The sequence below is a fragment of the Enoplosus armatus genome, chromosome 14 (assembly GCF_043641665.1).
Source record: "Enoplosus armatus isolate fEnoArm2 chromosome 14, fEnoArm2.hap1, whole genome shotgun sequence".
In the NCBI taxonomy this organism is placed as follows: Eukaryota; Metazoa; Chordata; class Actinopteri; order Centrarchiformes; family Enoplosidae; genus Enoplosus; species Enoplosus armatus.
The window spans coordinates 470,326-580,000 of NC_092193.1; the positions used below are offsets into that span (position 1 = coordinate 470,326).

Here is a 109,675-nt window from a genome sequence, read left to right on the forward strand (position 1 = left end):
GGGGGCTCTGCACGCACTCAGACACCTTGATATGAATGGGACCGATGATGATGATGATGATGGTGATGATGATGAGTCATAAAACATGCAGCTTTTGGATGTTCATGCATTTATATATTTCATCATCAGGGCAAAGATCATATTCTTCATGTTCATTGTTATCACCTTCATCATCATCATCATCATCATCATCACACATTTCATTAAATTTGATCCATTAATCAGCAGCAGCAGATTATTAAGATCATGAGAAACAAAAATGAATTTTCAGATGAATCTGATATTCAGAGGATGAAGTCTGTTGTAAACTTTGTAGTTGTAGAGTTGTAAAACTCAAACAGACAGCAGCTGACTTCCTGTTTGCTGGAGGCAGGCGGTGAGCGGACAACCTCAACGATGACCATCACGATGATGATGATGATGATGTGACCTTTCTCAGCTCGACTGTGGACTGAGTCTCTGACCTTCATCTCCTGCAGTAACAGAAAACACAGTGACAGGAAGTCTGAAGGCATCTCTGCTTCACTAACTAACAGAGAGAGGAGTTTAGTCTGCGTCACCGGCCTGCAGGTGCATCAGGAGGGTAAACCGGTCCTAAAGGGTCAAACCTCCATTATAGTACAATATACATCATAACCGACATGTTTCAACCAATGTGTTTTGGTTTGTGGCAGGGTCATGGTCTTTGTCAGGGTCACCAGGCTGCGTGACATGTTTCAATGTGTTTTGGTTTGGGGTCTTTATTTGTTTCAAGTCCCTGCAGTCTTGTCATATTAATAACCCAGAAATATACATTCAAATGTTCAAAATGCATTTAAAAAAAACCTTAATTACTACAAATAAACGTGTAAACATGTGAGGAATTCATCTGAGAGAAATTCAGGACATTTAAGGAATAAATAATTTGGCTTTCTAACACACACATACACACACACAGTTCAGTATTGATCGATCAATATTTGATCTGACAGGTCTTCATCAATCCTGCAGCAGCTACGTCTGTCCGTCACTCGTCATCATCGAACAATAACCTGCATTACGGCTGAGAGTCACATGAACATGTAGACAGCAGCTGATTGGACAGGAGCTGCTGTCACAGTGAGCGCACTCAGTCAGAAAGTTGGAATAAATTCAGAGATGATCCATAACTGCAGTCTCTCTGACCTTTAGGATGACGGATGATGACAAGGTGTGATGACACGGATGAGGTGTCGCCCATTCATATTCAGGTGTGTGTCAGCAGAGCGACAAAGAGACGAGTCGGTGAATATGAAATGAGTCGTGTAGGTCATACTCTCCACCGTCTGTATATTGAATAAATTGAGGTGCTGCATTTGTCACTATTTTAATCATTTTGTCTGTATCACATACATCTGATGTCACAGTCTGCCGTTTCCTTTACCTGCTTCTCAGTAGTTTTCCAGGTTCGCCGCCTCAGCAGCTGACATACAACAAGCTACAGCAAACCAAGCACAGGGGCTAGCTATACTAGTCGCTCAAGTCCAGCAGCTAGCAGCAGCCCTCACCCAACCGGCAGCTTCACCTCCGGTGCCACCTCCGTCAGCTCCAGCCCACGTTCTCCCTGGTCTGTCGCCGGAGCCCCGGGTAGGAACACCTGAATGCTACATGGGAGATCCAGAAAGCTGCAACCCCTTCATTATGAACTGTTCTATTCTCTTTGCTCTGCAGCCCCATACCTTTGCCTCTGAGGAGGCCAGAGTGGCGTTAACTATTAACCACTTGACTGGCCGAGCTCGCCTGTGGGGGACTGCTGAGTGGGAGCGCTGGACCCCCGCCTGCTCCTCCTTCCAAGCCTTCGCCACGGAGCTCCAAAAGGTGTTCGGTGTGGTCTCCATGGGCCCTGACGCTACAGGGGGCCTGCTGGGTCTGAGCCAGGGGGACCAGACTGTCTGACTATGCCATTGAGTTCCGCACCAGGGCTCGCCAGAGTGACTGGAACAAGGAAGCTCAGTGCAACACCTCTCTGCTGGGCCTAGGGCACTACAAAAAGGACAAGTTGGTTTGCCACGACCTTCCCTCCTCCCTGGACGGACTGACATCGAGCTGACATCCCGGGTCGACCAGCGCATCCAGGCGAGACGCAGAGAGGCGGCAGGGACACGCAGACTGGCGCTCATCGATCCGCTTGCGCATCATTCCTGAGACAGTGGGCGCTCCCATTGTTCAACAGACGAGGGAGCCCGAACCCATGCAGGTGGGCCGCACCAGTGTCACTCCGGAAGAGTGGGATTGCTGCCGCCAGGGGAATCTCTGCCTCTACTGTGGTCGATCAGGTCACTTCGTCTCCTGATGTTCTGCAAAAGGTCGGACTCACCAGTATTTCCCCCTCATCCTTGTGAAATTTCCCCTCATCAACGCCCCCTGTACCACGCCCGGTTGTTGCTGGCTGAGGGTTCCCACACCCTCGCCACTTTCATTGACTCTTTCTTCTCCAGGCGACTGACCCCGGCCGAGAGGAACTATGACTATGATCGGCAATTGGGAGCTTCTGGCGGTCAAACTGGCCCTTGAGGAATGGTGCCACTGGCTTGAGGGAACGAAGCTGCCATTCTTGGTTTGGACTGACCACAAGAACTTGGAGTATATTCAGTCGGCCAAAAGACTAAACTCCCAATAGGCCAGATGGTCCTTCTTCCTCACTAGATTCAACTTTTCCCTCTTCTGCCAGCCCGGATCCCGCACTGTAAAGGCTGACGCCCTGTCCCGTCAGTTTCTGGGAGGAGGATTCTGTCTCCAGTTCCGATACCATTCTCCCCTCCTCCAACCTTATCGCATCACTCACCTGGGAGGTGAAGGAGAGGATTAAGTCTGCGTGCGAGGATCAGCCTGGGCCCAGCTCTTGTCCTCCTAATCACCTGTTCATCTCTCCTTCCCTACAGTCCAACGTCCTCCAGTGGGCCCACAACTCCCGACTCTCCTGTCACCCTGGGATCCAGCGGACCAGAGAGGTGGTGCAGCAGAGATTTTGGTGGGCGAGCCTGGCTGAAGATACTCGGGTGTTTGTAAACGCCTGTCCGATCTGCAACCAACACAAACCTTCCCACCAAGCTCCCGCTGGACTCCTGCAACTGCTGCCTGTGCCCCATCGTCCCTGGTCCCACATCTCCTTGGACTTTGTCACTGGTCTGCCACCGTCTAACAGCCACACCACCATCCTGACAGTGGTAGACCGGTTCAGTAAAATGGCACATTTAGTGCCTCTGCCCAAGATTTCCTCAGCCAAGGAGACTGCTGAGCTGGTGTTGCTGCACATCTTTCGCCTGCATGGTCTCCCTTCTGACATGGTCTCCGACCGGGGACCTCAGTTCACCTCCATTTTCTGTAAAGAATTTTGCACACTTGTAGGGGCCACCATCAGTCTGTCATCCGGGTTTCATACCCAGTCCAACGGTCAGTCGGAGAGGATGAACCAGGAGATGGAGACTGCTCTATGCTGCATGGCCTCCCAGGACCCAGCATCCTGGTCCCAGCAACTCCTGTGGGTTGAGTGTGCCCACAACACTTTGACCAGCTCCACTACTGGACTCGTTCCAGTACACCCCCTTTCCTGCTCTAGAAAAAGAGATATCCTGCCCTTCCATCCAAGCCTTCACCCAACATTGCCGTAGGACCTAGACTCAAGCCAGAGCTTCCCTTCTCCGCTCCACTGACTGCTATGCCACGGCCACCAACCATCGCCGATCCAAAGCGCCCCCCTATCAAGTTGGCCAGAAGGTGTGGCTGTCGACCCGGGACCTGCCCTTGTGGGTAGAGTTCAAGAAGTTGGTCCCAGGTTCATTGGGCCATTTGAGATCCAGAAGGTCATCAACCCAGCAGCTGTGAGGCTTAAGTTACCCCGGCCCATGCGAGTCCACCCCACATTCCGTGTCTCCAGGGTTAAGCTGGTCCATGAGAGCTCCTTGGTCCCCACTGCTCCTTCTCTGCTGCCACCTCGTATCATCGAAGGGGGTTCTGCCTACACGTCCACCTCCTCCTCTGTTCCCATCGTCGTGGGAGAGGTCTCCAGTACCTGGTCGATTGGGAGGGATACGGTCCTGAAGAGAGATCCTGGGTTCCTGCACGGCATGTCCTTGATGCTTCACTCATCAGGGAGTTCCATCAGCGCCACCCGGACCAAATGTCCAAACCCTCCACATCCTCAAGGGGCACCCCCCGTGTGGATCCACCTCCCCTTGCACCCGAGTCTTCCGACCACACCGAGGATGGCAAGGAACCTCCCTCAGACAAGGATGAGGAACCCCCTGAAGCGGAGGAGGAGGCCAACATGAACGTGTCCAATGAGTATTGGGTAATTTTAACTATCTTCTCTTATGCATGTACTTAAGCAGTTGTCCATCTGTGATGAAGAAAGTTTAAGTATATAGTATACCTAGTACAAAGTATATAATCTCTGATCAGTCAACTTTACAATTTTGTGAATGTTGCTTTTCCCTTGTCAAGGTGTTCAGAGATTATTGTGCCAAGACATGTAAACTCTTACAAAGACATTAGACTGGATGTATTTCACACTCTCAGAAACTAAAAACTAAAAGTCCTCCATAAACTGGTCACATACCAAGAGAGATTTTCTAATGGTAATGTCCTAAAGACTACAGTGCACCCTGGGAATTATTCAGGCCTAGCATAGTGCTTCAGGTGGCTCAATCAGGTGAATTACAACTGATTTTTTTTTTTTGGGTGAAGTTCTCTGGGTTTAATGAGTGAGAGCGACAGTCCTGGATTAAGATAGACTTTATTTATCCCACAGCGGGGAAATTTACAAGTCACAAAGCAAAAGCAAAGACAGAAATGTGCAGAAACACACAGCAGACAAGCACTGTGTCAATAAAAACCAGAAGTATTTATTTTAAAAACAATATATATATAATAAATACAGATATAAAAAATATGAGGAACAAAATAAATATAAATATATACACAGAAAATATAAAATCTGTACAGATGTGCAGATTTATGTACAGAATTATATAGTCCTGTTAAACAGTCTTATAGCCGTAGGAATGAATGAAAGACCTGCGGTAGCGCTCCTTCTTACACCGTGGGTGTAGTAGTCTGCTGCTGAAGGAGCTGCTCAGGGCCCCCACAGTCTCGTGCAGGGGGTGAGAGGTGTTGTCCATGATGGATATCAGCTTGGCTAACATCCTCCTATCTCCCACCTCCTCAATGGAGTCCAGCAGACAGTCCAGAACAGAGCCGGCTCGCCTAATCAGTCTGTTGAGCCTCCTCCTATCCCTGTCCGTGCTGCCCCCCCCCCCCCCATAGAAGATAGCCGAAGCTACCACAGTGTCATAAAAAGTCCGGAGCAGTTTCCTGCACACACTGAAGGACCTCAGCCTCCTCAGCAGGTGGAAGCGGCTTTGACCCTTCTTGTACAGGGCCTGAGTGTGGTCAGACCAGTCCAGTTTATTGTTCAGGAGAACACCCAGGAATTTGTAGTTCTCCACCAGCTCAATGTCCAAACCCTGGATGTTCACCGGTGTGATGCTGGATGACTTCCCCCTGAAATCGATCATCATCTCCTTCGTCTTGCTGGCGTTGATGTGAAGCTGGTTGAGCTCACACCAGCTGACAAAGTGGCTGATGACCTCCCTGTATTCCAGGTGGTTCCCCTCAGACACACATCCAACGATGGCAGTGTCGTCACAGAACTTCTGGATGTGACAGCTGACAGTGTTGTGTCTGAAGTCCGAGGTGTAGAGGGTGAAGAGGAATGGAGAGAGAACCGTACCCTGGGGGGCCCCCGTGCTGCAGACCACCACATCAGACACACAGTCCCGGAGCCTCACATACTGTGGTCTGTTGGTGAGGTAGTCGATTGTCCATGAAGCCAGGTGACGGTCAACTCCCGCTCCCTCCAACTTCACCCTCAGCAGTGCTGGCTGGATGGTGTTGAAGGCACTGGAGAAGAAGTTATGGACTGGTGATGGTCTGGTGTTAATAAGGAAGGGGACGAGCAGGGGGGTGGAGTGGAGGGCAGCTTGGGGAGGTGTGAAGAGGGGGCAGGATAGGTGGGGGAGGGAGACTGGGCAGAATCGAATCTGTTGAAAGTCCCTGTCTCCACTGTCCTGGTGTCTCCCCTCACCTTTTCCATGTCCAGAGATCTTCTTAAGTCCTCTCCAGTAGCTTAAGTAGCTCTCCTTGCCCTTCCTTATTTGTTGCCGGAGCCGCTTCTGGATGCTCCGCAGCTGCTCTTTGTCCCCCGACCTAAAGGCCCTCTTCTTTTCATTCAGCAGGGCCTTAATGTCGGGGGTCACCCAGGGTTTGTTGTTGGGAAAACACTGTACCTTCTTGGAAGGCACCGTATTCTCCACGCAGAAGTTGATATAGTCCGTAATGCAGTGGGTCAAACTGTCAATGTCCTCCCCATGACTCACTTTTTACTTTTCTCCAATGAAGAGACACAGAATGAAAGGATTAACTTAAAGCTTTGGACTGCTCCTTTAAACCTTATAAACATGGACCTTTTGTTCTTTGTCTTATCAATGATGTCATTAAGGTTTTAGGGATTTTAAAGCAACATTATGTAACTGACTTTTCATTTATTGATTAAGTCTTTTTGGACTATTCATCATCATATTTTTGCCTGTAAAAGTTGTCATTTTGACTCACTGTGTCTTGATTTTGATTAACTGAGAATTGATCGATCGATTGATTCTTAACATGTGGCCAAATCAGCCTCCATGAGAAATGAAAAACGGTTTATGTTGAAAATATAATTCTCCTTTGAAGCTTCCTCCAGTTTCTATGAATCAAATAAATCAGCTGAAATGAAAATAAAGGCCCTGAAGCGCCTCGACAGCCTGAGGCTTGTTTAAAGGTCGATGTGTCGGGACGCTGCAGGTCTGAACCTCCCCCTCGCTGTGACCTCTGACCCTCAGACGGCTACGACAGGAAAGAAATTGTTCAACACAAATATCTAAATCACAGATCCTTAACATTAGTTTTTTCCTGTGATTCTCAACTTCCTCTGTTATATTATAATAATCATTATTATTATTAATAATAATAATAATCTTATTTCCACATGGAGATCAATGAAGTATTTCTGATTCTAATTACTATAGTTTGTTATTTAATTTGATTCATCAGGTTCTTATTATTTCTCTGTTCCATCCACTGCATGAAATATGTTCTCTCAAACTGTAAAATCATTTATTGTTGAACTCTTCAACTACCTTTGAATACTCTGATTAACTGGAATGAAACGTTGAACAGTGTTTCTACTGGTTAGGACTTTATATGTTTACCCTTTTTATGATCTATTGACCATATCCTTCAAATCATATTCCTGCTAAACATGAACAATAAATTCCCGGGGAACTTTAAGGTGAAACACGAAGGGATTCTGTTTCATAGCGAGTGTGGCCTTTATTTTGAAATGTGGAGACGGAAGCTGTTGTTGACCTGAGTTCAGTTTTGTTTCTGACCTCACTTCAGTTGACTCGGTCAGCAGCCCGGTGCGGATCAGACCGACTCTGCAGAGATGGCGGGACGGGACCGGATCGTTCACCTGCTCAGACAGCTCGAGCGCGCGGCGTAAGTTGAACACACGTTCACTAAGAACTTATTGAAAGCTGCAGGTGACATAATGACATCACGTAAACAACCGCTGTGACGTTTCAGGCTGCAGAACCCCCCACTTGTTGTTTTTCTCTGGGGAAGAGAAGGTGACGCCAAACTCCATTCAGAAATCTACCCGTTTTAAAACTCTGTATGTTAGAATGCAGGTTGTACACGGCGCAGAGTTCTGTTGAAGACATTTTCTAAATCAGTGGAAAGTTCGGCAAACACGTGACGCACCGGGACGCACCGGGAAGCTCCGGGAAGCTCCGGGATGTGCCTCGTGTCTCGTTTCGTCACTTCGCACTGAGAGAATAAATATTTCGTGTAAAAGTCAACATGATCACACAGGTGTTCATATCGTGTTTTTATCCTCTGTCAGATCTGTGAAACCTTTATTCTCTGCAGACCAGATGAGACCAGGTCCAGATCTAAAACTGCTCTACTTGACCTGTTAAACCTTTATTTCATTAACACGGAGATGCTGAAGAGCCTCTTGATTTTAATTGTGAAAGTTTGCTCTTGCTTTCACTGCAGAGACCACATGACACCAGGTCTTGATCCAGCAGTTTGGTACTGATCAGTCAGACGTGGTCTAGACTCACACACTCAACAATGTTTTTGACCATGGTTGAGATTTTTGAAACAGTTAAACAGTTTGTCTTTTCTCCAGACCACATGAGACCAGGTCCAGATCTAAAAGTACTGTTCTAGAAGTGGCCAACCCTGGTCTAGATTTACATGCAGACCCTAAAGAATGATTTAGGCCGTTTCAGATTTGTAAAACCTTTATTTTTAATTTTTTTTCACTACAGAGACCACATGAGACCAGGTCCAAAACTAGACCTTAAAGAGAATTTCAGACCCATTTCCGACCTTTACTGTTTTTACAAACATCTGCCTCTGAGCAGAGACAACTAGTTATTTTATTCAAACAAAGTTGTCAGATTTGAGGATGAATATTAAGGTGATTTGAAAAGATTTCTCTGATTCAGAGATGTTCAGGAGTTGTACAAACTGTACATTATAACAATAAACTTTCTTTAAAGTTGCAGAAATTTGAATGGAGTTCTGCTCTGTGTGACATGAATGTTTTTGTGTGCAGGTGCAGATGTCCTGCTCACTCCAACACCTTCCACCAAGGTACTGGCTGGGTGTCCTTCACCCCGTCTCTGCAAGAAAGCTCCATTTACACACACACACACACACACACACACACACACACACACACACACGATAGGGTTATCAATATTTAACTTCTGCATATCAATCAGTGTTATGCACTGGTTGATAACCACCAGGCGGGACAACAATAAGCGGACAGATGTACTGTGATTCCTTTGGGATAAAACCACACTGAATAAAATCTGTCATTCATCAGACACTTCAATTCTGATTGATCTGGATCAATAATAGATATTCACCATCAGCCGATCAGTGATCCACACACAGATATGATTCAGGTGTTTGTTGAGGTAACTGAGCTTCTCCTGCAGGTGCCGGAGCTGCAACCTGCACCGTCCGGAAGACAGACTACGCCTTCGAGGTAACTCGCACCAAACTGAACAACAATCTGTTGGTACAAACTTACGATGTCTGTTCTTGTCTGTTGATGTTGGCACAGAGACGCGTTTATTTAAACATATAATCAAAGTAATACTACCTCTACTACTTCAGTGTTTTTGAGTTGTGCTGTTTGTTTCTGTCAGATGGCGAGTTCCAACATCAGATATGGAGAAGGAGTCAGCAGAGAGATCGGCATGGTAACCAAACGTCATCATCACCATCATCAAAATACACTGAACATCTGGCCTGACGTTATAGTGCAAAAACTGATGCAGATGCCTGCAGTGTAAACAGACAAAAGTCAGACGTTTCTAATTCGTTTCTGTCTCACCTTATTAAGGTGGCCACATCGCTAGATGCTAATAGCTAATTCTGCTCTCTGAGCCTGAAGTTCCTTCTTGGTACATTTTCCTTTACTTTTGTGACTTGTGCAAGTTATAACACACTTCAGATTGTAGCTCAACCCTACAGGTAGGCACTACCCCTCATATGTTCACAAGGTGAAGAAACGATGACACTGACCTCCATTCAAAAATCTGCCAGTGGTTCAACATTCATCTGCTCCACTTTGTAGAGCTTAAATGATGACAGTTTCTGAGTCAGCAGGGTGTCTTTAAAAATGTGGCATTCATATGAGGCACTTGAAAGCATTTATTTCTACTTAAATGATTTCCTTTCTGTCGCGAGCAGCAGGAACCAGCTTCTCATTGTGCTGCTCATTTCTGTTTTTTGCATACAAAGTCTTTGTGGCTTCCAATTCACCATGTAAGGCAGAATTAAAGGGATACTGTCTCTTGGCTGATTCTCCAGTGTTAACACAACTTCTAATTTGGCCCGCGATGACATAATTCCAGCCTAAAGATCTCTGAAAAAAACAGACCAGAGTCCAGCTGTTAAAAGTGCGCTTTTATCACAACAAGCTTTCAGCAAAATATGCAAATTATTTGTCTGAACAGAAAGTTGACGTAAATAAAATAATTCGGAGAAGTCTGAGAAAATATTTTAACTGGGTCGTCTCTTTTCATGTGTGTGAGTGGTTCTGTCCTCAGTGTGTTGTTGTTCTCCGGTTCTCCTGCAGGACCTGCAGAACCTCGGAGCTCGGAACGTCTGTCTGATGACGGACAAGAACTTGTCCCGCCTCCCTCCGATGAAGGCCGTCCTGGAGTCTCTGGCCAAGAACGGAGTCAAGTACAAAGTCTACGACAACGTCCGGGTGGAGCCCACCGACACCAGGTGAGACACTAAACTGTGGCTGGTAAAATCCTGCTCTCTGATTGGCTGTAAGGTGTGGAGTCAATAACGAACTCCCAGGTGTCCATGTAGAGACGATAATGTTGTCATTTTGTCCATTCATTTCTTAGAGTCCTCAAAAGTACATTAATGTCATCCTCTCTGTAGTTTTAAAGAAGCCATTGCGTTTGCTAAGAACGGCTCGTTTGACGTGTTCGTGGCGGTGGGCGGGGGCTCTGTGATTGACACATGTAAAGCAGCCAATCTGTACGCGTGTCACCCCGACGCCGACTTCCTGGACTTCGTCAACGCGCCGATCGGCAAAGGGAAGCCGATCACCGGAGCGCTGAAGCCGCTCATCGCAGGTAACGGGAAACACTGTGGTTACCACGGCAACCACTAGGGTTAGGATGGTTAGCTGAGGGCAGGAGGCGGGGCCAGGACACTGCAAGGATGATTGACAGCTGACAGTTTAATGTTAAGTCACAGGTTTTACAATAAAAAATGTTTATAGGCACTTAATAACCAGGTTAATGTGGACTTAATGAAGAGGTCATGATGTTTTATGAAGAATGTATCCAATCCTGATGATTAATAACAGACCAGTAAATCAATAGTAATAACATTTAGTCTGTCTACAATAGTCATATATTTATTTAGAAATGTATTTATTAATTCATAAATTCAATTTTTAAATATTTGTTGTTAAATTGATTTTTTTTAATAGTTCCTTCTTGCCAAACAAACTTTTCATCAAATAGATTTTTGAATGTAATTAAAATTTTCTGACTTAAATTAATACTTTTCAGTTACTAATATTAATCAGTTTCATTTCGATATAATTATCATTATTTTTAAATCTACTATACTAACTAATAACTACAATAAATTAATGTGTTGATTTCCTCCTCCTGTCTGTGGTGTGAGTTGTGAAATAATAATAATAATGATAATAATACATTCTTAATGAAGTTGGTTTTATTTTAAATGAATTCCTTTCTTGTCTGCCTCCTCCCACCAAACAAAAAATTGCAAAAATCCTCATCAATGTGAGAAATCTTTGCTCATCGCTGTTTATGTCTTAAATGAATGAATTATTTATTTATTATTGAATTGGATTTCCCTCTTGTATATTTATAGATTAGGTTATATTTCATCCTCCAGGAGATAATAGATCCAAACAAGATAAAAACCTGAATAAAACTAAAGTTGAGTGAAGACTCGGACGTTCTGACTGACAGCAGTTCATCTCCTTTCTCTAAACTCTGTTGACATCTGAAACTACGAACTGCGTCGTAGTGAAGTGTTGGAAGGTAACCTCAGCAGAAACGGATCTCTTGTCTTATCTGTAGAGATTACTGAGGTCAAGAGTCACGGTCACTTCATTCATATGTTTTACTCTCATTTGTACTTTGCACTTCAGTTCCTACAACTGCAGGAACGGGCAGTGAGACCACCGGAGTTGCCATCTTTGACTTTGAGCCTCTGAAAGCCAAAACAGGTAAAAATAAATTCATCTTTAAATGAATGTTTGCTGCTCAGTTCCACATTTGTAACTTTTGCTTCAGGGACTCGTCATCATAATTAAATAAAAGCCAAACTTCTTTCAGTTTGAAGACATTCATCTGAAGTGTCTTCAGTTCACTTAATAAAGTAGATTCTCAGCCTGTTTAAACCACAGACTGTATATAAAGATGGCCGACGCGTCTCCACCGTAGACTGTATATAAAGATGGCCGACGCGTCTCCACCACAGACTGTATATAAAGATGGCCGACTCGTCTCCACCGTAGACTGTATATAAAGATGGCCGACGCGTCTCCACCGTAGACTGTATATAAAGATGGCCGACGCGTCTCCACCACAGACTGTATGTAAAGATGGCCGACGCGTCTCCACCACAGACTGTATATAAAGATGGCCGACGCGTCTCCACCACAGACTGTATGTAAAGATGGCCGATGCGTTTCCACCACAACGTTTGTCAACAACAACAAAAGTGTCAAATATAATTTGTCACGGTGACATCAGCCTGAGCTGTGATTGGTTGTCTGTGTTCAGGTATCGCCAGCAGAGCCATCAGACCTACACTGGGCATCGTGGACCCGACACACACACTGAGCATGCCCGAGAGAGTCGCCGCCAACAGCGGCTTCGATGTGCTCTGGTCTGTCTCTTTGTCTGTCTGTCTACTGTCTGTCTGTCTCTCATCTGTCTGTCTGTGGAGGGGGTTTCACAACGTTAATTGACCTTCAGAGACGAGTCCAGGATGTGATCACTGTGATCAATGACTGATTGATCGATCATCACATTGACCATCTGATGAGTTGAGGCTAACATGATATTATTTAAAATGATAGTCATACAATTTACTTTTGAAATATTTAAACTAATTGAATACATTTTTAATTGCAATACGTTTAAATAGTTCTATTTAAATGTTTCTCTTGCCAAATCTTTTTTCTTTTTTATCTTTTTCTGTCCTTTCTACTAAATATTAAAGATGCTATAGATGCTTAATGCTTATATGCATAAATCTGATCACCAGCTGATTAATATAATAACAATAATAATATGCGGTATATACAGTGTATGTTCATCACAGAGACTTTTCTGTTCAGGTCAGTTTACAGTCAACAAGCTGAAAATGTCACCGTCTGATTCGTGTTGTCGAGCAGCCGTGACCTCTGACCCCTGCAGCTGTCAGAGGAACCTTTCACCTACAGACAGTCGTCCTGAGGCCTCAGAGAGTCTCAGTGTGAACATTAACACACCAACACGTGTGTTAGTGTTTGCATGAGACACTAAAGTCTGAAGACATGAAGGACACAAAGAGGGACAACTCTGTGGAAGGTCTCCATATGAACCAGAGTCCAGTCGTGTGAATTTTACAAATCATTTACCTTTACCTAATACCTAATTCCCTCTTCACGTTGTTGTTACTACTCTTATTATTGTTATTATTATTAATATTAACAACAAATCGAACGGATGTGTACGTGTGGGTCTTCGTCCTGTGAAATATTTGGGTTTTTAAAGTAATGAGTAACAGTAACATTAACATTTGTTCTCATCTCAGTTTCTCAACACATTCAAAAGTTTCTAATTTCATGTTTGTTTTTAAAACTTTTCTTCATTTTTTTCATAATATTTTTTTGTTATTTTGATTTTTAAAGATTCTTTTTTATTTAATTTTACTAGATTTTGTTTTTGTTTTTGAATTATTTTAATTGAATGTATGTTCATTTCTTTTACTATTTAATTTGTTGTATAGTAGCTTTTATTTTAGTTTTACTGTTTTTTTATTTTGTTTTTTTTTATATTTTATGATTAAAGTGTTGTTTCTAGTTAGTTGTTTTCATGAGGTGAATAAATCTAAAGCAGACGGGGCTGTTAAAGAGGAAGTGTTGTTATCGGACAACTAACAATTATAATAATTACCTGTTTTATTTCCTTCAGTCATGCTCTGGAGTCGTACACCGCTCTGCCCTACAACCAGAGGAGCCCCTGCCCCCCCAACCCCATCAACCGTCCCGCCTACCAGGGCAGCAACCCCATCAGCGATGTCTGGTCCCGCCACGCCCTCAATGTGGTCGCCAAGTACATGAAACGGTAAATAAAGTTGAACTGGAGGTAAATCTGGAGAACCACAGAGAACGGTAAATGGTCTCACTTATATAGCGCTTTTCATCCTTCACGGTTCTGCCCTGCTCTACCTCCCGTGCGACAGCGCTAACCACTGCGCCACCATGCAGTTGTGTTGCATGCAACCTGTTTGGGTTCCCAGAGGAACTCCACCCAAGTTTATTTCGAAGAAAGTGTTGATTTTATTTGTTTGTTTGTTTGTGTTATAACCATCTGAGGTTAGTGTGTCTACAGACTGCAGCAGGTTGACGGTTCATGAAATGAATCCAGATCAGGGTCCTGATGAATTTTTGATTTGAGAAATACTTAAGAAATGAAAGCACAGAAAATAACACAATTCGTAGACACTTATATAATATATAATATATAATCAAAAAACAAATAATCCTGCTCACTGTTGATCACTTCACTACTCAACTTTAAGGAAGTTTAGGAGTCAAAAGTTGTTAAAAAGAACTTTAAAATGTCAGATATAACTTAAAGTGGCAATGGACCCCCCCCACATGACAGGCATGAGTGCTTATAGGGAACCAGTCTAAAGGCTGATGGTGTCATTATTCTACAGCCGTTACATCGTGTTCAACATTTACTTCATGATGACGAGTTCAACTTTAAATGAAATAAAAATGAAATTAAACTTAAATTAAAACAAAGATTAAATAAAGATTCATGTAACATTTTAGAAATCAAAACTAATATGTGAAATAAAACTTAATAAAATAAAAGACTAGCTTAACACAACACAAATAATAAAATTAGTCAGTTTTTGATTGTCTGTAAATGTTAATATTATGAAACAGAAAACCTTTCGCATCAAGATCAGGATTCTTGAGCAGGATTGATCGATTCACTGATTGATTGATTGATTGTTTACAGAGCAGTGCGGGACCCTGAGGATCTGGAGGCTCGGTCCAGCATGCACCTGGCCAGTGTGTTCGCCGGCATCGGCTTCGGAAACGCGGGAGTTCATCTGTGGTGAGAAACGAAGCCCTGCTGCTTTTGTTATTCAGTCATTTCTAAGGTTGTTTACCCCCAAACTTCCTGACATTGTAGAGATAATACATTCAAAACCACTTAAATTAATTAACCCCACATTTGAGGTGAACCCCTGAATTTGCAAGTTATTTGGTTTTCAAGTGGTAAAAACTTAAACTATCTATTCAAAATACCTTAATATATTACAGTCTATTAATGTTTTTATTAGTTAACCCCTTAATCCCAATAGAAACACCTACATGACATCATTATTACTTTGATTATTAATGTCTTTTATTATTAATGTAATTTCAAGGTAAAACAATGAATGGATTTATTTTGTAGGCTAAATCGAAACGTTTTCTCCCTGCAGTCATGGGATGTCGTATCCGATCGCTGGCAATGTGAAGACTCATTCAGCGAAGGGTTACAGTGTGGAGCACCCCCTGGTGGTGAGTGATGAGAAGGCGACATCTGAACAGAGCTTCATAAAGATATCTGGCAAAATCTGAGTCGAATCAAAAGGAGGTTTCCACTGTAAAAAATGTTAAAACAAGTTATTTCATCACTGAGTCTTCAAACAAGTGAAAACATTCGGACATTACGGTGAAACATTTTTCTTTCAGGATTATTTCAGAATTAATGTCGATGAATAATAACTTTACTTGTTGCACAAACAAAGTGCTTTGACAGACATTTTGGCCTAAGATTCAGATTTGGTTTTAAGGTTCAGGTTAGAATCCGGTTTAGGTTGGGGGTAGTGTTGGGTCAATGTTGTTTCAATAAGGGTCCTGACAAGTACTGAAAGACAAACTTGTGTGTGTGTGTCCTCAGCCTCATGGTCTCTCAGTGGTCCTCACGTCTCCAGCCGTCTTCAACTTCACAGCCCCAATGTGTCCAGAGCGCCACCTGGAGGCTGCAGAGATCCTCGGTACCTGTTCACCTGTTCACCTGTTCACCTGACAGTACTGGATGATATAATACTATAATAAATAACACTAACAAAATAACACAACACAGCACATCACTATGGCCACAGCCACAGAAAGTCCTGCTGCCTAATGTGGAAAGTGGAGCTGTGACTGTTTGTGGGTTTGGTTGTAGCTGTAGCTATTGTCGGGGCTAATGGCTACCATGGTGGCTAATGGCTATTGCTATGGCTCTAACATTTGCTGTGGCTGTGATTGTGACTGGCCAGCTTTCTCTCTCTCTCTCTCTCTCTCTCTCTCTCTCTCTCTCTGTCACGTTCAGGTGCAGTAACGGACTATCTGTGTCACGTTCAGGTGCAGTAACAGACTCTCTGTCACGTTCAGGTGCAGTAACGGACTATCTGTGTCACGTTCAGGTGCAGTAACAGACTCTCTGTCACGTTCAGGTGCAGTAACGGACTATCTGTGTCACGTTCAGGTGCAGTAACGGACTGTGTCACGTTCAGGTGCAGTAACAGACTCTCTGTCACGTTCAGGTGCAGTAACAGACTCTCTGTCACGTTCAGGTGCAGTAACGGACTATCTGTGTCACGTTCAGGTGCAGTAACGGACTGTGTCACGTTCAGGTGCAGTAACAGACTCTGTCATGTTCAGGTGCAGTAACAGACTCTGTCACGTTCAGGTTCAGTAACAGACTGTGTCATGTTCAGGTGCAGTAACAGACTCTGTCACGTTCAGGTGCAGTAACGGACTCTCTGTCACGTTCAGGTGCAGTAACAGACTCTCTGTCACGTTCAGGTGCAGTAACAGACTATCTGTGTCACATTCAGGTGCAGCAACAGACTCTCTGTCACGTTTAGGTGCAGTAACAGACTCTCTGTGTCTCCGTTGCATTCAGGTGCAGTAACAGACTCTCTGTGTCTCTGTTGCATTCAGGTGCAGTAACAGACTCTCTGTGTCTCTGTTGCATTCAGGTGCAGTAACAGACTCTGTGTCGCGTTCAGGTGCAGTAACGGACTCTCTGTGTCACGTTCAGGTGCAGTAACAGACTCTCTGTGTCTCTGTTGCATTCAGGTGCTGACATTGGGCAGGTGAAGAGGGAGGATGCGGGCGCTGTTCTGGCCGACACGCTGCGTCAGTTCCTGTTTGACCTGCAGGTGGAGGACGGACTGGGAGCTGTGGGATACAGTAAAGACGACGTCCCAGCTCTGGTGAAAGGAACCCTCCCTCAGGTCTGTTTAACTTCACTGACCTTCAGAACAACCTGAACGTTTAAATTCACGTCCAGAAGTTTGTTTCCGATCAACAGACCAGTCGTCTGTGTCTGTGACGTCGTGTGTGTGTTTGTCCTCAGTGTCAATAGAAGTCATAATGAAACTTAAAAACTGTCCCTTCAATTGTATCTTTAAAAAAATCAGGTTTAATTCACGAATAAATGAATGGAATTATTATATATTAAGGTGTCTTTAATTGATTATCTCCATGGTTTAAGGTGTAAAAACACCTTAAAGTAAGAAGACACCTGAAATTTTGACCATTGAAAAATTAAGGTCTATTTAGGGTATTATCTGCACAGTTTAAGGGCTATTTAAGGTGTATTAAAAAAAAAACTTAAAATTCATCAAATAACATGAAATCTACCCCTTTGTTTATACCTTTCAAAAAGTGAAGCTGCAAATTCATGTTAATGGTTATATGAATTGATAATGGTAATATTTAATGGACCATCAACACAGTTTATGGAGTAATACCATAAACCTTAAAGTAGAATAAAATATATAATTGTTCAAATAGATTTTTGCCTATTAATAATCTGCACCGTTGAAGGGGGGCGTTAAAGCATCCCTTCATTCATAACTGAACGTGAGCTTGAAGGAGGATATAATCCTGTAAAACCCCTTAATGTATTATAATCTATTCATTTGGCCATTGAGGAGCCCTTAATGGAAAGTGCAGGTTTCTTTAAGGTGGAATGAAGATTTGAAAGCACTGGTGTAGATTTGTGTCTGTGTTTTCTGTGATTTTTCTTCTTCTTTGTTTTTCAGGAGCGAGTGACCAAACTGTCCCCCAGAGGACACACTGAGGAGGACCTGAGCCAGCTGTTTGAAGCCTCCATGAAGCTCTACTGAACACACACGGGTGCTTTCTGTCCTTGTGAGGACCAAACACACTGCGGGGGCATTTTAAATAATCACGGTTCTTCAGTCAGATGTGAACTGATCTCAGGTCTGTTGTGTGTTAAACTGCAGTTCTTCTAACAGCCACTAGAGGGTGCTGGGTTTCTCAGCCTGTTCAGACTCACCTGTGACGTCTCGGCACATTTTATCAACTGCTGCATATTGATTTATATTAACATACAAATAAAATGCATATTTACACATTGGTGTTGTCCTCTGCTGTTCATTCAGATCCAGAATCAGAGCATCAGTGCTTTAACTTCATCCTGTAAGATCTCAACTGATCCAGGACCTGCCCGAAACATTTGAAAAGTCCTATTTAAGGTATTTTTAAAACATCATCTGCACGGTTTAAGTGCTTTTTATGGAAATGAAATCCATCTCTAGATTTATAGCTTAAATGGGCCGAAATCGTTCAAGTGAAGTGAGAATTCAGGGATGTTATGTGGTGCGTCCATGAAAGATCCCTTCATATTTTAATCTATTTATCCATGAATTAACTTTGGTTCGTTTAAGGTTTATGTGCAGATTTAAGTTTTGAACTTTTACAATTAAAATGGAATCACAAACAAAACAGCTACCTTCTTTTATTTTTTATTTTCAATCTTTTTTTAAAGTGTGAATTTAGCTGCTCACATCAACACAAACAAGAAGCAGCCAGACTACTGTAATAAAGTCTTTTATAAAAGGCGGCTAATTTAAAGTGTCAGAACAGAAACAGAATGAATTACATGTTGGCTTGAGACTCTTTGTAACAACGGGATTACAATTTGTGATCAGTGAGTTTTGTTCACATCTTTTATTTAAATACTTTAAGAGGCCTGAAAAGTTGTCTTGTAATTTACAAGAGAAACCAAAGTGGAAAAATCTATATCAGAAAAATTAATGAAAAAATGAATTAAGTTTGGTGGAGCATAAATGTTTGAGTGGGTCTGAAGGGGTTAATCTGGACACGTTTCACTTCACCTCCATGAAAGTGACTGTTGCAGCAGAGAAGTCAAATCGTGTCTTTTTTAATGGCAGTTTTGTTCTTAAAAAAGTGAGTTTAAATAAAATTTTGGTTTCATTAATGAAAAAGCAAAAAGTCAAGTTTGTCTAAAACCTTTATTTTATAAATGAAATAATAATAATAATAACTGATTTCTAATAGAAATCGGTTTGTTTGAGTTGTGTGTGTGTTTCTCAGAAGAGCCTCTCTCGTTTTAATCCAGTTTAGTCTCATCCAGGAACAGTTGTTACATAAACCTGATCTGACTGTTTAACTGGTTTAACCCTGAGAGCAGAAAATGAGCTAAAGACAAAGTGACCCTGAACGCAGCACAGAGCATACACACCTGAGTGCACACACACACACATACACACACACACACACACACCTGAGCTCACAGTCTCACACACACCTGGTGAGTTTCCATCACTGAGAATGTTTTGTTATTGCTGACTCAGCTGTAAACCTGATGCACCTGAACGCACCTTTAATCATTTTCTTTACGAGATTATTTCAGCTTGTCTGAAATTACACGAATGAAGGATGAAGAAAGAGTGTAATTACTTCCACCAGACAAAAGGTTTACAGACTGCAGATTATTACTAATATCAGACATTAATATTCACCTCAGTTTGTTAAAGCTGCATTTATTGATTTCTTGTTTTCAGCAGAAGTCTGTTAACACAACATCTGACATCAGCTTATAAAGTAATTGATGCTAACATGTTACGTCCGGCAGCTACAGAGCAACATGCTGCTTCGTGTGTTAGCTCTGTTTCTGGTCTCTTTAGCTGCTAAATGCTCCTCTATGAGCAGCTCATGTTTGGTGGCTTCTTACCGCTTTTATTCTGAAAACACTGAGAGCCAGGAAACCAAAACTGGGAGCTAGAAGAGGCTGAAAAGCTGCTCAGAGCTGCAGAGATGATGATGATCCTCTGTGAGGTCACAGCTACAAGCAACCCTGTTGATTGCAAACCGTCATCAATGAATTATTGATGTGCAAATATTGATTTTAGCTGCTTCAAACAGATTTCAGTTCCATAAAAAAACAACTGAAACATTAGAATCAATGTGACCATGAGGTCAAGATGAAGGTGATGAAGTGATGGAGTGATGAAGGTGAAGTGATGAAGCTGACGAAGGTGATGGAGTGACGAAGGTGAAGTGACGAAGGTGAAGTGACGAAGGTGATGAAGTGATGAAGCTGACAAAGTTGATGAAGTGATGAAGGTGATGAAGTGATGAAGGTGAGGAAGTGATGAAGGTGATGAAGCTGACGAAGGTGATGGAGTGATGAAGTGATGAAGCTGACGAAGGTGATGGAGTGATGAAGGTGATGGAGTGATGAAGTGATGAAGGTGATGGAGTGATGAAGTGATGAAGGTGATGGAGTGATGAAGGTGATGGAGTGACGAAGGTGATGAAGTGATGAAGGTGACGAAGGTGATGGAGTGATGAAGGTGATGGAGTGATGAAGCTGACGAAGTGATGAAGCTGACGAAGGTGATGGAGTGATGAAGGTGATGGAGTGATGAAGTGATGAAGGTGATGGAGTGATGAAGCTGATGAAGGTGATGAAGTGATGAAGGTGAGTCAGAATCAGAAACTGTTTATTGCCAAGTAACATACATTACAGGGAGTTTGCTGTGGTCTGAAGGTGCTATTGTTTTGACAACAAACATGTAGAATATAAAAGCTAAAATAAGAATAAAAATAAAAATAAGATAAGATAAATAACAACAGTGCAGTGACCAGAATAAAGTAAAGTGTTCAGATAAAGTGTCCAGTAGGGGGTGGGTGCGTTAATGTAACGCAGGGGGGACAGGGGTGACTTGTGTTTGTGTTCGGGGGGGTCAGTGTGAGTTTGTCAGGTTGTCACCAGAGTCGTTGGAGGAGAACTGGTCTTGTAGTCTCTCTGAGTACAGTCGTTTAGCTTCCCTCACCGCCTTGCTAAACTTGTACTTGGCTTCCTTAAACTCTGCTCTGTTGCCACTCTTAAACGCCTCTTCCTTTTCCAGCCTCAGCTGTCGCAGTCTTGCTGTGAACCAGGGTTTGTCGTTGTTGTAACTCACCCTGGTCCGAGTTGGTACGCAGCAGTCCTCACAGAAGCTGATATATGAAGTCACAGCCTCTGTGTACTCATCCAGACTGTTGGTAGCAGTCCTGAAAACATCCCAGTCAGTACAGTCCAAACACGCCTTCAGGTCCTCTGCAGCTTCACTAGTCCACTTCTTCGAAGTTCTCACAACAGGCTTAGAAAGTTTTAATTTCTGCCTGTATGTGGGAATCAGGTGGACCATGTCGTGGTCAGAGTGTCCCAGTGCAGCGTGGGTGACGGCGTGAAAAGCGTTACTGACTGTGGTGTAACAGTGATCCAGAGTGTTCCCCTCCCTGGTGGGGCATTTAATAAACTGTTTGTATTTTGGGAGTTCGTGTCTGAGATTACCTTTGTTAAAGTCACCGAGGACAGTAACTAAGGAGTCCGGGTTGGTCCGCTCCGTTTCCAGTATCTGGTCGGCGAGTGCGCGCTGTGCGTCCTGCACGTTGGCCTCCGGTGGAATGTAAACACCGACCAGAATGAATGAAGCGAACTCACGGGGGGGGGGGGGGGGGGGGGGGGGGGGTAGTATGGTTTACAGTTTATGAAAAAGGTTTCCAGGGAAGGAGAGCAATGCCGTCGGATCACTGTCACGTCGTTACACCAGCTGCTGTTGATGTAGAAACAGGAATGATGAAGGTGAAGTGATGGAGGTGATGGAGTGATGAGGGTGATGAAGTGATGAAGCTGACAAAGTGATGAAGCTGACGAAGGTGATGAAGTGATGAAGGTGATGAAGTGATGAAGGTGTTGAAGCTGTGATGAAGGTGATGGAGTGATAAGGTGATGAAAGTGATGAAGTGATGACGGTGAAGTGATGAAGGTGAAGTGATGAAGTGATGAGGGTGATGAAGTGATGAAGCTGACAAAGTGATGAAGCTGACGAAAGTGATGAGGGTGATGGAGTGATGAAAGTGATGAAGCTGACGAAGTGATGAAGCTGACGAAGGTGAAGTGATGAAGGTGATGGAGTGATGAAGGTGATGAAGCTGTGATGAAGGGGATGAAGTGATGAAGGTGATGAAGCTGTGATGAAGGCGGTGAAGCTGATGAAGTGATGAAGGCGATGAAGCTGATGAAGTGATCAAGGTGATGAAGCTGTGATGAAGGCAGTGAAGCTGATGAAGTGATGAAGGTGATGAAGTGATGAAGGCAGTGAAGCTGATGAAGTGATGAAGGTGATGAAGCTGTGATGAAGGCGATGAAGTGATGAAGCTGATAACGGCAGCATGAACGTAGTGAAGGCAGAGAGAGGATCAAAAGACAGCAGCTGATTGGCTAATGATGGAGGTGTGTGATCAGCTGACGAACAGCTGATGTGTGAATTGAAGCCTCAGACAACAACAGCAGGACTTTTCCTTGTAACAGAGTATTTCTACACTGTAGTATTCGTACTTTTACTGCAGTACATCTGTTTTGATTTTGAGTGTGAATTCACTGTTTTCTGTCGGCCAATACGAAGTCTGGAACAACTGCTGGAGACACCTGATGTCCTGTGTGTGTGTTACAGAGACACACACTCAGCAGGATTAGTGACAGCAGGTATTTAAGTGCTGTGAGTGTGTGTGAGTGTGAGTGTGAGTGTGAGTGTGAGCAGAGCAGCATGCAGCAGATCTACAGACAAACAGACAAACAGTTTGAGGTTTATACCACCGTCTTCTCCCCGCAAGGTGGGTCAACACACACACACACACACACACACACAGGCAACACACACACACACACAGGCAACACACACACACACATAGGCAACACACACACACATACACACACATAGGCAACACACACACACAGGCAACACATCTATAATCTGTAATCATGAATGATGTTATATTGATTGCAACTGTCTTCCTGTCTGTCTGTCTGTCTTCCTGTCTGTCTTCCTGCCTGCCTGTCTGTCTGTCTGTCTGTCTGTCTGTCTGTCTGTCTTCCTGTCTGTCTTCCTGTCTGTCTGTCTGTCTTCCTGTCTGTCGCTCTGTCTGTCTGTCTCTGTGTGTGTGTGTGTGTCTGTCTGTCGGTTGTTCTGTCCTTCTGTCTTCCTGTCTGTCTGTCTGTCGGTTGTTCTGTCCTTCTGTCCTTCTGTCTTCCTGTCTGTCTGTCTGTTGGTTGTTCTGTCCTTCTGTCCTTCTGTCTTCCTGTCTGTCTGTCTGTCTGTCTGTCTTCCTGTCTGTCTGTCTGTCTGTCTGTCAGTGTGCAGATCGAGGACGAGACATGTGGAGGCAGAAAAGGTAAAGTGAGAACATGAAACCTCGTTTTTATCAGCCGGAGAGAAAAAAAACATCTGAAGAGTTTAAATTCAGCTCTTGACTGGTTTCTGTTGAACTGGTTTCTGTTGGACTTCGCTGGTTTCTGTTGAACTGGTTTCTGTTGAACTTTGCTGGTTTCTGTTGACGGGGTCTCTGGGTCTCAGATCCCCAGCTCCACCCTTGAGTCCAAATATGGTCACTTCTTGTTCCAAAAAACCAAGATGGCGACGACCAAAACGCCAAATTGGAGGCTTCAAAACGTTAGTCCACAAACCAACGGGGGACGTCACGGAGGCTAAGTCTGTTATGAAGTCTGTGGTTGTTATATTTTAATTTGATTCTTTTTCGGTTTTCCATTATTTCGGTTTACCAGATTTGGACAAATGAACACGACGTCACTGAAGAATGAGGAGAAATGAAGACCTTCAGTTTGATTTTTGTGACGTGACTCTGATCAGTGCTGATGGTTGTTATTGATTCTGTTATATTGAACAGACTCATTTCACCTTTAGACTTCCTTCATTCTCTGTGTGTTAATCAGTGTTACATCAGTGTGACCTCTGACCTCTGAGTATTTACAGCCTGCTGAGCAGCAGCTATTTAAAGCAGATTAAAGGTAACACACTAATGAATGATTAACACACACACTCCTCTAATCAACCAATTAGCTGCAGCTTCCTGTGATGCGGGTTGGATGAGGTCACTTTGATTCTCTTTTTATTTCCAACAATTTAGAAATATTCGACAAAAGAAAAGCAGAAAGAAAGAAACATTTCTTTGCAACATAAAGTTTCTGTTGTTGTAATTTGATGCTGATCCAGATGTTTTCATCCATCCAGAATATTACTGAATATTGAATAATAATTAGCCTACAATCATCATTTTACAATATGTAAGGATGCTGATCGATCTTCATAAATTTAAGACAAAACATTCTCATTTCGTTCTTGACCTCTGGAACAGCAGTTTGACATGTTAAAGGACCAATTTTCACGTAATTTAACGTCCTCGTAAAGTTAAAAACACACAAACATTAAAACCCTTAATATATTCATCCGTGAATGAAGAATCAAACGTGAATCTGACGTGAACCAGAATCCCTGAACCTTAATAACACCTTAAGCTCATCATTCATGGATTCACCAAGTGTTTCACATTCAGGAGGAAATTAAGGGGAAAGTCATAAAGCCCTTAAACTCTTCTTCATGTGATCATTAAGGGCTTGTCAAATTTAGGTGTTTTTAAGGGGTTTAGTTTTCCAAATTAAAGGACAAATGAAGGATCTCTGGCTACAAACACACGGATTTAGAATCGGACATTATTAAGATGTATTAAGGGTTAATTAAGGCATTGTTGTTGAGTGTAGAATTTGTTCTGATGGTGGTGTCACCAGACTTTTTAGTACTGATCCTCTGGGGACCATGAATATGAACAGTTCTGGATTGTGATTGACAGGTGGTGGTGGCGGTGATGCAGTACCGGTCCCGCTGGCCAAAGGAGCTGGACCTGAACCAGGGAGACCTGATCCAGGTTCTGTTTAAGGAGGATGAGACCTGGTGGTTCGGACGGCTGAAAAACGGAAACGAGGGTTACTTTCCTGCAGCCTGCGTGGAGCCACTCCAGGTAACAACACTCACCTGGTCTACTGGGTCTACTGGTCTGCTGGGGGGGGGTCCTTATTCTTCTTTAGATACTTGGAGCACATTGCTGATAATACTTTTGCAGAAGTACTGTTTTTTAATGGACGACTAATAATAATAACTTTATTCATGACATCACTATGACATCATACAATGGAGGAGGATCAACCAGGAAACTGACCTTTATGTGGAATCGACCCTTTAAATGAAGTTTCTTAAACTGACTATGAGTAAAATAAGTAAAGGATTTGGGACGTGGATCGGTTCAGTATCAGGATTCTGTCTCTGGTGGTTCCGGTCCTGACTCTGGTTGTACTCTGGTCCAGCTGCAGCAGAAATAAACTCAGCAGCTGATTGGCTGACAGCCAGTGATGTAACACAGTCTTTGTGCTGCAGGCCGGAGATTCGTCCAGAGCCACGCCCACGCTGGTGAGGAGGGGGTCGGTACCGGCCGTTGTGATGACAGCAGGCGCCCCCTGTGGCTGCACGAGGTAACTGCACCAACAACACATGACCATCAGTGAACACACTGAGCATGTCTCACTTAAACCTGGTATTAAAACCCGAGCTGTATCCGGACACATTGTGTAGATAAAGACAAACGCATGTTAATGCAAGGTGTAAATGGGGTGTCTGATTGATGGTAATATGACTTTATTTACACATCACATAGAGACAATCTGAGAAAACCTGTTGAATTATTTTTTTTTGTTTTAAAGTGAATTAATATTTTTAGTGACGAGCTTTCAATGAAAAAGTCACAAAAACGAGTTCCACTTTACATGTAAACAAAATGAATTTGAGTTTTATTTCTTCTTTCTTTATTTCTTTGTGAAACAATATTTTTTATAACCTTGAACTAATAATATTTTCAGTGATTATCACTAAAGATTTGTACATTTTTTCTTGTATTTTGGGTTCCTGGCAGCTTTCTACTCTATTAGATTACCAAAATGAGAAGTCGGACATGTAGCTGAATTAGTGCTGAAATGAAAGACACCATGTCTGAAGACATTTAAAAGCTGCTAAACAAAGAGAAAAGTCTGCAACAATAACCAAAACCAGAGGCACTTTTCTGTTACTGTTTAAAAATGGTTCCATTCATTTTCTTTGAGTCTGAATGTCAATTTGTATATAAAGGACTTTGATGATTTCCACATTACTAAATGATCTTGAAACTGATCGTTGCTTTTATATTGAAGATCACCTGATTTTTCTGTTGCATTCAGCTAAGTTCTTTAAGAAATACAAAACTCTTAAATTTTAGTTTAAAGCAGCAGCACCTATTACGCTCATTTCCAGCTCTATATTTTCATTTAGTGATTCCACTAGAGCAGCTTTGCATCATTCACAGTTCAAAAAAGTCCTTCTTCATCTTATTGTGGCCCTTCATGCAGCCCCTCAGTTCACCCTCTGTCTGACACAAGCCGTTTGAGCTCCTGTCTCTTTAAAGGCCCCCCTCCCAAAGGCCCACTTTCTTCTGATTGGCCGGCCAAGTTCTGGAAGTCTTTGGAAGAATTTCCAAAGACAAACTGTAAACCTAACGTTCCTAAGCAACGCTGACATAAACATCTGGTCTGAGCCTGGACATCCGTGCCTATCTGACATCAGACAGACACAGCGGTTGAAAAAACTGAACAGAGTTTTTGGAGTTCATTATTTAGAACATTTAGTATGAATATCCGACACTGTAACATTATATATATGACAGAAAATAAGGAAAAGCACAATAGTTCGTCTTGAACAGAGTGTTTACAGTTTGCTCTTTAACTTATCTCGCACTTAAAGTTTTACAGTTATTTATTGTTGACTTTTTATTATCTTGGAATGACGAGAACAAATATAGTGACAATAAAGTGGAATTGAATCATGTACGAGGTCAGAAACAAATGTATTGTTCCTGCAGTGGTCACAGTACTCCAAAGCTGATGAGGAAAAACAGCATCCGGCGGCCGCTGGGACTCGACAGACCCTCAGCAGCAGCAGCGGGGCCCTCAGCAGCTCCGCCTCATGGCTCCGCCAGCCTCCTACACCGCGTCCTGGCCAAGTCCAGGAGGAAGAGCTGCCCCCACCTCCCCCACCCTCCTCTGGACACCAGCTCCGTCAACACCGCTTTCCAGCCGGACTAAACTGCGAGCTGCTGATCTGCAGCCAGTCCGTCTCTCAGGAACGAAGAAATGTAGTTTATTGATCTTCATATATTTTTAATTATCTACTGACCTCAAACAGAAATACTAAAGACAAAAAAACATGTTACAGTGGAGTCACAAAAGCTCAGGTTTCACAGGTCATCGCAATCAGGTCCAAGTCACTGGGATGAAATCCCTCATCATTTTCGAGTCCCTGAGACACATTGAGTTGAAGTCATGCCCAAGGTGCTGACGTCATCTTTTAGTTGAGGGCATGAACGTGATGCCTCGTCAACTGTGCTCCTGAGACCACATCCGAGTGGAGTCTCATGCTTGCTGAGGTCACGTTCGAGTCACCAAAGTCACCTCCAATTCGCTTAGTTCATGAAAGAGTCACCAAGGTAAAGTCCAAGTTACTAAGATCACTTCCAAGTTGCTGAAGTCACATCCAGGTCGCTGAGGTCCTATTTGAGACTTTGATAATGTGTTTCAGTCACTAAGGTCTAGTTCCAGTCAATGTGGTCATGTCCAAGTTGCCAAGATCATATCCAAGTTGACTAGGACAACAAGATGATATTCGAGTCCAGGTCAAGTCCAAGTTGCCTGCTCAATTCTGAATCTCTGAGTTCACATCTGAGTCATGTCTGAGTCACTGAGGCCACGTTTGACTCACCAAAGGCATGTCCGAGTCACCCAGGTCATTACATAATTGTCAAGATCAGGTCCTAGTTTTCAAGTTCAAGTCCCTGGTCAATTCCGAGTCCCAGAGATCATGGTCACCCAGGTCATAGTCAAGTCACTGAGGTCATGTCCGAGTCAGGCCACAAGCCCGAGTGCTTGCTGAGGTCATGTTCAAGTTATGAGGTCATGTCTGAGTTACCAAGGTCAAGTCCAAGTCCCTCAGGTGAAGTCAGAGTTGAGTCTGAGGAGGATCTGAACTGCTCCGCTTCGATCACAGCGATGGAGGAATTCTGTTTCATCTCGTCCAAGAAGCTTAAATCTCTGAATCTTTTTAAACTTCATGTGACGACAGAACGTCCCCGTGTGATCTCAGACAGATCAGACTACAGGTGTGAAACTGAATATAAAAGTATTCTTATTAACACTCAACAGTCGCGTTCAGTCACAGAAATGTATTGCACATCAGAAATCAGGGCTCCCACATGTCTGTCTTTACTTAACTATGTTAATTAAGGTTTTGTTTTTGTGCAGATTCACAAGTTTCATGTGCAAAACAATTTGAATAAAAGAATAAATAAATTCACTATAAATAAGATTTCATTCAAACACAAAACAATAAATTACAATCAATATTCAGTCACATGCTACATAAAATCAATGACTTCTATTCTGATATTTGTGAGTTTTACTCTTCTTGTTTAAAAAAATTAAATGTAAAATTCAAATTCAGTTTGAGCAAAGTGCACATGTTTTAAATATAAAGTGTCTTCGTGTCAAAAACGTTCAGAGTTTTGAGAACATCCAGCAGCCAGATAAAGAAATAAATACACAAATAAAATAAGTAACACGGATAAACAAACATACATGTTTAAACAGGCATACAGTTAATTTCAAAATACATCTTCAGTAAAACTACAAATAATTAAAATGTTTGTTTTAATGTGTTTTCTGTTAACTGCTAAATCAATAAACATCAGTTATATAATAATATAAACTGACTCTGCAGTCTGGAGACTGAAGAAAGATTTAAAATGCTGACTCATGATTCACATGTCGACCTGAAGCTTCTGGATAAAACATTAATACGTATAATATTACTATAATATAATAAACAGGTCGGTCTCATATGAAGCTGCTGCTGCTGCTGCTGCTGATGATGATGATGAGAAAGGCATCTCTGTCAAAAGTAAATAAAGAAATAAAAAAGATGTTCTTGATGGATGACTCCAGTTTATTACAACTTCCTGTACAAACAAGGATTATTATTATTATTATTTATTTTTTATTATATTTCTCTCAGTTTGACCTTGAGGAACTGATCATGTTAAAAAATGTCGTCTTCTTCATCAATAATGCTGCGTTCATGTTATATTGGACTTATTAGTTGTGTAGTAGTACTTATTATTAATACTTAGTATTAACCAGTTTCTGAAGTTCAATAAAAGCAAACAAACATGGACGCCTCGCATCGGCCTCACATCTGTTATACAGTGTGATTTAATGGATATCACAGTACTTGAACGCCACGTGACTTGTCGGAGGAGGTGGTGTCTGACCACTGAACCCATCGAGGGAGGAGAGCTCAGTCACTGTGCTGGTCACTGAGAGACAGGAAGGAGCAGCTGGAAATGTGATGCTACCCAGTGGACCGATCACAGTTGTTGTGGTCTGCGTCACCGCAACGTGTAGTCCCATTTCTGGGGAGGTGCAGGTCAGACCGTTTAAATATCAGCTTTAAAATGGATTTACAGTCGATTATACCATGAGGACATACAGAGAAACTTCACAACCACTACATCTAACAGGAAAACTCTCAAGCGACGTCATGAGACGTCCACTTTAGATAAATGTCCACACTGTTGTCTCATGAATAAGTCTCCTGTTACAAAACAAATCCAAAAGCAAATTGTTTAATTACGTCCTGGTTATGACGGTATTAGCCTGGCTAATATTATCTTAGGGGCTAACGTTAACGCTCAACTTACGTTGAAATGGAAACGAGAGTAACGAGCAGTCTGAGAGTCCTGACACCTAACCTTACACAAGGGGAACAGGTACGCGAGCTAACATTACGCTCCATGGAAATAACGCTAACATCTCACGTTACATCCAACCTGTGATGGCTAGCGTCCATTAAACCAAAACAAGTCAACCTTATCAAGCTCGACACACCGTCATATGATCCAACAAAGGTTCTACTACTCTACTCTACTACTACTGTCAGAGATCCTCACCCCCCCCCAGAGGCCGCCTTCTTCAGTCTTGCACAGAAGCTTTCAAAAACTCATCGGATCTACATGAATGACACAAATGACCGATTTTGGATTCAAAGCGTCGATGTTTGCCGAAAGTTGACCAGTTTGCATCCCTGCTTAATATTCTCCTACAATGAACATTGATCTCTGATCAGGTGTGTGTGGTTTAGGTAGCATTGGTGTTCAGCTCACACCTGGGATCTCATCTGAAGTGGATTAATGAAAATCATTTTTTTTTCTTTCTGTGAATTTGTAAATTCGTAAACTACCGTTTTTTTTAGTTTTAGCAGCTTTTTTATAACAGTCTTTATTGTTTTTATTTATTATATCTTGATTCTCTACTTATGTCTCTATTGCACTATCCTGTATGCTGCTGGAACAATGCAAATTTCCCTGCTGAGGGATCAATAAAGGATTATCTTATCTTATCTTATCTTTTTAAAGAGAGACCTGGTCTGGACAGACCTGATCACAGTCAGACCGGATCCAAAATGCAACAGGAACTCACCCGAACAGAGAGCAGCGTTTTCCTCAGCTTGTTCAGCAGACCAGAAATAGACCACCGCTGCTGAACTCAAATCCCTCCACTTATTAAATAACCTTCAGGGACAAAGAGCAGAGTCACATATTCAGGATGTCATCCACTAACATGAACCTCTACTTGTAAACCAGGCCAGGCTGACTCACCAGCTGCCGACTGATGAGGATCAGGGCTCCACGAAGAGTCGGGCCTGCTCCGTCAGACTCATCTGATCGTCTGTTTTCCCGAACATCACCACCTGTAAGTCACCGCTCAGCTGCCGACACAACAGGCATCATAACGTTCAAAGAGCTTCTCTCTGACTGACTGCAGCTTTACATCACAGAGGCCTTCTTCACCATCATCATCATCATCATCATCATCACAGGTTAGACAATTAAAATAAATGTGGAAGCATCTCATTGAACACTGCTAATATCAGAGGATCAGTCTGCTATTCTTCAGTTTCCTTCTTGTCATTAAATCTCATGTTCAGACTCAAACCATCAACCTGTCAGTCCGTCTCTCAGTCCTGTCTCACTTCCTGTCTGTGTCTCTCAGCTCTCAGCCCATTGGTTCCTGCTGAAGACGTCAATCTTTAAAAACTCCTCACAGATATATAGTTTCATGTTTCAAAAGGCTCAGTCATTCCCTCAAACAGCTGCTTGCTAGTTTTTATCAAACTAACAGCAGGAAATAGTGCATCTGTTGGGGACTATTTTCTGCGGCGGGTGAATCCACATGTGGAGCTCTAGTGAGTGTTTGTGGCAGCAGGACAGTGTGTATGAGACTGAGTCCAGATAAACTACGGTGTGTGTTCATGGTGATGAAGGAACATGTCACCCAGTGACACAGTGAGGCTCACTGATGAGTTTTAATAATAATAATAATAATAATAAGAAGAAGAAGACGATACAGCCACAACACTTGTTTGTAGAAACATTCACTGCTGCTTTGATCTGAACATGAGCTTTAATGATCAGAGGAGCCTGAGACACATAGTGTCCGTGTACAAAGACAGATCATTAAAATCCTCCATGTTCAGCTCTCAGAGTGTGGGTCCTCACCTCAAAGGGGTTCAGTCTGTATGCAGGACATTCAGGAGAGTGCAGGTAACCGACTGGCTGCCGACACCACCACACCTCCATCTGTCCCTCCAACGGGAAGCAGCCAAACTCCTCACAGCCCTGCTGCTGGATGGAGCTGGACTCCCCCTGATCCTGTGAGACAGAGCTGGACTCTCTCTGGACCTGCTGCTGGATGGAGCTGGACTCCCCCTGATCCTGTGAGACAGAGCTGGACTCTCTCTGGACCTCTGAGGTGGACCTGGACTCTCCCTGTACCTGCAGGATGGAGCTCAGCAGACTCTCTCCCTGGACCTGGAGGACAGAAGTCCACATGAAGAGGGACTGTGACGGGGGATCAGCTCTCTCAGATTCTTAGAGAGACGTGATGTGTGTGTTTATTATTTCAGGTGTTATGGGGGAGTGTAGGTCAGACCTCAGAGCTGCTGCTGGACTGTTGACTGTCAGGTTCAGCACGTCGCTCCTCAGACAGACAGACTGACACCTGAACCACAGACACATCAGAAACAGGATGATGACAGTTTGTGACGGCCTGATTATCAGTAGCGTCTCCTGTCACCTCGTCCCGGCTGCTGCTGCTGGTCTTCAGTGGTGTTGGTGTCTGAGGAGCCGACGTCCACAACGCTCTGATACTCTCAGCGATCTCTGAGGGCGTCCTGAAAACCAGCAGCTCAGTTCAGCTTCAGTTAACACTCACGTTTATTATCACAGTGTGTCTCAATGCACTTTAACAAAGAAGAAGACAATTACTATTAATGATTAATACTTGTGAATATTATTACTCATTTATGTGAAATATATGAGTGTGACCCCCGCCCCCCCGGCCTACTGGGTGAGCTGCTTGTGGCTGCAGTGCAGACAGGAGTCCTGGCTGGTGTTGGTGGAGTGTTTGAGGGAACAGACGGGGGTGGAGGTGAGAGCTGGATGCTGTAACTTCAGATCCTCAACAGCACACAGACTGAAGAACTGAAGACAGACAGGCAGTCAGGCAGGCAGTCAGACAGTCAGACAGGCAGTCAGACAGACAGTCAGACAGACCGAAAGTCAGGCAGGCAGTCAGACAGTCAGGCAGGCAGGCAGACAGGCAGTCAGGCAGGCAGACAGACAGACAGGCAGGCAGGCAGGCAGACAGACAGGCAGTCAGACAGACAGACAGGCAGACAGTCAGACAGGCAGTCAGACAGGCATTCAGACAGACAGGCAGTCAGGCAGGCAGTCAGGCAGGCAGTCAGACAGTCAGACAGACAGTCAGACAGACCGAAAGTCAGGCAGGCAGTCAGACAGTCAGGCAGGCAGACAGACAGGCAGGCAGACAGACAGTCAGACAGACCGAAAGTCAGGCAGGCAGTCAGACAGTCAGGCAGGCAGACAGACAGGCAGTCAGGCAGGCAGACAGAGAGGCAGGCAGTCAGACAGACAGACCGAAAGTCAGGCAGGCAGTCAGACAGTCAGGCAGGCAGACAGACAGGCAGTCAGGCAGGCAGACAGACAGACAGGCAGACAGACAGGCAGTCAGACAGACAGACAGGCAGACAGTCAGACAGGCAGTCAGACAGGCATTCAGACAGACAGGCAGGCAGACAGGCAGTCAGGCAGGCAGTCAGACAGTCAGGCATACAGTCAGACAGACAGAAAGTCAGGCAGGCAGTCAGGCAGTCAGGCAGGCAGTCAGACAGTCAGGCAGACAGTCAGACAGACAGAAAGTCAGACAGACAGAAAGTCAGGCAGGCAGTCAGACAGTCAGGCAGACAGACAGGCAGTCAGGCAGGCAGGCAGACAGACAGGAAGGCAGACAGACAGGCAGTCAGGCAGACAGTCAGACAGGCAGGCAGACAGACAGACAGACAGACAGACAGACAGACAGACAGACAGGCAGGCAGACAGACAGGCAGGCAGTCAGACAGACAGACAGGCAGACAGTCAGGCAGATAGTCAGACAGACAGAAAGCCAGGCAGGCAGTCAGACAGTCAGGCAGTCAGGCAGTCAGGCAGGCAGTCAGACAGTCAGGCAGACAGTCAGACAGACAGAAAGTCAGACAGACAGAAAGTCAGGCAGGCAGTCAGACAGTCAGGCAGACAGACAGGCAGTCAGGCAGGCAGGCAGACAGACAGGAAGGCAGACAGACAGGCAGTCAGGCAGACAGTCAGACAGGCAGGCAGACAGACAGACAGACAGACAGACAGACAGACAGACAGGCAGGCAGACAGACAGGCAGGCAGTCAGACAGACAGACAGGCAGACAGTCAGGCAGATAGTCAGACAGACAGAAAGCCAGGCAGGCAGTCAGACAGTCAGACAGTCAGACAGACAGACAGTCAGACAGACAGACAGACAGACAGACAGACAGGTGGACATATTAACAGTCTTGGATCAGGACAGTTTCTGTGTCTTTACCTCAGAGGGTGAGAAGCTCAGAGCTCTTAACATGTTGCTTCTGCTCCAGGAGGAGGTGGAGTCCATGAAGGAGGCTCCGCCCTCACTGTCCACCAGCTGCTCCTTCATACCTGCGACCTTCACACAACAACAGGCTGCTTTTACCTCAGTACATCAGGATGTGAAGTAAGACCAGCAGCTGCTGATAAAGTTACACAGGTATGTGTAAGTATGTAAGTATGTGAACAAAGCTGCTGCTTACATGAACATATTCAGCCCTCCATGTGTCCAGACCTCAGACTTCATAACAGTTTATGTTGTATTCAAACTTCATTCACAAAAACGCAGCATGCACATTGTTTACATGCTTTCAATATTCCAGTTGAATCAAGTTGAAGACTCCACTCCAGTTTACTGATGAACCGGGCGTCTATTCACAACAAGACCTAATTTAGGCTAAAACATTGGTTTGCAAGTTGTTTGCTGGTACATATAAATAATAATCAAATAATCCATTAATCAATTAGCCCACATAAAATGAATCTGCAACTATTCTGATGATGGATTTATCGTTAATCACTACGTTTAAGCAAAAATATCAAAACTGACTGATTTCAGCTTGTCTGATCTGCTGCTTCTTTAGGACAGAAACGAAATATTTCTTGAGTTCTGAACATAAAAACAAGCGTAATGAACATGTGACCTTGTTTGATTGTGATCACAATTTTCTCAATTGTGTAACATTTTATAGACTAAACAATGAATCAAGACAATAATCTGCAAATTAACTGATATCATTAGTTGCAGCTGTAGTACTCAGTTATCATCTCAGAGAATAACTCTAATATTTTATCTACACGTTCGACTTTAAACGTCTGAAGGGACAAAAAGTGGACGTCAGACAAGATTTTACAGGTTCAAACATCAAAAACACGGTCCGTCCGTCTTATTTCAGTCGGTCATATTTTGAGGGCAGAATTACATTTCAGCAGCTGTAATTTTCAGTGAATCAGATGTTTGTTGTCTTACATAACTCAGATCAATAACTGACGGGTCGGTGGCGTCTCGGTACAGGCAGGTAGAGAGCGATGACGTCACTTCCTTTGGGCCTTGGCTCCAGGTCTCTGGGTTCTGTGATGAAGTCAGGTTTGATATTTAATTTTCATAATTTAGGTAGAAAACAAATTTAATAACTTGTAAAGACAGCAGTCTGATCCACTGAATAAAACAATCCATAGAAGTACCATGTAGTATATGTATTCTCTCCATGTATAATTACACAGTAATAATAAATCTATCAGACAACAGAAGACTGAATTCCAAAATAAAAGCCTCAGCTATTCCAACACATGAAATAAAAAGATGATGTACCGTCTCCATCAGCTCCACCGGCGCTGTCAGCTCACGCATGCTGAGAGAGGAGTCGTGACCTGAGGAGGCGGGGACACAGACGCCACACAGGTGGGCGTGGTTGATATGGTGTCCGCACATGCTCTGATCGCTGGAGGAGCAGCCAGACTCGTCCTTTACACTGGACAGACTGTCTGCCTGCTGGAGGACAGATTAACATTATGATCAGCATTTTTATTATCATGGATGGATGATGGGTGGATGTTGACCTTGGTGGGGATGGTGGCTTTGCTGGGGGGACCGCAGGTCCTGGATGCTGGTCTGGAGGAGGAGGAGCTGGAGGTGTTGGAAGAGGTGATGGAGGAGTTGTAGAGGTGTAGGACCTGCAGGTATCCCTCCTTCTCCACCCTCCTTTTCAGGGTGGAGTTCCAGTGGTTTTTGATGGAGTTATCTGTCCTGAGAACAAAACACAGAAGCTGTTTCAGGCCTTGCAGAGGACAAGTGGACGTCTGCCGCTCGGTCCAGTGTCTCAACAGCTAACCAACACGTCAAAACTGAGACCATTAATATTAGCATGATATTAAACGTTGCATTTAACATTAGCACAATAGCATGAAAACGTGTTAACTCTTGAACCGCAGAATCGTATGACATCAACAACAACTGTGCACAAAGTTGCATTAAACTGCATTCAACTCTTTGCATATGATTTGTTCACCTGCCTTAAATCCAACATACTTCCAAACAACGGATGATGATCCATTTCAAGGGACTAGCTCTTCACCTTCTGCTCCAGACATTTGACTTTCGTTTTGCCCGTCTGCTCTCTGTTGTATTTTACTCTTTTACTCTGGACTGCAGCCGCAACATTTTTTGTACAGGCTGCCGCTGCAGGGCGCACAGCAACATGACAGCTCCCCAAATGCAGAGCACAGTAAAGAGACTCTCTTTACATGCCTCTGCCCAAAAGTACAGCGCAAGGTGTGGAGGTCTGGCTAGAGACGGTTTAGAAAGTATCTGGTCTGGCTATGCCAGACGACCCCAAAAGTGAAGCCAAAACATCTTGATCACCCCCTGGTGGTTGGCTGTTAGTTCAGGAAGCACTTTGTGGAGCACACAATTTAAATGTCAATATCACAGTTGATCATGTTTATTCAATTGTGGGAAGCCAAAATCATGATTGAGACTAATAATGGATTAATTGTGCACCCCATACAGACTGGTAGGACACCTGTTGCTGGTCTAGGTACCTGCCGGGCAGCAGCTTGGAGATGTCCGCCCAGCGGTTTCCCAGCAGCCTGTGGGCCTGACAGATGATGCGGTCCTCCTCCAGCGTCCAGCCGCTCTTCTTCACCATCGGGTTCAGATGGTTGTGCCAGCGCTCGCGGCACTGCTTCCCGTTACGACTGTGCAGGTGTTTAGCGATGAGCGACCAGCGCTTCATGCCGTACTTGTGAACCAGCTCAATGACCTGAACAGGAAGTGAGATCACATATCGTAAGTTTAGAAAAGAGTTCTGATAAACAGCAGCAAAATGATCAGTCCACTGGAGTCCAGTTTGTGTCCATGTGATGAGTCAAAACCAACAAGTCCAAGTCAAAACCAACAACTTCACTCCAATATAATGATATTTTCACTCATAAAATAACTGACAGTTATGAGGTTTCTTCAGGACTCCCTGTCCAAACAATATATTGGTTAATATCTCTGTGAGGGAGTCTGTCAGGTGTTTTTGCGATTGACAGCTTTCGCACGTCACGGTGTCCCTCTGCATAATAAGACCCGCCTCCAGGAAGAAGACAGCAGGTGCATGTGGAACACCTGCTATCTTTTTATCAAGATGGATCTTCCAGATGTTTATTTCACAGATATTTCCCTGCTTATTCCTATCAAATGATTGCATTTGCTGTAACGTTACTGTGCGATCCTCATGTGAAGTTGCAGGACTGTTTTCCCATCAGTGAATGATAATCCTGAATCTGTGATCAGCATTGCGTCATTGTTGACATCTACCTAGTGCTTGTTTTATAATCCGGGAGACCATTTTAAAAATGTCACTCTGTCCTCTTCCAGGTCTCCATAGTGGAGAGGAGGTCATGTGACTAGGTCTGTTTGGCGACACCTGCATGTCTGTCCGTCCTGGGAGAGGGATCCCTCCTCTGTTCCTCTTCCTAAGACTCCTTATCTGAATCAAGGGTCTAAGGATAGAGGGTGTTGAATGCTGTACAGACTGTGAAGCCCCTTGAGGCAAATATGTAATTTTGGGCCGTATAAATAAAACTGACTAAAGAATTTTATAAGGTTTCGGTGGGTGGTGAATGAGACTCAGCTGTAATCAAAATCAGAATCAGAATCAGAAATACTTTATTGATCCCGGGGGGAAATTATACAGTACCGGTGCTCCCATTCAAGTGTAGAAAGTAGCATAAATTCAGAAATACAAGTATGTACAAAATATAAAAAATTAGAAAAGAAAAGAAAAATATACAGATTTACAATATCTAAGTGAAAAATAAAAGTAAAAAATATATACAATAGCAATGTTGTTATTGTTGTTATCCATGAATTCTCAAATTTACTGTTTTACAAAAAAGCAGAAAAAAATAGTAAAGCACATTATTATTTTTTGATTGAGATGCCAAATTACAGTTATTTACTTGCATTCCTGAACAGAAACATTTGTTTTGTGGTTGCAAGAATGCAAGCTGTTATCAGGGCCAAAGGAGGTCATACCAAATATTAAGATGTTTGGTTAATATATGTGAATAAGGACTATTTAGTTCCAGTTTGTTATTTGCCTCATAAATAACAATAACATTTTAGTTTGAAACAAGTTTTTGACAGATTTCTAAAATATTTGTGTTTTCTCATTTTAATGACAGGTGGTCTAATAAATTTGTTAAGCACTGTATATATGTATGTATTGTATAATTGTGTATGACTATATATGTATTGCACTGACATTTAAAGAATACATAATAATGAGGTAGTATATGTAGAAGCTTGAAGCCTTGTGAAGGTTGAAAAGCGCTATATAAGTGAGATCATTTAGCATTTGAGATCATTTTAAGGTGACAGTATGTCAGGACAGGGTTATAATGGGTGACATTTACAGTTTACAGTGTGAGTGTTTACCCTCTCGTCCTCCTCCTGAGTCCAGGGACCTTTGACCAGCTCTGGATTCTTTATTTGCTGCCACCTACGCTGACATTCCACATCTGACCTCTGACCCTGAGACACAACGGAGACAGAGACAGAGTTAGGATGCCTTCTGTAACAACAGTTAACAGTGACAGTACGTCTGTAACTCACATATGTGGACTGTGGTGTTCGAGGCCCTGAGCAACGACTGCAGGCTGAGAAGTTTCATCATACCATAGAAACTGCATGTCAAGGTCAGGCTTCAGTGTATATGACAGTGTGGTCACGTTAACATGGTTTGGAGATGGCTGTTTCAGTATATGTGGTGGTTTTTAGCAGGAGAGAACACACACACATGCAGGAAGTGTTTGCTGTTTTTCATATTGGAGGTCAGTGAGCTCCAGATGTGGTGACCCTGATCTGGGTTGTTTCTGGAGCCTCACTGGTCCTCAGGTGTGTTGTGGTTGTAGAGTAACTCACAAAGAGTCTGGTGTTTGTTGGTCGTTTACAACCTAAAATACTTCCTCACTCTGATATTGAATGTTGAGCACCCTCTGCTGGACCACAAGGCAAACTACTTCAAACACTCTGGAGACTGTCAGGTTTGAATTTGAACAACTTGTTACAGTTTGAATATTTAATGTTTTACCACATTGGAACCAAAGTTTGAATTTCGAATAAAAAGTGTGTTATAAATATTCTGTCTGTTCTCCGTGTGATCTGGAGAGATACTGACAGGAAGTACAGACACACAGTCCCTAAAATATTATACCGATAATATTACTATATTGCTACTCTGGCTGATATAAAAATATCATAAATGCACAGTTGGGTAGCTACAACAGAAGGCATGATAAAGATTTACTCACCAGGTATAAATACAGTGTGATGACAGAGAAATTTTCTATTCTAAAATATTATAGTGAAATCAAAAATGACACACAAGAAGCATGTAAAGATATTACAGGATATAGAACAAAGGGCCTGCTAGGATCATGTTTTAGCATCAACACCCACTTACTTTCATTTTTCACACAGTCCTGCAGAACAACAATAACAGCTGCTGTGCAGCGTTCATAAATATAAACACAGCTGCTGTGCTCAGTCACATCTAACAACCTGCAGCACGTGCTGTTTCTGGCTGGAGGTTCTGTTCTGGTCACATGATGTGACAGATGTCAAATAAAACCACTCACTTTAAAATGAAGAGAAACTGAAGACCAGCTGTTTGATCCAAACTCCTTCAGTAGTCTGTACAGCTTCTCATCCTGAGGAGGAAGATCATCATCATCATCATCATCAGTGCTATCAACACAAAAGATACACTGATGTAGGATTTCCAGTGATGGCAAAGACCCTGACTGATGTAATAATCATTTGTTACGTCTATTCTTGAACATCGTGGAGGGAGAATACAAGTTTTCTGAGACTTTTAAGGTGTAAACAACAGAAACGCTGATGACAACAAAAGTCAACACAAATATAATGTTGTTTGTCCCAAATTAGAGCAACAGAGACAAAATATCAAAACACAACCAGAAACTTATTTGGAAGCCATGGATTTTTTTTAAATCAACTGTATTTATTAAAATTCAGACACATTTTGTCAGCGAATAAAAGGATGTAAGAACTTATACTAACCTTTATTGAGCTTTAAAGCTTTTAAACTGTCATGTCATTTGTTTTCTGCAGAGACAAGTTAGTGAACACAACATTAACACTTTGTCACCTTTAAGTTCCACTATGTTGACCAGCTCGTCTCTCACTGAGTCTGTCTGCTGTAGGACAGATAAACCAGGAGCCGAGAGCAAACCAGAACAGATAAACCAGGAGCCGAGAGCAAACCAGAACAGATAAACCAGGAGCTGAGAGCAAACCGGGACAAATAAACCAGGAGCCGAGAGCAAACCAGAACAGATAAACCAGGAGCCGAGAGCAAACCAGAACAGATAAACCAGGAGCTGAGAGCAAACCGGGACAAATAAACCAGGAGCCGAGAGCAAACCGGGACAGATAAACCAGGAGCTGAGAGCAAACCGGGACAAATAAACCAGGAGCCGAGAGCAAACCAGAACAGATAAACCAGGAGCCGAGAGCAAACCAGAACAGATAAACCAGGAGCTGAGAGCAAACCGGGACAAATAAACCAGGAGCCGAGAGCAAACCGGGACAGATAAACCAGGAGCCGAGAGCAAACCGGGACAGATAAACCAGGAGCTGAGAGTGAACCAGGACAGATACCTGGACACACACACGGTTTCTGAGTTAGCGCTGAATGCTAACATGATGACCATTACCTCGTCTTTTGTCCATCCAGGCTTCTGTAGAGTCACTCTGGAATATCGTCCATCCAGTCCTTCACGTCCAGTACAGCTGGAACGACTGTTTGTACTGAGACAGAACGCGACACACAGGGTAAGAGCTGAGACAATCAGGCAATTAATCACTCAACAGAAAATGAACTGCCAACAATTGATTATTAATTAATCATTTGAGTCCAGAAATGTCTTGGTTCCAGCTTCTCTGATGTCTCAGAGCGTCTGCTTTTCTCTGTTTCATATGTCCGTTAACTGAATCTCTGGTCGGACAAAACAAGACATCTGAAGACGTCATCTTGGACTCTGGGACTATTTACTGTTATTTTATAGACCAAACATTCATCTATTAATTGAGAATGGAAATAATTGGTAGTTGCAGCGCTACACACTATATACTAAAGGACCAATCACAGTGTTTTACCTTATGACCTAAAGATCCTGTTTACTGTCCGTGGGAATGTTTTGAAAATTCTTCCTGTTAGTGAGTTCACGGATCAGTCACCTGTCTGATCATGTGACTGCTCGTGTGATGTCACTGTGTTGTCACCGTGAAACAAAAATACAACCAGAGCTGGACGTCAGTCTGATGTCCTGAGATGATGTGAATGATCTGTATCTGACCAATCAAGGAAAATCTTATTCCGTGTTTATATAAGACTAGATTCAGCCCACATTCTGACTCTTAACCCACTGTGACAGGTGTGTGGCAGGTGTGTGGCAGGTGGGGTGTGCACATCAGCTCTCACCAGGACCTGCGGCTTCTGCTGCTCATCACTGCGGCTCATAGGAACACTGACACACCGAACCGCTGCTGGAGGAAACGCAACAAACACAAACACACACACACACACACACAGTTACTCACCATATAACACCAGTCAGGTCATCGTCTGCTGTTTGACTTCGGTGCTGCTGCAGCTTTCAGGCCAGCAGAGGGTGAGACGCATTTCATTTATTTATAACATGATTTTGTGTCAGCTTCACATGTTTTTCCTTCACTTGTAACAAAAAACCGCCGACTGTAAGGTTAAACAGTCAATTAAATGTCTGGTTGAAATGGAGCTGCAATGATTAAACTATGAATTGATTAGACAATCAACAGACAAACAGCAACTGTTTTGATGACTGATTCATTGTTTCAGTCATATTTTGGTTCCAGTTTCTGTTTTTAAATCAAAACAAGCAAACTGAAGACATCACTGTGGACTGTGCGAAACTGCAAATGCCACTTTTAACTATACTTTCACATTTCATAGACTAACAAATTAATCGAGACAATAATCAGCAGATTCATTGATAATGAACTTCATCAAAGTTAGAAACTAAAGTGCTAAAAGAAAAAACTGACAGCTCGTAGTTGAAGTGACGGTTAAGCTAACGTTAGCGAGAATTAGCAGGAGCTAGCTGCTGGTAGCCTAAACAGACAGCGATTGAAGTAAAAGTGAGAGAAAGAGAGATCAAACCGTGACTTCAGCCCGGTAACAGGCTGTACTCTGTGTACCGGCACATTACCGGCTGTATATCCGCTGGTTCACCGTGATAAAGAGAGAGAGAGAGAGATTGCGACACTTACCGGCAGTTGGTGGAGGAGGAGAAACCGCTCGAGACGGTTCAGCTGTCAGAGCTCGTGCTCCCTGGTCAGCGAACACAGGGACTCTCCTCTGATTGGACAGGCCCAGATGTGACGTCACGTCGCCTTGCCGAAATCATTTATTTATTTATTTATATTAATAAAAGGAGTCACTTTTTAGACACAACACAAACACACGAACACAAATTAAAAACCCCTAAAACATTCATATTGTGTATTTATGTGCTTGTAAAGTGTAAGATGTATAGTAACACATATGTATAATAATATTTGTCTAATTTCCCCCCGGGATCAATAAAGTATTTCTGATTCTGATGTACTTACATATTTCATACATGTACAAGCATGGTAGGCGCAATAATTCTCTTCAGGTTCTTTAAATCTCAGACCCTCAAACTGTTCAAAGCTGAATAAAGTTATTGTTGTTGATTCAGCACATTGTACAGAGAGTAAACAACATTAACATCAAGATAAAATAATTCAGCACAATACGTTCAATGAAATCAGGCCATTAAACAGAGAATGAAAAGATAAAATACCCAGAGTGAAATAAACAAACAGAACAGACAAAGCATATCAGAAGTAAAAGTAAAACAAACACTTAACATCAATAAGAGATATAGGAAGAAGTAATTTAAAGTTCTTTAATGAGACCAGAAAATCTTAAAATCAATTCTCAAACTGACTGCTAACCAGTGAAGAGAGGCCGAACGGGACTGATATGATATGATTTTGTCTTTTTGAATGTGTTAAGAGTCTAGCAGTTGCATTTTGTACAAACTGAATGCATAAAATTGTATATTATATTTTTGGCAATGATTTATGACCAAAGAGTGACCCCCCCCCCCTCCCTTGTTTTATTAAAATATTTTCAAGGTAAAATTATTCAGCAATTTCAAGAAAAAAGATTTGAAGTATGGCTGAAAGAAATAAACTTTTGTGCAAGTTTCCCTGTTTTCTTTATGTCATCTCTTGAAAAAGATTTGTTGTGCGACCAGATGTAATAGCAGTAATCAATGTATTTCTGTGGAGCATTTATTTAACAGTTAGCTATGTTACTACTTTAACTTAACACAAATTAAAACACACACAAAAGACGTGTCCAATAGTCACAAGGCAATATGTAACATAGACATGCTGAGACAAAAACTAAAAACAAAATTAAATTGAACAAAATAAAAGAAACAATAATAATGATGCATGAAACAGGATAACAGTGAGAGTTAATAATATCATGTCTTTTCACTTGGCGCGTGGAAGGGACCATGGATGTATAAAGGGACCCCAAAAAAGTAAAACTCAATCTCCCCGAATCCTTTGCGCGATGACCGGGCGATCTCCCGCCCGTTGTGAAAATCTCCCGGCATGCTTTTCTGCAAGGCCGAGACGAAGAAGCGTCATGATGGAGTCCGCTGTTGGCTAACGTGACAAACCGTCTTCATTTCAGATGAATAAAGTTTGAGACGTTCATGTTTCTTCAGAGAAAAGCTTTACGGAAGAATCTAGCCAATTAATGACAGCTAGATAGCTAACACTGCAGCGGAGATTGTCGGTGAGTTTTTAGCTGCAGCGCGTTGTTGTTGTCCAGCACCGGGCCGCCATTTAACTCCGACAACCAAACACAACAAAACACCCCTGAAAAACAACACATATGGTGGCGCTTTCTTTTAATTAGAATACCACATTTAACTCCACTCATAGTCAGAATATGTCCCGCAGTGTGTTTACAAGCTGAGGAAACGTTACCTGCTAACGGTTAGCCTGTTAGCAAAATTAGCTGCAAAAGCTAACAGTGTTAGCAAGAGCAACTCGGGGTAAATAGATGTTAAGAGTTACAAACATCACTGTTCTCAAGAACGGAGAAACACACCCACAGAGTGGCTGTCGGATACCTTCGTTGTTAAAGCTTTAATCGCACCGTCTGTCAGACTGTTTTAGCTCTCAGTGAGTTAGCGTTAGCTCTTTAGTAGCTGCCTGATTAGCTAACCGCTATAGAAGCAGCGAAACCTCGTGCTGCGGACTGTTCGGTTACCGTTGTCTTGTTTCCTCATAACCTCAGTAACTTTAAGACTGCGTGCGAGCTGTTGGAGTAGTTACATCCCGTGAAGTCATCACATTAAATGTGCCCGGTTCAGGTAAAGGACTCCAGGCCTTCATACGTTATTTTCCAGTGAAGTTCGTTGTAGTGTGGAAGGCTCATTAGACGATGTAATGTATACAACTGCAGAGTTGAGTTCAGTTTGAATTCCAGCAGCAGTCTCTGGTCCTGTGTTGTTGTGTTTTGTGGTTGTTTCACATATCTGCAATGGGCTGTGCCTGAGAAGAACCAGAGATGATTTGTGGTCCAAGGCGGCAAGGCTGTTATTGAGCTCTGTGTGTGTGGAACCGAGTACGTCGTCTATAATCTAGATATCCAGGGTCTGTGTTTTGTCACATTCTGTTTACCCAGTTCATTTGTGATTTCCCTTTAATTAAACCCCTAACTAACCCCGCTCTCTGTCTCTGGTGGTGATAATGAAGAGTTAAGCATCCATTTTTCTTACAGGTGAAACTCAGAAGGTGCTTTTAACGTAACTTGATGCTGTTACTCTAAAATCCTCCGACTCTTCTGTCCATCTGGATCAAAAACATTCTGTCAACATCTTCTTGCCTGTTTCATATGACACAATAAAAATATGAATGTTACTATTGATTAAAATGAAATATAATGTAAAAGTAATGTTAATACAGATATTACTGATAAATCAGGTTTATAAATGTACAAATTGAGCACAGAGATGTGTGACTCAGCTCTACAGGAGACCTCTGATGGGGAAACAGATGTTGACATAACACCTGGTTTTAGATGAAGGACATGGTCAGCTGTTGGTTTCCATTGAATTTTGTTAATGTGTTTTAATACTGTGGAAGGCTCAGTCTGTAGTCTTGACCATTTAAATGTATTATTATGTGGATGTGGTTTGGATGAGTTGCTTTGGTTTAGTTGGTTTGGTTTGGATGAGTTGGTTTAGTTGCTTTGGTTGAGTAAATCACATTATTACGATAATCAAAAGGAAGGAAACGTGTTTCACTGGTGGTGAAGTGATTAATGATGAACATGTTGGCTGAGCTCCTTGTCTATAATCATGATCTAAAGTCTGTATTATGAGAAATGAACATGTGACTCTGTGTTAGCAGTGCATTTTAGCAGTTTATGTTTAAAGATAAGAATGAAGTTTTTCACATTGAAACACTGAACTAAAGCAGTCGTAACATGCTGGGCAGTGTGGAGGTGTTGTGGGAAGCTCACTCTGTAGTTTTCCTGATTAAATCACAGGTTCATTCACTCAGGTGACGTCCACACCTGTCTGACAGGCAATAAACAGCTGTTAAAGAAAGAGGACGTGTCACTGCGTTGTTTAAATCTTCTGGTCTGTTCTGGAGGGCAGAGCTGAACATTTCATTAGATTTTTAACATGTTCATATTGGAGTGATGTATTTCTGTGTACCTGTGTCATTACTGAGTTGTACACCTGCACTATGAGCAGAGTAGTGTAGGGAGAGTGTAGAAAATAAGAATAAAAGCTCAGGTACCGTTTCCTGTATGTCAGCTGACTGTTGAGTGCTTGTGGATGGTTTTAAGGCTGAATATTGGCACTAATCTCCCGATTCAGTTCTATTCTTATCTTGATTCACTTCAATCTGTGAAGATTTAATCCCCTCAGATGAAACCCCAATAATCTGAAAATATCAAAGTGTTTAAACTTCTTTTTATTCCAATGGTTCAAATTATTTCAAAATGCCGCTGTGTTAAAATTGAGGGCCAGAATAATGAATAAAACAGTACTATTGATAACATGTAGGCACAGCCTGCTCAGAGCGTTTAGAGCCAATGTAATATTATATGTTTCAGCCGAAGGTTCAGTGAATCAGCAGGTCATCAAGTAAACATGAGAACACTTTGCGTAACCTTCGTCTCCTCTTCCTCACAGCAGTAGACTTTATTTTATTCCCAGCCTTCATCCCCTCATGGAGAATGTCAGGTGTTCTTCTGTGCGGTGCCCCTGGTGCTCATATGAGGTTCTATGTGCTGTTGCGCATGGTGCAGTGGCTGGACATGGAGCCCTTATTGTTTCATCTGATGAAGTGGGTGTGTGTTTGTACTTGTGGTCCCTGACGGACCCAGTGAAGGTATATTTAGACTATATCCTGCTTCACCCTTATCCCACTAGCGATAGCTTTAGAGGACGAAGCCTATACGATATAAAGCATTAGTTACGTACTGTGACTCCAGGTTCAATGAATATAGGCGACTCCTTACATGGCTGTTTTTGGGAGCCGATTGTCCGTCTCAGTCCAATTTATACACAAGGTGAGACGGAGGAGAGGCCCACACAACAGGTGGGTGTGGACTAAAGTTTCTTCAGTGCTAGACTCTTCATATCTATACCGTTTTACAAAATCCTGTGGGAAACACTGCACAGAACCCTCCCCACATAACAAATCCCAATTTAATTCCCAATTTGCCCTTCTGTGCAGCACCGGCAGGCTGAGGAGGACAAACGGAGGACAGTAAAGAATCTGATTGTGTGTCCAGCACAGAGAGAGTTCTGTGGTTAGCCTAGCTTAGCACAAAGACTGGAAGCAGGGGGAAACTGCGAGCCTAGCTCCATCAAAAAAAGAAATCCACCTTCCAACAACACCACACTCTATTTTTAATATTAATATTTATAGAGTGCTTTTCAGGATACTCAGAGACACTGTACATAATTTAAAATGGTCATAAAAAGCCTAAAAGATTCCCTACTGGAAATGTTCAACAGTCACTGTTAGATATGGTTTAAATCAGGTTGTTGAATATTCTCTTTAGTGCTGTCAAGCCTCCTTAAAGTATCTGATAAATATAATGTGTTATGCTGCTGAGATGATTTCCTGTGTTGAACTTATTCTTTCATTCTTTTCTCCCTTCTACCCTACCCTCTTCACCTCTTTCTCTCTTGTTTTAGATCTTCCTTTTCTCCTTATAGTTAGTTATTGTGTTCGCTCAGTGTTTAACGTGTTCTCCGTCTCCACTGTTGTCTGTTTTTTGTTGTATGCAAATGGTTTGTCATTGTGAGGATGCATTCTCTCTGGATGAAACTAACCACCTGATGTCCTGTCCTGCAGATACAGCGGGTCACCATGGCGACGGACATCGGCTCACCGCAGCGGTTCTTCCACATGCCGCGCTTCCAGCACCAGGCACCGCGGCAGGTCTTCTACAAGAGGCCGGACTTCGCCCAGCAGCAGGCGATGCAGCAGCTCACCTTCGACGGGAAACGCATGAGGAAGGCTGTGAACCGCAAAACCATCGACTACAACCCCTCAGTCATCAGACACCTGGAGGTAAATACACCTGTTCACTCACTGATACTTCGTCACAAACATGTCTCCCTAGAACTATGAGACTCGTGGCCTTGACATTAAGGCTTCTTTGTAGGAGTCAGGAGTCTATCCAAGTTTTCCTGCAGAGAACCACGTAACCCTAACCCTGTGTCAGCACTCGCATGGTTCCTACTCTGCGGAAAACTTGGATCAACTCGATTAGTGTGATAAGAAGGAAGGAGAATAATAGAAATATGGCGATGTACATTAGAAAGACATAAGTATGATAACATAACAAGTAATAATATAATTAAGGTAAAAGACTCATTTGATAAGTATCACATCACAATGCAACTCAGGAACGTTTAAAAACATGAGCCCACAGTGACACTAAACTAAGGCTACACCAAAAAGGTACATTAAAGGTTCTGTATGGAATTTTCAGGAAGTCATTGTTTTTACACTCCACAAACTTTGATTTTTCTGGATCTAGTAAACTCACAAAACTACTTTCCTTATTAAACAGAAAAATACAACCGCATACCTTCTGAATTCACCGGGCTAACACTAGCTTACTGCCATGTTAACTCATGGCACACTGCAGCAACACACTGTGTTCCCCTGCTGCCTCTCTGGGTTAGCTCGCTGAACGGGAGTCTGTAGCTGAGCAGCGGCTCTCAATCAGCCAAATAAAATGACAAAAAACCAACCCTATAATATATATATATATATATATATATATATATATATATATATATATATATATATATATATATATATATATTTTAGTGCTGGGCAACGATTAAAAATTTTAATTGCATGATTTTCTGCGATTAATCGCATTGTTACGCACAAAATTCAATAATTAATTCAAAAGTAGTGTATTGCGCACTTTTATTTTAAAAGTACTGCTATATGAACAAAAGCGCAATAACATTTAACAGCAGTATTCCCTTAACACAGTAGCAGTTAAAATATTTCTTGTAAATCTCAACTTAAACATTAATGTAATCAAATCAAATATAAAACCAAAGCTATTTGCCACTGCCAGGGCATTAACGTTTTATATAGTTTGTTAAAGAAAAACAAGTTACCCTCAGAGTCCAGAGCCACGATCATAACATTATAACAGGCACCTTCCGAGCAACAGCAAGTTAACATTTATAAATCTGTTTTCTTTTTTTCCTCTGAACAGGTACCAGCAGAAACATTTTTCTTTTATCAGGGAGCAGCATAAACAGTCTATGTTCAGTAGCAAGTGTCCCTGTTAGAGTGAGGTGAAGTGGTCGAGCGATGTCCAGTAGTCTCCAGTGAGAGCAACAGTTGGTGCACGTTGTAACGCTGTTGCTTTTGTAGTCCTCTCCTTTTCATACAACTCGTGTATTTTTCTTGTGATGGTGCGTCTTGAGGGAGGCTCATACGTGCTGTCATTCGTTGTGATCATAAGAACGTTCCTCAGACCGACATCTTCCACAATACTAATCGGCCTGCAGTTTGTAGCTATCCACTTCGCTATGGCATTTGTTAGCTTGTCTTGCTTTTGTTTATCTATACTTCTCCCACAAGCTGCATCCAACGTAGTCTGCCGAAGCCTCCCTCCACTGTTTGTTTGGTGGGTGATTTGCTGGCATCAACAGTGTGTATTGCATTTAAGTGATAATTCAACTTTGCAGTAGTTACAAATAAGTTTGGTTCTATCAACTCCGCTGTCTGGAAGAGTTTTAAAATGAAAATGTCCATGTAAATGCTCTCATTGGTTGAGACACGTGATGATGCCCATCCCAAGCCAATACTGATCAACATCCCACCCCTCCTGTTACCCATGGTTTGTATGTATGTGTATTCAGAGGCAGTGAGCAACGGACTTTCAAAATAATAATAAAAAAAAACTGTGTTAAAGCGCGATAAAATAATTGTCGGCGATAATTAATTACGTTATCACGTAATAACGCGTTAACTTGCCAGCCCTAATATATACATATATATATATATATACACACACACACACACACACACACATTACCAGTCAAAAGTTTGGACACACCTTCTCATTCAATGGTTTTTCTTTATTTGTATTATTTCCTACATTGTAGATTAATATCAAAGACATCAGAACTATGAAGGAACACATATGGAATTATGTAGTAAACAAAAAAGTGTTAAACAAAGCAGAATATGTTTTATATTTTAGATTCTTCAAAGCAGCCACCTTTTGCTTTGATGACAGCTTTGCACACTCTTGGCATTCTCTCAATCAGCTTTATGAGGCAGTCACCTGGAATGGTTTTCCAACAGTCTTGAAGGAGTTCCCAGAGGTGCTGAGCACTTGTTGGCTGCTTTGCCTTCACTCTGCCGTCCAACTCATCCCAAACCATCTCAATTGGGTTTAGGTCGGGTGATTGTGGGGGCCAGGTCATCTGACGCAGCACTCCATCACTCTCCTTCTTGGTCAAATAGCCCTTAGATAGCCTGGAGGTGTGTTTGGGGTCATTGTCCTGTTGAAAAACAAATGCTGGTCTAACTAAGCGCAAACCAGATGGGATGGCATGTCGCTGCAGAATGCTGTGGTAGCCATGCTGGTTAAGTGTGCCTTGAATTTTGAATAAATCACCAACAGTGTCACCAGCAAAGCACCCCCACACCATGACACCTCCTCCTCCATGCTTCACAGTGGGAACCACACATGTAGAAACCATCCGCTCACCTTTTCTACGTCTCACAAAGACATGACGGGTGGAACCAAAAACCTCTAATTTGGACTCATCAGACCAAAGTACAGATTTCCACTGGTCTAATGTCCATTCCTTGTGTTTCTTGGCCCAAGCAATTCTCTTCCTCTTGTTGTTCTTCCTAAGTAGTGGCTTCTTTGCAGCAATTCGACCATAAAGGCCTGATTCACGCAGTCTCCTCTGAACGGTTGACGTTGAGATGTGTCTGCTACTTGAACTCTGTGAAGCATTTACGTGGGCTCTAATCTGAGGTGCTGTTAATTTGCGGTTTCTGAGGCTGGTAATTCGAATGAACTCATCCTCTGCAGCAGAGGTAACTCTTGGTCTTCCTTTCCTGGGACGGTCCTCATGAGAGCCAGTTTCATCATAGCATTTGATGGTTTTCGCTGCACTTGAGGATACATTCAAAGCTCTTGACATTTTCCGGATTGACTGACCTTCATGTCTTAAAGTAATGATGGACTGTTGTTTCTCTTTACTTAGTTCAGTGGTTCTTGCCATAATATGGATTAGAACAGTAGTTGAATAGGGCTATATATATATATATATATATATATATATATATATATATATATACATACAATTATAATATAATCAGTATATAAACGTGTGAACACATAATAATAATAATGTAATAAATGTCAGTTTAATCCCCAGCTGCATCAGTTTGTTATTGTGACAAAATAATATTATCACTTTAAAATGTTAGACGTTATGTCTGCGTAGAACTTCATTAGTGTGTTATAAACAGCTGTTACATGTTTTTATACTGAAGAGCTGAAAGAGGTTTGAAGTGTTACCAAAACATCGAGCTGACCAGTCAGTGTTGGTGTTCTACATGTGTAGTTAGTGTTCCTCTTACTGGGACCAGTTCAGCCTCCAGTTAGTTTGAATTGAACTGAGTGTTTTTGTGTTGCAGAACCGGTTGTGGCAGCGAGACCATCGAGACTTCAGAGCCGTCCAGCCTGACGCAGGATGTTACAACGATGTGAGTACAGAGACTCAAACCCTTCTCTTGTTTTCTGCCTCACATTCCGTCTTCTCCAACATTAGAGAAGTCTTAAATCCAACACAGCTTCACTGTACAGTTTGTTACTGAGTGGCAGTGAACGCCTCGACAGGCTTGTTCATCACAACCTCATCACTTATGATTGTTTCTTCTGATGTGCACCCATAATCGCCAATATTCATCATCACCTTTATCAATATTGAGACGATGAATCTGTGACATGTATGCCCTGCAGCATCTATAGTACTGAATCGATCAACAGAAAATCAACTGCAGTTTTGATTGTTGATTAATCGTTCAAGTCCACTGCATCAAATGTGAATGAGCGAGACGTGTTCTAGACAAATGATATTCAACAGGGAGGAAACCTGTGAATGATCTGAAACAATCATTTCATCAGTTGAACGACAGAATCGATGATTTTTACGATTTGTTTAATCACTTTTCAAGCAGAAATGCCAAACAAGCCTCAGTTCTCAGCTCGTCAGTTGTCATAGTTGCTTTAATTTGATCTCATGTGATAATAAACTGTCAAACTGTGCTCAACAGCAGTTAACTGAGACAGTAACAAAGAGAATAATTCAGGCAGATTACCAGAAAATGAAAATAATATAAGTTGCAGCTGTAGATGTTTTACTGTATCAGCTCCTGTGTTGGGTGTGTTTCAGTTTGACTTGTCTGAATGTTAGAAACCACCAGACTAAATAAGAAAATGTTGTGTTTGTTTCCGTCTGTGCTTCAGCTGGTTCCTCCTGTGGGCATGTTGAACAACCCGATGAACGCAGTCACCACAAAGTTCGTCCGAACCTCCACCAACAAAGTCAAGTGTCCCGTGTTTGTGATCAGGGTGAGCAGCTGCTGTGTCACTTCCTGTCAACAGCATCCACGCTGTCTGGTGGAACAGAATATTTAGAGATAAACCAAGTCCATCAACACCAAGTCAAAGGATTTTCTGTTTCGTTGCTCTTGTGTTCACTGTGCTGCCTGTTTGATATTTAATGCTTTTATTGTGAAGCACTCAAGAACTTTTGTTTAGAAAAGGGCACATCCAACTTTGCTATGGCTACTGCTGGTGCTGCCATACATCTGTCTGTCTGTCTGTCTGTCTGTCTCTCTCTCCCTGTCTGTCTGTCTGTCTGTGTCTCTCTCTCTCTCTCTCTCTCTCTGTTTGTCTGTCTCTCTCTGTTTGTCTGTCTCTCTCTGTTTGTCTGTCTCTCTCTGTTCGTCTGTCTCTCTCTCTCTCTGTCTGTCTCTCTCTGTTTGTCTGTCTCTCTCTGTTCGTCTCTCTCTCTCTCTCTCTGTCTCTCTCTGTCTGTCTCTCTCTCTCTGTTTGTCTGTGTGTCTCTCTCTCTCTGTCTGTCTCTCTCTCTGTCTCTCTCTGTTTGTCTGTCTCTCTCTGTTTGTCTGTCTCTCTCTCTCTCTGTCTGTCTGTCTCTCTCTCGTCCACCTAGAGTCTGGTTCTGCTCGAGGTTTCTGTCTCTCCTCTGTCTCCATAGTGCTTCTCATGGTGGGACCTGTGGGTCTCTGTAATAACATTATAAAGAGTCAGTCTAGACCTGCCTTATATGTAAAGTGTCATGAGATGACTTTTGTTGTGATTTGGCGCTATATAAATAAAATTGAATTGAAAATTGCATTGACCTGTAGAAATAAAACACACACGCTTTTGAGGATGATGTTAAACTATGAGTAAAATTTTCCAGCAGTGAAACACACTGACATCTGTGAGAAATGACATCACTTTGTTGATGCAGATCTGAGACCTGAACTGGTTTTCTGTTCATTCCTCTGTTTGTCTCCAGTGGACTCCTGAAGGTCGTCGTCTGGTCACTGGAGCCTCCAGTGGAGAGTTCACTCTGTGGAATGGACTCACCTTCAACTTTGAGACCATTTTACAGGTAAACCTCCACCTGAATGAATGACATCACTGTGAATGTTGGAGGTTATTAACATTTTACAAACATAATGAACAATAATATTAAAACATGGATGCTGTCTTTTGTTACTGGGGCTGCGGTGTCTGTATGACACTATGTGTTTATTCATTTATTTTGGGGCCAAATGTATTTGAATTGAATAACAATCCCACTCCCTCTGCTGTGACGATCCACCAGTAAAAATTGAAACACAACCGGCTCCCTGTAGTGTGTCCTGTGTCTCAGCAGGAACTCGGCTTATTGATTTAGTCTAGTTATATGAAATAAGGGAGACGTGTGTTGTATATGTGATCTGATATAAACAGACTGTTTTCTGCTTCCCTTTGTGCTCTAAGTTAAAGTCATGAAAATGTTCAAATTCTGCTTAAGCTGCCATGAACGCTGGTTACACTTCCTGTTTCTCACTCTAAGAGAAGTTGATGTCGGAATCATTTTTTAAATCAGGTTTTGGAGCTTTATGATGTCACTGAACTGAATCAATCTAAACACTGCTGTCAGGTTTATAAACTGCTCAGCAGTGATGTGATGATCGCAGTGTTTGTAGTTGGTCTGGTTCTGTAACTGTCTGTCTCATTGTATCTTAACATATGAGTTGTACTGACACCCTCCATCCTGGTCTCCTCTGTCCTCTGCAGGCCCACGACAGTCCGGTTCGGGCCATGACCTGGTCTCATAATGACATGTGGATGCTGACGGCAGACCATGGCGGCTATGTGAAGTACTGGCAGTCCAACATGAACAACGTCAAGATGTTCCAGGCTCACAAGGAGGCCATTAGAGAAGCCAGGTTTATACCCAATCTACCATTTTCTGTAGTTAACCCCAGTCTCTGCTGCTTACTGTCAGCACTGCAGTACTACGCTGCAGCCACGCAGAGGTTGTTGTTGTTGTGGTTGATTAATGACAGATGTAAGTGTGTGCTGTTGCAACACTGCAGTGATCTGTTGTTGATGTTCTTCCTGATGTGGCTGATGAGCTGTTTATCTCTGTGTACAGAAACAGTTGATTTTGTTGAATAAAGTCATCTATCGTTTATTTTTAACTGGTTTCGGTAGGTCCAGTGGTTTGGGTGGAGAGGAGGATGGTAAGAAGAATAAATCAATAAAGGCCCAGGTTTCACTTTGACCAATAAAGTTTTAAAATAAAGTGAATAAAGAGAAGCTCCTGCACACAGTCACACTGCTGGTCTGAACCTCATCAAACAGGCAGATATAGATGTTTTAAATAAAGTGTTTGAATTCCACATCGACACCTTAAACACAGAGCTTTAAACACCAGGCCCTGGAAGGAAGTACCCCATCATCATCTCCTGTTAACTGATAACGTGGGACTCACAAAAGACAGATCCTGACTTTTAGTCCTAAAAAACTGGATCCTACACTTCCCATAATGCACCTGGATAGTGTCTTTCATTAGAGCCTCCCTGCTGGTAAACAGCCACGTCTTTCACCCTCCACACCTCCAGTTAGTAACGCTAGACATTTGTAGTGTCAAAGCCTGGTGACATCACTGTGACATCGCCAGACTACAGATGACATCACACAACAGGCTGAGTAAAACTAGTTTACTGGTCCTGGTTAGTAAACTGCGCTTTGTGTAAAATCAGTTGAATGGCCCTTTAACTGAACAGGAACACCGGTACAGTGTGATGTCATCAAGGTCAACACACCTGTAAGGTGTTCTTGTTATTTTGTCCGCCTCTCTATACCTCAGTCTGTAATGTATCTTCAGACGCTGTCTTCACCTGACAAAATGTTTTATTCCCACGTTGCCAGCAGAGCACGACGCTACCCATGAGCCTCAGCGAGGTCTCTCCTACAGGCTCCATGTTTGCCTCGTGTGGTGCTGCTAGCTTAGCCAGGACACTGATTAACCAGGAAACAGTCTCACTGAGAAGGAGGAAAGCTGTCAGTCATGTGATTATAATGGAAGTCATTTCTTTTCTATTGCTGTTTGAATGGTGTTCAACTCAAATTCAGTTGTCATGTTTGTAGATTTTATAATTGCTGCCAAAATGATGCTCTGAGCTGCTGTGGTCCTGTTTGGAGTCAGAGTCGACCGGGCGGTGCTGGTCTCGTCTCCTCAGCTGAGTCCTCAGCAGATAAACTCACGTTAGAGAGAGTCTCTGTGTTCAGCTCTTGGCCTGTTAGTGTAGTTTCACTTCCTGTTTGTACTTTCAGCTTATGTTGCTGTTTACCGATCAGAGCTGAGTTACTGCTTCACATTAAAAGCTTTCCACTGGTGAACAGACCTGAGGCTTTTATTGTGAAGTGATGTGTGTTTAGCTTCATTATCAGTGCTGCTCTTCAGTAAAAACAGGTGTAAACAGAAACGGACTGTGACCAGCACACCTGCAGCACATCATCCAGGTGAACAGCGTCACCTGGCTGAGCTGTGTAGTGTCAGCCCGGCTCGGGGAGACAACCACTGAAGTCCACTTCATATTCAGCTTATTTCTCATTATGGCAGGGAGTTTTTTGAGTACAGTGAAAACTTTTAATTTTCATTTTGGCAGTAATTATTCGTGTTTTTAAGGTAACGGACTTATTTCTGCCTTTATTTCACAGTGACAGCAGAAGTATGACATGCAACAACGAGCGGGAATCAACTGGGACTTATCAGGCCACCCAACACTTTATTAGAGATCATGAGTGCACAAATAGAAACGTTTCAATTTAGATCATTGATTTCATCTTGAATCTGTACCTGTGGACTTCCATAATAACCAGCAATCTCACATTTCTATAAATCATCTTGCTCTCTGTTTCCTCCAGAGTCACATGTTTGATCTCTGTGTGTCCAGTACTCTTAGCTTAGCACAAAGACTAGAAGCAGAGGGAAACTGCTAGCTCCGCCCCATCAGAGGAAAAAAACTCCACCTTCGATCAACTCCACTGTCTCATCTTCTTGGCCACCAAACTCTTCCTGTCTAGTTTTGTTGTTGGGTTACTGGGCAGGGGCCCGAGGGGGGCAGGGGAGTTGGGGGTCCCTCATCCAGAGTCTTTTCATGAAGCGACTGTTGGTCCCATTTCTATGTTTAAAGCCAGAGTCAGAAGTTGGTCTTTAATTCATGTCACACATGTTGTTTTGCACCTGACCCAGCAGAGTCTTACTGTGAGGATCTGCCCACAGAGTTTCATTACCAATTCATCTGTTAATTCCAATTCCAAGTTGATGTCTTCAAATGTCTTGATTTGTCCAACCCAAAGAGATTCAGTTCACCGAGATAGAAACAGAGATCTGACACCAGAGGACCGAGGATGGATTAAATGTTTTAGCTCCAGATAGTTTCGATGATATTTTCTATAAAGTTAATTGAGGGAGTGTCAGTCCCTTATCTGCCCTCGAGTTTGTGTCATGGAGATTGTGTAGCTTTACTCTGAGAGTCCGGCGGTAAGCAGACCAGAATGTGCTCTCTCTCTTGTTCCCCTCGTGGTATCGGTCTGGTCTGGTCTGACTGTATCTGACTCTGAGGTCCACACACCTCACCGTCAGTAGTTGTCACCAGGACCTCAGTATTTCTGCAGGTGAAGCCGTCCACACTAAAAGGGACACTGAGCCTGTTTTAAATGTGATGTTCAGCACAAACTGAACTCCGTTCATCTCCCATGTGTTGTGGTGGAGACAAAAGGCTGGACTTGAACCGGGGACCTCATGACACGATCTGCATCTTAGTCCCTGTGTTTTTAATGTGAAACTAAACTGCAGCAGCTGAACAGGTGGATCTGTGTTCAGGTGAAGCTCGAGGCTTCAGGTGTGTTTGTGAAGACTTCCTGCTACGGACAGACAGACAGACAGAACTTATGTCATTTCATTTGATCATGTTGTGTAGATGTGTTTCAGGTGCGTAGCTCTTACGTGGCTTTCGCTCTAAAGACTAACGTAGAGTTTAAAATGAGAGCTGAACTAAAAGCAGAGTGACGTTCGTCTGCAGGGTGTTGAAAGACCCTGGACAATATTTCATGGGTCAGTCCACAGCTGACACAGTATGAGACTAGTTTATGCAGAAAACCTCTCAAAAAAAAACGGTCTCATATTGGGCTGATGAGTGAAGCTCAATACTTGTTGAGCGAAACTGTTCTACTACAAGCTGAATCTTCTTATTTATTGTGAAACTTATTTTCTGATTTTTGACAAAGTCATTGTTTTAGTTCTTGTACGGCTGTTTGTGTTTTTCACGTTTGACTTGTTTGTTTAGACAAAGAGCAGTTTTGTAGAGTAATGTGTTAAAACGTTACTTTTGTTGTGAAAGTCTGGTGTTCTTCAGGCAGCAGAATGTAAACTGCTCCATCCGTTTGTTCCTCTTGTTGCTGGTTGTCTCTGAGGAGGTTTTAATGGGACATTTACTTCCAGAGCCTGTTGGAAAAGTGTTGTCTTACTCCAAACCCCTCCGTCCAGCCCTCCCTTGTCCTCACCTCCAGCTCTCCTTCTGGAGACACTTCCCAAGAAAAAGAGCTGAAAACACAGATCCTGTTTTGACCTGCAGCTCGTGATGGAAACATGTTGGTCTCACATCAGAACTCACTTTAACAGGAGAGTCCTGATGTTGGTGTCTGACCTGTAACGCACCTGAGGGCTGACAGATTAACAGATTAAGACAGGTTCAGGTAGAGACTGTATGTAAAGATGGCCGACGCGTCTCCTCTTCCTCCCACTGCACAGAAATGAAGCAACACCCCCGGATACGGCTGCTGCCATCTTGGGCTGGTGACATCATTTGGAGTCAGAGTGCGCAGTGGTGATCAGGGGGTGGAGCCGCGGTATCAAGATTCTGCCCACACACCTGCCCGACCCCATCGCGAGCACACCACACTCAATCACAGCTGTCAATCATGACGTCTCACCCCCTTTTTATAGCATCAAATAACTAATTAAAACCAAACTGATCAGAAACTTAAGCACTTCATCAGCGTGATGAGAACTACCTAAAATGACAGAAACCATTCTGGGAAACATTTATTTGACGTGTACTTGATTTTTATAGTTTGGCCCATGTCCCAACCACAGACTGTGTACCAGAAGTGGACGTAGCCACCGTAATGTCCCCCGTTGGTTTGTGGACTACCATTTTGAAGTATTAGTATTTTGGCTGTCACCATCTTGCTTTTTTGGAGCCTGAAGTGACCATATTCGGTCGAGAGGGTGGAGCTGGGGATCTGAGAACCCAAGGACACTACGCACGCCTACCTACACCTGTAACCTGACGGCACCTGGCTCTGCCGCGCCAAGTAGCTGCTAGTTAGCTTGTAAATGTACTTACTGGAAAAAATGAACAGCGGACTCCTAGAGGGTCTTTTAGCGCAATCACACCCCTCTGTCCTGATTGACAGGTCGCCGTGGCAGCAACCTGTCAATCAGCCCCGCCCTAAAGCAGACCCCGCTTTATCATCTGTTACACTCTAAATGGTATACTCTATACTCTAAATTATTTATTTATTTATGACCTATACTGCAGGCAGCCACCAGGGGGCAATTGAGACCTTTTGGGAAGTCGTCATGTCGTCCATCTTTATATACAGTCTATGGTTGAAACACACACCGAGGAGCACGTCTTGTTGCTATAAAGGAAGGAATGTCTGTTCTTCTGTTATCTCGACAACCGTTCAGCTGATCGACTCCACACTTGGCAGGTGTGTTGCTGGGGACCTGAGGGGACCTGAATGGAGTGCAGTATCGAGTGTGAAGTCGATCAGATGAGCAGTTCTCAAGAATGCTGCACTAGTCTTATTTAAGCATCTACTTCTCTTATCCATGAAGAGAATAAATTACTTTAATAACCCATTACAACTCTGAACTAGTAACTAATAAATGATACGTTCTCCTCTGTCATTACGACTCAAAATAAGTTGTAAAATCCATCAGCCCATAAAACCTTAATTGAATCAGGTAATCTCATTGGTATCAAGATCTCTTTTGTAAAACAGACCTGAGAACAGCAAACAAAGAAAAAGACAAACGGCATCAGAGACGATCAGACGTCACTAAATAGATTCAAAGTTTGAAATCAGCCCCGGTATCTCACCTGGTACCAGGTGAGTCCTTACAGCAGCGTCCTTTGCTGCATGCCATCTTGTCTCTCTCTACTGTGTGACTGTCAACGCAGATGAGACATTGAAGTGTACAGTCCTCTGTAACTCATTTCATTTAGAAAGTGCAGAGTGGTGGACGTTCACTGGAGTTAAACAGACCTGAGATCTGCTCTGGTGGGCAGTGGTTTTAAAAGTGATTTTCTGAGGCAGCTTCTCCAGGAGACCTTTCTAAATAAAGATAATAGACTGGTTGTACTGTTTCATACGGTTCACAGTGATGAGGACGATGAAGATAAACTAGTGAAGAACAGACAAGATGGTCGACTACAATCAGAGAAGAAATGTTTTCAGCTTTAGTTTGCAGTTTAACAGACAGACTGCCAGGTATGATAAGATGGATCAGTGATGAGAGGGAACAGAAACACTTAGTGGAGTCTCTGCTCCCCGTCTGAGCCCCGAGGCTGCGGTCAGGTCGGATTAAACAACCAGCATTTACATGAACAGGCTTCTCTGTTCATGTAAATCACTGACGCTTCACTTTCATATATTACAGTCGTCTTAACTGAACATGAACAGGAGGAAAGACTACAGCCAGAAACCTGTTTCAGTGTTCATGTGAGTTTAAAATGGTGGATCAGAACTCTGAGCTGCAGCAGCTCCTCATGAATCACTCAGTCTCTTAATTAGTGATTCACTAAATCAGGTTGCACCATTACAACTTAAGAAATGTCTCAGCTAGTAAAGACTTCAGTAATGTGTAAATCTGTTGCTAGGAAACATCTGTAGCGCTGTCCAATCAGGAACAATCAATTATGTAAACAGGAAGTCACTGTAGCATCAAGAATTGTAAAATAACCTTCACAGTAACATTTTAGGAGGTCAAATTGATTTATTAAACTACACTGTCAGCCCTTGTTTTATTTATATCTGCATTCACGCAGAACTCTGTGTTCAGAGTGAGCTAAGCTAACCCACAGTGTTTGGTCATTTAGCTTCATTGTTATCATGTTTTGGAATTTAAAGTCATCTCAGTCTACATCATTAAACTGCATTTAGATTTTTTTAGAAGAGACAGGTTGGATAGAATCAGAATCAGAAATACTTTACTGATCCCCGGGTGGAAATTATACAGTACCGGTGCTCCCATTCAAGAGTAGAAAGTAGCATAAATTTAGAAATAAGAGTATGTACAAAAATAGTACAATAGCATGCTAACATTAGCACAGCTAATCCAGTTAACTAACAGTGTGTAACGGTTCCACCTGCAGTCAGTCAAATATTTAGCTAGAGCTAATCTCTAGTTTGTGAGGTGCAACCTGTTTTAATGAAGTGATGATGAAACTCCTCAGTGAACGCTGATGTCAGAACGAGGCTGTAAGTCTTTAATATGATGTCACACCTTCTGTCTCAGACACTTCAATGGCGTGTATGTGAGCAGTTGAAGTGTCTGACGTGATGAGTTAATTCATTGTTTCTGTTGACTGAATAATCATTTTAGTTTTTAAGCTTCAGAGCTTCCAGTCGTAACTAAGACTCAGGAGCTGGTCTTTACATGAGCTCTGATGTAACATGAACGCTGCATTAAGGTGGGAGTGTGGTGCCTTTAGGGGGAAGTTTGTTTTCACTCAACACAGGAGCAGTTCCTGCTGCTTCACTGACATTTTAAATGTAACTTTTATCTCGTAGATTTTTCCCCGTTTCCAAAAAAGGAACATAGCTTTTAGGATTGTCCTTTTTTGTATTTAGTTGTTTCAAAGCTCTGAAGTTAAAATAATGTTAAACATTAGCTGAGCCTGTTGGAGTCTGAAGACCTGAGCTGCTTCCAGGGTGAACAGATGTGCTGATGTGTTGTGGGGTCATTACAGTCATTGTCCAGCAGGTGGAGACATTTAGACTTGAAGTGTGGCAGATTTTACTTAGAAGGCTTTATGGAGGTCTGATGGATTCAGTATTTCACCAAAAACAGGTGACCTCTCATGACCCCTTACATTTATTACCTTACCCTTGGGGGTCCTGACCCCCCTGGGTTGGAAACCACTGGTCCAAAAAGGTTAGGGACCCCCCGATCTAATCACTGGTTCACTGTCATACTGTTGCTGGATTCATTGGGTCTACTGGGTCTACTGGGTTCACTGGGTCTACTGGGACACATCATTAATGGTAACAGCTGAACTTTTTCTGCAATGACGAGTCAAAACAAACAAACACTTTGAAACACAACAGAAGAAACATAATGGAGGTGAAACATCAGGTTACAGTCAAGACAGGGAAGAAAATCCCAAAATACGAATCTGAACAAACAAAGTTTCCATGTAATATGAAGGTGTGTAAGTTATAGGATGCAGTTGTGAGAGGGGTCATTTATTTAGTTAGTTATTTTGGCTGGACCTAATAAATAAAATGTAAATAGAAAAACGTTGAGAAGGAAGAATAATGTGTAAATATCACGAACATGAGTCTCAACGGCTGAGTTGGACTCATGTTCTTCATCCTGATGAAGCTCTGAAACTCATGTTCATGACATGTTCAGTCAACATGATAAAGAAGGAAATCCTCATATTTTGAGATGTTCACTACACATTTCCAGCTTTTTCTTGTTATGGCCCAAATGATTTAATTAATAAATTAGTTAATTGAGAAAATAATTGTTATTTGTAGCTCCAGGTTGAATCTCTATATACATATAATATGTGTACATCAAAGAGTTTCCCTCACATAACTAAGATGAGGGGAGCTGAAACCTGAAAAAAGGGCTCTAACATTGTTTATACAACATAACTTTCTTTATGATGTGCTCAATGTGAAGTTTCAACATAATATAAGTTATTTAAGTCTGTCTCTCTGGAGGATGTACCGTCAGTACGAGCTGAAACCAGAGAGTTGAGGTTCTGTCTCTAAGGTCATTTTATTTGATTTGGTCATTTGTCAGCTGAGAGCCAAGTTTGTAGAAATTAATTGAATTTGTGATGAAGATTTTGATGTAAATATATATTAGTAATCAGATTAGTTGTTATTAAATATAGAAAACAAAAGTGGTTCTAAAGTAGAACCTTGAGGAACACCTTTTTGCTGAGTTAACAAACACATTTCTTTCTGCCGTGAAAATACAAATTTTACCATAACAATGCATGCTGGGAAAGGCCAACAACACGGAGCTCCTCTGAAAGAAGATCATTAGATCAATAATGAGATTACCACCATCAGAGAGATGAAACATTATTATTAAGGTGTTGTGATGACTGATTTTAAATTCTGGAACAAATCATTGAAATAGGTCTAATTATTGGGATCAGTGTGTCACCACCCTTTATGAATATCAGTCGCATGATCTTCCTCCCCAGTTGTCGTGGAATTGTAGATGTTCAAGTTTCCCTTTGTTTGACTTTCTTCTTGTCGTCTCCAGCTTTTCTCCAACAGATAATAAATTTGCCACCTGCTCAGACGACGGGACGGTTCGTATCTGGGACTTCCTGCGCTGCCACGAGGAGAGGATCCTCAGAGGTACCAAACTACCAGAACTACTAACAAAAGCTCTGTCCACCTGAGGACGGGCTGATTAGAGCTCTAATAGGACGGATAATCAATGACAGATGGACTCAAAGTGGTTTAACACAGAAAACAACTGTGACTGAAAGTCTCTCAGACTCCAACGACAGAATAGAAATACTTTGACACAAATGATTAAACTTCACATTCCAACGATAAATCCATAAAAGATCGTGTCTGTATTAAACTCAGATCCTGGAGCTTTTAGTCTTCATTGAGTTCAACGTTGAGATAAATAAAACATTTCAAAATCAGTTTTTTTTTTTACTAAACGGCCAGAACAGAGCTGGTGGTCGTTTCTATGGAGTCCCAGAAAGGACAAATGTCACTGGTGGAAGTCAAACTACAATAAATATGTAAATAAATAATACAGTGAAGGAAGTCATTTCAATGTATGTATTACATAAAAAAGAAGCTTGATCTATTCCCTTATCTTTAATCAGTCCAAGTCGATTAAAAATAGTCATGGAACTCGTGTTTATTTATTCATGTTTAATGTATAATTTATTTATAGCAGATAAATGATTGATCCTTCAAATAATGCTGTATTAGACAAACCCTGGCCAACTGTAGTCTGAGGATATATATACTGTATGTGTGTGTATATATATTCAGACACAAATGATGTTCCAAGTCTATTAGTGATTCATTGTTTTTATTCAAAATTGTGATTTTAAAGTGCTGGTGGTGTGATTGCCTGCAATTGAAACTATAATGTAGATATTTAAGGAGCTGTACTTAATGTTACATCACATCTTAACAAACAACATAGGTTTGTTATTATTCTCAGCACAGTTATATCTTGTTGAAGATGATGTAGAGCTCAAGTCCAAAGTATAGTCCAAGTATAAAGAGTCTAGACCTGCTCTATTTGTAAAGTGTCGTGAGATGACTGGTGCTATATAAATAAAATTGAACTGAATTATTGTGTGTGTGTGTGTGTGTGCAGGTCACGGTGCTGATGTGAAGTGTGTCGACTGGCATCCCACTAAAGGTCTGGTGGTCTCCGGCAGTAAAGACAGCCAACAGCCAATCAAATTCTGGGACCCAAAGACCGGACAGAGTCTGGCGACACTGTGAGTTCATCAGGAGACGAAACTCTGACTCCTCAGTTAATGAGCTTGTGTGTCCACGAGGTCGTTTTAACATTTGATTTTCTGAATTTGTTGTTGAGACTCACGGTTGTATGTGAAGACATCGTGTCTCATAGATCCAGACACACTCAGACCAGGTGCATACATATAACATGTAAATACAGCTTTAGTCCAGCTGGAGACTCGCTGCTGCTGACAGTCAAGTCCAGCAGGTGGTTTTGATGAATCTGTGCTTCCTGTATTTGTTTCTCTTCATTTGAACATGTCTCTCCTCAGTCACGCCCACAAGAACACAGTGATGGAGGTGAAGTGGAACCTGAATGGTAATTGGCTGCTGACAGCGTCACGTGACCACCTGTGTAAACTGTTTGACATCAGAAACCTGAAGGAGGAGCTGCAGGTGTTCAGAGGACACAAGAAGGAGGCGACAGGTGAGTCTGAGCACAACCAGTGGTCCACAGGTAGAAATATATTCATTTACACACATCAGAGCCTGGAATTATCTAGAGCACTCTATTTGAACTGGATTGACTGGAAACAATCTTTATAATGTTCTTATAATGTTCAGGGGCCCTCTCTCTGGTGGACACACCACGGGGGCCCTGCACATACATGTCCCTCCCTGTCTGTGCAGCTGTACGTGTTTGCTGTCTAGTTACACACAAATGTAAAGACAGCATTTAAGCTGAAAGCATGAGGACGGGTCTACAGGGGAACCGTTAAATAATCTAAAAACTCAAAAACAATATGATGGTTTCCGATGTGCTGTGAATCAGTAAACTGAACGTCGTGTCTGTTTTTGTTCTGTCTCTGTTTGTGTCCTCAGCGGTGGCCTGGCATCCCGTCCATGAGGGTCTTTTTGCCAGCGGAGGCTCTGATGGCTCTCTGCTCTTCTGGCACACTGGGTAATGATGTTAAACCTGATCAGACTCTGACTGACATGAAACTGACCCACAGTCAGCTGCTATAAATGACTAACAGAGTTTGCCTCAAACATATGATGAAGCTGAATCAACACAAACAGATGTTTCTGTTATTTTGTCCATCCCTCGTGGTTTGACTGTTTCAGATGTTTACTGGTGTTGTTGTTTGTGTCAGGGTGGAGAAGGAGGTTGGAGGGATGGAGATGGCTCATGAGGGGATGATCTGGAGTCTGGCCTGGCACCCGCTGGGTCACATCCTCTGCTCCGGATCCAATGACCACACCAGGTACGTATACAACATATACACAACTTATATACATATATATACATATATAGTGTAACCCTGACATTTCTGGAACAGAGTCGGACCAGTTTGTTTCTTAACTATTCTCTGCACTTGTTTTGATTTTGCAGTAAATTCTGGACGAGGAATCGACCGGGTGATAAGATGAGAGACCGTTACAACCTGAACCTGCTGCCTGGGATGTCAGAGGACGGCATGGAGTACGGTGAGCGCAGGGCGACAAATATCACAAGTGTTTGTGATTTTATTTGATCACAGCTGTTAATCATTCTGTGTTTCTGTGTGCGTGTTTCAGATGACATGGACCTGAACAGCGTGGCCTCCATCCCTGGTATGGGGATCCCTGAGCAGCTGAAGGCAGCCATGGAGCAGGAGCAGAGCAGTAAGTCTCATCCTGGAACATCCTGGAACCTGAGATCTCTTACTCAGGTGAAACTCGTGTAACTCAGGTGTAACTGTTGTGTCCAGGTAAAGAGGCGGCTCCTGAGGTGGAGATGTCCATCCCCGGTCTAGACTGGGGCATGGATGAGGTCATGGGTAAAGACACCAAGAAGGTCCCGCAAAAGAAGGTCCCATATGCCAAACCGATCCCAGCACAGTTCCAACAGGTAAGCACCTGAGCACTGATGAACACCTGGACAATGATCAACCCATGAAGCTGGTCTTCAGCTCACCATGACGTTTTGATTGCTGTACATCAAGTTGTGAAGTTGTAATGAAGTCGGTGCTGTAGAAACAGTATAACCCACGTTGGTGTTGCTGACTGGTAACTCCTTTACCTCTCTACAGGCCTGGGCCGAGAATAAAGTACCCATGATGCCGCCTGGTGGAGATTTGTCCAAAGACCGAAAGGTGGAGCAGAAAGTGGACACAAAGAAGAAAACTCAGGCAGAGATCGAGCAGGAGATGGCAGCTTTGCAGTACACCAACCCCATGTTGCTAGAGGTGGGCGGCTCACAGTTACACTCTTTACTGGTGTGTGATCCCTCAGCAGAGTTAGCCGTCACTAGTTAGGAATGTTATCGTTACTCAAACACAGGGCTCTTTATTTTCTATATAAATATGAATATAAAAATCATATTTGAATTTTTTTATTTTTTTTTATTATTCTTGTACATAATCAGCAGTTGAGGCAATTCTGTCCTGCATAGCCTAGCAACAACCTAGCAACCATCCGGTAATAAACCAGCAACCCCGGTAATACCATAGCAACCAATTAGCAATGCCTCATCAACAAGGATTATTAGGATTTTATCTAGAAATCCAAAGCAATGCCAAAGTATCCACAGAGCAACAAACCTTTGAGCCACGTAGCAACCATCGAGCAAAATCCCAGTCACACCCTGACAACTCTAGCAACAACATACAAGGTCCTTACAACAACACCCAAGCAACAGTCCAACCAAAGGTCGTACCATAAAGACCTCCATAAAGTACCTAGTAGCCCCCCAACAACCACCCAATAACACCTCATAAAACCATCAATTAGAATTTAGAAGCTGAAGTTGGTGTTAAAGGGTCTGATCTCATTTAAACGTGTCTTTGGTTCTTTGTGCAGCAAATGAAGATGGACCGGATGAACCAGATGAACGCAGATGGGAACCTGGGCCCCCCACAGGGACAGGGCCCTATGCCCCCCTTCTCCGGCCCTGGAGGTCCCGGGGGCCCAATGCCTCCTGGCCAGCAGGGCTTTCCTCCAAACATGCCTCCTCAGCAGATGTCCAACAACATGGGGCCTCCCATGGGCCCTGGAAGCATGCAGGCTCCTTTCATGCCCCCTGGACAGATGGGGCCACCCTCTGGACCCCAGCCTCATCAAGGGCCCCCTCAGGGCATGATGGGACCACCAGACATGCAAGGACCCCAAGGTATGCAGAGACACCCCGGCCCTCCCAGAAACATGGGCCCCCAAGGGCCTCACGGTATGGGACCCAGGGGGATGCAGGGGCCCCCTGGTGGGATGATGGGCCCCCCTCCTCGAGGAATGGGTCCCAGAGATCCTCAGGGGCCTCCACCTCAGGGGGGCATGATGCCACCTCAGGGGAACATGATGGGCCCTCAGGGTCCTATGCAGGGTGGGATGATGGGGCCCCCACCCAGGACACACGGCAACATGCCAAACAACTATGGGATTGGCAACATGCAGGGGCCCCCAGGAGGGATGCACGGGCCTCCAGGAAATATGCAGGGGCCCCCAGGTAACATGCAAGGACCCCATGGAAACATGCAGGGCCCCCCTGGTAACATGCAAGGACCCCACGGAAACATGCAGGGGCCCCAAGGAAACATGCAAGGACCCCACGGAAACATGCAAGGACCCCCAGGAAACATACAAGGACCCCATGGAAACATGCAGGGGCCTCCAGGAAACATGCAGGGGCCCCCATACATGCAGCACCAGGTGAGTTTGTGTTTAGTCACAAAGAGAAGATTTAAATTCAGTTTCATTTCGTATCATCAGGACTTCTAAATGGTTCAGGATCAGTTTCAGCAGGGCTGGTGTTAAAGCTGCTGTATAAATCTGATTTGGTCTTTCCAGGGTCAGAACTCGGGGCCTATGATGCATGGGATGGGGCAGCAGGGGCCCAACAACAAAGGTAAGATCACAGAAAGTCTTATTTATAAGAGGTTTAGATCAGTTCATATGTGGAGTTCCCCTGGGTTCCTTTTCAGGCCCCATTTTATTTGCACTACATGTGTTTCCACTGGGGTCTGTTTTTCCAAAAACACTTGTGAGCATGTTAGCACTGTGTTCTCACTACTGTTGACTCTTCTCATGTAAGGAGACCCTCGGGGGCCACCGCCCAACCACCACATGGGCCCTCCTGACCGGCAGGGTCCCGGAGGACCAGACCAGGGCTCAGGTTCTTATTGGGGGGACAACCAGCAGGGTCGACGTGGACCGCAGGACTTTGATGGAGGCCAGGACTTTCACAGCAGAGGAGAGGAGGGCTGGAGACAAGGACCTGGGCCAGGATACCAGGGAGGAGGAGGCCACAGGGGGGCAGGACACCGAGGAGGAGGAGGAGGAGGAGGAGGGAATGTAGGGAACTGGGGCCCTGACGAGAGGTTCACTGGAGGAGAGTTCAGAGGACGGAGAGACGACAGGTGAGGCACTTTTCTTCTGAGGTCAAACAGGAGCTAAAACTGAACCTGCAGAGTCTCAGAGGTTTGAACAGGTCTGAACTGGACTCACTGGGTGTTTCAGGTTCAGAGGAGGAGGCCCCGGCCGGCCCGGAGGTCGAGGTTACCCTGATGAGTACGGTGGCCAGGAGGAGGGCTTCGATGGCCCAGAGGAGATGGGTCGAGGCTGGGACAACGGAGGCAGGGGGAGGCCTCCTCGAGGAGGAGGTCCACCCAGAGGAGGAGGTCAGTGGAACCAGAATTGTCTTCTATTCTGTCCCGTAGAGTCCAAAAAAAGTTTTTCAGATGTCAGAGGGTGACAGATTTTGGTCAAATTGAACTCCGACATGGAAACTGTGAATCAACATTTATCCGTCTGAGAGTCACAAACCAGAATATTGGATTATTCCTCTGCAGACTCTTATTGTGGCGGTTGTCTCCTTGTCTTCCTGTCTGTAGGTCACGATAGTTATCGGGATGGTCAGCAGATGCATGATGGGTCGTCTCCGGCCGGTCGCGAGCGCTCCTCCTCCCTGCAGGGGATGGACATGGCGTCTCTGCCCCCCCGGAAGCGTCCGTGGCAGGACGGACCAGGAACTGGAGACCCCCGAGAGCGAGAGTCACCAGGAGCTGACGGAGGTGAAAACTATACCCGAGTTACTATCAGCTGATTTATAATAACGTTTTAAACACTCAGGGTCAGATTTCTGTTGATATTCATGGTCCTCAGGAGGATATGTAATGACCCACTTGACCTTCCCTATAGCGCCACCAACAGGTCAAAATGTCACAAGAAAAGTCAGTCCTTCCTGCTCCTCAGAGGATGAACGCCTACTGTCCTGTAGCGCCCCCCTCCGGACAAACTCCGACATATATATAATGTATATGTTAAGTTTTATATGATGTGTGCTTTAAAGTTGTGTTTGTGTTTTATGGATCTGAGGACAGGAAGGAGACAATAAAGAAACTTAAAACACCAGAATCTCAAACTTCCTCTGAACCACCAAAAAAAAAGGGTTTTATTGTGTGATCTAACCCCCTCATGTCCGTCTCTGCTGTGTCCCGGCAGGTCGTCCCCCTCAGAGGGAGGACGGGGGTTATGGTCCTTCTGGTCGAGGTGGACGAGGCGGCTGGGGTCCTGGAGGAGGACCAGGACCCGCCCCCAGGAGAGGAGGACCAGCACCCAGAGGACCACCGAGGGGGGGCAGCCGGGGCCGGTAGTCCTGAATTTAAAAAAATCCCATGAAAATCCCCTCCTCTCCTCTGGTCCCTCTACAGGCCTGAGATCAAGTCCAGATCTTGAAAACCGTCAGACAAACTTTTGGTCATGTGACACATTCAGACCTCTGCTGCAGTAAAGGACGGTGGTTTCTGACTGGTCCACACTGACTCAGCAGATTCATGAAACACCTGAGCTGCCAGGTGGACGAACAGGAAGCCAGTAAAGACCAGGATTATTTTAATGTAAAATATTGTAGAGAATCATCAGCTGTCTTCGTGTTTTCGTTTCAGAGTCAACACTTTGTCTTCAGGTTGTTGCTTTTTGTCCTTTTTTGTAAGAGATTTCTATGTTTTCATGTTTTCACCGACTCCACTGAGGTGGACAATAAAGATTCACACTTCAACTCCATCCGGTACCACAGCTCCACATGTGGACCAGGGGTGGGTTTAGGACGTTTTAAAGGAGGGGGGCACGTTTGTAAAATGAGTAAAAATGTGTTGAGATTCACATTTAGATTCAATGTTTGTTTCTTCAGTGTAATATATATTTTAATATGAACTAATATCAGTAAATAGCTGATATTTGTAACTCCACATCCTACAGATTACGACACATCGGGCCCCTCCTACACAGGAGCAAGACCCCCAGATTGGAAGACAGAGACTTCAACAGTGCGGCTGCGTCTCGTGGTTCACTTGTTATCGAATCAAAACAAACACCTGACATGACGCTGAAAAAGCTGATTCAGGGCTAAAGGCTCCTTTTGTCCTTTTTCCAGCGTGGACCTGATTAGAAACAGGAAGTTTGTGAAGACACGTGCACTTAATCTATTCGTTAGTTACATCAACACGTCTTTCAGTCAGTGCACAGAAAACATGTAATTACAGGCAAACCTACGAGGTATGTAGAGAAAAAGGTTAATAATTCATATTTACTTTAACTGGATTTGTTTTGCACTTTTGGCAGTTCAAAGAAACTGTATGAACTCTTCAAACTACAGACTGTCTCCAGTCCAGCTGATCACACATGAAATCAAACCGTTTAGTTTATTTCCTGTATTTAAGAGATTTTTCCAAGCTACCACCCAGATAAATGTTAATGATTCCAAGTTTCACAGTTCATCAGGCTACAGCTGAAACGTCTTTTTAACCTTTATTTGGTTGTTTGGTCCTCTGAGCAGCAGCAGCGGTCTGTCTTGCAGGTCAGTGTTCTGGGTTTAGTGGACTCCCACAGCATCAGTTCTCCAGTCAACCAAATATTAGACTGATATCAGTGTCTGTTAACAGCAGCCAATAAGCAATAATCATCAGCCTGCAGAGGAATGTACCGACAAAATAAAGTTGGTCCTTTCTAAACCGGGACCTCCTGCAGACCCTTCAGCGGGCCCTGTTTTGGCAGTCGGTGCTGTAAGCCTGGTGGATGTGTGACCCCGCCGCGAATCTATGAGATCTATCCGGTCTCTGACCCTCAGTCCCGGTTCAGATTGGCATGGTTTTCCCGGTGACAGTCCTTTTGATGGCAGACGCCGCCATCCCTCCCATGAAGCGGATCCCGGCGCTTCCACCGGGAAGCAGCGACACCACGTACCCGACGATGACGGTGACCTGCAGGGCGGCTCCAAGCGCAGTCAGCACGGTGCTGTGGAGGCTCAGCGCCGCGTACAGAGTCCCTCCGAGGGCGCACAGGTAGACCGCGGCTCCGGGAGAGGTGGGCAGGCCGGCGGCGAGTCTGCTGGGGCCGCGCAGCACCGCCGCCGCCGCGATGGCGAACAGCGAACCGAGCGACCAGAGCAGCGCGAACTTGCGGGCGTAGAGGAGCAGCAGGGGCGCGTACAGCGCCGACAGTCCGAAACACATCGCGGAAAATGACACGCACACCCCGAAGGCCACCAGCCGCTGCCGGCGGCTCATGCCCGGCAGGCAGGGGTCCGGCTCGGCCGTCCACGGCCAAGAAAAGCCGCTGTTTCCGCTGGAGCTCTGGCCGGACGGACTGCCACCGCGGCTCCCGGACCACGGGCGCGACCACCGCCCGAACCAGCTCCCGGGTACTGGCTCCGGCTCGTCCAGGTCCACAGTGGTGCTGGAGCTGGACAGGGAGATGGTCTTAGCGCCGCCACCTTTGGACTGAGCCAAATACTCCTGAAGCTGTCGGTTCAATTCCGCCATGACGGAGGAAGCTAACTGGCTAACTGTTAGCAAGCAGAGCTTCTTCTTCGCTCACGTTTCTGCCTCTCTCTCTAAACTTCCGGCTGCCCTCCACTGCCCCCCACAGGACAAGAGACGAATCACATCTGTTAATATCCGCTCCTGGCGGAGCTGCCGGTTTTATAGAAAAATAAATATACCATTTTTTAAAATAATACATTATTTTGTTCTCATACAAGCAGCACATAAACGGGTGAACCAGGCGTGACAGGTGAGGTCTAGAAGCTGCCGGCAGACACTGGACCTTTAAAACAAACATCACATTGGTTTAATAAAAGTAAATATGAAATAGATGAAACTAATATAAATGTGTGATGCAGCGCTGATCAGCTCAGCTGGATGTTTTCATCCAGTCGTGTTGTGACGTCTTCTTATAATTATAACAGTTGAAACACTTAATAAACTGCACCAAAGAGAAAGAATAACAAATAGTTTAACAGAAGAACATTTTGATTCATCTTGAACATTTCATCTGTTCATTAATAATAATATGTGTAGTAATAATACTTTCTTACATATTTATTTCAGATATTTTATCTGTGAAATAAGTTTCACGTTTTTAGTCTACTTTTGAAGATAATTAATTATTTTATTTGTGATAATCATCAATCAATAACATATTGAGTGTTTACAGAAAACTTTACAGGTCAGTGTGTTTTCTCGGTTGTTTTGGTTTTTGGTTGTCAGGATTGTTGGTCTTATTGTGGTAAAAGTCACATGACTTCCGGACGCGCTTTCAGCTGTCGGACTAAAATTAACCCTTCAGTTCATTGGCCGGCCGACTGACACACACAGCCATCTACGGTATCATCGGTGTGTGTGTGTGTGTGTGTGTGTTCATTCAGGGCAGTGAGCAGAGGAAGAAACAACTAAAACCAAAGTGAAGGAACCGACCAGGCAGCAGGTAACACACACACACACACACACACACACACACACACACACCTGCAGTAACACACACACATGTGGACACATTGCCAAAATGAACCTGTTTAAACACAACCTGTTTTACACAACCTGTCTTTCTCAGTTCTTGTGTTTTTGTGAGACACCATCTGTTATGTTTCACTACTACACTGCACATTACTTGTACATGGTATTTGTACACGTACATGGCTAGCCTAGCTTAGCACAAAGACTGGGAGCAGGGGGAAACTGCTAGCGTAGCTCATCCAAAGAGAAAACATCCAGTCGGCCTGATTGACATGTTGTTTATTGCACAAGTGTAGAAACAGAAAGGTAAGAAGACATTGTGCTTTTAGCAGTTAGTGTTGGAGTGTTGGGCAACTGTCCCGGGACCCCAGACCCTCAGGGGGTCCTGAAAGCCCCAGGTTAGTTTGTGGTAATTTTATTTCTGGCAAATGTCTCTGTTATTACTGTATAAAGCATAATATAAAGAGGACAGCGATGGGCCGAGGAGACACCTACATTACTAACGAATCTGGAGGCCCTCAATTAGAATTTATTTCATGGCCTTTATTTTTTCACTTTATATTGTGCTTTCATGGTACACTGCATCAATACATTTGTGTTTAATCCGGTCTCTGAAGTCCTGAACTCAGAGTGGACTGCTGACTAGCTGGTTAGATAACAACATACAACATGTAAATCACACAGACTTGGAGATGGAAGGTGGATGGAGCTTGGCTAGCAGTTTCCCCCTGCTTCCAGTCTTTGTGCTAAGCTAGGCTAAACACGTCCTGTACTGGATACACGGAGATGAACCTGAATCAGAGGGTTTCTGTCTGGAGGCTCACTGTTAGAGATGATCAGGTGCTGGTTGGTCCTCAGTAGTATTTTAACCCCAGTGTGTGTTTCCTGACAGATTGGCCTCATGTCGGTGTCTCAGATCACTCCCACCCTGTTCCTCAGCGGGGCAGACGGCCCCCTCAACGCCACATTGATGTCACAGAAAGGCATCACCCTGATCGTCAACGCCACGCTCAGCCACACCTGCCCCGCCTACCCGGGGGTGGAGTGTGTGCGGGTTCCTGTCTCCGACCTGCCCAGCGCCCGCCTCGGAGACCACTTCGACAGGGTGGCCGAGCGTATCCACGGTAACCGTGCAGGGGGCACGTTGGTGCACTGCGCCGCCGGTATGAGCCGCTCCCCTGCATTGGTGATGGCGTACCTGATGCGTTACAGAGGGGTGACGCTCTGCCAGGCCCACCGCTGGGTCCAGGAGAGCCGGCCCTACGTCAGGCTGAACGCCGGCTTCTGGGAGCAGCTGTTGCAGTACGAGAGGAGGCTGTATGGGAAAAACACCGTCAGAGTGGCGGCAGTCGAGAAGATGCCACCACTGACGCCGAGGTTGACAAGGTTCGTGCCGCTGCAGCAGACGAACGGGTTAACGCAGGTACCCAGGTCTCCTCTGATGACCCGGACTTCACTGGTGTCACGATCACAGGTGATGACGCCAGCAAACAAGCGAAGAAGTGGAACCAAATCCAGCAGTGTCAAAGTCTGAGCACTGCTGCACTCAAACAAACCGAAGACCACTGACAGACTCCACCTGGACCTCCACAGCCTTACTTGACTCTTGTCTACATACACACCTCTCTAAAGAACACACTACTTCATCATGTGGATCGCTGTGCTGCTCAAAGGGCCCGGTCACACCAGCGTTTAGAGGCTAAAGAGGCTGTTCATACCTGGTATCATGCATCTCAACATGCATCTCAACATGCGTCTTCAGTCACCACTTGTGATCAGATCTCACTTCCCGCTCTACATGCAAATAAACACGTACATAACTTCTGTTTGCAAAGAGCAAATACGTTGTTGTTTTAGACAAGAATTAGGTTGGAAAAGATGTCTAGATGTCGCCAAAGCGGAGTGTTTCAGGGGGCCGGGCCTCACTTTGCTTTACTTTATTACTGTACAAAAACACAACTTCATAACTTTATTCACTGATTCTGGTGAAACTTAATCGTGTTTTATGGAGAAAATGTTTTCTGGTTTTCCCTCTGATGTCCTCCGGCTGCTCTGCCTCAACTCTCAATGATTTACGGAGTTTCCTGATGGACAGAAAGCTTTACTTGTTGCTACAGTAACCGCTAACTGTAGCTGCCGTTGGCTAATTAGCTCAGTTAGCCGTGCAGCTAGCAGTCTGTTAGCTGTAAAGCTTAAATAAAGCTTTATTAAACCTCCTCCTCCCTGTGGTCAAGGCTCTTGTGCTGGCAGTGTAAACACCAACATTCCCCTGGTGCTCATAGTCCAGGCAGCAGAGCACTAGCAGCACGGCAAACTAGCTAACAGTAGCTACAGTTAGCGGTTGAGGCAGAGCAGCCGGAGGACATCGGACAGTGTGTTTCGTGCGTACTCCATTACTCAGAGGACGTCAGTTAAGTATGTGGTCCTTCATTGTGGCCCAGAACACATTCAGTACACACTCCTAAAAGAATGTGTCATCAGTCACGACATTTCAGTCAACATAGCCGCTGCAGTCGAGGCAGTCAGTTAGCTTAACGTTCATCACAACAACGTAAGACATATTTCTGTAAGTCGACTTCCATCTGGACCACACTGGAAGACATTTTTATGACTCCATTTATTATTCTAGACATGCAGGAAGATGACGCCCCCATTCTTAATGTGGCCTACAAACCTCTGATTGGCTTGTTTGTTTATCCAACCAGGGAAACAGCTGTCAGTGAACACAACACCAGACCTGTTTGTGGTCTTCAAAGTTAAAGAAAGAAACATGGCCGACTGAGCTTTGTTCTGTCCAACAGAAAACTAAACATTTTATTTCCTTCATTTTTAAGAATGTTTTAATGGAAAGTTCAGAGGTGATTATCTGAAGTTGTGTTCAGGCTGATCGCAGGGCGGATTTTAAGTGGATGTGGATTTGCTGGAGATGATGCAAAAAGCAAAAATGCATTCATGTGTTCAAAATGTCAAGTGAAAAACTTTCCCCAAGGCTTTAGGACCGCCTGGAGGAAAATAACCCAAAGTAATGGAGTCTCTGGTGACTTCAAACACGGAGGGAACATTATTAAATATCTTAACAGTCCGTCAGTCAAATCAGTGAAATGAGATTAAAATCTGTTTGGTGTGAAATCTGAACACATACTTCTCAGATTATAGGCTTAATTTAAAACACAATAACTGATCTTAGATCGGCAGGTCAGTTCCAAATGTGATTATAGAAACCAGCTGCAGCTCAACATCAGGAGGCTGTTTGTGATGTGTGTTGTATGAACTGTGTTTTATTTCTGCTGAGTCAAACTGCTGCAGGACAGTGAACGCAGCAGGTTTTCTGAGTTGGGAACAAAACGTTATAAATTACCTCCTTCTGTGTTTACCTGTTGTTTTAAATGTATGAAACTAAAATGATGTTTTAATACAAGACAAAGCTTCACTGTAACACCGAGTCACTGACTGTTTCCACAAGTAACACCAGAAAAAACCACACAGCTGGTTGTTCATTCAAACGCCTGTGATGATGGTTCGATGAAACCTCTCGGGGCGGATGGTGACTAACACGGCTGGTCACAGTGCTTTGAAAATGTTATAAGTTTAACAAACATGTAGTTATAAACCAAAGTCTCGGACAAATTCAAATTTTGACCTGATGATGGCGCCAGATGGGAAGTTTGAGGATCATTAAAGTTGTCGTTTCCCAGCTGGGCTCCCTGATGTTTCTTCCCTCTGAGTCAAGGACCACTTCTGAAAACCAGGTCACCTGTGAAGCCGAAATGTGCAGCTTGGTGTCTCATGGCCAGAAGAAACCGAAAAAGGCTGCAATCACTCGGAAGCAGAAAATCCTACAACAACCAGAATGCATTGCTGCTCCTTTTATTGGTACATTGTGCAGGGCAGACACCAGAAAAAACATCTCCAAAGCAAAGTGGTGCATGACTGAAATGGGAGGCGGTCAAGTCCACAAAGTCCACAAAGGTGAACACAATGCACTCCATGACAAATGCTGATGTCACATGTCAGAAAGACCCACGAGGGCCCAAATCCTCCTGACCATAAAACCTAAAGGAGGAGGCACCTTTAGGTTTTACACATGCCGCCTCCTTTCAACTGCTTCAGGTGTTTCTCAGGTGTTCGAAGTGTCAAGTAGAGAAAAGAAAAATTAAAGTGATGCAACTTCGCTTTCAAAATAAAAGCATACTTTTTAACTGAAATGTGTACAATAGATGTGTACTATATGTAGAGTATAATATATAACAGATGCTGTGTACACACGGGCTGAAGTGTTGGGAAAAAATCGCACATCAAGCTGCTTTTCTCAGGTTTGTGTCAAAGATTTTGGTGAAATTTGTTCAAAACTTGTAGGAATTTTCCATGTGAACCCTGGACCTCTGACTCCCCAGAGGAGGGAGGCTATTGACTGCCCCACCAGGACAACATGGTCAACACACCTGTTACAACAGAGGCAAAGACATCACATGACACAAGTCACACTGACTTTTGGTTGCACGTTTCTTTCTTCAGAACACTTTTAGCTTTTAGAAGTGGACGTTTTATTTGAATCAGACTAAACAGCAGCGCTCATAAGAACTTGTCCACTGTTGGCTCATCTCTCTGTCTTGGTGACGTTTAGGAGAGGAGAAGCTCTGTGGCAAACGTTGCAACATGGGGCGCCACAACAGTGCTTTTATTGTGAAATCCCCTACAGGAAGTCACCTCGTGTAGCTCCGGACGGGCTCGGCTCCGCTCGGTTTGTTTTCATCCCGCCCTCCACCGCAGTTGAGCGAGATGATAACCGGATCCCGCGGCGTCTGGGTGCTTTGGCTTCGGACAAGCTGGACAGAGCGGACCGGGACTACCGACCGGGAGGCAGAGCGGACCGGGAGGCAGAGCGGACCGGGACATCGGCGTTCTTTTGCAGAGGTTTCAGAGCTGAGAGGCCCCGGAGAGATACCGAGCGGTTTGTTGCAGTGGAGGCGGGTCGTGGTGGACTGCTGGCGGCTGCAACGCCAGGCTGCGTCCCGCTGAACGGCGGAGGACTGATCTGAGAGCTGCCGGAGCCGACTGACTCAGAGACATGTACCAGGTCCAGGTGAGCTTTTACCTGTTTTTAACTGTCACATGTTCAACCAGAAACCAGACAACGTTCACGGAGCCAGAACACATCATAGTTTCATCACCTGGAGGTCGTGGACTCTGAGATCAGTCTGAGGATTAATGTCTTCTGACTCACCACAGAGACACATTTAGATTTAATACATAAAATAGGATTAATACTTAATAAAGAAGTGAGACTCTTAATGTTCTGCCGGTTTTCAGACGTGACTTCATCAGTTTCACTGAAAATCATCTTTATATTTCTGTTTCATTCTTTTCATCTGATCAGTTTTACTTTTTATCTCTATTTTCTAGATTTCTGATGATCATTTTCTCAATCTATTAATAATGTGGTCAATAAAATGTCAATAAATCTGCAACAATCATGTCCATCATGATTTCCTAAAGTCAAAATACTCAAACAGCTTATTGAGTCCAAATAATGTCCTGTGAGATGCCTCAGGTCAAAACCTTCAATAGTTTAGTTCATAGAGGCAGAAAATTATGAAACATGTCCAGAGGGACGTCTCCAAGTGTCTCGTTTTGTCCCCCCAACAGTCCAAAGATATTCAGTTTACAATGATAATAGTAGTCTGAAATGATTCATCAGTTCTGTTGATCAGTTTTGTGTGACTAATCAATTTATCAACGGATCGTTTCAGTTTTACTGTTGAAGAGGTTACAGTCATTATTAATTCATCTCATTCAAATCTTTTTAAACTGTAATGTTCTTCAGGCTGAACTGACCTGGAGTCAGAAACCTTGTCTTTGTAATACAAACATCACACACACACACACACACACACACACACGTACACTCAGTGGCCACTTTATTAGGTACACCTGTACAATCTCATGCCGTCCAACACAACAATGTTCAGTTTTGATTTATATTCATTAACTTAGTAAATAATATTTATTACTGAGGTTGTAGTTTGTAGGGTTGACCTGGACTACATTATACTGACAAACACATAGTTGAATCAATAGTAAATATATATATGTATGTATATGTGTATATGTATGTATGTATATATGTGTGTATATGTGTATATGTATATATATATATGTATATATATATGTATAAAGCACGCACAGTGAAGCTTTCTGAGAAACAAACTGACATCGCACATGCTGCTGTTTTTAATGAGACGTGGTGCTGATTGGTCCCATCATTAGCTGTAACTGATGTCATTTATTGATATTAGCTGACACAATAATCTGCAACTATTTTGATAATCGATTAATCATTAATTTATCCGAATCTCAAATACTGAAATCATTTTTCTGCTTTTCTCTGTTTTGTGTCAGTTTTATATCATTAACTGGTATCAGCTCTTGAGACCAGCTTTAAAGTTGTTTTACTTCTTTACTTGAGTTTTGATCGATTTTCTGCTTTTCTGTTTCATATCTCAGTAAACTGAATCTCTTGGGTTTTGGACATTTGAAGATGACTCGTCTGACATTTTATAGATTAAACGGCTGATTGAGTAACAGGCGGATTAATCGATAATAAAATATAATCACGAGCTGCTGCCCCACATTTAGACAATTTAAGTCATTTTTAAGGTTATGAATCTATTACTGGGGAATTTTAAGCTTAAGCGAGTCTTTGGGCTCAGAAGAATTTGTCACTTACCACTGTCACTTAGCACAGTCACTTACCACGGTCACTTCCTGTCACTTCCTGTCACTTACCATTGTCACTTACCATTGTCACTTACCACGGTCACTTACCACTGTCACTTACCACGGTCACTTCCTGTCACTTACCACGGTCACTTACCACGGTCACTTCCTGTCACTTCCTGTCACTTACCATTGTCACTTACCATTGTCACTTACCACGGTCACTTACCACTGTCACTTACCACGGTCACTTCCTGTCACTTACCACGGTCACTTACCACGGTCACTTCCTGTCACTTCCTGTCACTTACCATGGTCACTTCCGGTCACTTACCACGGTCACTTCCTGTCACTTACCACGGTCACTTACCACGGTCACTTCCTGTCACTTACCATGGTCACTTCCGGTCACTTCCTGTCACTTACCACAGTCACTTCCTGTCACTTACCACTGTCACTTACCACGGTCACTTCCTGTCACTTCCTGTCACTTACCACTGTCACTTCCTGTCACTTACCACGGTCGCTTGCCAAAGAAAAAAGAATGACAACCTTTCATTTATGTTTCATGCGTTTTCCTCAAGCCATAACTCAGTTTCCCTGGTAACACCTGAGGGATTGATTAATACGTGGAACAATCATTACCATCCTATAAGGTTCTTATGCAATGGAAACATTGTTCTCTATTCCAGAAAATAGGACGAACCTTAGATACAACAACAGGAGATATTTACAGTCCGCTCGGCTCAGCTGTGAGCCAGAAAGCTAACATTATGCTAGCGAGATTCAAAGTCAATAACCCTGATTATGGCTGACAAACTAAATTTAGCAACAAGACGTTCTAGCCATCCTGCCATATCATTGTCCCCAAACCAACATCAACATGTTCAGGAAACAACGATCGGCCATGTGCGTCGGCCGCAGCCAGAAGCAGCGAGTTGAATAGCGAATGAGATGTGAGATGATCATGTGACACAAAGTCTCAGTAAGTTCAGAGGGGCAGTGTACTTCCTGCAGCTTGTGTGGTCCTGAAGGACGACACTCGGTGTCGTAACTAGATGTTAGCTTGTTAACGGAGGCTTTGACTCTGTTGCTATGGTTACTCACCAGAACCACTGAGGTGGTGTCCATTATCAGGGATGGACAGCATGCAGCCAATCAGAATCAAGTATTCACCCAGACCACTGTATAATAAGTAGATCCATATTGAGATAACTATAATATTTAGTCCAGGAGGTTCATTTCTGTTTCCTTTTGAGACGAAGGTTTCGTGCTGATCTCAGTTGCTTTGCTGAGTCACAATGGACACAATAATGAGAATAAGACCCAGTTTGAAAATGTAGAAGATAAATATAAAACCTGGATCCAGAGTCCAGGTTGTTGTTTGCTGTTTTATTGTGTAGAAACCAAAACCTCCTGGTCAGAATAGATCACAGTTCAAACAGGCGTCAGACATCACACCTGCTGTCAATATTAGCTTTAATAAAGATGCTCATGCAGATAATAAATGAGTGGATGGATATTCAGGTAACCAGGAAGTCAGTCCGCCATCTTCCTTCCTTCTTTTATTCCTTTTATTCTCACGTGTGGACAGAAAATGTTCTTTTAGTTTCTGATTTAGTTGATTAACGTTGACATTTCAATTATTCAACCGCCATCTTTCACTAAATTAAACAACTGAGTTCAGTTCAACTAACTAACTTAAGAATTTATATACTTTCTTTTTACAATAATTTCCTCTGTATTTCTAGATCTCGAGGCTCCTGTTTGTTCATTTCCATTTCATGTCTTCATTATGGACATATACAGTAATAGAACTAGTACATAACTGATGCCTCTCAACGTTAAACGTGTTATGAAGTTAAATTAAACCAAAACAATATCTGCAGTGCATTGATGGCACACACATTCAGCACCATGCTGCACTTAAAGCCACCTATAGACAGGGATCCAGTCTGAACAAACGCCGCCTCCATCGCAAACTGACACTGATCGCATGTTCTGGTTATTTTGTCCAAAGAGACGGTAAAATCCATCTGATTGGACGTTTGAAGAGAAATCAGAGCGAAGAGTCGAACAGTAGACTTTGATCTGCTGCAACAAAGTGCAGATAAAACAGAAAGACAATGAGACGCAGCTCCAGTCAGCAACAACACACACGCTTTCAAACACCAGCTGGGCTCCTTTATCCTCATTATGACATAAAAACCAGAAAACAACCAAAAACAACATCAAGGGAAAAAAGACGACTCCGTATTATCAGGTGTTCTCGTGGTTCATTTACAGTTTAGAAGTGAAGAATACGTTTCTGTGTAGATCATTTTATGAATTCTTCCTAAAATGTACCAGAAGTTTCAGCTGGAAGGAGAAATTAGAGTTAATAAAATGCAGAACTTTCCACTGAACTCAGTGAAGGAAGGAAGATAGCGGACTGACTTCCTGGTTACCTGAATATCCATCCACTCATTTATTATCTGCATGAGCGTCTTTATTAAAGCTAATATCGACAGCAGGTGTGAGCTACAGCAGCTAGCTCTTTGGGTTTTGGACAGTTGGTCGGACATTTGAAGACGTCACCTTGAACTCTGGAAAACTGACAGGCACTTTTCATTAGAATTATTTATTATTTTATAGACCAAAGAACAACAAATAATCTGCAGATTGATTGATAGTGAAGCTAAAAAAGCAATTTATCAAAACTTTTACCGCTGGTATATTTTGACCAGACCACCATCAGACCAAACCTTTTGTCCTAACACCATGTTTGCCCTCAGCGTGTCACTTCCTCTCATTAAGCACTGTGAATGAGGATGTCCGCCCCCCCTCTGCGGAGGAACATGTTCGGAGGGTTTCTGATGAGCGTGGTGCTCAGTGGGGGAAAGGGCACGTCTGACCTTGGTGACTGTATGAACGTGAAGTTAGGAAAGGATCAAGCGGCTTCTGTGAAGAGGCCGAGAGCATCAGAGAGCAGCTCATTACAGAGTGAAGAGCTGACTCATTCTGTTTCTGCTGCAGGTTCATATGAAACATGTCGCTCTGTGGAGGATACAGTACAGAGCTGAAGTCGTGACATCACTTCCTGTCCAGCCACCTTTCTGAAAACATGAAGCGAGTTCCTGAAGTTTTCTTTCTGTATTCTGAGACAGATCAGATCCACCACAGCGGCTCATATTAGAAACTGAACCCTGACATGTGATCTAATGCAGATCTCAGTGTAACTTCACCTGCTGTAGGATATAATATAAGAGCTTTAGTGTCTACCTCTCTTATTTCTGTCACAGTGCAGCTCTGCTCTGACGACTGTTCACTGAATTATTCATATTTCAGTGTTTCAGCTCCTCTAATACGACTCCTGACTCTAGTTATGTTTCTGCTCGGCGGCGTGAAATTCTTCTTTTTAGTCTGAAGGCCTTCCCTTTAGGTTTGTCTGCAGCGCCCTCAGGGTCAGAGAGCAATGGCCACTCCTGCGAGTATATACGCAACAATAGTTGCAGTGCAGTTTTGGTGGTCTGGCTCACAGTCGGTGTTCCAGTTCATCCCAAAGGTGTTGGACTCTTTATGGAGAGACAAACACAAACTGGAAGAACGTTGTTGTCTAAAACATCATTGTATGCTGCAGCATTAAGATTTCACTTAATTGGAACTAAGAGACCAGAACCAGGACCCACAGCAGACCCAGACCAGAAGTATACTATTACAGACTGTATTTTACATGAAGCTGTAAAGTTGCATTGATTTTCTGTGTGTGTGAGCTCTTGAACGCCTCCTGAACCGGAAGAATCAGAAAATAATTTCAGGTGAACATCATGCTGAGGTGTCCAGGTGAGAGCAGCTTGGACCTGCAGTAACCTCTGGTCCAGTCTTCAGACGCAGCCCGTCAGGCTCTCTGTTTCATAACAAACCAGTTAAAGTTTGATGAAGTGTTCAGACCTGCAGCTAAAACCTCTGTTTGTTTCAGAAAGTAGCTCCGAGTGACTGCAGGAGACGAGTCAGAGGCATGACTGACCAAACTAGTTGATTGATTAAGTAATCTAGGGCTGATTAAAGGTGCGCTCACACCTGTAGTTCATGTTCACACTGTGACCCGTCTGACTGACAGCAGGTCAGTCTGTACTTTACTGAACCTGAAGTGTTTATTGTTCAGCGTTAGTCTCTCTGCTACACTCTGGGGAAATCCCTGCTCTCACCTGCTGATGTGTATATGTGTTACCATGGTTACAAAATGGTCTTGTATAAACACATCAGATCATAAGATACTCCTAATAAACATCACTTTAACAGATGGGAAGATGGCCTTCTTAACAATCAGCGATGGATTAATAATAGTGATATAATATCTGCTCTCACTCTCCGGTCGTTGCTTTCATGCCACAAACAAACAGCAGCCGAAGATCATATTTAAACTACAAAAGAAAGTAACCGATTAAACAATAAACCTCACATTTTAATGGATTATCTACTTCTTAAAGGGTAAAAACATAACATCAAAGTCACATCTTCATTTAGACCTTAACACTTTAATGACCTTTTATCAGATCAGCCTCCATCTTGAGCTGATGAACGTAGCAGACAGAAAACTGTTCTTCTTGTGGGACTGATGATCAGACTGAGTGCAGGATCCCACTCAGACTTCTGCTTGTACAAGCCACAACAACAACAACAACAACAACAACAACAACAACACACACACACACACACACACAGTCTCCTGTGGGACTCCCTCTGTGGTTTTCAGTCCATTAAGCGAAGCAGTGTGCAGTTGTTGTTTCGCCATGTTGTTGCGGCAAACAAGGCAGGTTTCATCATCACAAGGTCACGTCTCATGTTTTCATAAATCCACTGAAATGACTTCACATACACACTCATACACACTCAGCCACTTCACGTGTCGGTGGTGGATCAGAGGCTGTCAGGGCTGAGCGTAGAACAGCAACCCTGAAGCATCTCAGATCTGATTCATTTTAATAAATTATTCAAATGATGAAGACTCGTTGTAGATTTAAAATCTTCTCATGGCCACGCATAATGGACCAGATCATAACCAAGATACTCCAAAAACCAGATCATAACAGAGATGCTAGCCCATGTAAAATGCAGTCAGTGCTGAACGTTAGCTGAGTGTTAGCTGAGCGTTAGCTGTACGTTAGCTGGTTGCTGCTCTGCTGCAGGCCGAGCACTCGTTCTTCTCATCAAACAGAAGTTCTTACTTTAACACGACGGACAGAAGATCCATATTTAAACTGAGACTTGTTGTTAGCTCCTTAGTCGTGAGGACCCCCCCCCCCCCCACTGAGGCAGGTTGACTTGTCTCCTCTCGTGTGAAGGTGGTCGGCCATGTTCAGTCAGTCTGTTGTTAACTGTGTTGCTGGTGTTTGTGTGTGTCAGCAGTCAGAAAGAGGCTGACGATCTGAGAGATCATTTATGAGAGATTCGATCAGGGATCTGTCGGCCAGAGCTTAACAAATCCGGGGATCAGACCTCCCTACACAGCACAAACCCTCCACACTGTATTTCCTGTTTGTTTTCGAGGCAGTGTGTCCTCTGCAGGCTCCTGTAGTCGTCCTGTACTGTAGTTACAGTGTGGGTGACCGAGGCACAAAGAGCCACAGGGGGAAACTCATACAAGATTAATTAGCAGTCGAGCTGGTGGATCATTGGAGGATATAAATATCTAAACTCTCGGGGGTCAGATATTCCTCCGTCAGCTGACCAGGCGGCTGCCGCTGCTGCCCTTGCCACAGTTTCACCACCACACCTTCATTTATATGTTGTTTTATTTGACTGATTATGCCTCAACCATCATCTCATCAGACATTTAACTCTGACTTAATGTGAAGTTGCATCTGTAGTCTTTGTTTTAAAATGTCAGACTAATTAAATTAATTAACTAATTAATATGAATAAAAAGAACCCTCTTCTGTCCTGCTGCGACGATAACATTAACCGCTCTGCAGTGAAGGAGAATGATTTTATCCTTTTATTAAGACGAGAAAACTCTTGTTTGGATGAAGCTGCAGCCTCTGAACACAGTTACAGAAAGCTTTTATTGCAGCTGGACATAGAATGAGTTTCAGTTCATCGAAGCCTTTTGATTAAGGTCATCTTGAAAATAACACACAGCTTTCTAAATATTTAAAACCAACCAATTTCTGTCACTGTGTGTTAGAGACTGTAACTGTCAACATCCTGTTCTCTTATGGGAAGAATGTAATTCATTTAGATCATTTTTAAAACATCTAACCAATCAGAGGGCCCCATACACGTGGTGCCTCAAGGCTGCAGCCTCAGTCAGCTTGTGTTCATCTGCGCAGCAGCAACAGTATTATCAATGCCAGTAGTCGCACTTGTCTGACGGAAGTAGAAAGGTTAATGGAAGAATGCTGGTTTTATTTGATGAGTCAATGGAGTCGCAGTGAGCTTAGTACTAGCAGCAGTCATAGTACTGTAGCAGTACTAGTGCTATAGCAGTAGTTGTAGTAGTACTGTAGCGCTATGTCAGTGAAGTCCAGGTTACCGTGTGGATGCTAACTGTGTTTGCTGAGCTGCAGGAGTAGCAGCGAGCTCAGCTCTGCTGGGACTCTCTGGGCTGATGGAGGACTGTTTGCTCAGCACAACAGCAGGTTATTTTTAGACAGCATCTCCACCACCACCAACACACACACACACACACACACACACACACACACACACACACACACACACACACACACACACACTTCACAGCCGGGCGACCGACACTGACAGAGTGAGCAAACTGAGAAAGAGAGAGAAAAGACGGAGATGGCATCTACTGTGCCATTGTGATGATCAGCTGTTTGAAGGAAACTGATGAACTGAACTTTTCTGAAACACAATAGAAACACAGTTGAAACGCAGTACATGCGCAGTAGAAGCACAGTAGATACACAGTAGATACACGGTAGAAACGCAGTACATGCGCAGTAGAAACACAGTAGAAACACAGTAGATACACAGTAGAAACACCAGATCATAACAGGGACTCTCCAAAAACCTGATCACAACAAAGACACTCTGGTCTTGAATCCATCTGCTGTCTTTTATACGCTGGATTTTCTCTGATACATCAGAGAGTTGAGTTTGTGTCCTGTGTCGTGGATTTTATAGTGAAACGTAGCGACCACACAGTAACTGTACTCCTGTAACGTTAGTGTCATGATGATCAATTATTTCTTGGTGAGCTCAATCAGATAAATAAGATCAACAAACACATGAGGTTCGGTGAAGTGCAGAGTGACCTGCAGGATGTCCAGTTAGTGAGTCAGTCCACGGGACTTCGTGTTGGCAGTTTGTTTGTAAAGAGTCAGTGTGAACCAGACGTAAAAGGAAACGAGACATATCTTTATTTGTCTTTGATCTGGACCAAATGAACCAAACTACAGCTGTATCTCTGACACATCAGTCGACGTTTACACTGATCCGGGTGATGATCTTGGTCTGGCTCTAGTGTGAAGACATGAAAAGTATTAAGAAGCCACCAGACAGTTTCTTACATTAATAATCCTGGGGGAGGAGGAGCAGGTCGTGTTGCTGCTCTCATCCCTCCATCACGATTCATGTCGGTTTTGAGCCGGTCTAATAATAAAACTGTGGATGATGTTTTATTGATAAACTCATCCTGCCTGCTGCGTCCGCTGAGGCAGATCAGCTCCTCTTTCTCTGCCAACAGACGCCTGTCACGACTTATTATTCTGAACTTTAGGAGGTGACCGGTTCAACTCACAGCTGCATGAACTCACCTGTGTGGTGGCAATGCAGTCGTTTGTGTGAAAAATATAGATTCTGAAGTACTGACAGGAATATTTGGGAAAAATAAAAAGTACTGCAAGTAGTAGTTTCATACAATGTGTATCTAGATCATGTCCCCTTGTCGAGTTCCTTGTAAATTGGTTCTACGCTTGTATTTACTGTAGATCCTTCTATCTAGATCAGATCATTGTATCTAGATCTGGATTTTGTATCTAGATTGTGTCTTTGTCTATAGATAGAATCTGGATCATCTTCTTGTACCATTTGATCTAGATCCTTGTCTCTACATTCTATCGTTGGATGTAGATCCTTTGATCTAGATCATACTTGTATCTTGACTGTATCCATGTGTCTGAATCCTTGTATCTAGATTGTATTATTGTATCTAGAACCTTTTATCCAGATATTTGTATCTAGATTGTACCCATGTATCCAGATAGCAAGCACTGGACCTGGGGCGACAGAGCCTTCTCCATAGCTGCCCCCTCCCTCTGGAACTCTCTCACCAAACACATCCGAGACTGCACCGAACTGCCCACGTTCAAATCACCAATGAAAACTCACCTTTTCAGAACTGCTGTTAATGAGTGATTAATGTTGTGTGCTTCATGTTTTCAGTATGTTGCTTTTTATGACCATTTTAACTTCCGTAGTGTCTTTGAGAACCCTGAAAAACGCTCTATAAATAACATTTATTACTATTATTATTTGAGGATCTTACAAAATGTAGTAATCTATTGAATCCAGCCTTTTAGTGCAGCACAGCAGTATTATTATTATTGTTATTAATGTATGTTGAAGTGATGTCAGGCTGAAGGATCATGAAGGTTAAATTACTCTCTGTCCTCCGGCCCTCTGTGGCTTCAACACCTCCAGCTGCTAAGTGCTAACTGCTGTCAGAGGGAATATACTGAGTTAGTGTGTGTGTTTGGAAGTTTGAGTCTCTGCTTGTTCAAACCACAGACTGTATATAAAGATGGCCGACGCGTCTCCACCACAGACTGTATATAAAGATGGCCGACGCGTCTCCACAGTAGACTGTATATAAAGATTGCCGACGCGTCTCCACCACAGACTGTATATAAAGATGGCCGACGCGTCTCCACAGTAGACTGTATATAAAGATGGCCGACGCGTCTCCACAGTAGACTGTATATAAAGATGGCCGACGCCTCTCACTGCTGCCATCTTGCGCTGGTGACGTCATTTGGAGTCAGAGTCTGCACAGTTGTGATCGGGGGTGGAGCCGTGGTATCAAGGTCCTGCCCATACACCGGATCGACTCAATCAAGAGCACACCACAGTCAATCACAGCTGTCAATCCTCTTTTTATTGCATCAAATAAAGAATTAAAACCAAACTTAACATCAGCGTGATAAGAACTACCTAAAATGACAAAAACAAGTCAAAACAAAACTGCATATAAGCAAAGTGGGATGTGTACACAGTATGGATGTAGAGCTGTTGTGCATGTGCATGTTTGTTATGTTTTCTCATATAGGAGGACATGGATAAAAAGTAATAGTGATATATAACTCTACAACACAAGACTCTAAAGAGCTGGTAAAGCCAACTGACCGCTGGACCGCAGGTTGTGTTGATCCGCCCCAAGCCAATAGACCAACTGTTCAAACATTAGCTGTAAGCTAGCTAGCAACGGACCGTGTGGTAACATTTAGTCCAGCCGCTGAACTCCCTCCAGTCTCTCCTGTTTCCTCTCTGAGACTCGAGATAAGAGCAAATGCTTTGCTCAAGTTGAAACGAAACACCTCACATCTTTGCATCGGACAGAAGCTCTAAACATGAGTTTGTGTCAAATTTACTCCAGCACAGAGGTTATTATTACAATACAACTGGGAACAGTTAATCATATTAGGAAATAAACTGTGTTAGTGACAAACTCATTATGACGTCTTTATAAATCACACAGCAATATTTTATAAGAGGAACAGAGAAAAACTAGATTCTGACATCATCACCGTCATCCTGTCTTTTTCCTTTATGACTTTAATTGTAATGATGGGTTAATATGATTGGTAGTTTATATTCTGCCTTGCTACTGAGCATGTTGGCAGTTTGACTGTTTCTACTTTCTACTCCTCAGAAACTTTAAGAGTCATCCAGAGTTTGGTTCCAAAATAAAAAGTTGGGATGTGAGTTGCGTCTGATCTGGAGTGACTGAGTGAATCTAAACCTCCTGAATGAATGAATGAACCCTGTCGATCTGCCTGTTGTAGGGGAAAGGGGAAAGGGTCGTTGCCATGGTGCTGAAGGAGCTTCCTGGTAAAAAGGCATCCTCAGAAGGAAACCCCCTCCTCACCGTGACAACCAAGGTTGGCATGATGACCACGCTTGTTTGTTATCTGGCACTGCTCAGAGATTCCTTTTTCCTTTGTGTTCTCTTCTTTTTTTTATTTTTGCTTGTTTGCTTGAGCCTCAAACCTGCAGCTTCATGTTTAGTTTCCACTCAGACAGAAACATGTTGAAGTGAAGGAGGAATCAAAGATAAAGATAATAATATTTGAATCATCAGTTTTCTAGCACAGATCTGTTAGACACCCCTCTACGACAGGGTCCATCAGGACAGGCAGCACGGTCAGTTTTTACAGACATCTCGAGTTCAACCCAAAACTCTAAACCACTAATTAATGAGCACAAGGAAACTCAGTAGGCCCCATAGTGACCATAAAACATGCTTTATTACTAAATCATTGACGTGCACCTCATAACCTCAGTGTTTCCCACAGGATGTTATGAGACTGTGGCGGGTGGACCTTGGACCCTCTAGGGGGGTCAAGGGGGCATGCTGGTAATTTAAATGCATCCATCCGATGCACTTTAAGAGCAACTGTTTAATCATAACCACGTTGGCTGTATAGATATGAAGAGCCTAGCACTGAAGAAGCTTTAGTCTCTCCTCCGTCTCACCTTGTGTATAAACTGGACTGAGACGGACCATTGGCTCCCAAAAACAGCTTTTTCTTCTTCTATGTAAGGAACCAATGAGACTCAGAGGGCAGCGTCCATACTCATAGAACCTGGAGTTGCAGTAGTAACTAATCTGTATATATAATATAGATTGTCATTATAAGCAGAATTTAATCATGATTTACTATTTGCTAGATGATATAAATAGTTTTTTTGGCTAGTTTGTTAGCTCGGTTGCTAACGTGACGTGTCCACAGTGTCCAAACAGGTGTGTCAGTCTGATGTCCTCCTGTCCTAACTGTGTGTGAACCAGGTCTCTGTGGTGGACCAGCTTCAGTTTGTGTTTTATTTAAAATGAGTGTCTTTATGTTCTGTTTGTATGAAGTGAGATTTGATTGGTGTTCGGAGGCTGGATGTTCTTTACTGGATGGTGGAGCTGTTGTGCTCTTTCACAGGATTAAATACAAGCATATTCCAGTTGACATGTGGACGTACACGGCTGTGTGGATTAGGATTAGGAAAGCACACATACACACACACACACACACACACACACACACACACACACACACACACACACACAGATCTGGCCTCAGACTGAACCAGCGAATTAAAGGTTGTACTTTGTCCTACGTTTCCCAGAATGCCTTTCAATAACCCCAGGAGAGCTGGTAGCAGGGACTCTCTGTCCTCGTCCTGCTGCCTCCTGATCTCCACACCATGAATCCTACGAATGTAGATAACAGACTCTCTGCTGGAAGACTTCATGGTGTTGCACACAGCAGTCTGCTGACGTGGTGGTTGAACGAGTTATCATCTCTTCTGCACAAAGAAAATAAGATCTGTTTAATGAACTAAAAAACTCGGACAGGCAGCAGAATTCACTCTCTGATAACGTGAACTGATGAAATCGACGAGACATTTTATTGTAAGATTCACCAGACAGGAGAGGAGGTGTCCTTTGTGCTCACGATGGTCAATAATTTAGACTTCAACAGCAAAATACGTTTTAAAATCCATCAGTGATGCAGCCTGAGAGAAGTCTTTCTTACTTCATAGCATTAAACGTTGTAGCAGCAACTCCACTTAATATGATGTGAGCGTGCAGCTCTTTCTGTGACTCTGCTGTCTGAATGAAGCCTTAAGGAACATGAACATAAATCTCTCCTGTGTTGAGTTGAGTTCTTCATGAAGGTTACAGTCTGACGCAGCTCTGCGCTGAGGTTTCAGACGCTGTTGATTCTCAGATTGTCAGTCCGTGTTGAAACTCCTTCCGGCTGTTTTCAGTCCTCCTCTGTTCATCCTGTTTGCTTCTGTCAGCAGCAGCTCTGATGAATTAAACATTTAAAGAGATTGTAACGGTGAAATCGACAGCAGCTGTGTTCATGAATGGATTTAAGTATTAAATTTGTATCACTGAATCCTCTGCTGCTCTCTGAAAAGGTTTCCAGGCTTCACACAAACACAAAATGATTCTTTACGCTTTAAAAATGCACAAAGAGCACAACCTGCAGAGGATTTGGTCATGTTTGTGACTCATGTAGAAACATTTCATCATGTTTGAACCAGTTATCCTTTTATGATGTGACCTGTGCATACTGATTTTCTGCAGTCTTCATTTTATTAACAGTTTCCTTTAGTAAGCAGCAGAGATGGACTACAGTGCCTATAAAAAGAATTCACCCTCCTTGGAAGTTTTTATGTTTTATTGTTTTACATCATTAAATCAAAGTAGATTAAAGTTTGATTGGATAGAGATCAGTGTCAGATCGTATTTATCAAACGTCTCAGAGGAAATCTGGCCTAACTGGCCAAAACATTTGACTGCTGGCAAAGATGCTCCTCTTAACTGCAGAACCTGCCTGAGAATCCTCCTGTTTTTAAGTTTCCTGCAGTGTCTCAGTGATCAGTGATGGTTGTCTGTCCGTCCATGAGGACACTGCTGACAGGAGCTGCTAACAGCTGATTCAGCTGCTGTGATGGAGACCATGTGACTACATGGAATCAAATACAGGACAAAGAAACAGGGCTCAAGTTGTAGATCACAGTTAACTCACTGTCTCCATGGCAACATTATCAGTTCTCATTATTAGTACAGTAAAGAAACGCAGTAGAGCTCAGTAAAGAAACGCAGTAAAGAAATGCAGTAGAGCGCAGTAAAGAAATGCAGTAGAGCGCAGTAAAGAAACGCAGTAGAGCTCAGAAAAGAAACGCAGTAAAGAAACGCAGTAGAGCGCAGTAAAGAAACGCAGTAGAGCTCAGAAAAGAAACGCAGTAAAGAAACGCAGTAGAGCGCAGTAAAGAAACACAGTAGAGCGCAGTAAATAAGTGCAGTAGAGCTCAGTAAAGAAACGCAGTAAAGAAACGCAGTAGAGCTCAGTAAAGAAACGCAGTAGAGCGCAGTAAAGAAACACAGTAAAGAAACGCAGTAGAGCTCAGAAAAGAAACGCAGTAAAGAAACGCAGTAGAGCGCAGTAAAGAAACGCAGTAAAGAAATGCAGTAGAGCGCAGTAAAGAAACGCAGTAGAGCTCAGAAAAGAAACGCAGTGAAGAAACGCAGTAGAGCGCAGTAAAGAAACGCAGTAAAGAAATGCAGTAGAGCACAGTAAAGAAATGCAGTAGAGCGCAGTAAAGAAACGCAGCAGAGCTCAGAAAAGAAACGCAGTAAAGAAACGCAGTAAAGAAACGCAGTAGAGCTCAGTAAAGAAACTCTGTAAAGAAACGCAGTACAGCGCAGTAAAGAAACGCAGTAGAGCGCAGTAAAGAAACGCAGTAGAGCTCAGAAAAGAAACGCAGTAAAGAAACGCAGTAGAGCGCAGTAAAGAAACGCAGTAGAGCGCAGTAAAGAAGCGCAGTAAAGAAATGCAGTAGAGCGCAGTAAAGAAACGCAGTAGAGCTCAGAAAAGAAACGCAGTAAAGAAACGCAGTAGAGCTCAGAAAAGAAACGCAGTAAAGAAACGCAGTAGAGCGCAGTAAAGAAACGCTGTAAATAAATAAAATAGGAAATCTTCCAAAGGGTTGTGAATACTGTTTCTATATTTGCAGTATTAGTTGCAGTATTAGTATATAAAGATGTTATTATCCTCCATCACATTAATTAAACCAGTCACATTCTGGTCTCTGCTCTGTAACTCTGTGGTTTTGGTCTCTGGTGGTTTTGGTCTCCAGCTGGTCCGGGAGCAGCAGGAGAGTCGACCCCTGCTGAGTCCCTCCATCGATGACTTCCTGTCGGAGAGCCGGAGCGACGCCCCCTCCTCCCGACCCCTCACCTCCAACACAGCAGGTAGACTCCCGCTAATTATCACCTCCTCACCCCCCTCCGTCTCCCTCGTCCTCCTCTTTATCCAGCTGAGGTCACTGCTCCACCCTCCATCCTCTCAGGTGGTGGAACAATAAATCCTCTCTGACAGGCAGACTGGCTGACTGGGACTGGCAGAGACCTGATAACTGGGACTGATGGTGCCTGTCATTTTACTTACTGCTTGATTCTCTCTCTGAGCCGTGCTAGCAGCAGCAGACAGTATGTGAGGAAGAGTGTCACCTGAATTTAAAAGCACTGAAGGAAAGATTTCTGTCAGGTGTTAACTCATATTTTTAGCCACGCTAGCAGCGTGACTCGACAGATGCTAACATCGGCCCACCTCTTTGGTAGAGACTGAAACATCCATCCATATGCTAACACGCTAACCTGAGGTGGTGAACATTATACCTGCTATACATTCACAGGTTAGCCTTGTCCCTGTGAGCATGTTTGCATGTTGATGTTAGCATTTAGCTCAAATCACTGCCATGCGGAAACACAGTGAGGTTAGCATGTTGACCTGATGATGGCGAGATGTTTCAGTCTGGACCACAGTGTTAGTGGTTGAGTTAACACTTGACAAATATCTTCCCTTCAATGCTTTTACACTCAGTTAACAGTCACGCTCTTCTTCCTCACTTTCCTCTTGAACAGCATCCACTCTGCAGAATGAACTCAATGGCCTCCTTCTTCTTCTGCGTTCTTCTTTCTGTCTCTCTTCTAACTTTTCATGTTTCCTCTGCGATTCTCCTGAATCTCTGTGTTCCTGTCCAGCTTCCCTTTCTCCTCGTGTCCTCCTCTAACCTCCTCTCTTCTCCCCCTCTGACCTCCCCCTCTCTTTCTCTGTTTTCTCCCTCCTCTCTTTGCTCTCCTCTCTCTTCCTGTCCTCCTCTAACTTTGTGTCCTTGGCCGTCCTCCTTCTCCTCTGTGCCCATCTGTCACCTCCGACTCAGCAGGTACACCAGCCGTTAATTAACACCTCTGCCCTGCTCGGTCCTCCTGTCTGCTCCTCCTCCTCCTCCTCCTCCTCCTCACATTCATTATCTTGAACTGACTCTGCTCTGTTTGTTGGTTTCTGTATGTTCATTAAAATAAACTCTCCACATCTCAGAAACTGAAAGACTAAAAGAGACAGCAGCTGATCAAACTGGAATCATGTTTCATGTTTTAAAGGTCACTGTGAATGAGCTCAGTTCAGACCAGGAATGAATATAATACATCTGTAAATGAGCACCTAATCTAATATTCTTCTTCTTTATTGATTATAGAGCTCAAATACAAACGCAGTCAACAGTTCTGACTGCAGGTTTTCACATTTATGATGCAGTGGACCAAACTATGTGGCGCCGTGTGAGAATCAGTCCATCTGAACATTGCTGTGAACATAGGGATTCAAATTTCATGACGTTTCCTTAAGCGATTATTGGACGTGTGAACAATCAATAACAGGCTCATTGTTAAAGATTAAACAACACAACAAACACAAAAGGCCTGTTTACAGTGTTACAGCCAACAATCTCTGAAACCCAGATAGTCCGTTATACTTTATTTATTCAGGAAATCTAGAGATCAAGAACTTCTGAGATCAAATTACGCCAAAAAAATACACACGAGTTAAAACAAACACAAATATTATTAAAAGTGCAAACTGGTAAATACATCAAGCTATAAACTACATGAACGTACACTCAGTGGCCACTTTATTAGGAACGCCCGCCTGCTAAACTTAAATCAGTCTGATCCAACAGGCCTGTAAAAAATAGGTTTTAATGTTCAGGTTGTGTTGGTTCACCTGGAGGATCGTGGAGGACGTAGTTTGTGTTGCTGTTTAACTGTATTGTGTGTGTTTACATCTGTAATTCAAGTTTAACATGTCAGGTTGAGATAACTTAATCCCAAAATATTTTTTCTTCTGCGTCTGGTTAAATAAAGTCAGAGGTTCAGGATCACTTGTCTGGAAACACTGTTAGCAGCATTAACACACATTAACCCTCCATCCTGTTGTCCTGCAGTTCTGTCCACAGCTCTGGACCTGGTGGACCTCAGTGAGCCGGGGGAGAGCAGTGGGGGCAGCAGCGGGGGCAGCAGCGGGGGCAGTAATGGTGGTAGTCGTGGCAGTAATAGTGTCAGTGGCAGCAGCAGTAACAAGGACCAGAGGAGGAGCCCTCTGAGGAGGAAGGGCAGCTCGAGGAGCCCTCGACGCCGGACAAGACCTGATGAGACGGAGCTGATCCAGGTGGAGGTGGAACACCTGCCCGCCAGTCCCAGAACACCTGAGAGGAACTCCCTGGACTCAGGTACTGCAGATAATTCACATGTCTGATGTTGAGTTCACAGATTGTTCAGCTGCCTTTAAAATATAAAGGACCAAGAAGAGAACCCTGATGAACTCCACAAGTAATCATTGACTCCTCAATATGGTGATCATGTTGCTCTGTGTAGTAGGCAGCTGTTTGCTAACATGTTAGCATCAACTCCTTAATAAGATGATAAGCTCTGATATGTCAGAGCTTTGAATGTGAATTCACAGAGTCAGGCTTTGAAAACCCTAGAGCCTTGATTCAGAGGAAGACAAACTCCCCAAAAAATCATCTGCTTTGACCGGTTGGGTTGGAGAGACAGAGAGAGAGGGGGGGGGGGGACAGATAGATAGACAGACAGAAAGAGACAGAGAGAGAGAGATAGACGTAGAGACACAGACAGACAGACAGGCAGACAAGCAGACAGGCAGAGATAAATGGCAGCACTAGCAGTAGCCATAGCGGCTATGATAATAATAATTCTGGAAATATGACTGATAATAGTAGTTACATCTGTAATAATAGCTGAGATTAATAATAGCAATAACAGCTTTAATAGTAACAGAACTACGACTAAACATAATAACTGTAGTGATGAGAGTCAGGCAGGCCCATGGCAGCAGCACCCAGGCGTACCAGGACCACGATCCACAGCAACCTGCGAGACGACAAAGCACAAAGAAACTCCGGGAAGATATAAAGTTAGTAACATGCATTGGAGGGAGATGAATGTGCAAAGATGAAGAGGGAGAGGAGGAAAGCTCAGTGCATCATGGGAAGTGCCCCAGCCTAGACTAGGCCTATAGCAGCATAACTAGGGGGCTGGTCCAGACAGGCCTGAGCCAGCCCTAACTATAAGCGTTATCAAAAAGCAAAGTTTTAAGCCTACTCTTAAAAGTAGAGAGTGTGTCTGCCTCCCGAACCCAAACTGGGAGCCGATTCCACAGGAGAGGAGCTTGATAGCTGAAGGCTCTGGCTCCTGTTCTGCTTTTGGAGACTCTAGGAACCACAAGCAGCCCTGCAATCTGGGAGTGGAGTGCTCTAGTGGGGTAATAGGGTACTATGAGCTCTTTAAGATATGATGATGCCTGACCAGTAAGAGCTTTGTAGGTCAGGAGAAGGATTTTAAACTCTGTTCTAGATTTTACAGGGAGCCAGTGCAGCGAAGCTAACACAGGAGAAATATGATCTCTTTTCCTGGTTCCTGTCAGTACACGTGCAGCAGCATTCTGGATCAGCTGGAGAGTCCTCAGGGACTTATTGGGACAGCCTGATAATAAGGAATTGCAATAATCCAGCCTAGACGTGACAAATGCATGGACTCATTTTTCTGCATCTGTTTGAGACAGGATCTTCCTGATGTTTCAATGTTACGGAGGTGAAAGAAGGCAGTCCTTGAAGTTTGTTTTACGTGGGAGTTAAAGGACATGTCCTGATCAAAGACAACTCCGAGATTCCTCACGGTGGCGCTGGAGGCCAGGGCAATGCCATCTAGGGTAACAATATCCTTAGATACTGTGTTTCTTAGGTGTTCAGGGCCAAGAACAATAACTTCTGTCTCGTCCGAGTTCAACATCAGATGATTGCAGGTCATCCAGGTCTTTATGTCCTTAAGGCATGCTTGGAGGTTGGCTAACTGATGAGGTTCTTCTGGCTTGATTGATAAATATAGCTGGGTATCATCCGCATAGCAATGAAAATGTATGGAGTGTTTTCTAATAATATCTCCTAAAGGAAGCATATATAAGGTGAATAGTATTGGTCCAAGCACAGGACCTTGTGGAACTCCATGACTGACTTTGGCGTACATGGAGGATTCATCAACATGTACAAACTGAGATCGATCTGATAAATACGACTTAAACCAGTTTAGTGCGGTTCCTTTGATGCCAATTGAATGTTCCAGTCTCTGTAATAGGATATGATGGTCAATGGTGTTGAATGCAGCACTAAGATCTAACAAAACAAGTATAGAGACAAGTCCTCTGTCTGATGCAGTTAGAAGGTCATCTGTAACTTTCACCAGTGCTGTCTCTGTGCTATGATGAGCTCTGAAACCTGACTGAAAGTCCTCAAGCAACTTATTGTCATGTAGAAAATCACACAGCTGGTTGGCGACTGCAGACTTTAATGTGATGATGCGTTTGTGGTCTGATTGTTGACTTGCTGTCTGCAGTTAACCGTCACTCCAACAAACCAATCAAGTCACAGCTGCAGCGTCTCCATGCTGTAGATAACTGAAACACTTTACATACGTCTCTCTGCTTCTCCTCGTGTTGATGTTCATTTGGTTAAAAGCTTTGAACTCAGTCAGTTGTGAGTAAAAAGGCTGACTTTAATCTGAGCTTTTACTGTGATGAGAATTGAACTTCCTGTTTCACCTCTGTGTCCTGTTCCAGACAGTGATTATTCAGAGCTGAAGCATCTTGTCGATGTTGTGTTCACAGTCAGTCTGTCGTCTCCTCTGGACAAATGGGACGAGGTGAACCTGGACATGGAGGACGGAGGACGTAAGAGATACGAGAAGAGATGCACCTCCCATCACTCCTCCAGTGAACTGCTGTGGTAAATATAACCAAAGAACAGCGAGTTAAACCACAGCTGATCCCTGAGACCAGATTAATGTGGACGTGGTCTACTGACCAGTTAACAGAGCACACAGTCTTTCCTGAACACATCCAAAGTGTCCACCTCAGCTGGCCAATCACAGCGGGAAGTGGGTGTGATGTCAGATCATTGGTTACAGAAATGGCTGCACACAGACCCCCTAATCTGATGTGGGGGGGGGGTTTCCGAAGCTGTTGGACCAGCCGATGCAGTTCTGACAGAGTGAGCGGGCCTCAGAGAAGATGGATCATCAGGATGTTGTTTGTTGTGTTTGTGGTCGTAGTGAACGTTGAAGCCTGTCGGGGGCGCTGACACGGCTCTAAGTCTGATAACAGGTTTGTGTGTCGTTCTTTCAGGTCTGCAGAGTTTAAAACTGATCCTCTGACAAAGAACTCCTTCGACGTCCACAGCTTCGATGATCTCGACTTCATATCTTCAACACAGGTGCTGTCACCCACCACATTACTACTGCTGGTATTTATACTGTAGTACTTCATCCTGACTAGAGTACTGTGTGTAGTTCAGGGGGCCTGGGATAATGGAAAGTTCCCTGCAGACAGTCAGAGCTGGTGGTCAGTTCAGGTGTTTAATGTCTCTTTAAATACGACTTTGACTTTGTGTGTCTGTTGGTGTTTGACTTTACTGTCAGATTGACGGTGTGTGTGTGTGTGTGTGTGTGTGTGTGTGTGTGTGTGTGTGTGTGTGTATATGTGTGTGTTTGTGTGTGTGTGTGTGTTTGTGTGTGTGTGTGTTTTCAGGACTGTGGGGCGTCCAGACAGCGCAGACGGACTCGTTCCCTGCTGGCCAGAAAAGAGTCTCTGGAGGACGAGTTTGTTAGAGCGAAGGCTGCTGTTGAGGTACACACACACACACACACACACACACACTCACACTCACACTCACACACACACACACACACATACTCACACACACACACACACACACACACACACACACACACACACACACACACACACTCTCTCTCTCACACTCTCACACACACACACGCACACACTCACTCTCACACACACTCTCACACACTCACTCTCACACACACACACACACACACTCACTCACACACTCTCACACACACACACACACACACACACACACTCACTCTCACACACACACTCTCACACACACACTCTCACACACTCACTCACACACTCTCACACACACACACGATGTGTCAGATATCAGCTGATCTTCAGAAACAGATATCATCAGTTTGTTGCTGATCAGAGATCAGTACTGTGTACTTCCTGTCATCTGAGCCTCCTCTGAGAACTCAGATTAATGACACTCAGCAGACTCAGGATCAGTTTTCACATCTGACTAAATGAGACATTATCAGCCCACAGAGCTGCGAGTTCTCAGCTCAACACATTTGTTGGTCAGTTTATTTGTTTTTTGTATTTTTATTTAAATGTGATGATGATGATGATGATGATGACGACGACTTCCTTAAAAGCCCCACACAGACACAACTGTTTCCTTTAACTTACATACGCCCTTCTAGAGTGGATGCCACTGATGAAGGTGATGATGAGGAGAACTGGGGTTTTGGTGGTGATGACGGGTTTCTCAGAACTCCCTCTTGCAGTTCTGATCCAACAGGTGTTACATTACTACTGAAGCTGCTGTGATGACTTGTGGCCACCAGGTGTCGCTGTCCAATCAAAGAGCCCAATTTTTGTTTTTTTTTGTGTTTTCCAGCTTGAAGGAGATCATTGAATGAGACGCAGCTTCCTGTCTGAGCTTTGTTGTTTTATATAAAGATAAAGACAGAGCCAGGCTAGCTGCTTCCCCCTGTTTCCAGTCTTTATGCTAAGCTAAGCTAACAGCTGCTGGCTGTTGCTTCATAGTTATTGTACCGACATAAGAAAGGTCTCAATCTGAACATCAGAGAGGAAGAGCAGAAGAGAACTGAAGGACCTGGTTCAGGACAGTTCGGGACAGTCCAGGACAGTTCAGGACAGTTCAGGACAGTTCAGGACAGTTCAGGACGGCCCAGGACAGTTCAGGACAGTTCAGGATGGCCCAGGACAGTTCAGGACAGTTCAGGACAGTTCAGGACAGTTCAGGATGGCTCAGGACGGTCCAGGACAGTTCAGGACAGCTCAGGATGGCTCAGGACGGTCCAGGACAGTTCAGGGTGGCTCAGGACGGTCCAGGACGGCTCAGGATGGTAGATGATGGTGGTTTATATAATGGTTTGATTCAGACTGGAGGAGGTGAAGTGAACTAACCGCTCAGTGATTGAAGTGCAGATTTTCTCTGTCAGATATTTAATTTGAGTCTCTCGTGTCGATGAGTTCGTGTTCTGCTCTTCAGTCCCGTCAGCTCGGCTCAGTGAACTCGTCTGATTGACGAGACGCTGATTGAAAGCTCTTCCTCATCACAGCTGACAGTTTCTGAATTTAGCTGCAGGTGTTTTAATCTCTCAGAGGTCAACACCGTGTGACTGACAGGAGACAGTTTTAAATCTAGTTCATGTGTTCAGCTGGTTAGTTTTTATCTTTCATTAATAATCTCAATGTTCCTTAAACCAGAAACACACCAGCATTAGTTTCATCAGTTATATTATAATAGTATCATATAGAACATTATTTTATGACATGTTACAGATGATGATTTCTTTATTATTACTAATTAACATAAACCAGATCCAGAGTGTAGTGTGTTGTGTATTTACCACAAAAATTCAACATTTTTCAAAAATCATTTCACAAAACTTCCAAATCAGATTTTAGAGCTTCATGCTCAACAAAATGTACAATAACTGACCCTCTTTAAGCCAGAGGGGGCCAGCAGAGGCCAGCAGCTCGCTGTGAGACAGATGACTTCATTTAACATCCATGGTTGAGACCACATGACGCCTAGAAGACACAGATACTAGTTACTGCGTTTTAAATGTGAGAATGTTAAACGCACCTCATTACTTGGACTCCTGAGTCAGAAGGTGAGATGGTTACTGATGCTATGCTAAGCTAGTCGGACTAAGTCTCACCTTTATTCTTCATCCTGACTGGAATTCGCTGCTGCCTCAAGTTTTGTGAGGATTATCAAAATGCTGCTTTGTCAAAATTGGTATTTTTCCATTACAGATAACTTTAGTTAAAAGCTAGCGGAGGCTATCTGAGCTTTGTTCTTAGACAGGATGTGCTCTGGTTACGGCTTTTACATTCCAACACTTTACAGCAGAATCTTTCAGGATTTATCTGAGTCTTCACACGTCAGTGCCTTATCAACCCCCATCTCCAGCCCCCACCTGCCCCCCTGTGCATTGTGTTTGTACCCTTCACCTCAAGTACAGCACGTACAGCAGACTTCACATGGCAGCTTCATTATGAGCCTGTACTTCTGTGAATAACAACAGGTCCCAGATCAGATTCTCTGTCAGTTAGTTTGAGCTCAACGAAGAAAAAGTATAAAGGTCTTAAAACTAGATTTTGACACAAGAATGAGCCACGAGATCAGCTGATAATGATACTGCTGTACTTCAGTGGAGCTCGTTTCTTAACTTTTGGGGTCCTGGGGGTCTGGAGGAACAACCGTCCTCTGGCTAGATGTTAATGCAGTGCTCCTCAGTTTCCTTCCGGTACTTTTCCATATGCCTCTGTCTGCTGGTTTGTTTCCTGTCTGAAGCTGATTGGCTCTGACAGCCTTTCTGTCGAGACGTTCTGGTCCAAAACTGCAGCTTTCTTAATCCAACAGGAAACAAATAGGACTGAGCTGAAAGCCTGGTCTCTGTTTGGAGGAGGTGAAGTTAAGGTGAAGAGGCCTGACAGCGTTTCCCTCCTGCTGAGTACTTAATAATGGACTCAGTCTGAGTCCTGATCCAGTATTTGAATTCCTACATTATACAGCTGCACTCTGAGCTCAGGAGAGACTCCAGTCTGACGTGGACTCGACTGATGAAGTGAGTTTCCTGCAGTAACGATGAACATGAAGGAGACAAGTCATCTCAAACTCCCAGGGTGCATTTCACCACCACACAGCCAATCACAGAGCTCCACGTTCTGTTGTTGAAGTTAAAGAAACCTGATCAAACATCATGTGGAGTTTAAAGACTCTAATGAGACGCATCCAGGTGCATTATGGGAAATGTAGGATCCAGTGTTTTTGGAGTAAAAGTCAGGATGTCTCCTCCTCTGCTTTATCGTCTGTCTGTGGTGAGCGAACCTCTGAATGAGTGTGTTGTTGTTGTTTCAGTCGGACACGGAGTTCTGGGACAAGATGCAGGCGGAGTGGGAGGAGCTCGCTCGCAGGAACTGGCTGGAGGAGTCTGAGGGCCAGGGGCCAATCCCACCCACCGTCTCACCTGCGGAGAAGGTACGTTCAAAACTCACAAACCCTATCCCTGTAACGTTGACCCCTCGGCCCTTCAAACACGAGGCCTGTCTCAGTCTGCGTTCTTGTATCCCAGCATGCATTTCACATCAACAACAACCAGCTGGCTCAAAGCTGTTATTATCTGCTGGAGAATTTGATCTCACATTTTCAAAGTGCGAGGATTAGAGTTCTGCACGAGCCGAAAACTGAGACCTGAACCCGGCCTACCCCCGTCTGATCTGCCGAATTTGAGACCGGATCCCGACGTGAGACCTAAGCTATATTTTTATTTTGAAGTTCTACACTGGTTTGGACAGAATATGGCACCACGCCGACCCACCAGCACCAGACATGTAGACCCTCCACCGGCTGATGATGAAGTCCAGGTGAGCTGCTGTCTCAGGGACAAATGAATTGTACTGATTTTCCCAGCATGCACTTCTCCCTTGTAGGAGTCAGTTGAGTCCGACGAGAGGCGGTTATTAATGACAGATTATTACTGAGATGGATGTTTGTCAGCATTAATCTGTAGTTTTAATCCTCTGACCTGAGATCAGTAATCCTGCAGTAATCCCTCCTCCGCTCAGGTGTTACATCACCGCGGTGACGGAGGTGAAGCCGCTCTGACGTCGTCACGTTATCAAACATCTGTTCACGGCACAGAGCGACTCTTCTTCTTCACTTGTTTTATTGACCCTCGTTGCTTCTTTTGTTGGACAGTTTGAGGCGAATCGTGTTGAAAGAATTCTCAAAGAAGAAAAACATAAAATACACCTGGATCATGTGACGATGACGGCGTGCTGCTCCATCAGCCAGGTGTTGGACCAGACACAAATATACATCACAAGAGCTGAAGCACAATCGAAGAAGTGAAGACCGGCTCCCCGAGACTACAGCTCACAATCCGCTGTGTCAGCACCGCCGGCTGATTGTGTTTTTCTTGCGCTTGATTATTGAAACAGACACAAGCAGAGGTCCACATAGTTCAGCCTCTGAGCCTCAACTATTTTAATAATAAATGATTGTTTCAGTTTCTCAGATGTGAGGATCTGCCGCTTTCCTCGTCTTAACATTATAATAAACAAGTTGATGTCTTTAGATGAAATTTGTGGTGGTTTTTCATTGTTTTCTGATTTTAAAAACCAAACAATTCCTTGATTAATTGACAAAATAATTAGCAGAATAATCGACTACTAAATAATTGTCCTGTTTTGTAAAGTTTGGCCTGCTGGATGTAAATGTTAAAGAAAAGAGGAACTCCTCACATCGTGTTGACCTGAAGTAATGACCCCTGACGTCACACGGGAACGTGGTCTGATGTCTGCCAGATTAAAGAGCTGCTGTTTGTCTTGTGCAGGGTTACTACTTCAACACCAACAACCCGTACAGAGACTGGCCCAGCGCCTTCGCCGAGGGTCAGGAGAAAGCGCGGGAGGGAGACCTGAACGCTGCCGTCCTGCTGCTGGAGGCCGCCATCTTACAGGACCCGCAGGACTCTGAGGTGACCCTGAACCTGTACATGAGTTAATATGTCTCCTCCCGCTCAGACCTGCTTCACCTCTTTATTCATGCATTTGAAAACACAAAAGGAAACTTTAAATGAAACACTCAGTAGTTACTTTTATTATTTTAATAAAGTTTGAACTCTTTGATTTTGTAATTGTTATATTCGTATTTAAACATTCTTTTCTTGGCCTGATGCTGTAGTTTATTAAACCTGGTGTCTGACGGTGTTACAGGTCTGATGGTGGCACACAGAAACTGAATGAGAGGTTGTATTGAGTTACAGAAGGCTGTGGCAGGAAGTGATGTCATGACTTTATGGGAGGAGCTACTGGTTTCTGGTTCCTGACTGATCTGCTCCGTGTTGGTCCTCAGGACCAACTCAGGACTCTCCGGATGATTGAAGCAGATTATATTTCATGTTCTGACCACCATTTGAACCAATCAGGTTCTCTCTGTCAGTTTGGTGGACGGCTCTAAATACTACATTACCCATGAGCCTCGGCTGCTGCTGCAGAAGAAGAGAGTCAGTAAACTGCTGAATATTTGATCAAGTGTAAAAACAACAGAATGTGAAGCTCTGTGACGTCTCAGGCTGCAGACAGATGCTTTCTCACACAGTTGTTCGTGTTTCTAAGTGACTCTTCTTCGTGTGTTTTCAGGCGTGGCAGGTTTTAGGAATGACTCAGGCTGAGAACGAGAACGAACAGGCCGCCATCGTGTCACTGCAGAGGTCAGACTAAAAACAAAGTCAAGCTTGTTTATTTCATTACAACAGGAGACGAAACAGACAGATGTTAGTTAATAGTTTCATCTTAGTATACTGAACCTAAAATGACTTTTACAGTTTAGACTTATTCATTTCTTGACTTTAAATAAAACACTGGACGAATAAAGAGAAACATACAGATAATAACAAATAATTCAACAAACTCAAATGCTCAGTAGTTACTTTAAAGTACCATTTAAATAAAGTTTTAACTCTTTGATTGTGAAATTCTTACATTCGTATTAAAACATGTCGTTTAATGAATCTGTTCCTCTTTATTAAAACAGTCTTCTGTCATGTTGATATCTTTTCTCTCGTTTCGACTTCATTATGAACACCTGAATGTACACAGAGAGTTATTATAAAGTCGCTAATATATAAATATATAAATAAGAAGTTCTGGACTGATGTTTACTGTAGTGGAAGATATTCAATGAATCATAAACTCTTGTGATGTTCTATGAGACTATAACATTGTAGATTTCTGTAACTTCTATTAAAACTTCTATTGAAACTTTTATTAAATGTCTGTTGAGTTAGTGTCAGCTGTGCTAACTGCTGCTAGCAGAGAGAAGCTAACCTGTGTCACCTGCTGCAGGTGTCTGGAGCTCCGCCCCAACAACCTACCGGCTCTCATGGCACTCGCCGTCAGCTTCACCAACAGCAGTATGCAGCGGGAGGCCTGCGACGCTCTGCGCCGCTGGATCAGTCACAACCCCCGATACAAACACCTGGTCCTGGACCGCAGGAGCCCGCTACAGGGCTCCCCGGCCACACCTCGCAGGGGCCCCCACACCTCCACACCAGCCAGGTACGAACACCTGAGGGATGTTAGATCGGTTCAGGAAACCAAGGTCTCTAGTCAACTGTTTGGTCTAAATACTACAGTACCCATGAGTCTCAGCTGCCGTTGCTAGGAGACAACTTCATCCAGAGCTGTGACATCACTGTTGTCATAATCAGTACGCTTGATTTAAATTTCTGAATTTATCCGACGAATTCTTCAAAGATCAAAACCTCGAGCGTCACTCTGATTGGATGGTTCTTCCAGCAATGATTTCTGGGACTTGTAGTTGACTCCTCTGCTGAAGCTGTGATGGACTGAACTGTTTCAGACCAGAGATTACAACAGAGTCACAAAACAACATTCACCAGAACACGTGTGTGTGTGTGTGTGTGTGTGTGTGTGTGTGTGTGTGTGTGTGTGTGTGTGTGTGTGCGCGCGCACAGGTCTGAGGTGCAGGACGTGCTGCTCCTTTTCCAGGATGCGGCTCTGTTGAATCTGGACTGTGTAGATCCAGATCTTCAGACCGGACTGGGAGTCCTCTTCAACCTCAGCTCCGACTTCAACAAGGCTGTGGAAGCTTTTACTGCAGCGCTGTCTGTCAGACCACAGGTAACACACACACACACACACACACACACACACACACACACACACACACAGGTAACACACACACATACACACACACACACACACAGGTAACACACACACACACACACACACACACACACACACACAGGTAACACACACACACCACACAGGTAACACACAACAAACTACAAAAAACTACAACAGACTACAACAAACTACAACAAAAAACTACAACAAACTACAACAAAAAACTACAACAAACTACAACAGACTACAGCAGACTACAGCAGACTACAACAGACTACAAAAAACTACAACAGACTACAACAAACTACAACAAAAAACTACAACAAACTACAACAGACTACAACGTCACATTGACACTATTTAACGTCGCGAGTGAAGCTCCACATGTTGGATCACCAGGTGGGTGGGCCCTTCACCTGGCTGTGGTCCGATGACATGGCGTTAACTTCCTGTCTGCTCCTCTGCAGGACTACCTGCTGTGGAACCGTCTGGGTGCCACGTTGGCGAACGGCGACCGCAGTGAGGAGGCGGTGGAGGCGTACACCAGAGCTCTGGAGCTGCAGCCCGGATTCATCCGGTCCAGATACAACCTGGGGATTAGCTGCATCAACCTGGGAGCTCACAGGTAGCACAGTCCACAATGTGACCAGGGCCTGGTGGAAACTCCAGGCAGTTCATACAATATACAATATTTATGTGACAATGAAATAAATAAGAAGGCTTTGAAAGTGTGAAAATGAGAATTGAAGTATTTGTATTATTTACTTCCATGTTGAATTCATTTTAACAGTCAGACTCAGAATCATCTTCTACTCTAAAGTCTTAATAAATATTCAGTTTACTGTCACAGACAAAGATAGATCCGATAGATCTGATAGATCTTTAAAACAGCTGTTCACATCTGTGACGGTCTGGACATTATTTTAGCTGTTTGACGTCTCTGTTTTATATCTTTCAAGTGATCAAAACTCACATAATGCAATTTTAAACAAATGAATTCAGTTTGCTTTTCTAGCATGCTTACAGTAGATCTTTTATGATCTTGGTCTGGTCCTGCAGGGAGGCGGTCAGTAACTTCCTGACGGCTCTGAACCAGCAGAGGCGGACTCAGCGCTGCAGCCACCAGCAGATGTCGGCTAACATCTGGGCCGCCCTGCGAATCGCCATCTCCATGATGGACCGACCTGAGCTGTTCCAGGCCGCCAACGTCGGGGACCTGGACCTGCTGATGAGGGCCTTCGACGTGGGCGACATCTGACGGGGTCACCTGGCTGGACTGGAGCTTGTCTGATGGGTGTGATGTCTCCCAGAGGTGGAGACCGGTTGGACAGTTTGGTTTGAAACCAAAGACACGACGACGGCTGCAGGAAAGTCCTTCGCAATATAACAGCACAACCCTTTAGCTTCCTGCGAGAACACGTTTATGTGTGATGATCAGTGAAGCTGCGTTTGTTCAGGGCATCTGAAGGTCTTTAAAAAGTCCTCCAAGGTTTTTAACTCCATTTCAAAAAGTCCAGAATATGAGTTTATAAAGTCTTCATTTAAAGTGCAGCAGACTGAACAGAGTTTGTTTCAGGTCCTGTAACCACACCCACCAGTGATGTCACAGTGTACTGACACATCCTGGAGTACACTTTACATCACTGCAACAAGTTGCGTTAGAATTGAACCACCGGAGATCAGCAAAGTCTCTCTTTAAACTTTCTGTAAACTGTTTCCTGTTTCTCTTCCTGCATGTTTTCCTCTTTAAAAGCCCTCCACTGGAAACAGTCAGTAAACAAGGTGATTCTACATTAAACTGAAGGAACCATGTGACATGATACACATGATACATGATGGTACAGATAATTACACCTCCCACAAAGTCTCTCTACAGAATTTAACATCTTTTATTTGAGTGTTCATCCTCAAATCATATGAAAACATTTAATGAGATTCTGTTTCTTTTCTGACACATTTACTTGATTTGGGAAGTTTTTCTGTAAAACTGATGAACCTGCTGCTTCTCTGAACACTGACCTCTAATACTGTGTATATATATACACATATATGTACTGTATATACATATACTGACTGACAGCACCTATTCAACCTCAACCTTCACTCTGACCTGCAGACAGTAAACAGTCTTTATAATCCTTCTTTAAGTATTAAAACTATGAATATTACATTTACCTGCAGATCTGCCTCGTAGTTGAAATGAAGCTTCAAACTTTAAACTGGAAGAGAACACAAACGTCTCTCAGATGGGTTTTCCAACATGAACAACTTCTTGATTCATGATTTGATTTATTATCTTATAGATTTATAAAACAATTCTCCACCCAATTCAATTCAGTTTTATTTATATGATATAACCCAAAAACAGTTTCCTCCAGAACGATACTGCAGTAACGTTTTCATCGCAACATGAGACAGCCACTTCTCGCTTGAAAAGCGATCGATCCAATCAGCGCTGCGGGGGGGCTGACGCCGTTGTCCAGCTGTTGTCATGACTCAGGCGGATCCGTCGGTCTCCAGTGATCAGACTGAAGATGACTCTGTAATATTAGAATCTGACCATGTTTATTGTCAGCTTGCACTACTTTGATGAGAATGAGCTCCACAGCAGCCACTAAACGGAACCTGGGGGGAGATTATTATTTTGACAGCTATTGTCTCCAACATCAAGAATAAACAGGTATTACATTACAGTCCTCCCCCAATTTAAACTTTGACAACTTACTTTTAACTCAAATCGTAGTTTAACAACAACTGATGAGAAAGGGAGGTCAGTGATGAAGAAGAGGAGGAAGGTGCAGAGTTGTCACTGCTGTGACTGTAAAAAAAAACACAGACTCAGCAGATTCAGATGAGATCAAAGTGACAAACCTGCAGTTTGTTACTTGAAGTACTCTGAAGTACTCCAGAGCACTCGAGTACTTCAGAGTACTCTGGAGTGTTGAAGCTCAAACTGTGAAGTTTACGTCACTTGAACCTTTAAAGCCATAACTGGTCTTCGTGCTGTTGAGCAAAGCGTCGACCGTCAAACTCTCCGTCTCCTTTCAGGAACATAAAAAGGTAAAAGCTCAACTGTTTCTTCTTTTGTTGCAGCTCATCATGAAACAGACGCCGTGTTCATCAGGTGGTCCA

The 109,675-nt window shown here is 43.5% G+C and overlaps 6 protein-coding genes across 10 annotated transcripts; 4 read left to right on the plus strand and 2 right to left on the minus strand.

Annotated features, from left to right (window-relative positions):
- Positions 1–7,477: 7,477 nt before the first annotated feature.
- Positions 7,478–18,306, plus strand: adhfe1 (alcohol dehydrogenase iron containing 1). Of its 5 annotated transcripts, none has more exons than XR_011598451.1 (14): positions 7,478–7,557; positions 8,687–8,724; positions 9,078–9,127; positions 9,291–9,344; positions 10,226–10,380; positions 10,546–10,742; positions 11,801–11,878; positions 12,438–12,543; positions 13,836–13,988; positions 14,898–14,996; positions 15,370–15,448; positions 15,831–15,927; positions 16,248–16,371; positions 16,404–16,476. XR_011598451.1 is itself a non-coding variant. In XM_070919006.1 (14 exons), the coding sequence occupies exons 1-14, from the start codon at positions 7,505–7,507 to the stop codon at positions 18,052–18,054; spliced, it is 1,401 nt and encodes a 466-aa protein (XP_070775107.1). In that variant the 5' UTR covers positions 7,478–7,504; the 3' UTR covers positions 18,055–18,306. The 5 variants fall into 5 exon arrangements, 4 of the variants coding, with proteins under 4 accessions (XP_070775107.1, XP_070775110.1, XP_070775109.1 ...); XM_070919006.1 differs by lacking the exons at positions 16,248–16,371; positions 16,404–16,476 and adding exons at positions 17,000–17,157; positions 17,971–18,306; XM_070919007.1 differs by lacking the exons at positions 16,248–16,371; positions 16,404–16,476 and adding exons at positions 17,000–17,157; positions 17,971–18,306 and having other exon boundaries at positions 7,505–7,557; positions 9,087–9,127.
- Positions 18,307–30,846: 12,540 nt separating this feature from the next.
- LOC139296292 (transcriptional activator Myb-like) lies at positions 30,847–41,712 on the minus strand. The gene is made up of 13 exons (XM_070918656.1): positions 41,619–41,712; positions 40,943–41,000; positions 39,806–39,914; positions 38,604–38,699; positions 36,719–36,939; positions 35,738–35,924; positions 35,490–35,666; positions 34,140–34,256; positions 32,574–32,710; positions 32,304–32,400; positions 32,160–32,228; positions 31,727–32,038; positions 30,847–30,936 (listed from the first exon to the last, which is right to left on the minus strand). Exons 1-13 carry the CDS (start codon positions 41,710–41,712, stop codon positions 30,847–30,849), a joined length of 1,764 nt encoding a protein of 587 aa, XP_070774757.1.
- A 2,212-nt stretch (positions 41,713–43,924) lies between these two features.
- Positions 43,925–70,284, plus strand: wdr33 (WD repeat domain 33). Its single transcript, XM_070919001.1, has 21 exons — positions 43,925–44,070; positions 47,664–47,882; positions 51,510–51,578; positions 52,342–52,446; positions 53,402–53,497; positions 54,172–54,323; positions 62,969–63,066; positions 64,061–64,187; positions 64,482–64,636; positions 65,032–65,110; positions 65,304–65,414; positions 65,543–65,637; positions 65,728–65,814; positions 65,901–66,040; positions 66,222–66,377; positions 66,991–67,833; positions 67,972–68,029; positions 68,216–68,540; positions 68,641–68,801; positions 69,015–69,194; positions 69,625–70,284. The coding sequence occupies exons 2-21, from the start codon at positions 47,679–47,681 to the stop codon at positions 69,774–69,776; spliced, it is 3,393 nt and encodes a 1,130-aa protein (XP_070775102.1). The 5' UTR covers positions 43,925–44,070; positions 47,664–47,678; the 3' UTR covers positions 69,777–70,284.
- On the minus strand, positions 70,237–71,954 carry sft2d3 (SFT2 domain containing 3). Its single transcript, XM_070919002.1, has one exon. The coding sequence runs from the start codon at positions 71,940–71,942 to the stop codon at positions 71,256–71,258; it is 687 nt and encodes a 228-aa protein (XP_070775103.1). The 5' UTR covers positions 71,943–71,954; the 3' UTR covers positions 70,237–71,255.
- A 1,861-nt stretch (positions 71,955–73,815) lies between these two features.
- LOC139296866 (dual specificity protein phosphatase 18) lies at positions 73,816–74,448 on the plus strand. The gene has a single exon (XM_070919425.1). The coding sequence runs from the start codon at positions 73,816–73,818 to the stop codon at positions 74,446–74,448; it is 633 nt and encodes a 210-aa protein (XP_070775526.1).
- A 15,178-nt stretch (positions 74,449–89,626) lies between these two features.
- On the plus strand, positions 89,627–107,801 carry pex5lb (peroxisomal biogenesis factor 5-like b). Its single transcript, XM_070918489.1, has 13 exons — positions 89,627–89,731; positions 93,495–93,609; positions 95,640–95,924; positions 98,375–98,492; positions 98,891–98,978; positions 99,293–99,391; positions 102,750–102,869; positions 104,227–104,370; positions 105,035–105,105; positions 105,740–105,952; positions 106,372–106,537; positions 107,011–107,168; positions 107,603–107,801. The coding sequence occupies exons 1-13, from the start codon at positions 89,660–89,662 to the stop codon at positions 107,799–107,801; spliced, it is 1,848 nt and encodes a 615-aa protein (XP_070774590.1). The 5' UTR covers positions 89,627–89,659.
- The last annotated feature ends 1,874 nt before the right edge of the window (positions 107,802–109,675 follow it).

Bases quoted from the DNA above. Each gene is read 5' to 3' on its own strand.
- adhfe1 (XM_070919006.1), top strand. From the start codon at position 7,505: ATGGCGGGACGGGACCGGATCGTTCACCTGCTCAGACAGCTCGAGCGC. The intron at 7,558-8,686 runs GTAAGTTGAACA...TTTTGTGTGCAG, and splicing joins AGACAGCTCGAGCGCGCGGC to GTGCAGATGTCCTGCTCACT. The intron at 17,158-17,970 runs GTCTGTTTAACT...TTTGTTTTTCAG, and splicing joins TGAAAGGAACCCTCCCTCAG to GAGCGAGTGACCAAACTGTC.
- LOC139296292 (XM_070918656.1), bottom strand. From the start codon at position 41,712: ATGAGCCGCAGTGATGAGCAGCAGAAGCCGCAGGTCCTGGTGAGAGCT. The intron at 41,001-41,618 runs GTGGGTTAAGAG...GTTCTGTCTCAG, and splicing joins CCTGCCACACACCTGTCACA to TACAAACAGTCGTTCCAGCT. The intron at 35,667-35,737 runs GTCAACATCCAC...GTCCTCCAGCAG, and splicing joins AAGCCACCATCCCCACCAAG to GCAGACAGTCTGTCCAGTGT.
- wdr33 (XM_070919001.1), top strand. From the start codon at position 47,679: ATGGCGACGGACATCGGCTCACCGCAGCGGTTCTTCCACATGCCGCGC. The intron at 65,111-65,303 runs GTAATGATGTTA...TGTTTGTGTCAG, and splicing joins CTGCTCTTCTGGCACACTGG to GGTGGAGAAGGAGGTTGGAG. The intron at 69,195-69,624 runs GTGAAAACTATA...GTGTCCCGGCAG, and splicing joins GTCACCAGGAGCTGACGGAG to GTCGTCCCCCTCAGAGGGAG.
- sft2d3 (XM_070919002.1), bottom strand. From the start codon at position 71,942: ATGGCGGAATTGAACCGACAGCTTCAGGAGTATTTGGCTCAGTCCAAA.
- LOC139296866 (XM_070919425.1), top strand. From the start codon at position 73,816: ATGTCGGTGTCTCAGATCACTCCCACCCTGTTCCTCAGCGGGGCAGAC.
- pex5lb (XM_070918489.1), top strand. From the start codon at position 89,660: ATGGTGCTGAAGGAGCTTCCTGGTAAAAAGGCATCCTCAGAAGGAAAC. The intron at 98,493-98,890 runs GTAAATATAACC...TCGTTCTTTCAG, and splicing joins TCCTCCAGTGAACTGCTGTG to GTCTGCAGAGTTTAAAACTG. The intron at 107,169-107,602 runs GTAGCACAGTCC...CTGGTCCTGCAG, and splicing joins ATCAACCTGGGAGCTCACAG to GGAGGCGGTCAGTAACTTCC.